Below are 111,920 nucleotides of genomic sequence, written 5' to 3'. Positions count from 1 at the left end.
TAACAACATTTCTATTAGAATAGTTCAATCCAACATACACATTTCCTTATATATATTTTTTCTAGTACGCGTGCAAATTATAAATTAATCAAATATACGGTGAGAAGAAATCAAGAAAGGGTGAGGTCACGTGATTCTTTGTCGGATCGATAGCCATTTTCTCTTGTCTTTTTCTTTAACCTTCCTTGGGTATGTTCGGATGCACATAACATACAAGTAGAAGAAAAGTAATATAGATTTTCGCTTCCATTTAGATAACTAGTAAAAATGCACGTGCATCTATCCATTTAAAATTGTACATACCACATCATAGGTTGATCTAAACCGTCCATGTGATGGAACACAACATCAATAGGTTGTGCCCGTAAAATCATTTCCATAGGCTGATCCTAACCCTCCAATCTATTGAGGTTTCCATGATTGTTATTCCTCTTAAGGTGCCTAGAATTCGTCAATATTTTTACAGGTGTCCTGCATTCGCAATATCAACATTTATGTAATTTGACCCGCACATAGTGAATAAGGAAAAGTATTTTTTTCGTCATCGTTAGGGGTGCAACTTGGGTGTCAACCTAACCCAACTCGGGTTGGGTTGGGTTGTGCTGACCCGATTTGATATGGTACCAATTGTTGACCACCTCAACTCAAGCCGGGTTGTTTTGGATTTTGAGATCCAATAGTGAGTCACTAATAATCAGTTTTTAACTCACAATCGGTTCTCAAAATCCAAGCCAAACAGGGACTAACAATTAACAAAGGGAAATATTATCCGCACTACTATACTTTGATGATCACACTCCTCACTTTATTCAAGTACGGTATGGCCCGCACCATAGGATTATCCAAACCGTCCATTGTGGACTGTGGAGACTATTTCAATGTTGAAAAAGAAAAATACAAATATTTAGAACTTCTTCAGATGGAACCCAAATTCGGGTTTCGGGTCGGTTCGGGTTGCCCGACAACCCAACCCGACCCAACCCAATTTACGAAAAAGCTTAACCTGACCCAACCCAAATTCGGGTTGAACCCATCAGGTTTGGGTTGAACCCGACCTGCGTGGGAACATCTAAGTAACAACGACGGTTTGAAATTATATATAGTGTTAATGTCCTCACTATCATATTTTATAATGGCACTACTCACCGTATTTTGATGATCGCACTCCTCACTCTATTAAAATGTACGGTATGACCCGTACCCTGTGTCGGTACTTTTCGTATGTAGATTACGATTTTACCTTGAAATAATTTCTCATAGAGATAGATCTTAGATATCAGCAAAGGGGTTAATGGTAAAAGAGTAATGTTGACGTGTAAATCCCAGATAAAAAGAAAAGCAATTTCTTTTGGATGGGCCACTTCCTACATAAGTTGTGCCCCAAAAATAATTTTCATAGGTTGATCCGAGCCCTCCGATCTATAGAGGGTTATAGGTTGATTTAAACCGTCCATGTGATAGAACACAATATCAATCGGTTGTGCCCGTAATACCATTTCCATAGGTTGTGCCCGTAATACCATTTCCATAGGTTGATCCTAGCCCTCCAATCGATAGGGGTTTTCATAATTCTTGTTCCTCTTCATGTGCCCGGAATCCATCAATATTTTGCAAGTGTCCTGCATGAATAATATAAAGTAGTTCTTTCGTCATTGTCATATGTCTTTACCTCTTCTTGGTAGTTTTTGCAAGCGGAAATAACGGCAAATGACACAAATGCCCTTACATGTGGGATACAATTGGAATAATCAGTTTCGAACTCACAACCGATTCTCAAAATCCAAAGCAAGGAGGGATAAGGATTACTTGGACTGGATATTTGGGCCTAGATATGGGCCCTGGAAAAGGACCAGTAATAAAGCACATCTCCAATAATTACTTGTGGAGTCACAATCGGTATGGGCCACCAAGGTTCAGTAACAAAGCCCCAACCCACTGACAAACAGGACCCCTAAGCATCATTGGGCCTGGATTTGTCGGAACAGTTTGAAGAAACCCTCAAGTCAGCGACCGGAAAACTTCCGTTGTTAGGAAATCCAAATGAAAAGGTATGCGTAGAAACGTAAACTTTTCTTTTAACAAATGCTCGTTCGGAAATCAGAAGTTTGGGTAGAAATGTAACTGTAGATATGATGTATTGTTTGTAATGAATCTATTGCTTGTGTGGATTTTTAGTCATAGAAATGGAAAGCCATTTTCCCGGTATTTTAGATGACTAGTAAAAATGCCACGTGCTATCCATTTAAAATTGTACAGACCACATCATAGGTTGATCTAAACCGTCCATGTGATGGAACACAACATCAATAGGTTGTGCCCGTAAAATCATTTCCATAGGCTTATCCTAGCCCTCCAATCTATAGAGGTTTCCATGATTGTTGTTCCTCTTAAGGTGCGTAGAATTCGTCAATATTTTTACAGGTGTCATGCATTCGTAATATCAACATTTCTGTAATTTGACCCGCACATAGTGAATAAGGAAAAGTAGTTTTTTCGTCATCGTTAAGGGTGCGACTTGGGTGTCAACCCGACCCAATTCGGGTTGGGTTGGGTCGGGCTGACCAGATTTGATATGGTACCAATTGTTGACCACCTCAACTCAAGCCGGGTTGTTTTGGATTTTGAGAACCAATAGTGACTCACCAATAATCAGTTTTTAACTCACAATCGGTTCTCAAAATCCAAACAAAACAGGTCAGGTCGGGTTGCCCGACAGCTGAACCAGACCCAACCCGATTTTCAATTGGGGTTGATTTTTCCCAACCCAACCCAATCTGATTTGCGAAAAAGCTTTACTCGACCCAACCCAAATTCGGGTTGAACCCGACTTGCGTGGGAACATCCAAGAAACAACAACGGTTTGATGATCAGACTCCTCACTACCATATTTTATAATGGCACTACTCATCGTATTTTGATGATCAGACTCCTCACTCTATTAAAATTGGAATTATGGCAGTGGGACACAAGCAGAATTATGGCAGTGGGATACAATTGGAACTATGGAAGTGGGACACAAGCGGAAATAACGGCAAAGGGTGGAACACATTAACCCATCATTTTGCCTTCATATATAGTAGTTAGATTAGATTAGATTAAAATGTACAGTATGGCTGGTACCCTGTGTCGGTACTTTCGTATGTAGATTACAATTTTACCCTGAAATAATTTCTCATAGAGATAGATGTTAGATATCAGCAAAGGGGTTAATGGTAAAAGAGTAATGCTGACGTGTAAATCCCATATAAAAAGAAAAGAAATTTCTCTTGGATGGGCCACTTCCTACATAGGTTTTGCCCCAAAAATAATTTTCATAAGTTGATCCGAACCCTCCAATCTATAGAGGGTTATAGGTTGATCTAAATCGTCCATGTGATAGAACACAACATCAATTGGTTGTGCCCGTAAAACCATTTCCATAGTTGATCCTAGCCCTCCAATTGATATAGGCTGATCCTAGCCCTCCAATCGATATTGGTTTATATAATTGTTGTTCCTCTTCAGGTGCCCGGAATCCATCAATATTTTGCAAGTGTCCTGCTTGAGTAGTTATTTCGTCATTGTCATATGTCTTTGCCTCTTCTTGATAGTTTTTTACCGTAATTGTCATAGACAGGTACCTTGTGTCGGTACTTTTTGTATGTAGATTATGATTTTGCCCTCTAATAATTTCTTATAGAGGCAGATGTTAGATATCAGCAAAGGGGTTCATGGTAAAAGAGTAATGCTGACGTGTGGATAAAAAAGGTGGGACAAAAGCGGACGGCAAATGACACAAATGCCCTTACATGTGGGATACAATTGGAATTATGGCAGTGGGACACAAGCGGAAAAACACAGCAAAGGGTGGAAGAACTTAACCCACGATTCCGCCTTTATATATAGTAGTTAGATTAGATAGATTAGATTAGATTATATATATATATATATATATATATATATATATATATATATATATATATATATATATATATATATATATATATATATATATATATATATATATATATAATATTAGATTAGATTAGATTAGACTAGACTAGATTAGATTTACAGCCGAGAAGGACTCCCATGTGAATAGCAAATGACAACCAAACAATGCTAGAAAAATGTGTCCCTTTACTTTGATTTTCCCTCCCTCCTCTCGTTGAGAAATAGAATTGTTGCATGATGTATGGCCATCCTTTCACATGAAAAAAATATGAGCGTGCTATTCCAAGCTTCAAAGTTCTGGCCTTTAGATGCACAGTTGGAGAAAAAATGTCTAATTTCATCAAGAAAACCTCCACATATCAAAAGGTTAAGACAACCCGATTGAAAAACTCTGGTGCATACCCCTTTATAGAAAGGCATTACAAATAAATGCTTTGGATGATTGAACAAGTTGCCCTACTCTTTTTTTTATATAAGAAAAAAAGTATGGTCATTCATCATATGGTTCCCTTCTCATAACTGAAAAAATGCTTTGGATGATTGAACCCCCACCGCAACCCAAACAACACACACAAGTGTATTTATGACTACTCTTTTTACACGACTAGGGTTAGACGGGGAAGAAAAGGGCCAATACATCACTTAAATGAAAAAATTCTCTATTAGAGATGGCATTGCATGGAAATACAGCACAGAAAAGATGAAGAAGTGATATATTCACCCACTTTTCTTCCCCCGGCCAACCCCTTACTTAGGGCTGTCAATGGATACACTTCGGATTGGATCCACCTATGTCATAGTCACGATCCATTCGAATCCCTTATCGGTTGGATCGGATTTGGAGTGTTCATCGGATCCTAATTCTTGTGTCCCTGTTGCAATCCATTTCAAATCGGACCGTCCATCGGAGTGTCCTAGGTGGTCCTACTTACAAAACAACAAAAAAATTTAGCTTTCTTCATCTGAAATTAACTCCAAAACTTCCTCAATTCAGAAAAGAATTAATCACTATATCTAATAACAACCCACGATTATGAGGAAAAATATGATTTTATTGTTGAAAAGAACTCTAATGTTAGAGGGTGCGTGAAAATAAAACTTTCTAGTAACTAATCCTTGTTGAGGGTGAGGGTGAGTGGCAAGCTTACAGGAAGAAAAAACAATTGAGGAAAGGAAGAGAAAGCAAGTCTGGAAAATGGGGGAAGTGGAAAGTCATAAGCTAAGCAATATTTGGTTCATTTTTATGAAAATACCCCACCTTTAAGACTTAATATAAGAAATATTTTGAGGGTATTTTAGTAAAAGGTCTTCATATCGTCACTATCCATCGGATTTTTTTTCCATGTCTTGATCACGATCTGAAATTTTTCGAATCTTACGAATAAGATCCAAAATAGATTGTAAGGTTCGGATTCGGACTATCCATCGGACCATCCGGGTCCACTGACACCCCTACCCATACTGTAAAAAAGAGTTCTCATAAATACACTAGATGGGTGGCCGAGGAAGTAGAGGGGACAGATATATCACTTAGTTTATTTTGCACGTGATAATACTTAAAACTATTGCTTGAACTATGCACATAAGAGACAATGCATTCAATCACAAAGCAATTCTTTGGTAGGCATGCGATGTTTAGGCCACCAAATTGCTCTCCTGTTTGCTTGGCAGAAATGGTCTTTCCATGGGCTCTGTTCACTTGCGTTCCCGGGAAAGCAAATCCCTGGAAAATAGCCTCTTTTTTCCTTGACAAACAGAATTCTGGTGTTCACTTGCTTTCCTGAGAAAGTAACAAGCCTAGGTGAAAAATGTCAAATAATGACATGGAAATTGCCAAAAATGATGTGGAAATGTCTCTTTTCTCACAAGTGTGGGAAACCAAATCCCACTATTTTGGTCGGATTTGCTTTCCCGGGAAAACTAGTGAAAAAAAGGTGGGCAAGCAGTTTCTCGGGAAACCTTTTCTTGCACAGTTCATGCGCACGTGAACAGGCGCGGGAAACCTTTTCCTACACAGTTTCCCTGGATTTCTTTTCCTAATGCCAAGTCAGATTCCCGGGAAACCTTTCCTTTTCCTTTCTCAGGAAAACAAGTGAACATAGCCTGCATTAACAGTCCTTTTCATTGCTTTCAGAAATATTTAGGCTCAACAAATAGAAAACAGAAAAATATTTTTTCCTAACAACGTATTCCCCTACTTGGTGTTATAAAAATTGATGTGCAAATCTGTAATTTAGGATGAGATAATACCTTATACGAAATTAATCTGGTAACTCCAAAAGCAGATTTCAACAGTAACAATTTTCTGCAATAATAAACTGTAAAGGAAGAACAAATCGTTAGATCACTTATCGAGTTGAGGCACGAAGAATCTTCGCTGTCCTTAAGGCAAATCTCGCCCCCACTATGACGAATCAACGGTGCAGATGGGCGTGACGGCGTATGCCTCCAGGATACAACAACTCTCGCTCCAGGGGTGTGCACTCACGCAGCCCGGATGCCTAACAACTTGCTTATATGTGCCAAAAGCCTTGATCAGAAAGGTTGGGGAAAACCAGAAGGAAAACCAGAGAGAAGATGGCAGAAGAAGAATCCGTTCTGTGTATCTTTCTATCTCTGTAAAACCGTTTTTATAGAAAAATAAGAGACACGTTGGGATGAAACGTCGCACTCTTTTAGTGCGTGAGAGACGTTTCCCAAACGGTCACAAACTAAGATTTAAGGAATCTCAAACGGTAAAAAGTATTAAATAATGATTAAAGAAAAAAGAAAAGAAATAAAAGAAAATGAAAAAGGCTTTGGGCCCACGCGCGCGGCCGGCCGAGCCGAGCCGGGCCGGGCGGCGCGCGTGTGTGGTAATACCAAAAGCCCACCGGACCCAAGTGGGTGATCCGTGCGCGTAGGATTCTCATGACCTCTTTCTCATTCACAAGACTAAGAGAGTGAAAGTATATATATGGCCACTCTCACCCTCTCACACTTCCCATCTAGGACTAAAGTTTTCTCATGGCTTTAGTCCTTTTGGAGGGAAGCTCTAACTTTGAGTGAGAAGCCCTAAAGCAAAAAGCAAACCAATGTAAAAGACTAAAAGCACCCCTTTGTAAGATTGAATTACAAAAAGACTTTTGCATAAAAAGTCAACAATCCCCCACTAATTCAAAATTACAAGAAATAAATCATAAATGTAAATAGATTTGATCAAGGCAAGATGTGTTATGCATCAGTAGAGGTGTCTTTTGGACTTGAACCTTTACTTAGTGCAGGTATATCGAGTTTATCAAGTACTTGGTGAATATACGTCTTGAACCAAGCACTTTTAGTAATAAACTGAAACAACATACCACACACACAACACAGAAGGCATAAGCAAGTTCATACGGTGTTGCACTTTTCGGCCATGTGCTATATCCTGATTTCATGAGAGCTCTAGAGAATTTAGCCCAATTCTCATAGGAAGCGGCCACACTTCCACACTCATATAGGTGTATCTATCAGGAGTGCCCTGTAACTACGCACCCCACTGACAATCAGCATGACAGCTAGTCAGCTATAGATAACATTAAGAGTCCTACAACTCATCCTCTTACCGTTACAGGTTGCACCCACACCATAGGGATAGGCTTAGTGAACTTAATTCACATACAACTTGGTGCAAAACAGATCACTCAAATAACTTGTTTTTCCCATTGAACCTACTTCTTGGGATCTCCAGTCAGATAGGTTGGGTTTCTGTTATAGGTGATCTAAACAGTGGGCTTCAGCCCCATCCCCCTCGATGTGCTTATGACTAAATTTTTATTTAGTCCTTTTGTAAGACAATCTGATATATTATCAATTGATCTTACAAAATCTATGGTTATCACTCCATTCTTCAACAACTGTCTTATGGAGTTATGCCTCCGACGAATGTGTCGGGATTTTCCATTATATACATTATTACCTGCTCTTCCAATAGCAGCTTGACAATCACAGTGGATTGTAATACCTGGTACTGGCTTATTCCAAAGTGGAATATCAGACAGAAGGTTTCTAAGCCATTCGGCTTCCTCACTTGCTTTTTCTAAAGCAATAAACTCAGACTCCATAGTGGATCTGGCTATACAAGTTTGCTTGGTAGACTTCCAAGAAACCGCTGCACTTCCTAGAGTGAAGACATATCCACTCCTAGATTTGGTCTCAAATCCAGATACCCAATTGGCATCGCTATACCCCTCTAATACAACAGGATATTTAGAAAAATGCAAACCATAGTTTATGGTTCCTTTAAGATATTTCAATATTCTAATTAGTGCTTCCCAGTGATCACTACCAGGATTACTGGTATAGCTACTGAGTCTACCCACTGCATAGGCTATATCTGGCCTAGTGCAGTTCATCAAATACATTAGACTCCCTATAACTCTAGAGTATTCAAGTGGATCTACTCCACTCCCTTTATTCTTACATAATCTTATACTAGAATCATATGGGGTAGCCACAGGTTTACAATCAAATTGATTAAACCTCCTTAATATTTTTTCTACATAATGAGACTGAGTTAAAATTATTTCTTCTGGGTTTCTATTTATTTTGATACCCAGGATTACATCTGCCTTTCCCAGATCTTTCATATCAAAATTATTTGATAAAAATTTCTTAGTGTCTTTAATTACACTTATGTCTGTTCCGATGATCAACATATCATCTACATACAGACAAACAATAACACCACCATCCCCACTAAATTTGCTATAAACACATTTATCTGATTCATTTATTATGAATCCATTTGATAGCATCACACTATCAAACTTCTCATGCCATTGCTTTGGTGCTTGTTTTAAACCATATAGAGATTTTATAAGTTTGCATACCTTTTGCTCTTGGCCTTGGATTACAAAGCCTTCAGGTTGATCCATATAAATCTCTTCATCTAATTCACCATTCAGAAAGGCTGTTTTGACATCCATTTGATGGATTTCAAGGTTATAGATTGCAGCTATTGCAATAAGGATTCTAATAGTGGTTATCCTGGTTACAGGTGAGTAAGTGTCAAAAAAGTCCATTCCTTCTTTTTGCTTAAACCCTTTAGCTACTAGTCTAGCTTTGAACTTATCTATAGTTCCATCAGTTTTTAATTTCTTTCTAAAGATCCACTTGCAACCAATAGGTTTACAACCAGGAGGCAGATCTGTCAAGATCCATGTCCCATTACTCAAAATAGAGTCTATTTCACTCTTGACAGCTTCTTTCCAGAATGAAGAATCTGGAAGTGACATTGCCTCTTTATATGTTTTTGGATCTCCTTCTAGAAGATAGGCAATGAATTCTGGACCAAAGTTTTTCTCTACTCTTGCCCTTTTACTTCTTCTAGGCTCTACAGATTCCTCAGACACTTGATGCTCTTTTTCTATAGATTCAATGGGTCTTTTTAGTGTGTTCTCACTTAGACTAGTTTTATAAGGGAATATTGTTTCAAAGAATTCAGCATCTCTAGATTCAATTATGGTGTTAGGATGCATATCAACATGGTCTGATCTATAGATTAAGAACCTATATGCACTACTGTTTTGTGCATATCCAATGAATGCACAATCAACAGTCTTAGGACCTAATTTAGTACTTTTAGGATCTGGAATCCTAACTTTAGCTAAGCACCCCCACACTTTAAGGTATTTAAAATGTGGTTTTCTATTCTTCCATAACTCGTAAGGAGTTTTGTCAGAATCTTTAAATGGAATTTTGTTTAGAATATAACAAGCAGAGAGAAGAGCCTCTCCCCATAGGTTCTGAGGTAAACCTGAACTCCCTAACATAGAATTTACCATGTTCATTAAAGTTCTGTTTTTACGTTCAGCAACTCCATTTTGTTGTGGAGAGTAAGGTGCAGTTACTTGATGAATTATGCCATGAGATTCACAAAAAGCACTAAAATCATTAGAGGTGTACTCACCTCCTCTATCAGATCTTAGGATTTTGATCTTCTTTTCTAACTGATTCTCTACTTCAGATTTGAATGTAATGAATTTATCAAATGATTCATCTTTATATCTAATAAGATAAATAGTACAAAATCTAGAGAAATCATCTATAAATGTAATAAAATACCTTTTTCCTCCTCTAGTTAAAACATTGTTTAAGTCACATACATCACTATGAATTAAACTAAGAAGTTCTGATTTTCTTTCTTCTACTCTATGAAAAGGCTTCTTAGAGTACTTTGATTGCACACAAATTTCGCATTTATCTACTATTAGATCACTTTTAGGAATTAGACCTATGGTCATCATTTTCTTTAAAGATGCATAGTTAACATGACCTAGCCTACCATGCCATAAACAAGAAGAATCAATAATATAAGCAGAAGAAGAAGATGCTTTATTCATAATGTTCTCAGATACATTCAGTTTGAATAAACCCTCACTGGAATAACCCTTCCCCACAAATTCACCATTCTTAGTAATGACAAATTTATCAGCCTCGAAAACTAGTTTAAAACCTTTCTTGATCAGAAGTGACCCAGACACCAGATTCTTTCTTATATCTGGTACGTGAAGGACATCACAGAGCTTCAGAACTTTTCCAGATGTAAGCTTCAATAGGACTGTTCCTTTACCCGCCACAGCAGATGATGACGAGTTTCCCATGAAAAGTTGCTCTCCATCCCCTACAAGCTCGTAGGAAGAAAATACACTTCTGTCACTACAGATGTGTCTGGTGGCACCAGTGTCCACCCACCAGTCCTTCACGTTGCTAACCAGGTTCACTTCAGATACTACAGCCGACAGATATTGATCTTCAGCCATATTTGCCTGAGGCGCATTATTTCCTTGAGGGTTTTTCTTCTTGTCGTTTTTGCGACAGTTTTTAGCATAGTGACCTGCTTTCCCACACACAAAGCAGTTACCTTTCTTTTTCTTGAAGTCCTTATTATTTTTCTTGAAATTTCCTTTTCCAGATCCAGACCCAGGTTTAGAATAGATTTTCTTTCCAGATGAAGATTCAGTGAGATTTGCCTTAGAGTTAAACTCATAGGCCTTTGATTTCTGTTTTCTGAAACGGTTTTCCTCTTCAGTTCGAAGATATACAAATAGATCTTGAAGAGAAAAATCATTTCTGTCATGCAGAAGGGTGTCTTGGAATTTCTCCCATGAAGGTGGTAATTTTTCAATGATTGCACCAATTTGGAGCTGTTCTTCTATTTTAATACCTCTAGCAAGAATATCAGAAACAATCAACTGGATCTCATTTACTTGATCCATAATAGATTTTCCATCTATCATCTGATATCGGAAATATTTTCCAATAAGATGTTTCTTAGAACCCGCGGCTTCAACCAGGTATTTCTGCTCTAGAGTTTCCCACAACTCTTTGGCAGACTCAATTCTGAAAAATACATCGAACAACTGATTACTGAGACAACTCAGTATATGGCCTTTACAGAGATAATTATCTCTTTTCCTTTTCTCAGAGAGATGGGTTCTTGCAGGTTCTTCCTCATCAGGTGATGGTTCAGGAGCATTCAAGATATAATCTAGGTTCAGAAAGGTCAGAAAGAATCGCATCTTTTCTTGCCATCTACCGAAATCCGATCCATCAAATTTTTCCGGTCTTTCGGTTTGGGAAGTCATGATGATTAATTTCCAATAATCGGAATCCCAAATTACAGATCACAGATCGTAAAGATTTGCCTTAAGATTGTTATAAAAATTGATGTGCAAATCTGTAATTTAGGATGAGATAATACCTTATACGAAATTAATCTGGTAACTCCAAAAGCAGATTTCAACAGTAACAATTTTCTGCAATAATAAACTGTAAAGGAAGAACAAATCGTTAGATCACTTATCGAGTTGAGGCACGAAGAATCTTCGCTGTCCTTAAGGCAAATCTCGCCCCCACTATGACGAATCAACGGTGCAGATGGGCGTGACGGCGTATGCCTCCAGGATACAACAACTCTCGCTCCAGGGGTGTGCACTCACGCAGCCCGGATGCCTAACAACTTGCTTATATGTGCCAAAAGCCTTGATCAGAAAGGTTGGGGAAAACCATAAGGAAAACCAGAGAGAAGATGGCAGAAGAAGAATCCGTTCTGTGTATCTTTCTATCTCTGTAAAAAGAGTGAAAGTATATATATGGCCACTCTCACCCTCTCACACTTCCCATCTAGGACTAAAGTTTTCTCATGGCTTTAGTCCTTTTGGAGGGAAGCTCTAACTTTGAGTGAGAAGCCCTAAAGCAAAAAGCAAACCAATGTAAAAGACTAAAAGCACCCCTTTGTAAGATTGAATTACAAAAAGACTTTTGCATAAAAAGTCAACACTTGGATGTTTGTTACATGGAAAATGGAAGATGAGTACTTCAATTACACTCAACCATATATTATGGCTTGTTGGGTGGGGAAAAACCAAACCTCCTGACTACTGATATTTGCACTACCATGTTTTGATAATAACACTCACCTTAATACTAATCCCACTAAATAGGACAAAACCTCTGCTTTGTTAAGAGTCAGTAACACCAATGGCCCCGAATAGGCCTAAATAATCTTGCCCAATGCATTACCATAGAGAAAATATGATGCACGAAACCCCAAACCCCATTCAATAACCCTTTTAAAACCCTTCTATTTCTTTCCTTCCAAAAAAAGCCAGTGAGGCAAAGAGACAAACCCCAGAGTATTCAACCCCTAGCACACCAAGGCAGAAAAGCTCAAGATTCAACAAGCTTGGAAATGTGTCCAGACAAAACATAACTTTATCCCAAACACATGGGCAAAGCTACAGAAGATAAACAAATGATCAATTGTCAACTCTAAACACATGGCACAATGACTGCCAATAATCCTTCATAGGAAGATGATCAACTATCAAAATTTTATCTAAACAGGCTATCCAACATAAAGCATCACCCTGAATAGAGCAGACATTCCTAACGTGGGAATTAGAATACTGGGAGGCAATCTGACCATAAATGAATCTCACAGAAAAGACACCCTCCAAGATTCTCATCTATATACAATGTGTAATTAAGTCAACCAAATTGATCTTAAAGAAACTGCACCTTCTAACTAACTCCCATCTAGCCAAATAAAGGAAGCAACCACGCTCGTCACTTTCTCACTGGCAACACAAAAGAACGAAAGATAATAAGAAAAGTGCGGCCCAGTGCATGAGGCTCCCGCCATTGAGGGGTCGGGAGGGCTAGATGTACGCAGCCTTATCCCTGCTTTGCAGAGAGGCTTTTTCAATAACTTGAACCCGTGACCACCACGTCACAATGGAGCAACCTTACAGTTGTGAACTCAAATAATCAGGCCACGCCAAATATCCTTTAAAAAAACCCTTATCCATTGGCCACCCTTTACCTAGCTAACAGGTGTTTTTTCTGCAAAAATTACAACCAAGGTTTCCACACTGAACACTAACAGCTGTTTTCCTGCAAAACTTACTACCAAGGTTTCCACACAATGACCGTGGCCTATTGGTAAATCCAATTACGCCATGTTTCACGACAACAATGCAAACTTACAGTCGGCTGGAATCAAAGTATTGTTCTTGAGACTATTTGGGGCTGTTTGGATACACGGATTTTAGAATCTAGGTTTTAGTTTGAAAACAGTGTCAAAGAAGGTTCATGATCAGGCTGCTGCATGCTGCCATACAGCGTTTCTTGGATTTTTTTAAAGTAAAAATCCATGTTTTAGAAATCTCTCCTCTCCCCATCATAAGATTTCTAAAACCTGGAAACATGGGACAATCTCCTGCTCTCTTGCTATCGGAAAAAAGGGCGAGAAATCAGAAAACGACGGCTGGTCTCCTTTTTCTCATCTCCCATTCATGATTCTGATGAAATCCAAGATTGTAAAATCCTTGTACCCAAACGGCCCCTTATGCTATCATGTATTCCAAGTTCTTCAAAAAACACATACGGTAGCTTCAATAAGGGAGTTCATCGTGAACCTTAATGGTGCGTTTGGATTGCCGGAATCAGGAATCGGTATCGCCTTCACATTCCAATCCTATTCCAATTCCCCCTCGTAAACGGAATGAATATTCTGATTCTAGTGTTTGGGTAAGGATTTGGATTCAACAAGGGAATTAGTAGTGATTCCACTTCCAACGTTTGGTAATGTTCGGAGCAACATTGGAATGGAATCAAATTTTTAATAAATTTTCCATTATATCGTCAATCAACAAGATTTTTTTTTTGTTTTTTTGCTAAGCTTCAATAAGACTTATCTTACTAAACTCCAAACATTATTCTTAAAATTTGAAATCCAAGCATCAGGGCAACTTGGATATAATAGCAATACAAAATGAAAGGTATTCAATGTAAAAAAGAAAAAAAGGAAAAAAAATAATGGGATCAACTTATGAAAGCCAAAATCAAACTAGACATAAAATGCAGCTGCTATTATCAAAACATGAACTAAATTTTCTTTTTCTTTTCATAAGTTGAATCTGAAGCTACAAGTGTATAAATAAACCAAAAGACAAAGAAACCAAAAGAAATGTGCAAATAAGCCAAAGAACCTCAACAAAGCATCCAATATTTAACGAAAACAGTGACAACAATATTTTTTAGCAAACTAACTTGGAATCTATGTTATCTGCAAGTTTCAAAACAACAATAATATTGATCTCATCAAGTACATGGCCGCCAACGGCATCTGATGAAAAATCAAGTTCACGGTCGCCAACTGCATCTGATGGAAAATCAAGTTCGTGGCATCAGTAGCAACCAATTCGGAAATATCAAGAAATCAATTTGATTCAATGAACAACTGTTTTCTTAATTTTGCTTTGCCTTTTTCATCAGTCATAATTTTGCAGGTTCTTAATCTGAATATTCTTGAGGCGATTTCCCATTTCCAGCATCCATCTCTTACCATGGGCACTGGCATCGAAATTTAGGAATTCCAACAGACTAAATCTCTCTCAAACATTCCATCAAACACTCAATGTGCAAAAAATAAATCATCACATTTTGTGCAAGAGAGGAATGGGAATTTCCAACAACAGCATTCCAAGCAGTCCTAAATCTGTATACATGGCCATGAATCTGCTTACCGAAGTCCAGGTATGCAAGGTCAGTGCAGGCTTTCAGCACCAAGGGAATGTAAACTTGTTGGAAAGAACATGATCTCTATTAAGGGCCCTACCCGTGAGAGGTTTGTCTAACAACATGCTCTCCCCTGTTCTAGTTAGCGGCTCTGCTAAAATGGAGGGTACCGAAACATACCTTGGAACATCTAGACTTTGCCCTCAACCATGTGCTGAAACAGAGAGGAGAAGGTAAGAGAGGAGAGGAGTGGAGAGGGGAGGGGAGGGGAGGAGAGGGGAGGAGAGGGGAGGGGAGTAGTGGTGAGGAGAGGAGAGGAGAGGAGAGGAACGACAGTCGTGTGATGCATGAGAAGGGCGCGTCTTTTTTATTTTGATTCTGGGAATCAGAATACCACCTCCTTAGGTGGGAAACAATACGCCCCATTTTTTCCACCTTTATTTCCGCTTGGCATCAAAACCCGTTACCCATTCCTCTTCGCAAAACAACCCAAACGCCCGAATCCAATAAAAAGGAATCCAATACCGATTCTTGTTTCCGATACCCGCAATCCAAACGCACCCTAAGGGTGTGTGTGGATTACAGGAATCAGGAATAGTATGGAAATCAAATTCCAATCCTATTCTGAGTTTCCCTCGTAAAGGGAATGTGAATTCCACCGTTCAAAAAAAAAAAGGAGAAGAAGAAAAGAGGAATGTTAATTCCAATTGTAGTGTTTGGGTAAGCATGTGAAAAGAACGAATCGGTATTGACATCTCTGTAACTGAGCTTTAGAAGGTAGAATAGGAAACCCTGAGACAAACCAACAGTGAGACGAGGCCGGGGCGGGGGAGGACACACGTGAACTCATACCATCTGCGTTTGGTGGTCCGACTGAATACGCTTACCAAAATGTAGTTCTCCTACTGCTTGCTATAGAGGAATGTTGATCATAATTTAGCAGTCATTGTACATAGTATAATAAAAAGAGAAAAACATGCATACCTCTTGTCCCTAAGACATGGTGGACATACCCTTCATTCACGAAAGGCTTGGATGAATTCCTCTTGAAACCCAAATCTCAAGACTGCATGGTTTCTTCTTCATCTACCTCTCTTGGCACTTCATTGAACATGTACTGATTCTGATACTCCATCAAATACTGTGTTGATCTCTTCACGTCAAGAAACAACTGGTACACCCTGCTTATATCTTCCACCTCTACCAGCTTCCCCTTGCGCTTCTGACAAGCCAGTGAGGCTGTCGTTATCAAGTGAATGGCATACCTCAAATGTCTCTACACCAACCCGTATTAATAGATCCTTCGCATCCTCCGACATTTCCACTTCTTCCTCTTGGGACCTGATGTCAAGAATCTTACGGATCTCGTCCTTGGTGTAAGGCTGTGTTGAGATGATGAGCAAGCGATCGAGAAAAATCGATTGGGATCCCGTGTGGTGATTTGTAATTTGTGCCTTGAATTGTCGTGATTCCTCTATTAGTAGCAACGACCAGGATTGGTGCCATATCGTTCTCTAATGCACGGTTTAGAAAAGAAAAGCATTCAATGTCAAGCATGTGCACCTCGTCAATGAATAGGACACCAGGAACTATTTCAGCCTTTCCTTCCTCCCTCCACTCCGCTACCTTTGTATCGATATGCTCCCTCACTTCAGCACGAATTTCACCTGTATCGCCAGTGAAGAGAGCTAGAAATCTCTGCATTCTGAAAATTGAAGTCAATTAGGATCCGATAGAACAAGGCAAAGAATTATTGTAAAATGTGCCACTGACACTCGTAGAAACATGGCATTACATTATCAAAGACTCATTTACAGTGGACAAAATATGAGACAAAAATCTCATTCTACCGAAACTGTGGTGCATGAGTTTATGAGGACTTTGGGCAAGCTTATAAGAACTTTAAGTGCTGGGCATTGTTAAAAACAAATATAAAGCCACAAGCATGTCACAATCTGCACATGAAGTCATTTCAGCTGAGAGCGCTAATGGGAACTTCAGCAAATGGGCACAGGGCACCTATTTCAGGTGTGAAGCGCAAATGCACCAATTTGTCCACACCCAACGATAGAAACAGTTCCATGTGTATACAGCCCCGACCTCGAATGCTGGTCATCCACACAGGCCCTTTGATTATCAAAAACAAAAGCATTTGCCACTTCACTAGCCCTGAATTGTGTACCATTACAAATTACAAGGCTTTATTATGTATGTGAATAGATGTCATCAGGAAAGAGTAACTTTAGTTGGCCTATTATAGACATGAATTAGATTTCCACTTTGTTGTGCTGTAACTATTTTTTGAAAGGTACTACAAAAGGTAAAGGTTCTACTGAGTCCGGGGCTGTTGGGAGCGGGAAACGGAGAGAGTACGCCCGAGTCAGCTGTTGTACTGTAACTATTGTCTTGCCTATCATCAAGCTTTTAGGTTTCAGTTTCAGTATGTATTTGTCGCAACAGAAATGGAAACATGTCGTTTTCTGATGAAAAATTCGATGAAAATCCTGTAAAATTACGTAAATGTATGGAAATATATGCAAATGATAGACATTTAAGATTAAATTTCAGCAATTGTTAGACTAAGAGCAAATACACAACAAAAAACCATTACCAAGTATGGTTTGACAACATCAAACACCTAATGACATTCGCGATAAGCCTATCATTACCTTGTTGCAAAGCATGCTACTAAAATGTAATACATAAAGAAAATAAAGAGGTTGAAGCGAAACAGAGCTGAACTGTTAGAAAATGTAATACATTAAGAAAACTCCCAGCGTCAATCGTTGACTCGCCCAAGGCAGATCCCTTTTACCTTGGCTGAGTTCTCGTATGAGTCCAAGTTTTGCCTTACCAAGTCAATCAAAACTCCTTTAGCTCGTCCAAGGAGACTCTTTTACCATAATCAAGTTCTCATCCGACTATAAGTTTTGAAACACTAGACCATATTAGAATTTTGACTTTGCAAAAATTATCATCCCCATGAATCCATTCACACTGAACATTAGCCAATCACTGACCCAGTTAAAACAGTACCATCAAGTTCTATGGTTGTGTCTCCTGAATTACAAAAGGAGTTCAAGATACTAAATAAGGCAATAAATAAATTCTGGAACAACAAATGGAATGACAAATCTACAGATGTTTTCAGGTAACATCATCAGCTAGATAACATTTTGGAATTTCAAAAATCAAACCACTTTGATATTTCATTCTTCTCGATCTCAAAAAGTAGGGATTCCTCGGCTAAGCAGTATGAAAAACCCCCATCATTTCAGTCGTTCAAAACCATGTCTATGAAAAATGTTGTACATCAAGGTTTGTTTTATAAAGGTTTGTTTTATAAACCAAACAAACAGCCCTATCATAACACTTACAAATCTTGATGACAACATCATATTAATGAGGATGTGCATCTTCATTTGTTTTTCAAATGATAATCAGTAGTGCTTACTAACAGCCTGTTTGTTTTAGATTATGACAACCGATTGTGGAGTCCCCAACTGATTATTGGACTCAAATTAAGTGCAATTTTAGGTCCAATAATCGGTTGGCGACTCCACAATCTGTTGGCATAATCTAAAACAAACAGGGCCTAAAAAATTAGACCGAAGCAGATAACAATATGGGCAGTCCTTCTGCCGCTAACTTCTGTTTGACAAACACCTTCTCTGACATGACTATCTACCAACTCTTTGGTTTATCTTGGAACATGTGAAACATTACAACTCTAGTCAGCTTCACTATCTCATCTATGATATTTGCTATAATTCAGGGGCAGGGGATCTGCCTAGTTGCCCTAACAGTTGCATTTGAAGAGTTGCCCTCTCTACTGGAAAATAAAAATGCGGAAGAGTTGCCCTCTTAAAGTTAACTTCCTCTTTAAGATGCCACCTTTGGTAAGAGGTGTTCTTGTTCCTATCTCACTCATTCTTGATCCAATCTCACTCAGAGTCTTTGATGCCAATGAGACCACAGAACACCTTAACCACTTCCTCCCTTGTCATTCTGAAATACCTCTGACCACTCGCAGGACCAATCTTTTCAAAGTTAAGCTTGATAGTGTTGATCAAGGAGACATCACCATCTTGCCACTACTCTTCCATTTTACCTTTTACATTTGAATACTTTATTCAACTCAGTGGAGATCTTGAACTGATACAACCCCAATGTTACTTCTCACTAAGGCCCATTTAATAGTTGATGATTTCATCTCTACAATATGCGTCCAGCTTGTTCTGGTTTTACTGTAGACTAGTCGTATGTATGTTCATTCAAAATTCCAACAAGAATCACTCAAGCTGGTATTTCCAAAGCTAGTTGGCCTTCATCACCAAATGAAACTGTTCATCATGTGCCAAAGAGTCTAATAATGTTGGCACAACCCATTTCATTTTGAAATATTGTAGGCTAGAATTCTAAAACCACTTAGGGCATGTTCAGCAACCATTCATTTATGGGATTTCCCCCCTTTTTAGGCGCCGAAAATGAGAAGAGCAAAAATCTCTCGAAAAGGTCGTTCGGCATCTGACCCGTTTCTGCCTGTTTCGCAATGTCACCCTTTTTCGACTAAAAATAAAGCTTCTTTGGAGCGACTCAAAGTCGCTTCCAAAGGTTCTCATTTACCTGTTTCTGCCCGTTTAAGTAGGCGAGAATGAGAAGGCTTACCAACCACGCCCTCAGTTTCCTTGTAATGGATAAATAGACGGTTGGTCAATTCCTCCACTTTTCCACAAATGAAACATGTGATTTCATGTGTCCTAGTTCAAGCCTCTTTCTTTATAAGCATGTCACAAGTGTTCATCTCGTTTGCAGATATAATCTAACACAATGCCTCCACTCCTTGGGAAATGAGTGCACCCAACACCCTCACCCAATAGAGCACCCCTTTCCCAAACAGGACTCTAGAGAATGCTGAACTGAGAATGTACCTTGATGACCCTGATGTAGACTTGTTGTAGATCTACTTGAGAAATGCAAAATTTCAGCAAGAAACAGTCAAGAACAGAAAATTGAGTGCAAAAGCTGCTCACGAACAGTCCAAAACAGCAATTGCAGAACAAAAATAGAGTATAAGCACTAATGAGCTGAAATTGAGCTGAGAATTGATGAAAACAGTAAGTAATGAAGATCAAGAACATGAAATGAAAATTGAAACTGAGATTTTATTTAGATTTTGATACGAAACAGCAAGAAGATACTTAGCTTGGCGATGAACTCGTGCCAAGAAGAAGAAGAGATGGAAGACCTTCAATGTACATGAATTCCTCTCTTAACGTCCTTCAAAGAACTTCTTACAAGCTGGAATTTTTCCCTCCAAGTTAGGGTTTACAATCTCTTCTTCAAAATCAGCTAAAACATCAAAAGTCCCCAAATGAGAGAGACTCTCCCCTATTTATAGGCAATTCCTTCCCTTACATTCAAATCTCACTACAAGGCCCCTCAAACACTCACTAATTAAAAGTATACCTCTATTACAATTGAACCGACAAAACAGGGAAATTACAAAAAATGCCACTTTGGCTTATTGCGATCATGCCCTCACACACTATCCTTACTAGGTCCAGTTACACTTTGACGGTTTGACTGAGACCCGGTCTACATTAGATCCCAAGCCCAAACTCTCGATCAAACTCAGAAATAAATGTGGACCTCCTCGTGAGATTAAAGAAGATTTCTGACTCTATTCAGTCGTATGTAAGATTTTTTTGCAGACCCAATTACACAGTATCCTACTTCCCTCAACTCTCTTACAACTTAATTACCACTCACCTGTAACCTATACAAGGCATGACAAAAGGGCCAGTTACCTACCATAAATTTTCCAAGGCCTAATTCCCTCATCCTTCCCATCCTGTATTTGATACCCGGATTAAACTCAACTATAACTTAAAAGTTAAAAAATTGAATATCATTATTTTTGCAAGTATAATCCCAATTTGTAATGTGTAAAACCTTTGTTACTATCCTCCCTCCCTTGCCATAAGAAACTACCACCACCACCTCGAGAATCTTGGGTAGTGACATAAAATACGCAGTTGATTAAAGAGAATGTTTTTGTCTCTCCTAAAGACAAGTAGCTCTTCTTTCATGAAGGTAACACTTTCAAATTCTCTCCACCACTAATTCCCATGATGACTTGGCTGTGTTTCCTAGCTCCAATAATAAGACAGAGAGCTTTGGGGATTATCATACTTACACCCTGTTATCTCAACCGACACATCTGTCCTATTAGGTTCTACATTTCTACCCGCCAACAAACTTATCCCAAATTCACTCTAAGCCTAGACTCTATCTCACACCTTCTCAATTCTCCCCTCAAGTATCTAACATGTGAAAATAATCTTCAAATTTCTGATTTGCTTCATGCTATCCCATAGAAGTACTAGTGTATCATCTCAAACTATTAGCATGAAATTAGAGTAATAGAACTTTTCACTAAAGAAACCCTCTAGAAAATCCCCTATCTACCACAAATTTTGTGATTTTGCTTGTCTCCTCACCAAAGTAACAATGGAGACATTGTGTCACCTTGTCTAAGCCTTCTTTGAACTTGTCAAGAAACATGTAGGGCTTCCAATGAATGAGATCAAGAAACTTGCAATCAAAATATAAACATCAACCAATGTTACCTGGAACAAGGGCCGCTCTATTACATGGTATCAGACCAAGAAAGCGGTAAATTACTTGTACATGGTACAATAGGGCTATTTGGGTATCTACTCCACTAAGCAATACGCTGGGACATTATTGTACGGACTTCTCCATTATATAATGTAATATTCTATAAGGGTTTCGATTTAGAGGATGTTTCTTTATGCATTCTTATGTTGTCACTGTTTGTTGTATATTTTCCTAACAGTAAAAAGGCTAAAATATGTAGCTTATGACCCACAAAAGCGAGCCTTAGCATGACATTTTTGGCAGTCCGAAACGGAGAGATTAGCATTCTATGAGCCACCTCAACCTTTCCCCACAACCAATCCTCATCCTCAAGTAGTCCAAAACACAGTACACATGGTCACAGGCCTTATTCATATCCACCTTGCATAGATTCCCAATATAAATTTTATATTTCTTGAATATAAGCCTTCAAGAGGCCAAGGAAAGTCCATCTAGGATCAGCACCCCCCCACCCCCCAATGCCAACACCCCATAAAGGCACCTTGAGAAGATGAAACTACCTAATCAAAAGTCCTAATGAAGCCTCACCCAGCCAATAAAACTTTAGCTACGAATTTGTATAAGTTATTGACTAAACTTAAGAGGTCAAAAACCTCCTAAGTCCACAACCCAATGTCTCCGAAGGACCAATTTTTTCTGTCAAGATGCCCATAAGCTCTCGAGCCCCGAAAGGGCACATCTTGCAGCTATTAATGAGCTTGACAACGGGATCTCGATTAAACTCTCCTCGTTTCCTCCGAAGAGCCCCATTCAAAGCTACAAGTATACTAGTGGTCCTCACCAACCATCCTACTAGTGTGAAGGCACACGAAGAAAAAAGGAAAGGAGAAAGAGCACTTAGAAAGATATGAGAAGGGAGAAAAGTACCCAAATAATCCAACATAGGGTTCTAGGAATCCACCTAGAAAACCATGCCATGAATCCACATAGCAAAACAGGGCTGAAGTTCTATTCTTTATTTCTCAATTTCATAATCACAATGTTTACAAGCTAAAACCTAAAGCAAAACTAAAAAGAATCCTACTAGGCTAGAACTAAAGATTTAATCCTATTAGAACTTGGAGTTATGAAACTCCATGCTCCTAACTAAAATCAACAACTATTTAAAACAATCCCATAAAAATTATAGCCCCTTTTGAAATTTTCGTATTGCATGAATGGGGACGTTGGTCCAAAAGAGGATTCATCCCTGTTTGGTCAGATGACCACATGTGCACCTCGGACTTGGTCTTGGTCAGGTTACTCCTGCCGTCATCTATTTAAAAATCAACCACTATTTAAAAACAATCCCCATAAAAAATGCACCACATGTGCACCTTGGACTTAGTCAGATGACTCCTTGCGTCCACCACCACTCAAAAACTAAAAGAGAAAGAGCAGCACATTGTGGCTTGCGCTGATGCGTGCAAAGTGCAAAGTGCATCTGAAGCACCCTTGCACGCATGTCATGCACACACAGGCAAGGCAAGGCAAGCCATTTGAGTTGGCAATGCATACAGAAGAAGGAAGCGATTCTTTGGATCCACAATAAACATGTTCAGTTTCCAACGTGGGACTAAATCCAAGCAGTGTAAAATCCAACCATTCCTTCTTCTTTTTGAATGGCAAAATCCAACAATTCTTCAATATGGAAGATTACAAGGAAACCCCCAAGTGTCTTTTCAAAAACCAAAGAAGACAATGGGTGATTAGGGAAATATTTCCTTTATAAAAGGAAAATTTTAAGTTAAAACTTTTAGTTGGTGTATGTTCATTAGTTCGAAAAGTAAAAATTCTTACAACAACATCCAAAAAAAACCCTACTTGGGTTTCTAGGCATATGCACACATAGTCATTCCAAGACTCATTTTCATAGCTCAACTCAAAGTCCTATACGTCAAGATGAAGCATACTGTTAGCAGTGAACAATAGCCACAAAAAGGTCTTCGCATAAATAAAATTTACTAAATGCCTCAAGAAGTCGACATGTCAAACATTCTTTTATCCAAGACTCATCATAGAAGGTATGTCTCTATATTTGATAATTACAACACAAGAAAAAGGTTGATTATGGGTTCCGAGGAGTGTATCAATGAGGACCAAACTGGTAAGAAAACCAAAAAATATTTAAAATAATGAACAAATCCAAAAGTCCTATGATTATGAGGTAATGTTATTTATAGTACTACCATTAAAATAATGTTATTTCAGTACCAGAGACTGGACGATGGTCCAAAGAGGGTTCTATGGGTACAAAGATGAGGATTTCAATTTTAAAGATTCTATCATGTGCTACATATTCACAAGCATTAAAAAAATGAGTAGCTGATGAAGTCCCAAAACATTTGCTTAGATCATGTAGTAATATGTCCATAAAATCCATATAAAATGATGCATCACATGCGACTCAAAAACCAGCATGTTTCACATACACTACACTGATAGCTTTTTTTTTGTTTCACATCCAAACACCTCCTGGTTTGGATAACTTTCTTCCTATAACATACAGATCATGACATGGCTATATGCCAAAAGCATAAGATGTAGCACAACTATTGTTATTCCTATCAATTTTAATCACTTCCTCCCCATCATTCATAACCTGAGCCTTGTACATTCCATGGTACTCCTTAGCTTTCTCTTATAAGAGAACTTCTTTCACTACCCATTTCTTTTGTCTTTCTAAAAACACACCAAAAAATGTAGCAGTAGCAGCTGGTAACTAATACCTGCCACTGCTACAGAGAGCCGGTTTCATTGCCCAATTTACCTAATCTATCCTCCTAAAGCCCATTGATTTTTTCTCCAAGATAGCTCTTCCAAAACATAAACTTTTTAATTCAAAAGAAAAAAAGAAAATAAAAAAATGCCTATTTAATAAACAGCACTCTTACCGGAGTAAGTGTAACATACCCTTACAGATTTTTGGACATGGAAACTAAAATTCAATGATAGAATTGGGGTGGGGTTTAAGCAGTTCTACAAACCCTAGGGTAGCTCATTGTCTCTAGGCAGATTTTCATGCCATCAAACCCCACGAAAAACAAATTTTCATATCATCATCTCTAACCTATTGTTTTTAAGATAAAACAGTGAGAAACTCAAATAGTCATGTAAATATCACAGGCGGGGGAAGCGAATTGAAGTTGAAACTGAGAGAGAGAGAGAGAGAGACTGATGCGGGCAACATCCCTTAAACAGATTTTTGGACTTTGTCAAACTAAAATTCAATGATAGAAGTGAGACGGCCTAATTGATTATGAAACATTTATTTCAAACGATACAGCAGCTTATTGTCTCTAAACTGATAATTCAAAACACAAACCAAGAAACAAGAAAGCGATCAGTTGAACCAAAAACCACAAAAAAATCACAATTCTCTGATCATCATCTATAAGCTACTGTCTAAAGAGAACAAAAGGAAGTAATTAAAATGGACAGCCTCTTACGTGCCTGATTGGCTGTAACACAAATAAACAAAAGAAAAGATACAAAAAAAAAAAAAAAGAGGGGAAAAAGGTTGATTTGAGACAACCGGACCTCCTAAAGGTTCAATTTAAGAGGAATCATAACTCTCCTATAACAAAGTTTCCTTTGTTGCTGTAAAATTCTCTTCTTATTCCATTTTTCATTAAAATACACTTCTTAAATACAAGCATAAAGGTAGTGCCGCATCACTACCCCATTAACCCACTAACATAACATACAGGCAATAACCAACACTTACAACCCTAAAAACACATACAACTACATAATAACTACATTACAACTACCCGTTAAGCATAATAAAGGAATAAATAACACCTTCTCCAACATCTTAAGCTTTTGGAGTAATTGGATGTTTCACATGCACATATCACAGACATATAAGTATCAGGTGGGCAAACAAAATTATTTCAAAAATTAAGAAACACACACACACACACAGAGAGAGTGAGAGAAAGAGCAAGCACAAACCTGCTGTTAATAACATCAATCTCATGGAGGGTGACACAATGCACGACCTCCTTCTTCTTCTGCAACTCCCCATCAGGGCACTGTAAGAACTTGGTCTGTGGCCCCACCGCGTCATATTCCCTCGACCTCGCAAAGGACCGCCCTAACTTAGTGATCTTCCCCGACGCCTTATCAATGACAGTAACATCCCCACTCTGTACCTTCTCCTTCCCCAATGCCTCAATCATCTTCGCGCCTAGATCATAAACAGCCTCCATCTCCGTCGTCTTAAGAGTCAGTTTTCCGGTCTTGGACGTGGCTCCGGTAACGGCCGGCCGATCAATTTGGAGCTCCACAACTTCACCTTCGATAACCTCAGTTTCTTCCTGTTGTTGGTAGAGTATGAAAATCAGTACTTTTGGGATTCAGAATATAATCAACAGATGAAAATGAAAATGTTGGTAGAGTATGAAAATCAGCAGATGAAAATGTAATCAACAGAAGCAGTAATCTTGCATGAATGAACTGTAAACAAAACACAACTTTCCAATGTGGGACTAAAGAAACTAACTTCACAGAGGATATGTAGTTTTGATTGAATTACAAGGTGGCTTTTCTTTTAAGTTAACCAGTAAGAAAAGGCTAATGATATTGGCAGTTGGCACTACCATGTTTCGATAATTGCACTAACTCATCTTGTCCTTTATTACTTAAAAGAATTGTCTTAAAAAAAAATGAAAAGACAACCTTAGTTTGTGCAATTATTAAAACATGGCAGTGTCAATATCAGTAACCCTAATAAAATACAAGAATGTCTTCTCTCTTAAAAATGTAAAAAAGAAGAGAAGTAAAAACTACCTTGATTCGAACTCCAATGGCTTTGCGAAAGGCTTGCATTAGGGCTGAAGGGGGTTTCTTGGCCGAGGGATTTAGCCATGCCCATGGCTATGGCGGTTTTTCCGGTGCCAAGCTGGCCCGCGAGTAGGACGGCACGGTCCGCGATTTTGCTATCTTTGATCGTTTGGAGGATGATTCCGGCAGCTTTCCGGGCGGAGGTCTGACCCACCATGCCTTCGGAGGAGGAACGGGGTTCTAGGGTTGAGTCAAACCCTAGCCCTCGGATGTGGGAGTGGGCCCCGATTCGCTCTATTCGTGTTAGGTCTCTTGTTTCTGATAGCTTTAGCGCTGCCATTATTGATGTTGCTGTTGAGGAACTAGAGAGAGAGAGAGAGAGAGAGAGAGAGAGGAGGCGGCAAAAGGAAAGAGGAGGTCTTAAACAGGCGGGGTCTCTATAATTGTGCGAGTGCAAACAAAGTGAGGTCGACCAAACGGGATCGGTTGTATTTATTGAGTTTTTAGAGAAACTAGTTGCAAAGAGAATAATTAGGGAGATACAAGTATTTTTAATCGCAATTCAACATAAACACAAAATTAGGGAGATAGAAGAATTTCTTAAGCCCGTTGTTGTAAGTAATCCGTATTACGATCATGGTTTTAAATTTCGAAATTTCAGATTTCGGTGGAGACCGACACCGAAATCACCCAAAACCGAAACGGTCATTTATTTCGGCCGAAATTTCGATTGCCCGAAATTTAAACCAAAAAACCTTTTTTTATTATTATTTTAATATTTTACCGAAATTTCGGTAATTTCGGCCGAAATTTAATATTGAATAAAATACCATTTTCTTTGTGGTACCGGATTTTGACCGAAATTTCAAAATTTTAAGGTCCGAAACCAAAATTTTAAACCATGATTACGATTTCCTTGGTTGAGCACCCAAATCTCAATCTCAACCGTCCAAATACAAATAAAATCAAAGCTAACTCTGATGGATTAGTATCAAACTAAAATTTAGGAAGAGATACACAACCGACTTCTTTTCCCTTTTTTCTAGAAATAGAAATACCAAATACATTTTTAATTAATATTCTATTCGAGTAATCCTTATACTGTATATATAAAGCGTGAATCCGGGGTTAAAGTCATCCTCACTATTGCGTTATTTCCATTCATGTCTCACAGCCCAGCACAATACCTTTTGCATTGACATTTCTGATTTTCCTTAAGGGTAATCTCGGCATTCACGTTGGGCAATAAATACCCTAGCAATTCCCTATTTTGCCCCTCAAAGATAACTCCAGACGTCATCATTACTCTTTTACCATTAACCGCTTTGCTAATATCTAACATCTATCTCTATGAGTAATTATTTAAGGGTAAAATCGTAATCTACATACGAAGAGTACGGACACAGGGTATCTGTCATGACAATTACGGAAAAAAACTACCATGAAGAGGTAAAGACATATGACAATGACGAAAGGACTACTTTATATTACTCATGCAGAGACTTGCAAAATATTGACGGATTCCGGGCACCTGAAGAGGAACAACAATTATGGAAACCTCTATCGATTGGAGGGCTAGGATCAACCTATGGAAATGATTTTACAGGCTTGATGTTGTGTTCCATCACATGGACGGTTTGGATCAACCTATAACCCTCTATAGATCAGAGGGTTTGGATCAACCTATGAAATTATTTTTGGGGCACAACCTATTTAGGCAGTGGCCCATCTAATGGACGGTTTGGATTATCCTATGGTACGGGCCATACCGTACATTTTAATAAAGTGAGGAGGGCGATCATCAAAATACGGTGAGTAGTGCCATTATAAAATATGGTAGTGAGGACATTAGCACTATATATAATTTCAAATCATCGTTGTTACTTGGATGTTCTCACGCGGGTCGGGTTCAACCAGAATTTGGGTTGGGTCGGGTAAAGCTTTTTCGCAAATCGGGTTGCGTTGGGTTGGGAAAAATTAACCCGAATTGGAAATCGGGTCGGGTCGGGTAGAGTTGGGCTGTCGGGCAACTCGACCCGAAACCCGAATTTGGGTTCCATCTGAAGAAGTTCTGTATATGTGTTTTTCTTTTTCAACATTGAAATAGTCTCCACAGTTCACAATGGACGGTTTGGATAATCCTATGGTGCGGGCCATACCGTACTTTAATAAAGTGAGGAGTGTGATCATCAAACTATAGTAGTGCGGATAACATTTTCCTTTGTTAACGGTTCAGATCATTTAAATTTAACAATTGAGTTAAAAAGTGTCTATAAAGAGGGGAATGAGGACTTCCGTTATTAATTTGAAAGATGCTAAACGGTTAGTGGTTGTTAACAACTAATTTTTTGGGCCCGCTTGTGCCACACACATGTAATCTGATCCGTTGATTTGACTCATGGCCTCATATCGGGCAAAATGCCGTTAAGATTACTTTGATTGGATGATCACATTCTCTTGATCTGTCAAGGTAAGTTTAGGGTTCTGCCAAAAAACAAAATCAACTGTTGATTTTTTATGAATGGGAAGACTGTCCGGCAAGGGAGCAAGAGTGTGTGCATTGGATCATGATGTTTTACAAGATCAACCGTCTAGATTGATTGAACAGATCATCTCATCTCTGTGAAAATACCCTATAAAATGAATGTAGTGCATCATCTCAGTGTCATGTGGTGGGCCCAGATCAAGCAAGCTTCCCAAATTAATGGTTTTTCATAAAGTGGTTTGCAATTCTTTTTATGACAAATATCTGAAAATGTTTCATGGGTATCTTATTAAAATTCACCATATTTGGACTTTTTGAACTTTGAAGATTTGACTTTTACTGAAATTTTTTTCAGTAGACAGTAGAAAATTGTACATGTGGGCCCATCCATTTCGATGATCTCAGCCGTTCATGTTTTATCACTCAACAAAGGCGGTTATGGCACAAAATCTCCAACATTGGATGATTCTAAGAAGGGTAAAAATGCAATGATCCACATTCAAGCACTCCCCCAGTGGGTTGCAACAGATACGGTTTGGATAAATCCAAGAAGTCTGCACTACTTTTTGCCTATGAATATTTGCATTTCTTAAGCTATTCGAAAGTATAGAAAACTTATTTTTCATTTTCTTGTCAAAATTGAAAATTTTCCATAGGCTACATTGCTAGACGTAAAATAGGTGCAAAATAATTTTGAACCACTTTTACTGTTAAAAATAACAATGAAATTTGTTTTATACCCATTAGACATCTCAAGAACTGAGCTCTTTTTTTTTAAGGAATTTTGCAAACATGCTACACACTGGATTATTTTTCCATGAAAATTTTTTGTTTGAGTTTGTGACCACTAATTGTGAGCCCTCCAACAGACTATTGAAGGCTGGGGGCACACAATCGGTTGTCACAATCTCAAACGAACTGGCAATAGTAATTGCTTAATTTTAGGGAGAGGTATGATTATTATAAATTCAAGGCCCTCTAAAGTTAACTTTTATGCTGTGGCCTGAGTTTTTTTTTCCACAAGTAATCAAACAACAGAAAAATAGGAAATTCTGGGAAACGTTTTCATTTCCAAACATTTGTCAAAAAATTCCTCCAATATTTGAACCAAAAGTGAAGGGATTTAATTTCTACAGTTTTTTTATATTTTGGACCCAAACATGAATTGAGTGCGAAACAAGTTTTCTTGCAATCGAATAATATGAGGAATATCTCAATACTTTTCTTAGTCTAAGTGGGCATTAAGTTTTTAAAGTCTTCTAATAGTCATTTTTACTGTCTAATCTTCATTGATGATAAATGCTTAGGCCCGATTTGTTTTGAATTTGAGAATTTTGAGTCCAAAACTAATTTATGGACTTAAAATTGAGCCTAATTTTTTATCTAATAATCAGTTTTGGAGTCAAATTTTTTTGACTTCTTTATAGCCTGAGTATCAACCTGACTTAAAATTGAGCCTAATTTTTTATATAATAATCAGTTTTGGAGTCAAATTTTTTTGACTTCTTTATAGCCTGAGTATTAACCTAACATGAGTTCTATTGAGGTAGCTCCAATAGCCTAAGTGATGGGCCTTGGGTAACCTGTTTTTTTCATGGTATTATAGGAATCATAACTTACCATGCTGACTGCGACTTTGATTCCATATAGCCACCTGCATAATTGGGGAATTAAAATTCTTTCAGATAGAGCCTTGATTGGCTTGCCTTTGCCGAGTTCCTTATTTTTTGTTATGGACTCCGTACTCTACAATTTTATATCTAATCCATAAACCAAATTTTAATTCATTCATCTCCTTATTATTCTTTAGAAACGTTGTCTCTTGTACAAAACTTCACCTTAAATCACAAATTTATATGCAGGGTTTTGCTAATGATTAAAATGGATATGATATCAGTACAACCATGCATTAATAATTTCACAAACACAACTAAATGTCGCCTCTCTTTTCTTTGTAATTATTAGTTTGTAAGAGCTTTTTGGGATTGTAACAAACCTTGAAAGCTCCTTAAATAGTAGAAGACAAGATGTGTTAGTGCAATTATCAAAACATGGTTGTGCTGATGTCATTTTCCTTATTTGATTTCGTATTTCATGGTTCCTTCCGCTCTCTGATTTTCATTTTCATTTTCTAATTTTTTTCTAATGTGGAACTCAAAGATAGTAGTATAAGAGAGGCATCATCTCCTGCCATTGAATTGTCCATGTAGTTGCTCATTCTAAGCCCGGATTTTCCACTTCCAGTTTTATGTTTGTATTGAAACAACATGTTACTTTTCTTATTATTTATTTTGTAAACTCTCAAGTCTCATGATTTAAACATGTAATTTCAATAGTCAACGAGACTTCCTCATATTGTACTTTTCCAACCCTCTTTGGTGAAAGCTGGGGAAAGGAGGGCAAATATCATTCTCTTTGTTTTTATTGGTGTTGTTTTGCTTAAAATATTGTTTTTTTGACGGTAAAGTGGATTTTTTGAATTTGGGTCTGAAGGTATGTATAGTTTTAGGTGCCTCTTAAATTTGTGTAACTGGATTGATAAAAAACAAATTTAGTAAGAGGAACATTGTGAGTTGAAGCCTATTTAAAGAGTCATGTTAATCTTTTATTCATGGTTTCATCGATGAGAACAATATCCTGCATATTAAAGTTCCATAACAATTTGTTTGATAACTATGCAATTATCTAGGGATTGAGTTTTTTTAATCAAGTTCTCTTTCTTCACGAAGTCAAAGTTTAAATCTTGTTTAATCTAAATTCCCGCATGGTTCGTTGTTTGAATTTTTTGCAAATAGGTAGGACTTACACAATTTGACAATAATCAGGTATGTATGGTTATGTTGCCGAGTGAGGAAAAGAGCTTTATGAGCTGCTAATGAATGCAGTCTGTATACACTGCCATTTGTGCCATTGGAGGCGGTCATGATTACTATACGTCTCTCTATATAGAGGCACACTTAAAGTTCATACACTGATGTGAACCATACCATATTTTTGTAGAATAAAACATATAATCTATGTACTTTGATGATCTACAATAATATTCAAGAAAGTTCACTAACTAATATAGATTATCAATAATCACCTTTGAAACAAAATGAAAGATTATATGGCATTTTCATAAACAATCAAGATATAAGCATTACAAATTGCAACTTATCCTTTATGTTGATATAAAAAAACAACAACATATGATTATGTTTCTTATGTAGATAAGGTTGCACGTGCATCTTTACTAGTCCTTACCAAATCCTCATAGAATTGGATTTGCATTGTAGAGACCTAATCCGATTAGGAAAGGAAGCGTGTAGTGAAGAAGTGCGAGATTTATGGGGAGATTTAGGCATTGGGATACACACAGAAGTTGAGTGTACATATTTTTTTTAATCTTAAAATGGGCTATACACAGAAGTTGCATGTATAGAGGGTGTCGCGTGGCAGCACCATGTTGTGCAACATTCAGTTTTACTTATATATATAATTAGATTAGATTACATGATGGGGTGGCCTTATAAACCCATATTTTTCAAAAAATGCAGTAAGGCCCACTCCTTAGGATGATCCAAACTGTCAATTTGTTGAGCCGCAACGTAAATAAGTTGTGCCCCAAATATCATTTATCCTAACCTTCCAGCACTGTACCTTATGGAAACTTCAATAGACTGGAGAGTTATGATCATCCTATAGAAATGATTTTGGGGGCAGACCTATTTATGTTGTGGCCCAGCAAATGGACAAGTCGGATCATTCTATGGATTGTGCTTTTTTAAAAATACAGGTTTATAAGGCCACTCATCATATAATATCTCAAAGTTTTTATGCTGTGTATGTAGGGGTGCAACTCGGGTCGATTTTTAGGAATTCGAGTTGAGCTTTTACCTTAAAATCGAGTCGGATTCAGGTCGATTCCAATTCATTTTTAGCAAAAGCTCAACCCGACCCAACCCAAGTTGCACCCCTACGTGTATGCCTGTATAGTCCATTATTTTTCAAAAAGTGCTGTGTGGCTTGCACCATAAGATGATACAAAACAGTCCATTTGATGGGCTATGTCGTAAATAGGCTCTGCCAAAAAAATCATTTCCATACAATGATCCTACAGGAACTACATATTATGAAATCCTCTATAGATGGGAGGAAATGTTTTTTCAGGCACAACTGTGGTCCATCAAATGGGCGGTTTGGATCATCTTATGATGTGAGCCATACAACACAAAAAAGATAGCGAAGGGATATATATATATATATATATATATATATATATATATAGAGAGAGAGAGAGAGAGAGAGAGAGAGAGAGAGAGAGAGATCCTGATAGTGCCCTCATATAGCTTATATGAGGTGGCTCTCACATAACATAAGGGGCCCACATTGTTAGGATGATCCGAAGCATTCATTTGAAAGGCCCCATCATAGATAGGGTGTGTACAAAAAATCAGCTCCATTGGATCATCCTAACCCCTTCAAAAGTGGGGGCAAAAATGGATAGACACGTTTTGTCCACAAATCTGCCCATTTTTGCCCCCACTTTTGGAGGGGTTAGGATGATCCAATGGAGCTGATTTTTTGTACACAACCTATCTATGATGGGGCCTTTCAAATGAATGCTTCGGATCATCCTAACAATGTGGGCCCCTTATGTTTTGTGAGAGCCACCTCATATAAGCTTATATGATGGCACCCTCAGGAACTCTATTCTCATATATATATATGAGAAAACGGTTCCTACACATATGTGTAGATAAGTTATCTACACACTAGCTTAAAATACAGTGGGGGCCACATTATTTGGGTGATCCAAACCATTCATTTTTAAGGTCCTCACATAGATAGGGTGTCCACAAAAAATCAGATCCATAGGATCATCCTAACCATTCGAACTGTGGAGGCAAAAAATGGACTAATTTGTGAAGGCTTAAAGACATCCATTTTACCTCCACAAATCGTAGGGATGGGATGATCCTATGGATTTGATTTTTTGTAGACACCCTATCTATGTGAGGGCCTTTAAAATGGATGGCTTGGATCACCCAAACAATGCGGGCCTCCAATGTATTTTAAGCTAGTGTGTAGAGAATTCTCTACACATATGTGTAGGAACCGTTATCTCTCTCTCTCTCTCTCTCTATATATATATATATATATATATATGAGGAAAATGATTGTGAGCTTGAAGCTCATATAGCTTATATGAGCTTGAGGGCCCAAACACATGAGTCTCACATTTTTTGTGGTGATCCAAATCATTCATTTACAAGGCCCCATCATAGATAGGGTGTGTACCAAAAATCAGCTCCATTGGATCATCCTAACCCCTCCAAAAGCGGAGTGCAAAAATGGGCAGATTTGTGGCAAACGGTGTCTGTCCATTTTGCCCTCCACTTTTGGATGGGTTAGGATGATCCTATGGAGCTGATTTTTTGTATACACCCTATCTATGTATGGGCCTTTCAAATGAATGCTTTGGATAATGCTAACAATGTGGGCCCACATGTGTTTTGGCCCTCAAGCTCATATAAGCTATATGAGCTTCAAGCTCACAATCATTTTCCTGTGTCTGTGTGCGTATATAGACGGCTTTTACTACACCCTCTAGTATATAGGGGGCGAATATATCATTTTCCTTTTATTAAATTTTGTTATAATTAGGGACTGCAGTGGAATCGGGATCATTAATAAGTACAGTTTCCTCCCATTCCCAATCTAATGGCTGGGATTGTCCCATCGCCAAGAATTTTTAGCCAGGACACATCTCCCTCCTATTGGGTCCTATCTATCTAATGACATGTCCACCGGCTAAGAAGCGGAAATTACCAAAAAGTCCATGCTGTTTCCATCAAATGGCTGAAATCGCCCTCAGTTCCTAAAATCCACGAAAAAGGGCCATCGAGAGTGTAATGGCGGTTGTTGCAGAGGAATTAGGGTTTCCATTTTGGATCCCAGTCCGTCGAAAGTTCGAACCACACGCCCCCTTTTTCGCTTCAGGAAACGTAGAGAGAGAGCTTCTTGCAAAACAGGTACATTCTTGTAGATATCAGATTCTGTTGTTGTTGCTGCTGTTTTTTTTAATCTTTGATTGCACGGAACGATTTTTCTTCGTCTTTTCGAGTGTTTGAGAAAGGATATTAGCAACCAAATTACGGTAATTATAAACCCTATGTGCCGAAGAAAGTAGTTTTTATCCTACTTAACACCACTGTATTTGAATTTTGAAATGTTTGATGTCTAAGTTCTTGAATTTAGTTACATGTTTTGATGGAATTTGAACTGAGTATTTGTGTTTAGCAGCAAGAAAACTTAGATTTTCAAGATTCTAGCTATTCAACTAGGTGGGAATTAACTAGGTGGGTTTTTAGGGCTTGATGGTAGATGCAATAAAAAAGAAAAGAAAAAAAGAATAGAAAACAACTTTTAAATTATGTGCAGCGCTGAGTGCTCTGTTGTCCTGATCAAGGTTTCAAATTTCGGATGACAAAATCTAACGAATTCAAATAAAATAATATTATATCTCGTACAAAATTTGGAACGAAATGACCGAAGGAAAATTTGAAATAAAGAATAAAATCCAGATGTTTTTGAGATTTTCCTTAAATTTCGGACCGAATCGAAATTCTGTAACGTTTCGAGTTTACCCAATTTCGGTTTCGGGGTTGACCGAGAATTCGGTCGAAATTTAAAACCTTGGTCCTGATCATGAGGCTTCTGCCTCACCTTTGAGGTGTAGCCTCTTGACCATTACTCTACAGTTCTTCCACTCAGAGACACTTTTCCTACACCTTATGCCTTTTTCAACCGTGATCGACCATTTACTCATTTACCTTTATTAACATACTTTTGTGTGTCATATCATATATGTTGATAAGGATGAAAACTCACCCTCAAACTACTTTGAGATGAAAGATTTGGAAGAGCTCCAATATGTACTTGTAGTTGAAATTGCGAGAAATGAAAAATGGGCAATGGTCATTCAAGTCAAAGTAGTTTGGAGCTATTCACCATATTTGGACTAACACATCAAATCCGGTTAGATCTTTTACTTGAAGCAAGGACAAGTTAAGCTAATAAAATGATGATTTATTTGATGCAAGGGCATACAGAGATGCAGTCAGAATTTAATGTTTATTGTTAGTCACCCTAAACTATGATATTCTGCGAGGCCCTCACAAGCCACACGAGTGCAGTCTAGCAAATTGTGGGTTGTGTAAAAAGAAACCATTAGTGAAAACCTACATGAAGTAGAACTCCGAGTCAAGTTTGAAAAACATTGTACTGCTGATTAAATTGGAGAACCATATACTTGCTATCACCACTCAAAAAAACAAATACACACACACACACACACACACACACACACACACACACACACACACACTTTCTATTCCACTTCTACTTCTTGTTTAGCTTAGGATCAAGAAACGCTTATTGAGTGAACACGTTAACTCAACATCGGTTGCATCTGTAACAAGGACACTGCATTTCTTAAAAAATTGCCATGTCAGGAACTTGATCAGTACATAATTGAACACATGTTATGCAAGGTTTAGGACAAAACCTAAATTATGATATTCTTTTTTGATTTTTTTTTGCAGTTCCCGTGAACTTGTATATGTGTGATTATACATTTTTTTAATATTTCAGAGCGCTTGTTCTTACTAATCACATTTATATAAGGGAAACGATACAAAGGTAGATTGCATGGGAAAGACATGTTAGTTTATAGATTGCAAAATAAATAAGTGTTAGTTTATGAGGACATTGAGCATGCCACCTTGTGTCCTTGTCTAACTTAACTTGAGCACATGTCTATGCTGTTGGTGTCCAACCTAGTCTTACACATGGTTTCAAATTTCGGTTTCGGAATGCGTTTCGGACCTCACCGAAACCGAAATTTTGAAATTTCGGCCGAAATCGAATACACAGATTAAAATAATATAAATATTGAAAACCAAATTTCGGCCAAATTTCTGAAATTTCTGCCGAAATTTCGGTTGAAATTTAGGGAAAACATTATGTAATCAATAAAATCAAGAATTTTGGGTTGAAATTTTGAAATTTCAGCCCGTAATCTCTCTCTACGTGGTTTCTATCTCTCCCTCCACACGTCTAAATCTCTTTCCACGCGTTTTTGACCGAAAATCTAGGTTTTCTTTATTTTTGGAAAAATCCATTAAATTGACATGTCGTCACTTAATCTCTATCCATATCCAGCGTTCTCCCCACGTTGCACCATCTTTGGGACGTGGCTCTCTCTCTGAACTTCCCAAGAGACCATTCCTTCTCTTCCTCTCAGACTTATCCATGTAGCTGAACTTCCCAAGAGACCATTCCTTCTCTTCCTCTCACAGATTTCTCCACCGCAGCGGCCGCCTCTATCAGCACAGCCCATTTTTCACCGCCACCGCCACCGCCATCTCCGCTTTTCTCTTACTCCTTCCGAAATTTCGGAAAATTGAACGAAATTTCGGGAAATTTAACGAAATTTCAACCGAAATTCCGAAATTCCGAAATTTCGGCCGAAATAAAATACCGATTCGGGTTTTTGTGATTTTGGTGTCGGTCTCCACCGAAATCCGAAATTGAAATTTAAAACCATGGTCTTACATGCGCATGTATATGCAATTATGCAGTGCGTGCATGAGATAAACTGTCATAACCCGATGAGAGAGTCTAATAAAAGAAGGCATAAAGAAGAAAATAATCTAGGATCTGAGAGCGAGTATTGAAAGCTTACATCCTTGAACACATGGCATGTCGATTGCCACCTTTGCTTCTAGGTTATATTAGTTGACAGTAACCTAAGTAGTCAGTTCTATGTCATGGTATGGTAGTTTATGCTGGGCATTGAAAATTTGAAACGTCATCCAATTTAATCGAGCATGCATCAGGTGTACCAATGTTTAAAAACTCTGGCAGTTTGTGCTGGATTTTGAAAGTTTGAAACCTTATCCAAGTTAATTCTGCATGCATCATGTGTCCCAATGTTTAAAAACTCCAATTGAGTATCTGATAAACTTGAGTATTTGACCTGATTGTGCATAGTTGTTTATTAAGCACTTTGTTATTTTGGATTATTGAAATGAAGTGACATTATTGCTGCAATTCATTTATCACCTAAATGTAAACATGTTCACATTTTACTCTCTTTCTCTCTCTCTCTCTCTCTCTCTAAAAGTTCTATTCACAGGCTAGTTATTGATTTGCCCTTCATTTTAGTTATGTACTTCTTTTGATGTTGTTAGAAAACTATTTTTTTCCCAGGATATGGCACCACAAATGAGTGTTGAGCTTCACGCCCCCATCCCCCCTCCCTCCCTCCGTCATTTTAGTTTTTAAGCCGATTAGTGGTTTGTTGGTATATTAGCTACATTTGTGTTGGTTGCATTTTATGTTTACACTGTTTTCCTAAAATAATTTGTCACATTTGAACTACTTATAAGTTATCACTCTGAAAGTGGCCTGCTTGTTTGTTCGGATAAAGCATAATCTGGGTTTTTTCTTCTTTTTTCTCATGTCCAGGTTGCATTAGATATCACTGAAGATGAAAGGTATCAGCTTGAAAGCATGGATGATGCAGAAGACTGGTATGTACTGCTTAGTTCTTAATTTCATTTTTCCATGCTGATCATTGGTTTTATAGTTACAATGTTTATGAAATTTTTTTCGTGTAAGAATTACTTGAAATTTCAGAAAGACTGCCTACAGATATTTCAACTTGATAAGCTTGAGTTTTTCATGGGAATGTAGATGACAGAATGGGCCAAGAGAAGGGTTTTTTGTTAAGATTTATCCCACTTTACTCTTTTTGTCATTTAAGTTTCATTATCAGGAAAAGATCGGAGATATTGTTGGTTATTGTTACAGGCTTTGCTCCCAGGCACTTCAAAATGTGAAAGAATCCCATGTTTGAATGAAACTTCACTTTTGAAAATAAAAATGTATCCATTCCACACTCATCCTTTATCCAGACATACTTGGGTTGGTATTTTCATGAGTTCTTATGCAGTTATGCCTACACTCATTAGTGTATATGCTGATTTTGAGAAGGATCTTTTGTAAAAATGAAGCTAAGATGTGAAGATATGAGAGGAGGAGAGAGGAGTCGACTTTGACAAAACATGATGGATAGCTTGTCTACTCCTTTTCATATGAAATACTTGAGTACATTGACTTATTATAAACTATCACAAATACCGTTCATGGGAATTTCTTGGCAAGGGAAAATCTCTGGACACATCACTTCATTTTAATTTTTGGAGTTTTATCGGGAAAAATGATAAAAATAAAAATATTTAAAAAATATAAAATTATATAAATTAAGAAAAAAATATAAAATAAAAATATCGCAACAATTGGTCCAACAACGCGAGCTAATCTTGGGGTCGTTAGAGGAAATCGTTAGATTGACTCGAAGAGGGCTATTGAGTAGGCCAGCGAACAGGGTTGTCGGTCCAATTATCGCGATAAATTAAAATATAGCTATAGTTTTTAAATTCTCTGGATTATTTCAGGATTTTGTCGTTTTATTAAAATGTCGTGATAAAATCGTTGTATTTTGAAAATGTCGGAGATATTTGTGACATAGCTTTTAAACAAAATATGAAAAATAGTTAAAAAAATCTTAATGAGGACTGTGTAGCCTTTTTCCATCACTCCTACTCAAAGCTGAAATGTTCCTCTGAACATTTTGAGCTTGTTAATCAAATTTTTGCACTGCCATTAAAAAATCAAAATTTTGTGCTGATTTGTACTATAGTCCCTGGTGAATACAATGACAAGTTGACCATGACATGGCACAGGAAGTGGAAGCATCCTCACCATTCTCCACCTCTCTCACGAAGTGGTAATCAATCTCATGGTGCTTGTGATGTAGGATTCGTGGAGGAGCTTTTATCAGTCTTTAACTTTTATAAAACCCACCAAAAATATGATGAAATTTAGGGTTTAGGTAACTTTCAAAAAGCAGCTCAGATCCAATCCTTCTAAATTCTTTGAAATTCGCACTTACAGTTAACCTCTCAAACAAAGTTTAAATCAATCAGATCCTATCATTGGATCCTTATATCAACCTAATCTAAATATCTAATTGCTGAGATCAACTCAACCAATCATCAAACTTAAGATCAGATCTGCTCATATTGATCCTCTTAATAATAATTGTAAAACCTAAACATCCACAAAACTTTAGATCTCAAAATTAAAGAAAACAGAAAAATTCTCAATTTCAACGATTGAGATTAACCCAACTGATCATTAGATTTCAGATATGACCTTCTCAGATTATTCCTCTTGAGGATCTTATTAAAACCCTTGAATAATATATTCTTTTGATTCTCAGAACTCACATGTAATGAAAGCTTCAAGTTTTCGAAAAAGATAAAAGAAGTGGATTGTAGATTTGCTACCTTGAAGAAATAGAAAGAAGAAGAAGATATTTGCTTTTGATTCTTAGAACTCATATGTAAGTAGATGGTAGATATGTTACCTTGAAAAGATAGAAAGAAGAAGATAGATTTGTTTGTGTCACACCGACGAGACTAAAGGCATCACACTGATTGTTTTTCTTGGGCATCACACCTTAGGTTTATTGAAGTGCCACATTTAGATCAAAGAAAAGGATTTCTTCGCAAGCAAAAGCTCTTTCAATTTCATAACATAAAATTTTAAAGAGATGGCCTCGAGGCCTACGCATATAGAGGAAAAAGGGGTTTAGAAAGTTCTAAAACCATAAACTAATTACTACGATTTGTTCACAAGCTAAAGCTCTTTCAATTTCACATAAACTTTTAAAGAGATGGTTTTAAGGCCTACATGTATTTTAATTTAATTGTTTCTATGTAACTTTGTAATTATGTGTTGTAATGTGGTAAGAGTGACATGTGTCAGTCTCTCTTTTAAAGACATAACCTCAAGTAGTTCTGTCCTACCAAAAATACCCATTTCGTGTGTCATTCTCTCTTTTGAAAGAGAGTACCAAGTAGTTATGTTCTACTAAAACCACACATTGTCATGTGTCATTATCTCTTCTAAAAGAGAGAATCCTAACTCCTAAGTAGTCACCCAACTAGTTATGTCCTCCCAATACCACCAATTGTCACGTGTTATTCTCTCTTTTAAAGATAGAGTCCTAGTAGTTATATAACTACTAGAACCTCCCATTTCTTAAAAGAGATAGCCTTGTACGTTAATGATGGATGAATGAATAAAAATTGGAGATTTTGCTCAATCAACCGTCTTCATGTTGGAAGGTGCACGAATGGTAAACAATAAGAAGGCATGATTTTAGATTGGAGAGTAGGAAAGATAGTATTCCTGAATAGAAGAGAAATAGTAATTGAAGAAAAAATAAGACTGATCTTAAGAAATAATAGGAGTTAGGACATCGCACCAATGACACCAAAGGCATCGCACCAATGGCTATAATGCGAGCACCACACATCCACCAAAAGCAAAAGTTTCTAATCATTATTTCATTCCATCACTTTTTCCAAAATGGACAAGGCTTTGTCTTTAAGAGATTGGAGGTTTTAGTAGTTACATAACTACTTGGGACTCCCTCTTTAAAAGAAAGAATGACACATAGCAATACTCGATTTTAATAGGACATAATTGCTTGAGTAACTACTTGGGACTCTCGTTAAAAATGAGAATGATGCATAGCAAATGATGGTTTTTGTAGGACATAACCACGTGGGTAACTACTTGGGACTCTCTTTAGAAGAGATAATTACATGGCAACGAGTACATAACCACTTGGGTAACTACTTGGGACTCTCTTTAATAGAGAAAATCAAAGAGTAGTTTTGGTAGGACATAACTACTTGAGGTTTTTCTTTAAAAGAAAGACCGAAACATGACACTCTTACCATATCACAACACATAATTACAGGTTACATAGAAATAATAAAATTAAAATACATGAGGTAAAATAAAAAGGGTCGCTTTGAATTGGTATTTCTTTTGGATGCCTTGTTTTGGATGGTCCCCATCATAAACTAATGTAAGACGACTTGAGGAATAATTAAGGAACAAATATCGTATGCTTGAAATAGAAGAGAAATAGTGATTGAAGAAAAAAATAAAACAAACTCAAAAGAGGATAGTGGTTAGAGCATCGCACCACTAACTAGCCAAAGGAATCACACCAATGGTTATAAAATGAGCATTGTACTCATATCCAAGAATAATGGAAGTTACATCCGTCACGAGCAAAAGCTTTTAACAGAAGGCCACTTTGAATCGGCAATTCTTCTCTTGGGTGTCTTGTTGTGGATGGCCTCCTATCATACTCCCCCAAGGCTTGGATATGTCAGAAAGTGGGGCAAAGACAAAAGGGTTTGAATCCGGTGCTCCTCTTTAGTTTTCAGCGTCAAATCGTTGCACCATTAGACTGCTCTTTGTCCTCAATCCTAGCATCCAGCTAAACTGTGGAGCATACATGCTCCTCCCAGGGTTTGTGCGTTCAAGTGGTATGCCTTCCTCGATAAAATCCTCAGAGTTGACCATATGTGTAATCACCAGATGATCATCACTGACCACTGTGCGCTATGTGTGAAGTTGAGGGAGACAATGGATCGCATGTTCCTCCATTGCATGTTGGCCAAAGATGTATGGGGCCGAATTCTCACACTGATTGTTTTTCTTGGGCATCACACCTTAGGTTTATTGAAGTGCCACATTTAGATCAAAGAAAAGGATTTCTTCGCAAGCAAAAGCTCTTTCAATTTCATAACATAAAATTTTAAAGAGATGGCCTCGAGGCCTACGCATATAGAGGAAAAAGGGGTTTAGAAAGTTCTAAAACCATAAACTAATTACTACGATTTGTTCACAAGCTAAAGCTCTTTCAATTTCACATAAACTTTTAAAGAGATGGTTTTAAGGCCTACATGTATTTTAATTTAATTGTTTCTATGTAACTTTGTAATTATGTGTTGTAATGTGGTAAGAGTGACATGTGTCAGTCTCTCTTTTAAAGACATAACCTCAAGTAGTTCTGTCCTACCGAAAATACCCATTTCGTGTGTCATTCTCTCTTTTGAAAGAGAGTACCAAGTAGTTATGTTCTACTAAAACCACACATTGTCATGTGTCATTATCTCTTCTAAAAGAGAGAATCCTAACTCCTAAGTAGTCACCCAACTAGTTATGTCCTCCCAATACCACCAATTGTCACGTGTTATTCTCTCTTTTAAAGATAGAGTCCTAGTAGTTATATAACTACTAGAACCTCCCATTTCTTAAAAGAGATAGCCTTGTACGTTAATGATGGATGAATGAATAAAAATTGGAGATTTTGCTCAATCAACCGTCTTCATGTTGGAAGGTGCACGAATGGTAAACAATAAGAAGGCATGATTTTAGATTGGAGAGTAGGAAAGATAGTATTCCTGAATACAAGAGAAATAGTAATTGAAGAAAAAATAAGACTGATCTTAAGAAATAATAGGAGTTAGGACATCGCACCAATGACACCAAAGGCATTGCACCAATGGCTATAATGCGAGCACCACACATCCACCGAGAGCAAAAGTTTCTAATCATTATTTCATTCCATCACTTTTTCCAAAATGGACAAGGCTTTGTCTTTAAGAGATTGGAGGTTTTAGTAGTTACATAACTACTTGGGACTCCCTCTTTAAAACATAACTACTTGGGACTCCCTCTTTAAAAGAAAGAATGACACATAGCAATTCTCGATTTTAATAGGACATAATTGCTTGAGTAACTACTTGGGACTCTCGTTAAAAGAGAGAATGATGCATAGCAAATGATGGTTTTTGTAGGACATAACCACGTGGGTAACTACTTGGGACTCTCTTTAGAAGAGATAATTACATGGCAACGAGTACATAACCACTTGGGTAACTACTTGGGACTCTCTTTAATAGAGAAAATCAAAGAGTAGTTTTGGAAGGACATAACTACTTGAGGTTTTTCTTTAAAAGAAAGACCGAAACATGACACTCTTACCATATCACAACACATAATTACAGGTTCCATAGAAATAATAAAATTAAAATACATGAGGTAAAATAAAAAGGGTCGCTTTGAATTGGTATTTCTTTTGGATGCCTTGTTTTGGATGGTCCCCATCATAAACTAATGTAAGACGACTTGAGGAATAATTAAGGAACAAATATCGTATGCTTGAAATAGAAGAGAAATAGTGATTGAAGAAAAAAATAAAACAAACTCAAAAGAGGATAGTGGTTAGAGCATCGCACCACTAACTAGCCAAAGGAATCACACCAATGGTTATAAAATGAGCATTGTACTCATATCCAAGAATAATGGAAGTTACATCCGTCACGAGCAAAAACTTTTAACAGAAGGCCACTTTGAATCGGCAATTCTTCTCTTGGGTGTCTTGTTGTGGATGGCCTCCTATCATACTCCCCCAAGGCTTGGATATGTCAGAAAGTGGGGCAAAGACAAAAGGGTTTGAATCCGGTGCTCCTCTTTAGTTTTCAACGTCAAATCGTTGCACCATTAGACTGCTCTTTGTCCTCAATCCTAGCATCCAGCTAAACTGTGGAGCATACATGCTCCTCCCAGGGTTTGTGCGTTCAAGTGGTATGCCTTCCTCGATAAAATCCTCAGAGTTGACCATCTGTGTAATCACCACATGATCATCACTGACCACTGTGCGCTATGTGTGAAGTTGAGGGAGACACTGGATCGCATGTTCCTCCATTGCATGTTGCCCAAAGATGTATGGGGCCGAATTCTCACACTGATTGTTTTTCTTGGGCATCACACCTTAGGTTTATTGAAGTGCCACATTTAGATCAAAGAAACGGATTTCTTCGCAAGCAAAAGCTCTTTCAATTTCATAACATAAAATTTTAAAGAGATGGCCTCGAGGCCTACGCATATAGAGGAAAAAGGGGTTTAGAAAGTTCTAAAACCATAAACTAATTACTACGATTTGTGCACAAGCTAAAGCTCTTTCAATTTCACATAAACTTTTAAAGAGATGGTTTTAAGGCCTACTTGTATTTTAATTTAATTGTTTCTATGTAACTTTGTAATTATGTGTTGTAATGTGGTAAGAGTGACATGTGTCAGTCTCTCTTTTAAAGACATAACCTCAAGTAGTTCTGTCCTACCGAAAATACCCATTTCGTGTGTCATTCTCTCTTTTGAAAGAGAGTACCAAGTAGTTATGTTCTACTAAAACCACACATTGTCATGTGTCATTATCTCTTCTAAAAGAGAGAATCCTAACTCCTAAGTAGTCACCCAACTAGTTATGTCCTCCCAATACCACCAATTGTCACGTGTTATTCTCTCTTTTAAAGATAGAGTCCTAGTAGTTATATAACTACTAGAACCTCCCATTTCTTAAAAGAGATAGCCTTGTACGTTAATGATGGATGAATGAATAAAAATTGGAGATTTTGCTCAATCAACCGTCTTCATGTTGGAAGGTGCACGAATGGTAAACAATAAGAAGGCATGATTTTAGATTGGAGAGTAGGAAAGATAGTATTCCTGAATACAAGAGAAATAGTAATTGAAGAAAAAATAAGACTGATCTTAAGAAATAATAGGAGTTAGGACATCGCACCAATGACACCAAAGGCATTGCACCAATGGCTATAATGCGAGCACCACACATCCACCGAGAGCAAAAGTTTCTAATCATTATTTCATTCCATCACTTTTTCCAAAATGGACAAGGCTTTGTCTTTAAGAGATTGGAGGTTTTAGTAGTTACATAACTACTTGGGACTCCCTCTTTAAAACATAACTACTTGGGACTCCCTCTTTAAAAGAAAGAATGACACATAGCAATTCTCGATTTTAATAGGACATAATTGCTTGAGTAACTACTTGGGACTCTCGTTAAAAGAGAGAATGATGCATAGCAAATGATGGTTTTTGTAGGACATAACCACGTGGGTAACTACTTGGGACTCTCTTTAGAAGAGATAATTACATGGCAACGAGTACATAACCACTTGGGTAACTACTTGGGACTCTCTTTAATAGAGAAAATCAAAGAGTAGTTTTGGTAGGACATAACTACTTGAGGTTTTTCTTTAAAAGAAAGACCGAAACATGACACTCTTACCATATCACAACACATAATTACAGGTTCCATAGAAATAATAAAATTAAAATACATGAGGTAAAATAAAAAGGGTCGCTTTGAATTGGTATTTCTTTTGGATGCCTTGTTTTGGATGGTCCCCATCATAAACTAATGTAAGACGACTTGAGGAATAATTAAGGAACAAATATCGTATGCTTGAAATAGAAGAGAAATAGTGATTGAAGAAAAAAATAAAACAAACTCAAAAGAGGATAGTGGTTAGAGCATCGCACCACTAACTAGCCAAAGGAATCACACCAATGGTTATAAAATGAGCATTGTACTCATATCCAAGAATAATGGAAGTTACATCCGTCACGAGCAAAAACTTTTAACAGAAGGCCACTTTGAATCGGCAATTCTTCTCTTGGGTGTCTTGTTGTGGATGGCCTCCTATCATACTCCCCCAAGGCTTGGATATGTCAGAAAGTGGGGCAAAGACAAAAGGGTTTGAATCCGGTGCTCCTCTTTAGTTTTCAACGTCAAATCGTTGCACCATTAGACTGCTCTTTGTCCTCAATCCTAGCATCCAGCTAAACTGTGGAGCATACATGCTCCTCCCAGGGTTTGTGCGTTCAAGTGGTATGCCTTCCTCGATAAAATCCTCAGAGTTGACCATCTGTGTAATCACCACATGATCATCACTGACCACTGTGCGCTATGTGTGAAGTTGAGGGAGACACTGGATCGCATGTTCCTCCATTGCATGTTGCCCAAAGATGTATGGGGCCGAATTCTCACACTGATTGTTTTTCTTGGGCATCACACCTTAGGTTTATTGAAGTGCCACATTTAGATCAAAGAAACGGATTTCTTCGCAAGCAAAAGCTCTTTCAATTTCATAACATAAAATTTTAAAGAGATGGCCTCGAGGCCTACGCATATAGAGGAAAAAGGGGTTTAGAAAGTTCTAAAACCATAAACTAATTACTACGATTTGTGCACAAGCTAAAGCTCTTTCAATTTCACATAAACTTTTAAAGAGATGGTTTTAAGGCCTACTTGTATTTTAATTTAATTGTTTCTATGTAACTTTGTAATTATGTGTTGTAATGTGGTAAGAGTGACATGTGTCAGTCTCTCTTTTAAAGACATAACCTCAAGTAGTTCTGTCCTACCGAAAATACCCATTTCGTGTGTCATTCTCTCTTTTGAAAGAGAGTACCAAGTAGTTATGTTCTACTAAAACCACACATTGTCATGTGTCATTATCTCTTCTAAAAGAGAGAATCCTAACTCCTAAGTAGTCACCCAACTAGTTATGTCCTCCCAATACCACCAATTGTCACGTGTTATTCTCTCTTTTAAAGATAGAGTCCTAGTAGTTATATAACTACTAGAACCTCCCATTTCTTAAAAGAGATAGCCTTGTACGTTAATGATGGATGAATGAATAAAAATTGGAGATTTTGCTCAATCAACCGTCTTCATGTTGGAAGGTGCACGAATGGTAAACAATAAGAAGGCATGATTTTAGATTGGAGAGTAGGAAAGATAGTATTCCTGAATACAAGAGAAATAGTAATTGAAGAAAAAATAAGACTGATCTTAAGAAATAATAGGAGTTAGGACATCGCACCAATGACACCAAAGGCATTGCACCAATGGCTATAATGCGAGCACCACACATCCACCGAGAGCAAAAGTTTCTAATCATTATTTCATTCCATCACTTTTTCCAAAATGGACAAGGCTTTGTCTTTAAGAGATTGGAGGTTTTAGTAGTTACATAACTACTTGGGACTCCCTCTTTAAAACATAACTACTTGGGACTCCCTCTTTAAAAGAAAGAATGACACATAGCAATTCTCGATTTTAATAGGACATAATTGCTTGAGTAACTACTTGGGACTCTCGTTAAAAGAGAGAATGATGCATAGCAAATGATGGTTTTTGTAGGACATAACCACGTGGGTAACTACTTGGGACTCTCTTTAGAAGAGATAATTACATGGCAACGAGTACATAACCACTTGGGTAACTACTTGGGACTCTCTTTAATAGAGAAAATCAAAGAGTAGTTTTGGTAGGACATAACTACTTGAGGTTTTTCTTTAAAAGAAAGACCGAAACATGACACTCTTACCATATCACAACACATAATTACAGGTTCCATAGAAATAATAAAATTAAAATACATGAGGTAAAATAAAAAGGGTCGCTTTGAATTGGTATTTCTTTTGGATGCCTTGTTTTGGATGGTCCCCATCATAAACTAATGTAAGACGACTTGAGGAATAATTAAGGAACAAATATCGTATGCTTGAAATAGAAGAGAAATAGTGATTGAAGAAAAAAATAAAACAAACTCAAAAGAGGATAGTGGTTAGAGCATCGCACCACTAACTAGCCAAAGGAATCACACCAATGGTTATAAAATGAGCATTGTACTCATATCCAAGAATAATGGAAGTTACATCCGTCACGAGCAAAAACTTTTAACAGAAGGCCACTTTGAATCGGCAATTCTTCTCTTGGGTGTCTTGTTGTGGATGGCCTCCTATCATACTCCCCCAAGGCTTGGATATGTCAGAAAGTGGGGCAAAGACAAAAGGGTTTGAATCCGGCGCTCCTCTTTAGTTTTCAACGTCAAATCGTTGCACCATTAGACTGCTCTTTGTCCTCAATCCTAGCATCCAGCTAAACTGTGGAGCATACATGCTCCTCCCAGGGTTTGTGCGTTCAAGTGGTATGCCTTCCTCGATAAAATCCTCAGAGTTGACCATCTGTGTAATCACCACATGATCATCACTGACCACTGTGCGCTATGTGTGAAGTTGAGGGAGACACTGGATCGCATGTTCCTCCATTGCATGTTGCCCAAAGATGTATGGGGCCGAATTCTCACACTGATTGTTTTTCTTGGGCATCACACCTTAGGTTTATTGAAGTGCCACATTTAGATCAAAGAAACGGATTTCTTCGCAAGCAAAAGCTCTTTCAATTTCATAACATAAAATTTTAAAGAGATGGCCTCGAGGCCTACGCATATAGAGGAAAAAGGGGTTTAGAAAGTTCTAAAACCATAAACTAATTACTACGATTTGTGCACAAGCTAAAGCTCTTTCAATTTCACATAAACTTTTAAAGAGATGGTTTTAAGGCCTACTTGTATTTTAATTTAATTGTTTCTATGTAACTTTGTAATTATGTGTTGTAATGTGGTAAGAGTGACATGTGTCAGTCTCTCTTTTAAAGACATAACCTCAAGTAGTTCTGTCCTACCGAAAATACCCATTTCGTGTGTCATTCTCTCTTTTGAAAGAGAGTACCAAGTAGTTATGTTCTACTAAAACCACACATTGTCATGTGTCATTATCTCTTCTAAAAGAGAGAATCCTAACTCCTAAGTAGTCACCCAACTAGTTATGTCCTCCCAATACCACCAATTGTCACGTGTTATTCTCTCTTTTAAAGATAGAGTCCTAGTAGTTATATAACTACTAGAACCTCCCATTTCTTAAAAGAGATAGCCTTGTACGTTAATGATGGATGAATGAATAAAAATTGGAGATTTTGCTCAATCAACCGTCTTCATGTTGGAAGGTGCACGAATGGTAAACAATAAGAAGGCATGATTTTAGATTGGAGAGTAGGAAAGATAGTATTCCTGAATAGAAGAGAAATAGTAATTGAAGAAAAAATAAGACAGATCTTAAGAAATAATAGGAGTTAGGACATCGCACCAATGACACCAAAGGCATCGCACCAATGGCTATAATGCGAGCACCACACATCCACCAAGAGCAAAAGTTTCTAATCATTATTTCATTCCATCACTTTTTCCAAAATGGACAAGGCTTTGTCTTTAAGAGATTGGAGGTTTTAGTAGTTACATAACTACTTGGGACTCCCTCTTTAAAAGAAAGAATGACACATAGCAATACTCGATTTTAATAGGACATAATTGCTTGAGTAACTACTTGGGACTCTCGTTAAAAGAGAGAATGATGCATAGCAAATGATGGTTTTTGTAGGACATAACCACTTGGGTAACTACTTGGGACTCTCTTTAGAAGAGATAATTACATGGCAACGAGTACATAACCACTTGGGTAACTACTTGGGACTCTCTTTAATAGAGAAAATCAAAGAGTAGTTTTGGTAGGACATAACTACTTGAGGTTTTTCTTTAAAAGAAAGACCGAAACATGACACTCTTACCATATCACAACACATAATTACAGGTTCCATAGAAATAATAAAATTAAAATACATGAGGTAAAATAAAAAGGGTCGCTTTGAATTGGTATTTCTTTTGGATGCCTTGTTTTGGATGGTCCCCATCATAAACTAATGTAAGACGACTTGAGGAATAATTAAGGAACAAATATCGTATGCTTGAAATAGAAGAGAAATAGTGATTGAAGAAAAAAATAAAACAAACTCAAAAGAGGATAGTGGTTAGAGCATCGCACCACTAACTAGCCAAAGGAATCACACCAATGGTTATAAAATGAGCATTGTACTCATATCCAAGAATAATGGAAGTTACATCCGTCACGAGCAAAAGCTTTTAACAGAAGGCCACTTTGAATCGGGAATTCTTCTCTTGGGTGTCTTGTTGTGGATGGCCTCCTATCATACTCCCCCAAGGCTTGGATATGTCAGAAAGTGGGGCAAAGACAAAAGGGTTTGAATCCGGCGCTCCTCTTTAGTTTTCAACGTCAAATCGTTGCACCATTAGACTGCTCTTTGTCCTCAATCCTAGCATCCAGCTAAACTGTGGAGCATACATGCTCCTCCCAGGGTTTGTGCGTTCAAGTGGTATGCCTTCCTCGATAAAATCCTCAGAGTTGACCATCTGTGTAATCACCACATGATCATCACTGACCACTGTGCGCTATGTGTGAAGTTGAGGGAGACACTGGATCGCATGTTCCTCCATTGCATGTTGCCCAAAGATGTATGGGGCCGAATTCTCACACTGATTGTTTTTCTTGGGCATCACACCTTAGGTTTATTGAAGTGCCACATTTAGATCAAAGAAAAGGATTTCTTCGCAAGCAAAAGCTCTTTCAATTTCATAACATAAAATTTTAAAGAGATGGCCTCGAGGCCTACGCATATAGAGGAAAAAGGGGTTTAGAAAGTTCTAAAACCATAAACTAATTACTACGATTTGTTCAGAAGCTAAAGCTCTTTCAATTTCACATAAACTTTTAAAGAGATGGTTTTAAGGCCTACTTGTATTTTAATTTAATTGTTTCTATGTAACTTTGTAATTATGTGTTGTAATGTGGTAAGAGTGACATGTGTCAGTCTCTCTTTTAAAGACAACCTCAAGTAGTTCTGTCCTACCGAAAATACCCATTTCGTGTGTCATTCTCTCTTTTGAAAGAGAGTACCAAGTAGTTATGTTCTACTAAAACCACACATTGTCATGTGTCATTATCTCTTCTAAAAGAGAGAATCCTAACTCCTAAGTAGTCACCCAACTAGTTATGTCCTCCCAATACCACCAATTGTCACGTGTTATTCTCTCTTTTAAAGATAGAGTCCTAGTAGTTATATAACTACTAGAACCTCCCATTTCTTAAAAGAGATAGCCTTGTACGTTAATGATGGATGAATGAATAAAAATTGGAGATTTTGCTCAATCAACCGTCTTCATGTTGGAAGGTGCACGAATGGTAAACAATAAGAAGGCATGATTTTAGATTGGAGAGTAGGAAAGATAGTATTCCTGAATAGAAGAGAAATAGTAATTGAAGAAAAAATAAGACTGATCTTAAGAAATAATAGGAGTTAGGACATCGCACCAATGACACCAAAGGCATCGCACCAATGGCTATAATGCGAGCACCACACATCCACCAAGAGCAAAAGTTTCTAATCATTATTTCATTCCATCACTTTTTCCAAAATGGACAAGGCTTTGTCTTTAAGAGATTGGAGGTTTTAGTAGTTACATAACTACTTGGGACTCCCTCTTTAAAAGAAAGAATGACACATAGCAATACTCAATTTTAATAGGACATAATTGCTTGAGTAACTACTTGGGACTCTCGTTAAAAGAGAGAATGATGCATAGCAAATGATAGTTTTTGTAGGACATAACCACGTGGGTAACTACTTGGGACTCTCTTTAGAAGAGATAATTACATGGCAACGAGTACATAACCACTTGGGTAACTACTTGGGACTCTCTTTAATAGAGAAAATCAAAGAGTAGTTTTGGTAGGACATAACTACTTGAGGTTTTTCTTTAAAAGAAAGACCGAAACATGACACTCTTACCATATCACAACACATAATTACAGGTTCCATAGAAATAATAAAATTAAAATACATGAGGTAAAATAAAACGGGTCGCTTTGAATTGGTATTTCTTTTGGATGCCTTGTTTTGGATGGTCCCCATCATAAACTAATGTAAGACGACTTGAGGAATAATTAAGGAACAAATATCGTATGCTTGAAATAGAAGAGAAATAGTGATTGAAGATAAAAATAAAACAAACTCAAAAGAGGATAGTGGTTAGAGCATCGCACCACTAACTAGCCAAAGGAATCACACCAATGGTTATAAAATGAGCATTGTACTCATATCCAAGAATAATGGAAGTTACATCCGTCACGAGCAAAAGCTTTTAACAGAAGGCCACTTTGAATCGGGAATTCTTCTCTTGGGTGTCTTGTTGTGGATGGCCTCCTATCATACTCCCCCAAGGCTTGGATATGTCAGAAAGTGGGGCAAAGACAAAAGGGTTTGAATCCGGTGCTCCTCTTTAGTTTTCAACGTCAAATCGTTGCACCATTAGACTGCTCTTTGTCCTCAATCCTAGCATCCAGCTAAACTGTGGAGCATACATGCTCCTCCCAGGGTTTGTGCGTTCAAGTGGTATGCCTTCCTCGATAAAATCCTCAGAGTTGACCATCTGTGTAATCACCACATGATCATCACTGACCACTGTGCGCTATGTGTGAAGTTGAGGGAGACACTGGATCGCATGTTCCTCCATTGCATGTTGCCCAAAGATGTATGGGGCCGAATTCTCACACTGATTGTTTTTCTTGGGCATCACACCTTAGGTTTATTGAAGTGCCACATTTAGATCAAAGAAAAGGATTTCTTCGCAAGCAAAAGCTCTTTCAATTTCATAACATAAAATTTTAAAGAGATGGCCTCGAGGCCTACGCATATAGAGGAAAAAGGGGTTTAGAAAGTTCTAAAACCATAAACTAATTACTACGATTTGTTCAGAAGCTAAAGCTCTTTCAATTTCACATAAACTTTTAAAGAGATGGTTTTAAGGCCTACTTGTATTTTAATTTAATTGTTTCTATGTAACTTTGTAATTATGTGTTGTAATGTGGTAAGAGTGACATGTGTCAGTCTCTCTTTTAAAGACATAACCTCAAGTAGTTCTGTCCTACCGAAAATACCCATTTCGTGTGTCATTCTCTCTTTTGAAATAGAGTACCAAGTAGTTATGTTCTACTAAAACCACACATTGTCATGTGTCATTATCTCTTCTAAAAGAGAGAATCCTAACTCCTAAGTAGTCACCCAACTAGTTATGTCCTCCCAATACCACCAATTGTCACGTGTTATTCTCTCTTTTAAAGATAGAGTCCTAGTAGTTATATAACTACTAGAACCTCCCATTTCTTAAAAGAGATAGCCTTGTACGTTAATGATGGATGAATGAATAAAAATTGGAGATTTTGCTCAATCAACCGTCTTCATGTTGGAAGGTGCACGAATGGTAAACAATAAGAAGGCATGATTTTAGATTGGAGAGTAGGAAAGATAGTATTCCTGAATAGAAGAGAAATAGTAATTGAAGAAAAAATAAGACCGATCTTAAGAAATAATAGGAGTTAGGACATCGCACCAATGACACCAAAGGCATCGCACCAATGGCTATAATGCGAGCACCACACATCCACCAAGAGCAAAAGTTTCTAATCATTATTTCATTCCATCACTTTTTCCAAAATGGACAAGGCTTTGTCTTTAAGAGATTGGAGGTTTTAGTAGTTACATAACTACTTGGGACTCCCTCTTTAAAAGAAATAATGACACATAGCAATACTTGATTTTAATAGGACATAATTACTTGAGTAACTACTTGGGACTCTCGTTAAAAGAGAGAATGATGCATAGCAAATGATGGTTTTTGTAGGACATAACCACGTGGGTAACTACTTGGGACTCTCTTTAGAAGAGATAATTACATGGCAACGAGTACATAATCACTTGGGTAACTACTTGGGACTCTCTTTAATAGAGAAAATCAAAGAGTAGTTTTGGTAGGACATAACTACTTGAGGTTTTTCTTTAAAAGAAAGACCGAAACATGACACTCTTACCATATCACAACACATAATTACAGGTTCCATAGAAATAATAAAATTAAAATACATGAGGTAAAATAAAAATGGTCGCTTTGAATTGGTATTTCTTTTGGATGCCTTGTTTTGGATGGTCCCCATCATAAACTAATGCAAGACGACTTGAGGAATAATTAAGGAACAAATATCGTATGCTTGAAATAGAAGAGAAATAGTGATTGAAGAAAAAAATAAAACAAACTCAAAAGAGGATAGTGGTTAGAGCATCGCACCACTAACTAGCCAAAGGAATCACACCAATGGTTATAAAATGAGCATTGTACTCATATCCAAGAATAATGGAAGTTACATCCGTCACGAGCAAAAGCTTTTAACAGAAGGCCACTTTGAATCGGGAATTCTTCTCTTGGGTGTCTTGTTGTGGATGGCCTCCTATCATACTCCCCCAAGGCTTGGATATGTCAGAAAGTGGGGCAAAGACAAAAGGGTTTGAATCCGGTGCTCCTCTTTAGTTTTCAACGTCAAATCGTTGCACCATTAGACTGCTCTTTGTCCTTAATCCTTGCATCCAGCTAAACTGTACATGCTCCTCCCAGCGTTTGTGCGTTCAAGTGGTTTGCCTTCCTTGATAAAATCCTCAGAGTTGACCATCTGTGTAATCACCACATGATCATCACTGACCACTGTGCGCTATGTGTGAAGTTTAGGGAGACAGTGGATCACATGTTCCTCCATTGCATGTTGGCCAAAGATGTATGGGGCCGAATTCTCACACTGATTGTTTTTCTTGGGCATTACAACTTAGGTTTATTGAAATGTCACATTTAGATCAAAGAAAAGGATTTCTTCGCAAGCAAAAGCTCTTTCAATTTCATAACATAAAATTTTAAAGAGATGGCCTCAAGGCCTACGTATATAGAGAAAAAAAGGGGTTTAGAAAGTTCTAAAACCATAAACTAATTACTACGATTTCTTCACAAGCAAAAGCTCTTTCAATTGAGCTTTTGTGTGTGAAGTTGAGGGAGACAGTGGATCACATGTTCCTCCATTGGATGTTGGCCAAAGATGTAGGGGGCCAAATTCTGATGAGATTCGGTATAGCTTGGGTATTTCTATCTATCCTCATTGATCAATTGGAGTGTTGGGTCGATACCACATGGCTGAAGAAAGACAAGATCCAATGGAAGGTGAAATTGTTGGCCACTATACGGGTTTTATGGAAGGAAAGGAATGCCCAGAAATTGTTGGCCAGCGTGAAATTGTTGGCCATGGTCAGCAGGTTGAAGGGTAGTCATCCTCAGTCGTGGAGGTTTCAACAGTGGATATATAAGATCCACAATCGAGTAGCAGGATACTTCATAGCCTACCCACACGTTAGGAGGTTGGTTAACAGTAAAGCAGATAGGCTTGCTCGATCCGGAGTTGACAGGGCATCAATAGAGATCTTTGGTTTTCTTAATCATTGAGGATTGTGCTTTTTTATTGTTTTTCCATGATTTTTCCTCTTGTATAGATCATTTCAGTCGTTTCTATGCCTCTTTTGATATATTTCCTGTCATTCAAAAAATAAACAAAAAACTCAACTCCGTTGAGTGGAGAAATCTGATCCATCTTTCAATTATCCTTGAATAGTGGTATACCCGTTCCTCAAATATCCTTAATCCTTCTATCTTGCATCATCGTCTCAACATAGCTCAAGTGAAGTCAACTAGAAGAGCATCTCACCAATTTAGATAGGTTCTCGATGGAGTCACACCACCAAGCTAGAAAAGAGTCACAGTTTGCTAGAAATGAAAGCTTAGAATTATTGTCGAAATAGAAACAGAGTTGAGCTCATGTCGAAATAGAAACAGAGTTGAGCTCTTGCATCATCGTCAAACATAATCCACTCTGTAGCATACCTATTGCAACATGTTGAGCTCATGTTTTGCTTTGGTACCAAACTGATGTGGGACATTTATGAGGAAGGAAATTCTCGATGGGTTAGAGGGTTTAGGAATTAATTTTTGTACTGAACTAGATGGAATCCAAATCGAGAATTAAAAAAAAAAACACTTTAATATTTTTTTCAGATATACCATGTGTCCTCGATTAGTTTTGTCCTGCCAAAACCACACATTGTCGTGTCTCATTCTCTCTTTTAAAAGAGAGTCCAAAGTAGTTACCCAAAACCAACCATTGCCATGTGTCATTCTTCTTTTAAAGAGTGTCCCTGACAGTCAAGTAACTACCAAAACCTACCATCTCTTAAAAGATCATGTATAATTTTGATGGATGAATAAAATAAAGATTAGAAGCTTTTGCTCTTGGTGGATTTGGCTTTCATTTTTCTTAGACATGGGTTTCTTAGACATGGGTGTAATGATCATGTTATAGCCATTGGTGATTGGTGCGACGCCTTCGCTTAATTAGTGGTGTGATGCTCCAACTACTATCCTTTCTTAAGCTCGTTCTATTTTTTCTTTCTCCAATCACTTTCTCTTCTATTCAAGCATACTATCTTTTCTATCCTCCAATTTATTCATTCCTTGTTTAAAATTCAGATACTTTTGATAATGGACTGATGATTTCATGCAATCAGTTTCAATAGATTAGTCCTTGGAGGATAGCAAGTATTGCAGTAGAAATAAGAAACATGGTTTGTAAAATCGCGCCACAACTGCATCACCAAAAAAGGTTGGCAAACAGGAGCCGACTAATTGGCAAAAGAAGGTGTTGATAAGGAAGATGTGGTGGTATTTACTGCATCACAGAATGAAGCTAGAGGGGAAGATGTGGAAGGCTATTCCCCTTAGATTTCAGATCTAGGGCCTGTGCTATTGTTGTCCTGGCAAGCATACCCAAACTGTCCAGGCTTGAGGATAGGGGTTGCGGATCTGGAAAATGCACTACATTTAGCTTCCAGAAGTGTCAAGGAAGTACGGCTGCCCAAGTCTGAGAATTGGCAGTGGGTCTCTGGTGAGCTGGGATTTATGAACCAGGCTGTGGTTCCAGGGGTAAAATTAGTGGAGAATACATTAAGAATTATTACACTGGAAGCGAGTGGCCCTGGCTGTGCATAAGTGGTGGCTATTTCAGTTGCAGATTGAAACACGTATTGTCCACTCTTTTTTTTTTTTTGAATGATATGTCTTGCCCAGTTTTGTTTTGGAAAAGTGTGCCTCAGTGCTTGAATGGTGTAAACGAGGACCGCAAGACCCCAGGTCTGCGCAGCCATCATCTTTGGCAAATGTGTGCCTAGGTGGGCAGAGTCAAGCAAGATTGCTGGTACCATCTGCTTCTGGAATGGATGGGTGGTTGAATTGTGATGATAAGCTCCATTCAGTCCGGAAATGATATCCAGATTCGGAGGGTCTCTCTGTTGGTGTAAATGCCGGGTGTAGCTTTGTGCCTACCGATTTTTTTGAGGAGGGATCTAATGCTTTGAGAGACATCTTGTTGGACAGTGCTTTTTTGTTACTTTGTTAGGCGATTATGGGAAGGTAGACTGGTAGACTGTATGAGTCATGAAGATTCTACTTTAAATTTATTATTTATTCTATCTTCTAAAATAATTATAATTAATAATCCTGTTTTATTTGTATGTCGTGTGCCTTGTCTTGTGGTAATGGAGTCATGAAGATTCTACGTTAAATTTATTATTTATTCTATCTTCTAAATTAATTTATCCTGTTTTATTTGTATGTCTTGTGCCCTGTCTCATGGTAATGGAATACCCATATCTTTATCCATGTCCAAGATTTTGATTAGTGTTCGAGTCATTTCTACATTCCCGCGTCTATCCATATTTGTATCCACTGAATATTGCGGGAACAGATTTCATAGGTAGCCCTTTCTTTTATCTTTGACTCTGGGTTAAGAATTGGCAAGTTGGTGAATTGGTGTACCCCTGGCCATACCTTATTCAGTAATTATTATGAGTTGGTTAAGGTTCTTCAAAGGTTCATGCTTGGTAGACTGTGCATCTAACACAAAGGAATACTGAAGTGTTGACCTACCCTTGAATTTTTTTTATAGATGGTTTTGCTATCTTTTTGTGGGGTTATTCTTGATAATGCCACCTTATACTGGCCAATGAGGATCTGGTCATTGATAACTTTGTAGTGCTTGTCAATAAACAATTTGATTGAAAATAACCAACATTGACAAGAGAAAGTTTCTAAAAAATCTCCTATTTGCTTTGTTCTTTTGTGGGCTTTGCTCTTGGGCACCCTTTTTTGTATTCAAATTTCTTTTTTGTTTCTTGATTACATTTGTTTGTTGAATTCATTGTTGTACTTTTGTTCAATCGTTAGTTCAACATGGACTTGTCATCTGTGAGAAACAACTAGTAATATTGCTTCAAAAGGTCACTCTTTATATTCTATAGGCATAACTTTGAAGTTGCTATTGTTCCTAATTTTTCTGATTCTGAATTGCTGCAATGTATACATGGGCAGTAGTGTACCTTGTCCTATTGTTGGTTGTGGTGCACAGTTGAATTCCTTGGAGGACTTTGAGGATCACTACCATGCTCGGCACACTGCATCCTGTTCTGTGTGCTCAAGAGTTTACCCAACATCGCGTTTGCTGAGTATACATATCTCGGAAGCACACGATTCTTTCTTTCAGGCTAAAGTTGCACGTGGCTTTCCTATGGTAATTCTAATCCTTCATCTGGTTTTTATTTGATGCTCACATCTGAATGTCGGATGCGTTTGATCGTCTTCAATTGTGCATTTGCATGGACTCTTTTCCTGGTCTTCAAATGTGGACCTTCTTGAATGACCTCCACGCCTTCCTCGCATGTGATGGGTCTCACCCGCTGGTCACTGTCAGATTTTAGTGTGTATTGCATGTGCACCATTTAGTCTCTATATATGCTGTGCATTATAGCATTTCTTTATGTGCATTACAGATATGGATTGTTCCTCTATAGATATTACAAAATAAACCCATTTTTTTGAGAAAAAACAAAATAATACCCCCTAATACGTTACATTCCTCATTTCATTTATCAGTACATGCATCCATGTGCATACACATTGCTTTGCTTGAGCTTTTTTTTTTTTTTGAATGGTGAGCTTTTGTTTTTTTTTATCTTTTTATTTAATTTTAAAACCTTAATAAAAGAAAAGGGATTGAAACAAAATCATGATAGTTTTTGCGACATTAAAAAAATGAAAATTGTGATATTTTCAATTATAGCAAGTTCTTGTCGGGAATTCGGTTTTTATCAAAATATCCCATTTTTTCATGGTATATTTGAAAAAAAAAACAGAGAATTGTGACTATGGTTGTCAGTTTGTAAATGACCGGAGAAAAGAAAGACAACACATATATAACACTTCTCAATCCTGATGTTGAATACATTGGTTGAATTCACTTTCAGCTATTATCTCACTGTTTAAATTGCTGATGTGTGAAACAGTATGAATGTTTGGTTGAAGACTGTGGAGTGAAGCTGAAGAGCTATCAAAGTCGACAACAGCATCTCATAGATAAGCATAAATTCCCCTCCTCTTTTGAATTTTTCAAGAAATCACGACTTTCCCAGAAACAACGCTGGAGGTGTCATCAGCATAAGCCAGCTGATCATAAGAGGGAGGAGCGGAGAGCGGCAGAAATGGAAGTGGATGAAAAGATTGATGACCTTGTCTCTGCAGTCTCGAAATTAAGCACATCAGACTCTTCTCCTTCTGCCATTAGCTTTGGGCGTAGACATACTCGGGGATTGACGTTTCTCCCGCGCTCGGTTCAGAGAAACAAAAAGCATGAATCTTCAGCGGATGCAAAAGTATAGTAATCATAACATCAAACTGAGTATGTTTTTGTATATCACTGTACTTTCTCTTTTTGTTCTTGTTCTACCCTCACTGTATTCCTGTTTCTAATGTCTATTTTGGCCAGATGATCTGTCACCCATGGCTGATCATGCGACTATAGCCATTCGATTAATGTTTTGTTTTGCTGTTAAACATTGGTGATTTGACCTTTTTGTTATTAGAAATTCATTTGAAGCCCAGACGATCAGGAAGTTAGGATTGCTTGTGCTTCTTGGCGCAATACGCGGTAGGTTGAATCGTCCAGACCATAGCTTGTGTTTTGTGGTGGGGTGCAATGAACAATTATCGGATTTGTTGTGACAAACCACAGATGACCTCTTCCCTAAGGGCCTATTTGGTTGGCAGGCAAGTCATAGAAAACTATTGAAATGGAAAGGTTTTTCAGCTTATTACTAGTTTCCAATGTTTGGATGCACATGGAAGATTAAAAGAAAAGAAAAGATGGAAAATCTGTTCTCTGTGGAATGAAATTGGGTCATTCCACTTGCTAAAGTTTGTCCCACTCGGCCTCTTACCCCAGATAGGTATACAGATATAGGGTTCGGGTTTGGTGTCTTAGGCACCTATTCTGCCTGAATGAAATCGGGTCTTTGCACTTGCTCAAGTTTGTCCTATTCAGTCTCTACCCTGGTTAGATACTTAGATAAAGAACTCGGGTTTAGTGCTGCAGACAGACATACAGTTACTGATATGCTCACTACTTATGAGTTGTATTCAAGTCACAAATTGACTTTATTAGCTCAATTCATATTTTAATCAATCTAACTTTTAAATTGATTAAAATCCATTCAAAAAAAAAAATTTTTTTTTAGAAAAAATCAGATAGATTGCCCAAAATTACTTACATGTATGTGAGTCTGGCAAAATTGGCATATAATGATGGCTAATTTATTGGGCCCACCTTCAACATACATTCGACCCTCAACCATGAGACATGCCAGGCCCTTACAACTGTTCAATCCACATTTTAAACAATCTAACTTTTATTAGAAAAATCAGTTAGATTGCTGAAAGTTACTTGAATACATAAATGTGATTCTAGCCGAGGTTTAAAATTTCGGTTTCGGTACCGGTTTCGGACCCTGAAAATTTGAAATTTCGGTCGAAATCTGGTACAAAACCCAAATTCAATATTAAATTTCGGCCGAAATTACTGAAATTTCTGTGAAATATAAAATTAATATTTAAAAAATAATTTTTTTGGGTCAAATTTTGGAAAAACCGAAATTTCGGAAATAAATGACCGTTTCGGTTTTAGGTGATTTCGGTGTCGGTCTCCTCGGATTTCAGTCGAAATTTAAAACCATGATTCTAGCAAGATACTCAGCATATCACCGTGGCTATTTACAACGCACTGCTAGAGGCGTTCATCACCGTTGGGTAGAAGGAACACCCAACCCACGTCATTCAGGACTAGCCTTCCCATACTGCCTATTTGTACAAAGACACCAATTCTCAACTGGGCTAATTGATATTCAAGACAAACAGACGTAGTAAAAAATGTGGTTTCGTCATACAAAAAGAGTCACTGAACCACTAAACACCTTAAGGCCCTGTTTGGATTTCTGGAATTTTCTAGAAAAGGCTGGAAAGGAAAAAATATTTCTAAAATTTCCACCTCTTTATACACGTGAAAAAAATAACTCGAACAACCCTATTTAATTTTTGCACAGAGGTATAATTATATTTTTCCCCTTTAAATTGTGGAAAGAAGAAAAATTTTCTCGCAAAAGTGTTTTTCCTGCAATCCAAGCAGGGCCCAAGTGATTCTATCTTTTTTCAAAATAATCAAAAGTTTTTAGTTTTGTTCATTTAGTTGAAGGGAAATTTTATAAGACAACTTTGACATGTTGTACGGCTCATAATGTTGGGCCACCAAGAAACAGCATGTGCATAAGATGAGTGTAGCGAAGATGCGAATGCTTAGATGGATGTGCGACCACACAAGGTTAGATAGAATTAAAAACGAAGACATCCGTTAAAAGGTGGGGGTGGCACCAATTGAGGAGAGGGTGAGAGCACCGCTTAAGATGGTTTGGGCATATCCAACGTAGGCCTTTGGATGCTCCAGTGAGAAGAAGTGACTCGTGCCAAGTTGATAGAGTAAAAAGAGGAAGGGGCGGACCGAAAACAACTTGGGTAGAAACAGTGAGTAAAGACTTGATGGTTAGGAATATAACAGAGAACATGACCTTAGATAGGATGGAATGGAAGAAAATGATCAATGTAGACGACCCAACTAGTGTCAGGATTAGACTTGGTCAATTTGAGCTGGGTAGATTCTTTCACCTTTTTCATGAAAATTTTCTAAAGGATTCATTAGCCGATCCCAACTAGTTTGGAACAAAGGCTTCGTTGAGTTGAGTTGAGTTGAGTTAGAGTTGAGAATCCTCATGTAAACCAGTTCATGGATCGATCTAGACTAGTTGGTTCAAGCTATAACTAACTAGGATTGGGTCAGACCGGACCGGCTCAGGTCAGCTTAGCAGCTCAGGCGGCACCGGTTTGGGTTCTCTGACCTGGAAAGAAGACACAAAACACATATTAGGGGGACATGTGTTGGGCCCGTCACAAAAGCCATAATTAAAAATCGTCTACATGTTTCCAAACATTCTTGTTTGAGAAACTTTTTAATTTGTGACTATATTTTACCGCAAATTAGTCATATTTGCTCATATTTTCCGCATGAATAATGTTCGAACTTCGAACATAGGGCATGCTGTTTGCATGAATAATGTTTTAGACTGTAAAATGACACCAATCAGAGGGAAATGATAAATTCGCACCCCCTGTAGGATGATTCGCACCGCTGTTCACATGAACTGTGACAGACTTATAATGCTGTGCGAATCATCCTACAGGGGGAGTCAGATTGTTAATTACAGCAAGACCACTATCTATAGTGAAATCTCCATTGTACACGTAGCCACATGTGCAATGATCTGGACCATTCATTGATCCATCGCTCCTCACTATGGCAACCGTTGATATTTATTAGGAGATGATTAATTGGCAACCCCTTAGGATTTTTTACGTTACCCTCCTTTTTGACGTTTTTTGACGCCAAATCACGTTCAGGGATGTGAATAATCCTACAGGGGGTGCGAATTTATCATCTCCCTAAATCAATCCTAGAATCTATATAAACCCCCTCCCTCACTGGCCACGAACCAAACATTGTTTTTGTCCACAGTTTTAACGCGTTTCTTCATCGTCTTCTTTAAGATCTAGGGTTTCTCCTTCGTTTCTCTGAAAATGGATGCCCTAGATTCCGTTGTCAATCCCTTGCGAGAATTTGCCAAGGACAGTGCCCGCCTCATCAAGAGATGCCACAAACCAGATCGCAAAGGTTAAATCAATATCATTAAGCTTTTTTTTTTTTTTTTTTTTTTGAATTTCTTGATCAGATCTTTAAAATTTCATTCTATTCTTTGAAATCTAAGATCTCTCTCTGATCTTTCTTTTTGTTGCCTCGATCTTGTGTAGAATTCACGAAAGTTGCGTTTCGTACAGCGATCGGATTTGTTGTGATGGGATTCGTAGGGTTTTTCGTTAAGCTGATCTTCATCCCTATTAACAATATCATCGTAGGATCTGTTTAGGTGAGAATCTGAAATTGCTCTTGTTTTTTAATCTCCTTCATTTAATTTTTACCTATTTGATAACGCTTGCATGCATGCGAGGAATCGCCTTCATTTGCAGATGATTGGAATGTTTTGGCTATTAGAAGAGTAACAATTTTGATTGATAATCGGTGTTTTGATTAGTGGAAGATTGTCCGTGCTAAGATAGATTATGTTACAATCATTCTGTAGACTTCAATGGCGGAAAAATTACAAATTAAAACCCATGTATCATATTTAAAGTTGGAAGGCGAAGTGGGGTGAAGATACTAGGGCTTACCCCATCAAAAGATGAGGCAATATGGTGGGCCTCATCTGATGCATGAGTTTGAGTTGAGTTGTTGAGACCCCCTATCAAAACATATGGCAAATTGTCATGAGGGAGATGATATTTTTACCCCCTCTGCAGTATGCATTCGCCCCCCCTGTTCTTACAACGTGAACAGCTTTATCGCTTTTTTACAAGGGGCGAATGCGTACTCAGGCGAGGGGGTGAAAATATCATCGCCCTTGTCAAAACTAGAAGGAAGAATTGTCAACTGGTGACACAAAAATGCCAAAATAGTGAATGGGTGACACCCTTTTGAAAGTTTGTGAACGGAGGTCATTTTACTTTTTCTGACATGGCCTTTTACATAAATACCCTTCAGGAAGAAAAACCCATTGTTTTTACTTCTCTTCGTTTTTAACTGTACAGAGGCTCTTTTTTTTTTATACTTTTACTCTCTCCATTTTCATTTTAACCACCTGAAACCCATCTTCTCCGGCGTGAGGTGTGATCGGCGTGAAGATCTCTCATTTCTCTTTGGAGTGGGGCGGTTTCCTGCACTATTCCGAACTTCTCTCCTCCGTTATCAACTGTATTCCGACGAAAGCTTCATTTTTTCCGGCGATGGCTTCATTTTTCCGGCGAGACATTCATTTTTTCTGGTGTGGGCTTCATTTCTGGCGTGGGCTTCAAAACAGAATATGATGTGTGTTTGTGTTTGTGAACAGAATATGATGTGTGTTTGAAGTTGAAATATGTATTTTTACAGGTTAAGTACACAGCTTTCTATGGTCCTATGTTGTGTTTCTGAGAGGAGAACCTTTATCTCTCCTGAAAAATGGTTGTTGACCCTTTTTTGGGTTGGTAACCCACATTCGAAGGTCAATCACCCAAAAAAATGGAGATTGGTAAGCTTAAATTTAGATTTCAGAATCTTTATCTCCCATGGAAAATGGTTGGTGACCCTTTTTTTTTGTGGTAACCCACATTCGAAGATCAATCACCCAAAAAATGGGAGGTTCGTAACTCGAAATTTCAATTCCAGAAGCTTTATGTAGCCTGAAAAATTGTTGGTGACCCATTTTTAGATTGATAACCCACTTTCCAAGGTCAATCACCCAAAAAAATAGGACGTTGGTAAGCCTAAATTTTGATTCCAGAACCTTTTATCTCCCCTGGAAAATGGTTGGTGACCCTTTTTTGGGTTGGTAACCCACTTTCCAAGGTCAATCACCCAAAACAATGGGAGGTTAGTAAGACTAAATTTCAATTCCAGCAGCTTTACTCCCCTGGAAAAGGGTTGGTAACCTTTTTTTCGGTCGATCACCTACTTTCGAACGTTGGTAACCTCGTTTTGAGGGAGTCGATAACCTGGATTTTGAATTCCAGTAGCTTTATCAACCAAGGGAATTGGTTGATGATCCAATTTTGTGTGTTGATAACCTCACTTCCGATTGGTTGATGACCTATTTTGGGGGAGTCGATAACCTGGATTTTGAATTCCAGTAGCTTTATCAACCAAGGGAATGGGTTGATGATCCAATTTTGTGTGTTGATAACCTCACTTCCGATTGGTTGATGACCTATTTTGGGGGAGTCGATAACCTGGATTTTGAATTCCAGTAGCTTTATCAACCAAGGGAATGGGTTGATGATCCAATTTTATGTGTTGATAACCTCACTTCTGATTGGTTGATGACCTATTTTGGGGGAGTCGATAACCTGGATTTTGAATTCCAGTAGCTTTATCAACTAAGGGAATGGGTAGATGATCCCATTTTGTATGTTGATAACCTCACTTCCGATTGGTTGATGACCTATTTGGAGGGAGTTGATAACCTGAATTCCAACATCAAGTAGCTTTATCATCTTAGGGAATTGGTTGATAATCCTATTGTTTGTGCTGGTAATCCAATTCTGACTGTTGATAAGTCCCTTTTCATGGTTTAGATGTAGGAGAGCGAGAACAAATAGCATATCTATATCCAAAAAAATTATTTATGTATTGATGTTCCAATTACAACCATTCTTTACAAAATAACAAAAAAAAGTCATCACAATATCTGAGAACATTCAAAAAATTCAATTACACCCTTACACAAAGAAGGGAGCTTGACAAGGTACGCCCGACCTACTGAGTATGGGTGCAGAAGGCCCAATAGCAGTTTGGTCAACTTGTTGTCTTACAACGGGTGGTTCTTTGCAACTTCTTCTATTGTGGCCAAGTTGTTGACATTGGGTGCATTTGTAATGTAATCCACCTTTCAATTCGCGAGCAGTTCTTCTCGTACGCGGCCTTCCCGGTGGTCGCTTTGCAATCGGCGGTAATATTATCATATGCATTAAAATCTGTGATGCCAATGGCTGTCATGGCATGTCCACACGGGAGTCCAAATGTTTGGAATGCACGCCAACTGCACGTGCGAAGTTCCAAGTTTACGCCATCTGTATGTTCAAGCGACCGTACTTCATATTCATGAACCCCAACTCGATGAGCTGTATACTGGCGGCTCTCTTCCCTCGCTAATGTTACACGTTCTTCTGCGTAATTATTCAACTTTGTTTGCCAACTATGACCCAATTTCTGACGCTTTTGAATGAAGTCTGGAGTCTGATGTCTAGTGTGCTCTACCAATGATGCAATCAGCAATCTTCTTGCATCCTTCAGGACAGGATTGAAACGCATGCAATAACTATGATGAGAATTGGGAAATATATTAGGCACTGCCTGCAACAACCCCTTCTGTCGATCGGAGCATATGGTGAATATGTTCATCTCTGCTGTCAATACGTACTGCCTCAGCAACATAAAAACCACCTCCAACTATCTTCGTTCTCCGTCTCAACAACCCCAAATGCTAATGGATACAAACCGTTGTTACCATCGACCCCGATTGCAATCAATAAGATTCCTAGATACTTCCCTCGCAGATGTGTCCCATCAACCAAAATTATAGGCCTGAGTGTTCGATGAAAAGACCGTATGCTGGGACCAAATGTCCAAAATAAGCGAACAAATCTATCATCTCCCCTAGGTCGTAAATCTCTGGCTCTGAAAACACGCATATAGCTGCCGGGATTTCTTCTCATCATCTGAACTGTAAGTGCAGGCAATATTCGATAAGAGTCCTCCACATTCCCACACTTAATCTCAAGTATGATGTTTATCGCGTTGTACGCTTTCCAATAGCTTATAATTATACCCCAATGCATCTTGATATATTCTCGTATGATCCTCGTCCTCACATCATCTGGGCAAGCAAATAAGCGTAAACATGTAGCAACCCAAGCTGTTGTGACAAGAGGGTGATCATTGCCCCTTAATTTAGTTCTACACGTATGGTCGGGGACAAACGACTTCACTAACACACATGTCATATGATTAGTACCCGTTATACGCCATTTGCAACCCTCTACCTTGCATCGAACGGCATACTTCTTCGGTGTTGACTTTGACCTCACGAACATAAATCTCTGCCGAATAGCGTACTCTTTGACAACCTTTTTGAAGTGTTGCATATTAGAAAATATTGCCCCAACCGTTAATTGCTCAAACTGAAGATTATTAGTATCTACATCATGGGCCCCAACAAACATCCCATCTGCTTTCATTGGCCGACTACTGTCAGTCGGAACCGGTTGAGATCCCTCTCTGATAGGAGAACCCCCTCTGATAGGAGAATCCGCACTGAAAGGCTGAGCGCATGGACTAACACCGATATTTTCATAATCGTTGTCATCATCCTCCTCCTCATCATCATCATCACTACCATCGTCATTATCATCATCATTTCTTTCTTCTTCTAAATCTAAACCCCTCACACAGAAACCGTTTTAAAAAACATTACTGAAGTCCACTTCAAGATCTCCAACATTTTGGAAGTCATCGATACCTCCACTAACATGGTTGCCATACAAATCACTTGCCAATGTTTCATTTAAGTCAATTTCAGATCTGCATAGTTCGGCAATATATAATCAAGTTGGATCCATATGAATTATAAATTGAAATATGGAAGTATTCAAACATTGCCAAAGAACTACAATACCTTATGACAGGTTCTGCTGGAGCACCTCTGATCTCTCCACTTACATATTTCCCATCAAATTCACTTTCGTAGTGTTTTTGCAAGTCCACTTCAAAACGAAGATGTTTTTGGGGCGGAATCGAAGTAGAAGGAATGCTACGATTAAGAGAGGGTCTCCTAGTGCAGAGTTTGTTTGGGGGAAGCTTTGACGAATTCAAGGAATTAATACATTTGTCATTTATGCTCTTAGTTATGTATATCATCACAGAATTGAACATGTATCTGTCAAACATCCTTAACATTGTTTGGAGGACATCATCATCATCGACGTCGATTAAAGTGACTATATATGGATCCACAACATATCGACATTTTATCAATAGTAAAACCTGCCTTTCTATAACACCAATCCTTCTTCGGATTGCTGCTTCAAATTCGTCGAAATTGATTCCGCGGCTGACAGATAACAATGTCTTCTTCCCTCCTACGTATTCCCAAGAAACATCATCCTTCAAATCTCCATCATAGTGTAAAAGAAGAGAAACCATTGTTTCAGACATTTTTATAAAATTCTAAATAGGGGTTCTAAACAGAGTTGTTGCTAAAAGGGGATCTTCATATCTTCTTGAGGGGTATTCAAGTGTACACAATGGGTTACCAAGTTCATAAGTGGGGTTATGGACTCTAAAGGGGGTTTTACTACCTCAATGGGGGTTTGAAAGTCAGTCCACAAGGTGTTCTAAGAGATTATCAGCTACCTAATGGGGGATTCAAGTCCGTACGGAGGCTTCTGTAAAGGGTAATCAAGTTGCAAATTAGGGGTTTTCAACTCTCTACACAAGAGGGTTTTCAAGTTTCTAAAGGGATTACCAAGTACATAGAAGGGGAGTTACCAACAATGTACAAGGGCTTTTCAACACTCTCCAAGGGGGTTACCAAGCCTCTCTGGGGGTGTACCGAGTGTTTATCTGGTAAATAAATGGGTTATAAAGCAGGATTACAGAGATACTTGAAGCAGAAGCCCTAACTAACCATTTTGAAAGGGTTATAAGACAGGGTTATCAAGCAAAATAAATACAGGGTTATTACCCACAATAATGACATGGTTCAAACACATTAATACAACCACAAATCCCAAGAGAGTAGATAAGCTACTCACCTTTAATCACCCTTCGTCAGTTTCAGGCGTTAATGGAGAAATCTGGAAGAGGTTGGCGGTCATTTTTGGTAGGTGAAAAGTAAGAGAGAAATTTCTACTATAAGTTTTTTTTTTTTTAGTAAAAGGGGAATTACCAAGAATGTACAAGGGCTTTTCAACCCCCTCCAATGGGGATACCAAGCCTCTCCGAGGTGTATCAAGTGTCAAAACAAGTTTATCAGGTAAATATATGGGACTTACCAACAACAAATAAGGGATTATCAAGTGCAAAAAATTGTGATTCATGTACAAAAGAGTTTACATAAACCATCTATATTCGGGTTATCAAACACTAATACCAACTTTATTAGTAGGGTACCAACTCTATAAGAACAGTTTCAGAGATAATAGAAGCACAAGCCCTAAGTCACTATTTTAAAAGGGTTATAAGATAGGGTTATCATTCACAATAAAGATAGCGTTATCACACACAATACAGACAGGGTTATTATCACACACTAAACACAGGGTTCAAACGCATTAATGGAAGCACTAATCCTAAGAGAGAAGATAAGGTACTAACCTTCACTTACACTTCGTGGGTTTCAGGCGTTAATGGAGAAATTTGCAAGAGGTTGGCTGTAAATTTTGGTAGGTGAAAAGTAAGAGAGAGAAAAATCTACTATAACGTGTTCTTTTTGCCATGAGGGGTATTTGGGTAAAAGGCCATGTCAGAAAAAGGTGTTTCGACCTCGGTTCACAAGTTTTCAAAAGGGTGTCACCCATTCACTATTTTGTTATTTTTCTGTCACCAGTTGACAATTCTTTCAAACTAGAATAAGGCAGAGTAGAAAACTTGTGTTTTTTCTTTTGCAAAAAACCCAAAAATGATTTGAATATAATATAATATTGCATGAAAATGGTATTGAATTTAAGAGGAATTCTAAAGTGAAGGGAGGCCTTGCAAAAAATAGGTGAAAGGGTTCTCCCTTTGGCTCAAAAGTCAAACATGGTGGTGATGTGCAGCCAATGGGGGAGCCCTTTCACCTCTTTTTTGCAAGGGCTCCCTTCACTTTAGACTTCATCTGAATTTAAATATGTTAATTTGAAAATAAGATGAAATTAAGATAATCTTGTTTGCTAATACTGGGCCGATTTTGGTGGTATCATAAGAGCCCTGGAACTCATAGGTTCTCAGTGCATTAGTTAAAAAATAGTGGGGGTGCACCCATGCTTGGACCAATATGAACCGACCAATCATTGAGTATTTCACCATTGAACATTGATGGTCAAAACCTACATATAGGCCTATCAAAGCGAGGCCCATCAAACGGACAGTCAGGATCCATTATAGGTGGAACCCACCGAATCAACCGAAGACCAGCAAGAATAATGACCGATACTATTATTGTATGAATCCGCTTTAAGAGATCTAGGATTCCCTCGAGTATAGTTTTTTAAGTCTCCTTGACCAAGTTCGAGAGCCTTATTAAGTATTTTCAGAACAATCTCGAGTATTGATGCATCCAACTCCTAAAGCATCCCACCACACTGATATGAACTTTTTGATCATTGAGCCTGCGCTGTCAGGGTTCTCAGTCACACAGACAGTTCAGTGTGTGCTCTTAGCACCTGACCCGAGGGCAAGAACTACTCACCCCTTTCATTTTGGGGTATGGACAGGCTTGTATCATTTTAGTAAAGCATGGAGTTTCTATGCCTCGGAATTAGGGGTGTACATGGTTCCGTTTCAACCCCAAGAACCGAACTGAACTAGCCCTATTTGGTTCGGTTCCGGTTCTGGGTTCTTAGAACCATGAGAATGCGGTTCGGTTCTGGGTTTGGGATCCTGGAACCGAGTATGATCATACCCCCCAATACGGTTTCCGTGAGAAAAAATGCTTTAGACTTTACACTTACTGCTTGAGGATAAATTCACCCCCCCTTTAACGTTTTGCTTGGCCTTTTAAAGTTTTAATCGTAAGTTATTAAAAACAAATAAAATCTCAATTGTTATGTGGAAAAAAATTATAAAATAAAGGTTGGGTAAACCCAGAACCGAACCGATCGAGTTCAGTTCGGTTCCAAAGATATATGGTTCGGTTCTGGTTCCAAATTCTGGGAACCGATTGCATATGGTTCGGTTCTCGGTATACCCCAAAACCGAACCGAACCATGTCCACTCCTACTCGGAATAATCAAAATAAGCTCATCAAAATCGAATTCCCAAAGTCCCAAAGTTCGTGTCTCAAAACAGAACAGAACAATCATCTCCACAACCAGATAATTAATCATCTCCAGAAACATGTATATGGCACAAATGAACGCTGAATAATTGTGCTCGGGGATCAGATCCTATCCTTCATCATTGATCCCTCACTTGCCTTTTCAACCAGTGTGGCATCATGATTTTTTTTCTTTTTCGAAATGGTTATAAAATTACAGCGTGGCATCAAGGTTTCCATTTCATTAACCATAGCTTAAGCTAATTTGGCTGCTGCCTGCTGCGCCGTTGATCAACATTTGCAGTTAATCTTTTCATGAGCTTTATTAGACAGACAAGTTATGAGGATTCAAAGCCTCGAAATGCCCTTCGACTGAATCACTAAAACCTGTTATGCAAGCCCTACGAGTGCAATTTGGGTTCGGTCGGGTTGAGGTTTTGCTAAAAAATGAATTGTATTCAATCCAAGCCCGACCCGATTTTAATGTAAAAGCTCAACCAAAATTCCCAAAAATTGACCTGAGTTGCCTCTCGCAACCCCATGCCCATGATCATATTACTACTCCACCCATAGACTGGACTGGTCGAAGCTAATTCGACCACATCCAGTCTCAAGCACAGATGAAATTGCATGAGAAATAATATGACTATCTCAGACAAATAAAAGAGAAACTACTACTGATCTTGTCTTCTGCAAACCAACTAGGAGAATAATGTCATGTGTTTGTTCAACGATGATCTAAGAAGAGATCGTCACCATAGACATCACCATCATCAATAATGTGATCATACAGACAAAACATTTCAGCAACAGGAATGCAGAAAACAATGGATCAAGAAAGGTAAAACCCATACCTTTCGCCTGCACCAGAATGGGCAGGTCAGGCCACGGCGGTGGCACATGGGTGGAACGATGTACCACAAGCGATCCACTGGCGCTTTCTCCCGCGTGGGACCATGCATGCTGATACTTTGGACCATTCCTTGCTCGACACCTCGTACGTAACCAGACGGTTCATCTGCCTTGATCTCAAGGACAGCATGAGCAACCCCCTGTTACCCAAGCATGTCATTCGCATGTGCTTCCCATAAAACTCTAAGCACCATATGTTTGGCATTCTGTCAACCTCCTTCCACAAAAGCGTCATCTTTTGCAGCTCCCATATGCAAACACATGTAGCCGCATTCTTAGTCAATAATCCCACTAGCATGATCCGTCCATCGGACTCCGCAAGGGTGTGGTCCGTCAAATGTGGCGGTGGTGGGATGGAAAACTCCTTCCAAACACCACTAGCCATGTCATAAGACAAGATGCCATCTGGGTCACCACGCATGAAGTACAGTGTGTTGTCAATGGACACGGCCTGGGAGCGAAAGTTCAAGGAGAGTGGTAGTGTGATGCTAGGTGGTATGATTCCTGGACGGGTCCAAGTGTTCTTTACTGAGTCGTAAACCTCATGATCCCCGTTACATCCTAACCATAGGATTTTGTAGCCATTGGTAGTTGAATTTCCATTGAGAGTCATCCCCACGGCCACACGAGACCAGATCCGAACTGACCTTGGTGGGAGTTCTCTAAGAGACAGAGTCAGTGGGTTGCAGACATAAAAGTTACGATGACCGATATCCAGGAAACAGACAAGACCTCCTGCCGAGGCCACAGGGAGAATGATCATCTTTGTGGGAAGTGAAGGGATGGTGGGGTGGTGCCATTTTTTTAGGGAAGGGTCATACATGGCTCCATTGTTGACATCTTCGTGGGAAATGGTGTAGAACCAAGGGTAGACTTGTGGGACTTTGGCACAGTGTTGAGAGAAACTTTGTGATGCCAGCAAGGAATTCCATTTCCTGCAAACTGATCGAAAGCGAAAGAACGTGGCAATGGGGAGTCTTGCAATAACAGCTTCAAAAAGATCCTCAGGGAATTCTTTCCAGATATGCTGTTCCATTATCTCCGTTGAACTAGCAGTGGAAGGCAATTTATCACGGTTCCTTTCTCGTCGAGATTTCTTCGTAGGTGGAGACTTGATAGCTTCCACCATCTTTAAACTGCTAGACTTTCCTCCCCTCATTTTAAGACTGTAGTAACCATCATCAACAGAGCTGTTATCAAGGTCGAGAAAACACCATCTGTGCAGGAGAACAAGCTGCAATTAGCTGAATAATAAAGTCAACTTGTTTTCCAGATCATCAGAGAAATTTCATAAATGATTCACAAGAAAACAATAAAAGCAGGTGGCCTAGAAACAAATGAGAGAGGCAAATTGTAGTATAGTAACATCTATTGCTACCCATATATCATCCAGCACCTCTTTAAATTTCAGCACTAAATTGTACTTGACAAACCATGCTGTCATGAAATTTAAGAAATGAGAATAAATTATTTAATTCACTAAATAAAGGTTATGCCGTGAAAGGAGAAAAGCAAAAGAGAAGAAAAACATATATGCACATATTACAAATAGCTTGCTGAAATCTATGCAACCTGGACACAATGTATGGTAGGAAAAGGTGGGAATATACGGATTTCGCTTTCAAGTAATATTCTAATGCTTTTCGATACAAAAAGCACATCCATGGCAAAATACCAAATTATCTACTTAGTATACATGAACGTCGCCCTAATCTGACCAACAAGATTGTCAAATACTTGCTCCTTTCTGTCACTTGGACCCGAAATCATTCAACCTACCACAAATCATGTTTCAGAAATCTGTTCAGTCAAACAGAAGAGAAGAGCAGTAATTAAATTTTTTTTAAAAAGCCATTCAAAATAAAAATAAAAATCGTTATACATCCCATGCAACAGAAGCTTTTCAGCCTGAAATTCCATAAATATGAAATTCTTCACTTCCATTCTGTAAACCTTATCTCATGGTTTCATCCTCCTTTTCTATTGTGACTAGCTGTGGCAAGTCAGGTTTCTGAACCTTCATCTCTTCACAAGTCTACAAGAAATACTAATACTAATTCATTTTTCATTAACATTGCTTGTACAATGTCACGTGCCTATCAGTATCCAGCATCCAAACAACATTTCTTTGACACATTAGAGAAGATTCTCCATAGAGATTTGGAAGAAGGGTTATTGAGTTTCAATATGCCACAATAAACTTGGGCATAAATAACATGATGAATAAAAGAAATCTATCTAGTGCTTGGAGTGAATCAACACATAAAAGCTAAATAATTAGACATGGATATGTTCCAAGATCTTTGACCTGGTTATCAGCGGTGAAACACCTTGAGCGATGGAAGAACTGATACTGATGGAATGAATAGAATACAAGACACTGCACTAAAAATTGTCGTTAAAGATATGGGATTAAGCTCCGTAACAAATTACAAGTCAAAAGGGGGAAAACTATGTCCAAGTTATTTACTTTAAATAATATATCGACCGATAACACCTGAAGTAAGCTGAAGTGGCGCTTTCTTGTTACCATTCAAAAAAAAAAAAGGACCTGAGTCTGTGTTGTTCAAAATTTGTAGTTAATTACAATCAACCACAAAGTCCGCTTTCTTGATCTCACATGGCGCTCAGATGTCAGTCAAATCTCACCATTAACAAGATTAGCTATCAATCCAATGGCAATGGCAGGATAGTTGTGTAAGCAAAGCAAGTCTTGGGATTTATTCATCTTGAGCAGGGTTTCAAGTAAAGGGACTTGGTATTTTGAAAGAGAGGGTGTTTTGGTAGTAAAATACAAGGATACTGAAACCTTAATATTGAAGCCAATGTTCACTATAAGGAAAGTATAGGACGATGCTACAGTTAAGAAGCTTGAAACAGTGATGCTTTCCACTTAAGAAGACTAGAATCCAAGAACAGTTTAGATACTCAACTCAACTCAACTAAGCCTTTGTCCCAAACAGTTTCGATACTGCACCCAAAAAAAATAGCTACATAGCTTTTACATTTGGGGAACACAATACTATGGGCTGCATTTTTTCTTTTTTTTTTTTTTTTTTTTTTTTTGGAATGATTTTACGGCTCTTTTAAAATATGGGCTGCATTACTGAAACAGGAAGAGTAAATCAAACACAGTTCTGGCCCAGTGAGTGACAACTTTACACAAAGGGAAGGAACCTTGGTATGAAAAATAAAAGCTCAGAGACACATCAATGGTTAGAAAAAAGATTCAAGTAATTTTGGTAGAAAAAAAACACAATTAAGCATAACAAAGCCAAAAACTATGTCGCAAAACAATTTTTTTTTTGAATGATTTTACGGCTCTTTTAAAATATGGGCTGCATTACTGAAACAGGAAGAGTAAATCAAACACAGTTCTGGCCCAATGAGAGACAGCATTACACAAAGGGAAGGAACCCAGGGAACGAAAAAGAAAAGCTCAGAGACTCATCAATGGTTAGAAAAAATACATCTTCAAGTAATTTTGGTAAAGAAAACACAATTAAGCACAACAAAGCCAAAAACTATGTCCCAAAACAACAGTAGTCTTGCCACCATATTTAAAAAGAAATAACTTTTTTGTCATACATTATTGTCAGCATATGTTTTTTACAGAAAAAAATCACAGGCTGAACAGTGCAAATTATTACAATATATTGTTTTTTTTTTTTGGAATGGTTTATCACAATATATTGTTAACATGTGATGACAAGTCATTGCATGTGACACACAGCCACATATCCTCAAGTATACTTGTTGCAGTAGCCATATGCTAAACTTTAATGCTATTGGTGCCAAATCTAAGAGAGTTAAAGCAAGGTGAATGCTTAACGCTGGCATCCAGTGATGAGCATCTTACAAAGCTGAGAGTTGAATCCCACACTCCAGCTTGTGAACTGCAATCCTACTCTCCTTTTCTTTTGCGAGTGATGACAAACCTTTATTACTCAAAGAGAAATAACAATGATAATGATAATAATAATTGTGAAAACTACCAATGACTCCAAAAGCTTAAGCTGTTGGAGAAGGCGTTATTTAATCTTTTATACTTTAACACCCCCCCTCACGTGTGGCCCCTCTTTTTAGGGTTGGCCTGCAAGTGGCACATGTGGCCCCTCTTTTAGGTTGGCCTTTACATGTGGATTTTAATCTCAAGGAGTTTTGAACTCAGGACCTTTGCTCTGATACCATGTGAAAACTACCAATGACTCCAAAAGCTTAAGCTGTTGGAGAAGGCATTACTTAATCTTTTATACTTTGACATAATGATGATGATGACAATAAAAATAATAATAATAACAGGATAAAGTGTCCCATAAATCCAGGAAAAACAACAAAACAGGACTCAAAAAATCCTCTGCAACAGATAGCAGCTGAAAATGAGTCCTTTAATGGAATAAATCTAAAGTCCTTTACCTCTACAGCACCTCAATTCTTAGGGATAAGGGAAATGAAAGTAGTATCCATTTCCTTGCTGATACAACCTTTTTTCATGAAATTCACTGAAGACTTCCACTTCTCGTCCTTAATAGAATCCAAGAAGTCTTGGTAAATCCATAGTGAAACAATCCAAACAAGAGCCTTGTCTATTTACACACTAAATATATTTTTCAGAACTCCTTGTCCAAATCTTCATCCAACAACGTGCCTTCTCACTGTCCATTGTTTTAAAGATACATCAAGATGAAATTTCCAATCTCTCCTCTGGAATGATTTTTCCAATAACCTTTAGATGACTGTTTCGATTTCTGATTGTTCCCCAATGAATCTTTGAACCTCCTTGAGACAATGAATGGAGTTTAGTCTCCCTGCATTTACTAATTGATGCAAAAAGGGCATTTTTTTTTTCCTCCTCCCTTTAACCAAGGAGCCCTTGGTCTGCGCCTCGAACTAAATCCTCCGTCTTAGAAATTTTTCAGTTTGATTCTTAGATTTTTTTCCCCCTCCCCAACCTTTCCTCTGAAAATTGTCGCAATTCCTCCAACTTCCCAATACTTTTAATCATCGAAAGCTCCGTTATTTTTCCAAATATACACCTGTCAACTTCAAATCTAATTATTTCTATCCCAAATATAATTATTTCTCATCAACATGACCCCCTTTTGACATTGACACAATCATAATATCCATTTTAATTCTATGAATAATTTTCTTAATCACCATTTTCTTCTGCCCTAGTCTGAGCCCGCTAATATTCCAGGTTAATATCTTCATAAGTAACTAGTAGAGGTATTCCCCTACACTTCAGAAACCATCCTCTCATTGATCTAACTCTTTCTCCTGTAATAATTAATCTCCGAAGTCAAATTCTTTAGTTCTCTTTTCCTCTTCCCTCTAAGCATGCCAATTATTTCCATTTTTTACTTGTATGTTCTCTATTGTCAATTGGACCTAGGATTTTCCACATCTGATCACCCTTCCCTTCAAATCAATTCCAACAACTGTGGCACTTGTGACACCTGCCTTTTGTTGATTCTTTACCAAATGAGCAGAGAGTTAGAATTTCTTAGGAAGAACTGTTCAGTATGTCGTTATGTCCTGATGGGCTTTCTAAACAGATCGTCCATCTTGCTACCCATGGAATAGACCTAATTGAAGTGGCATGTAAATTCACCACTTTCTGGTTCTCTGGATTACAAAGAACTTCCACCTTGACTGACACTGCAGGTCAGCCTCTTTGCTAGATAAGTCATCTTTTCCTCAGTCAAAACAATCCGTGGTTCTGGCATCCCCGTCCTCACCTTTCCCCTTTTCCCTTTCCTTACTAATTCTTTCCGGTGCATCATCATTGGATTGGTCCCTCTTCTTCCCCCTTATAGACTGTTGTGAATTAGGCCTTCCCTAAGTTTTTTCTGTAGTATTGTAAGACGTCTTCTGCAACTTCCTCGGAAAGAAACATATTACCCCTTTTCTCCACCTTTTTCCTCTTCCTCCCTTTGGTATATGTGGGTGTATTTCAATGCCCATGTTTTATCTCTTAGATTTTTAATACCTTGTAAATTTTGGAAATTACCTTTCGCTTCTTAGCCCCGGATTTCTTCCTAGTTCTCTCCCACAGAAGTTCCAAAACTCCTTGCATCTCCTCCAAAATTATAATCATGTCCCGTACCTTTGAAACATCCTTTGCCACTCGATGCGTCTATTTTTGTACCTGATGAGACAGACCTGCGGTCCAATACTCATTCCTTTCAATTACTGCCGTGGCTGGACACCTGCTTTAGAGTACAGAGACGTAGGTCAAGCTGCTCACATCTCATAGTGACCACGACGATGATTTGATATATCCTCACTGCTACTTCCTAGATCAATTTTTCCATCGGCTCAGGGCCACTTCTAAGGATTAACATCAAAAACTTGGATTGAACATTTTGATAGATGGACCGAAGCAGCAGAATCCCACATTTGAGGACTTTTGTGCTTGGGGGTACATGCTTGATTGTTTCTGTTTATGCATTTTTTCTTCTTCTTTCTTTTTGACAAGCACTTAGTCGTTCTTGTTGAAGACATGTAGATATATTTTCTGGGAGTGTTTAAACTACATCTATGCAGGTATGTGATCTCTCTCTCTCTCTCTCTCTCTCTCTCTCTCTATATATATATATATATATATATATATATATATATATATATATATATCTGTGTGTGTGTGTGATAGAGACCAATCCTTGTAGGATCGAGTCATTTTTCGAAGAACAGTCTTGATATTCTTGTTAGCTGCTTCAACAACACCATTAGTCTGAGGCCGGTACGGAGACGACTTATGGTGCTTGATTCTGAATTCTTCACACAGCGATGCTACCTCTTTCTTGAAGTGAGAATCGTTGTCTGATATCAACTCGTGCGGGACTCCATATCTATAGATGATGTTGGCCCTGATAAACTTGGCAACTAATGCCGATAATATCGGAGCTTCTTTTCCTTTTCGTTTTTTTGTCAGATCTCTCTTTATCTTCTCATTTTTTTGTCAGATTTTTTAGTTTAATTTTTTTTTTAATGATAGATCCCAATTTTTGGCAATATTTAGGACTTGATCTGTGCACATATTTGCTGGATCTTGTTTTATTTTTCAGATATATTAATTTAAAAATTGTTTTAATGTCAAAGCTAAGAAAAACACATGATTTTTTTATAATGTATGCCCATTGTTTAAGATTCATTCTGATTGTCTGATTTTCAAAGTATTTTTGTTGCATCTGAGGCATATTGACCAATATGAATGAAAGATACACATCAGAATTGTCTGACGCATCTCGAAAATCAGAGACTTTAAACATTGGTCACAATATCAAAGAAATAGCCATATCAAAGGGTTTCTAGAGATGTTGTATAGGATAATATCCATTTCATCGACCCTTCTCTTGTTGTTTGTACTCTATAATTCCATAGATAGTAGGTACACATATGAAATTGTCATGAACCCTCATCATATCCTCTAAAACTCATTGATCCATTGGCAGTGAAAATAGTCCGAACTCCGAACATCTCTGCGGCCTGTTTCTGCATAATGCCTATGTTTCTACAAATAGCAGACAGAGTGGTACCAGTCAAGCAAATTGTTGATAAATACTAATGAGAATGATCTTATGAGTCGAGTGTGTAATGAGTATGTCAGTAATGATTAATTAAACTTCCTTCAAAAAAAAGAAAAGGCACCCAAATACCAAAAAAAATAAAAAAAATTCAGAACTCCCCACTTTAAAGACCAAAATATCGTTTTGCCTCAAGATGAAATGGTGAAAAGAAACCCCAATGAATGGATAATGTCATGAATATTATCCATAGTGGCAGTTAATTTCAAATGGAACAGGCCCTCATGTTCACCTAGCAGATTAGGTTGAACGAATTATCTTCAACCACAGGAGGCTGGTAAAAAGAACTTGCGGAAAATCCTAGGATTTTTTTTCATAATGAGCAAGCATCTATCTTTGTTTGAGTCCTCATTCCAAAGGCAAACGCGTGTTTCATTCCCAAGCACTAGCAGTCCATCAAGAGGGATTTGGATAACCATTTGATATCCCATTAGAATTTATTTAATAACTCCAGTTGGGATGCCTTCCAACTAAAATCGACATCGAGTATCACACCGTTGACATCGCACCTTTGACCTTTCTCGTGGCAACATATTTCCACCATTTAAATAGATAATCAAATCTGACATCTGTAAATGGATTAAACAACCGACTGTCTAAAAAGCCACGATGTGGGCTAACATAACCCACACCCTTGCATAGATTTTATAGAAAAGGAAAAGTAATTTTGTCAGACAGATGCTGGATTCAGACACTCGACATATTCAGGCGTGGCACTTCTAGTTTATTCTTTCCTAATTATTCTGAATTCTACTATATATTTACATTTGACATAGGCTCTGTGATCCATTGTTTAAAAGTAATCTTTTTATATGGAAGTAACACATTACGTTCACTTAGTCTCAGAGTGATGAATTTTCCTTGTTGGGCAAGTGGATATGGTGGTTTGGAGAAGAAGAATCCCATCTTTGGAGAGCTATAATAGCAGCAAAGTGTTTTTTTTTTTTTTTTTTTTTTTTGGGAGAGGGCGGGGGTCTCTTGTGATTCATATTGAGTGGGTGGAGTCATGGCATCGAGAGATCATGAGATATGTTACTGAGTTCCAAAGGAAGTGCAGATTTCACGTAGGGGGGTCCGGAAATAGATGGATCCTTGGTGTGGGGACTGGCGGAGGGAGGAATTTCCTGGTTTGTTCAACGTTGGATTAGATAAGGGATGAGATGTAGACAGTCATATAGATGGGAAGATGTAAAGGTGGTGTGGGATATTAGATTCTGCCCTGCATTCTATGATAGGGAGATGGGCATTGTGTCAGAGTTTTGGTGCAGATTGGAATCTATTTAAATTCAACAATCGGGTCCAAATCGAAGGATATAGACAACGTGCTCGAGTGGAGTCTTCGATGTCCAATAATTTTTATATCAGCTTGACAAGATGGCTGGGCGATATATTTCCACCTGGGGAGTGTGGCAGATTCCAATACCTCCTCGGGTCCCGGTGTTTTCGTGGACTGATTGCCTTGATAATATCTTTATAGTGGACCATCAGAGGAACCATAAGCGAACTGTCAATCAGTAGATGCAATTTGTTTGGTAGGTCAAAGGGGACACTGGTGACTGGACCACATCTTTATATCCACTGAAGTTTTGTGAGGGATATATGGTTGTATATTCTGTCAATATTTGAGTTTTTAAAAGCATATTAACAAGATGATCAGCCTCGGGGACTCCTAGGGGTAGGATGTTATGAAGTATTGCTTTTGCTGCTGCTCACTATGCTTGGTTTGGGAGAAGGATCTTAGGAGATAGCTTACGAATGGCGATGATGTGGACTGAGTTTTGTGATGCTACGGAGCAGTGCTCTAAAAAGCGCTGGCGGAGCTGGATGGCTGACTGACCTCCCAGCGCCCAAGCGTTTTTAGGCGTTTTTCATTTTTTTTAGATATTAATATATTTTCATAATATCTTGCATTTTTTATATAAAATATATATACTTGAATACATAACAATCCAAATCATTTTATGCATAAGCACTAAACATTAAATAATAACAAAAAGTCAAAAACATAATAAGAAATTAAGCATAAAGTACTTAATAATTTAAGTATTTAACAATACAACACAAATCCATGATAAAAAAACGATTAAAATCCAAGCACTTCTTTAGTCTTCATTAATCATTGTCCTCTCCCTCTAAGACCAAGACTCTATCTTTATCTGAGTCTTCAAACCCGCCCCACCCAGGCCCACGCTCAGCGCCCAGGTCCCACCTCATCGCCTGGGCGGCCGCCTAATAATGCCCAAGAGGTGAGACCGCTTTTTTAAACGCCTAGGGCCTGGGCGGTGCTTTTTTTCTGCGCCCAGCGCCTAGGCGGCCTGGGCGGACGCCTTTTAGAACAGAGCTACGGAGACATCCATTTGAGATGTCTGGGATGCAATTCGAGTAGGAAATATCATATAGGACCATCCTTCTCATTGGCAGTGCCCTCCTTCAACAGGTTGCTTACTTAAACTAAACTTTGATTAGTCTAGTTTAGGTAACCTGGGTCCTGCAAGTATTGGCGGAACTCTATACAGGCATGATAATGTTGTGAGATGGGCATTCACGGGACCCATTTGTATGATTGATTCTAACATGATAAAGGAGTCAGCGCTTAGAAAAAAGACATCTTGCATATAGAGCTTGCAAACCTCAATGAGCTGATTGTTGAAGGTGACTCTCTTTAATGTTGATGTGATCCACCCTTGAACACATGCTATTTTCAGGAGGCTTTCTATTTTGATTAGTTTCTATTTTGGACATCTAGGCTAGTTTCTATTTTTGTGCACACTTCCTATTCTTGAGTTTGTTTCTATTTTGGTAGCCTAAATGTGGGAGGCTTCCGTGTCACCTAGGGCCCACACTACCGCACCTTTAGTCTCACACTTATGTGTTATACATGGCCCACCTATCACTTAAGTCAATAGAGTTAATGACTTAAGTGGATTGGGCCCACTCACTCACATAGCCTTGAATTTCTTATAAAAGGGGGCCAAGAGGGGGAGAAACCCCAACATTGGAGATTTTCGTGGAAAGCCACTCCTCCCCCCGGGCCGCATAGTCGCAAGTTGGGAGATTTCTCCCTTTGCCACAAAAGGGGAGAAAACTCCCCACGCAAAGCTGAGTTTCCCCCTTTTTCCTATCTTCTTCTTCCCTCTGTTCTCTTCTCATCTTTCTCCCTTTTTTTTTGAATGGTCTCTCATCTTTCTCCTTCTCTTCTTCTTCCTCCACTTCTTTCCTTTTCTTTCTTCCTCTTTTCTCCTTCTTTCTCTTCTCTTTCCCCGCTCCATCTCTCAATGTTTCTCTTCTAGGCAGTCACACGACTAGGTAGCAGTCCACAACTGCCCAGTCTTGCCTCCGACCCCCCTCCTTTTCCTGCCTTCTCCTCTCTCTTCCCCCTTCCTTTCTTCACTTTCCCACCATCCTTTCCCTCCCTATCGCCTTCCCTACCTTCTTTGTTGTTTAGTCCCAGGAATTGTCGCCCGTCACCCTTTTTCTTCTATTTTTGCACCTTCTCTCCTTCGCGGTTTACCTTGCTGGCCATAGGGATATGTCACCGATTTTCTGTCAATACAGCATCAGTTTGCTGTAGTTTACAGATCTTATCAATGACCTTACTGTTCGGGCTGCACACGAGGGATATTTCTTCACTTTGGGTACGATCTATTGCTGGTTGTTGCTTTTCTGGACTGATCGGGACTTCCCGGCCTCTCCACCACTTCTCTTGGGCCTCCTTCGTATAAGATTTGAGGAGAGACGGGCCTCCCCTGGGGTGAGATCTGATTTATTTCTGTTTCTTGTACCTTTAGACCTTATTTTTTTACCCCAACACCCCTTGGCCTTTTACATTATTCACTTGCTTTATTCTCGAGATTACTCCCCCTTTAATAGTTGACTTGTTGGGCTCTAGTGTTATTGTTTCCTTTTTTTTTCAAATTATAACCAGACCTCTCATACTTATTGACAAATTATCTCAATGGTTACCTAATAAGTGAAAACCCTAACGTGATTTGCTTGCTTATCGAATGCTTAATCTGATATCGAGACTGGTTGTGCTACTCTTCTTAAAGATTGACCCATCAAGCTCCTAAAAACTTCTCCGGAATAACCCGCGAACCCTTGGGTTTGCACCAAATGTTAATTGTTGGGCATCATTGAGAAGTTGTTTCCCTTGGAGACTCAAAGATTCGTATGAGAGGATTATTGATTATACTGAGGGCTATTTTCCTTGTTTTAAACACACCTATAGGACAGCTAATGGGGTTGTAGATAACCTAGCCTACAGTCGAAGGGTGTGATAATCTTGTTGTCTGTGATCATTATTCTTTTGAGATTCTCCTTGAATTTAAATAATTAAAATATAGTATCACACCACCAATTCCTATTTTACAGGGCCTGTCAAGTTTGATACTCCATTCTCATACCAGATTCTAACATTCCTACATGTACATTAAACTTCATCAACACAATGTTGAAGAGACCACAGAAAAAAATCCAACACAAGTTAGTGAAGGATTCTCGGGTATGAAGACAATGCATCGTCTCTTCCCCCCTTCTTGGAAAGATTACAAATGTTAGGGAAAATGGATGCCTCGATGTTGAAGATATGATGTAGGAATTTTATGATTTTCGTGCAGTGATTCCATTGGAGAAGAGCATGTAGCTCAAACCTTGCGTCATAGGTTTGATCAAAAGTTCGAACTTACGTATGAAACAAATAAAAATAAATGACCCCACAATGTTGTGCTCTAGGAAGAGTAAACAGACCACACAATCATCTACAAAATGCAGTCCTCTATATTTATTTGAATGATAGGATATTTTATTAATAGGGAATTGGGAATACCGGCATGACCGAGATGATCAGAACCAAAGAGAAGATGATAAAATAAAGAAGAAAATAAAGATCCTCGATCTCAAGTGGGGGAGAAAATAAAAAATCTCCAAGCGAGGTCTAGCTACCCTTGCCCGGGCAAAGCCCATTCGAATCGTTGTTAGCTGCTCCTCTGATGTGCCTAAAGGAAATTGGAGAGTTCCCCACTTGGTCCTGGATCTCATACACCATATGCGTAAACCTCCGAGGGTGAGGGCGACTCACGAGCATCCATTTGATCGCATTGAGAGTCACCCTCCAGCACCAAAGCAGATAGGATACTATGATCGGCAAGCCTGATCCTCTGAGCTCAGCTTCATTGGAATCTGCTCTCCCAATCAGGCCAGAGAAAGCCCACTTAACGCTTCCCCTTTCACCCCTAAGAAGACCTCCAACTCCATCCAACCCCGGATTCCCAAGCTCGAATCATCAAAATTTATAAATCATTGGGTCACGAGGAATCCATCTAGGGCAAGGAACGTCTCTCCGTTGATACAAATCTCTCCATCGGGACCATAGGTCTAAAGTAGAAATGAACCTGAAAGAAGGGAGAGACTTCGCCCAAAAGATCAACTCAACTCAACTCAACTCAACAAAGCCTTTGTCCCAAACTAGTTGGGGTCGGCTAAATGAATACTTTAGAAAAAGTTCATGAAGAAGGTAAAAGGAATCTATCTGGCTCTAATCCTGGTTCAAGTTGGGTTCTTCTACGTGGATCATTTTCTTCTATTCTATCTTATCCAAGGTCATGTTCTTTGTTATGTTCCTAGCTATCAAGTCTTTCCTCACCGTTTCTACCCAAGTTGTTTTCGGTTTGCCCCTACCTTTTTTTACTCCATCAATTTGGCACGAGTCGCCTCTTCTCACCGAAGCATCCAAAGGCCTACGTAGGATATGTCCAAACCTAAGTTATAAATTCCATTTCATTCGCCATTTCGTTTTGGCTGCTGGAACGGAATGTTTCGATGTTTCGTCCGTTTCGTTTGGTGTTTCGTTGGAAACTTTTCGTTCCGCTACGACGAGGGATTTTTTTTTTAATAGTTAAAAATATGAGAAAAAATCCAAAAAAATCATAAATTGTGAGAAAAATAGAAGAAACAATTAATTGAACAAAACATGTAGAAGATCCAACATTTACTTAAAGGAAAATCACTATCAACTGAAATGCCTAGGTTGACTAGCATGCTGACCAGTGCGTTGACCAGTGCCTGAGAAGATGAAAAAATTTTAGAGACCAAATTATGAGACTTTTTTACCAGACTTTTGGGATTTAATAATGTTTGGACATGGTAGATTTTATTAATTTTTAAAATTAGAAAAATACCCCATCGTTTAGAAGTTAGGATTTTGACCCGACCCATTTTTTCGCATTTTGTTCTAGAACTGGAAAGTTGACTTTTTATCCTTTTAGATTTGGGTCTTTAAACTATTTTTAATAGATCCAAATGGAGGGGTATTCCCTTATTTACATGTAAATCTTAAGTAAATGGACAATAAAATAGTAAAGACATTCCAGCTGTTTCATCCGGAATTCCGGCCGGAACGATCGGAATTCCAACCGGAACAGCGTATAGGGCCGTTCCGTTCCGGATTCCGGCCCGGAACCGGAATTCCGTTCCATTCCGGTCAAAACGGAACGGAACGGAATTTATAACTATGGTCCAAACCATCTTAAGCGGTGGTCTCTCATCTTCTCCTCAATTGGAGCCACCCTCACTTTGCCCAAAATATGTAGAGCAAAATAATCTTCGTGTTCACGATATTTCTTTCTTTCCATATCACCCAAATAGTTGCTAACAAGACTAGCTTCCACAGGATTCTCCCTTTTTTCTTCCACGGAGCCAGGGACCAACAATCAAGAAGATTGGCATTAAAAGCAGGGAAGACCCACATGATTCCTATGGATATAGCCAGTCTATATATTGACAAGAGCTTGTTGAAAATATTACCTATGAAAAGGCACATTCTACCTTCCTAGCTCTCAAATCCCTAGCTTGAGGGGTGTATATCTCCTCTAAGAAACCTCACAGATTTGACAAATGGTATATCCCTACTCCATGGATGTTTTCCACAGTTGAGGGAACCAAACTATCATGCCTTCCTCCGCTTAAAATATGCCCTAACTTGTAAACCTTTAGCCACCACTAATATAATCTGATACAGGCATTGTGGGTACTATAACCAATAGTTGATACACATGGCATTTACAAAATTTCCTTGTTACTTGAACTGTATATAGATCTCATGCATTCAATTAGAATACTACGCTTTAAACATAGGCATAACTCCTTATAAACTTTTTGCAGTAACATCAATGAAAGATCCACTGACCAAACTTGGTTGATAAACATGGTTAATGCGCCACTAATGTAACGGCTTGTCGAACATTTGAATTTTAACAAACTCACACCATCCGTTTCAAATGGGATTTGTCCCATGGACACACGAGCAATCCAACCCGTCTGATTTCCTTTTCCTCTCCCCATTCTCACATTTGTAGGTTTCCCTGTAATAGGGAGATATGCGAGAACTCCTACCCATATCGTACAATTTCTTCGGAATTGTCCGCACCTAAAGCTTTCTAGAGGTGTTGTGTACGTGTTTGCACATCCTTGTCTTGAAGTATTGTATAAAAGGACAGAGGATACATGTGAATCTCAATTGAATTCTCATTATGTTCTCTAAAGGTGTCATTGGCCATGAAAATTATTGCCATCTTGTAGCCTAATTTGATAAAAAAGGAATTGATAAAAGGGGTCATTGTGACCATTATGAAGCTTTTAGTAATTCTGTCAAGGGAAAGATACACATTTCTCTTGATAATAGACAGGTAGACATAAGAGATTTGGATATCCACGTGTTCTCCAAGTAAAACAAATTATAAGTGATGGAATTTTGTACATAGAAGCTTGATTAGTTGAGTTCATGTCTTTTAGATACAAGATTTTTCAGAGAGAAGTTGATCAAAGTTGCCAAATAGAGTAAGTGTTTTTTTAACGGCTAAATATAGAGTAAGTATTACTAGGCTACATGGTGCAAACATAATGTTCGCAACTCTTCAATGGGAACTTTATGAGCGTAGATAGGTTCTAACATCGTTAAAACAGCACCATACATTTTCATAAAAAATAAACTGCGAGTAGTAATCAAATGACACCTATGTTTTCACAAAGATTCAGTCTTAGAATTATTACACCAATAGAAATCAAATTACCCAAGCAAGTTCAATACAATAAGTTAAAAATCAGGGAAATCGGGTTACTAATCAAGAAAAACAGATCTATTAAACAATCAAATCTATAAAAGAAACTATCTAACTATGTCCAAATGAAGCTATAATAGATTGTGGGCTAGTGGTAAGGGTGAGTGTGAGGTAAGTGTGAAGGATAATGAATAGGCTAGTTACAGCAGCTAAAGTGATAGTTAGGTACGTAGAAGGGCTAAAAGGGTTTGATATAGGTAGGCTAATGAAAGAAATATGATGGATCTGTACCTGTGATGTGATACCGGGCCTCTAGCATCGTTCTGAAGTAGGGTGGTCTCCAAGAGGAGGAAGAGAGATAGCTAGAGTAGATAGGAAATGGGGCTGATCTCAGCTAAGACAAGGAGAGATGAAGGGAAGAATGCATAATATGTCCATTTTTTTCTCTGTAAACATGAGTATATCCATACTGATACTTGATGTGCATCCAGTAGACTATCTTGCCCAATCCTAGCTTACACCGAAAAAGGAAAAGAAAAAGACAAGAGATGCATCCAATAAAGGTATGCTGATCATGAAATGTGCAAGGAAATGTAGAAAATATTAATGTTTTGCAATCAACGAATCAGAAGGAAAACCCTGATCTGAAGTGCTGGGAAGATATAGGATACAAGATGCTAATATGAGTGAAAGCTCCGTGCATAGTTCCCACTCCAGTTCTTTTTCCGTATTAATATATTCATGTTATAGACACCAACATCTCAATCCTTCTGTTCATAAATAAGAAAGTTTCAGAATATGAAACTCCACAAAGGACAAGGATGTTTAGAGAAATTATAGCTGGTGCTCCAGGAAACAACGTAAACAATCACAGCCACAGTCTATTTTATTTGTTCTACAGATTGCTTCCTATTCAGCACCCATTAACATAAAATCAAAGTAAAAGAACTTTGTCTAGCTAATTAAAAAGAACTGATAAGCCATTTCGAAAACCGTTGATTGTAAAATATACGAACAACAAGCCATCAGAGTAATATCGGATGTCACAATTGTGGCACAAGCAATTTTCAAATCTTTTTTCTTCATATAATGATTCCCATGAAAAATCTCCAAACCATGATCGAATGCTGAATAAGAGACTTGTAATCATAAATTACTTTTTAAACCAAATCAACATAGTTTGACAACCATTGTGCAGAAAATCACCAAACTGTAAATCATTGAAATATCATCTGGATCCTGTAAATCATTGAAATGTTATCTGGATCCTTGATAGTAAATGTACATATTTCAAACTTTATCCTCCTATAACAATTTCTAAAGAAGATGTTGCAAATATAATCAAATGCTTAGTCAAATGTTCACCAACTCCACGATATCCTTCGGAAATCAGACAAAAACCCTAATAGTCAAACTGCTGACAAAAATGCCCAATAAAATCTACAGAGCTGGACAAAAAAGCACTTTTTCCAACAACGGACAGGACTTAAAACTGTTGAACCAAAACCTTAACATAGAAACAGCTGAATTGACACCTGGGATTTATTTTAAAAAAAAAAAAAAAAAAACCCTTCCAATCATAAAGGAAATACCTAAATTCTCAATTGTAGACGTGGAAGCTAAACCGAATGCAATCCATCCAGGAGCTACTTACTCTCGAATACTGATAAAATTCCAACTATTATGCAACCTATAAATGGATGAGAAACCTAATATCTGAAATGCTGAAAACAAAACAACGAAAAATCTACAGCATACATAAGAGAAACTAAAATTATCAGATTTTCCATCACCTTCAAAATCCTAAAATTTCCAGAACCAGAAGAAAAACCAAACCTAAGCAACAGAGCAGCCAAAATGTAACGTAAAATTTCCATGAAACGGAACAAAGAAAACTCATAACCAAATGTAGAACACCAGTCTCTACCATAAATTACAAGTTTCCAATTAGGAGAGCTAACTACATTCAAACAACAACCAAACCATCCATACTCTCCTCTTCTGCAACATAACATGGAAACATTATTAAATTAAAAAAAAAAAAAGTCTCCAAAAATCCACAGAGAGGTACGGAACAAAAACCTAGAACCGAAACCTATAAATCCACGAGAATCACCACGATCAGGGAGAAACAAAGCATGAAACAATCAGTTTTTAGCAAAACGAAAACCTAGAAACCTAAGAAGCAAAATTCATCTACCGATGAGGATTTCAGGTACAGAAACAAAGAAAATTGTTACGAAAGAGCATAATTCGGACCTAAAGAGGAAGAAAACAAAAGGATTTCAGGTAATGTAAATGGAATTCCATCTGAAAATTACTTGAAGATATGTAACTGAAAGATCGGAATAAAAGAGGAGAGGAAAAATCAGAAGAACAGAGGAAAAGGAGAGAGAGAGAGAGAGAGAGAGAGAGAGAGAGAGAGATAATACCTTTGAGTTTGGGGATGAAGAGGTGAAGAACCGTAGAGTTCCCAGAGCTCTTGAATCTGTATGAATTGCCTTAACATGGCCAGTCCGTCCATGCCCCGCCTCCCTCCCCTCCTCCTCCTCCTCCTCCTCCTCTCTCTCTCTCTCTCTCTCTCTCTCTACTCCATGTCACTCACCCTTCTCTCTCTCTCTCTCCTCTGTCTTTCTCTCTCCGTGCGAACCGTGCCCGCATTTTCACTCTCCACTAGACTTTTTCCACGTCGGCAGGCCCGATGTAATAATTGTTATCTTGACCAGTGATGCAATTACTCGATTAAGGTACACTATTTACTGGAAGCCAACTTTTAGTTTCCCCAAATTGCCCTTTTAGGGTTGGTCGTTCCAAATAATCCTATTAGGATTTGCAACTCAGGTCGGATCAGGTTTTGAAAAACCCTACCCTACTCAAAGAAATTACCTAAGAAAACCCTAGATTTAAACCCGACTCTACCCGAGATAGTTTCATGGGTTCGGTTTTATTTTTGTAGCGTACAATAGTGGCCGATTGCAGAAAACAACAAATTTTCACCAGAATGTTTGGTTGCCAGTAAATTTTTTATCCCAGGGAGTTTTTAATTCAAACAGTGAAGTCAATGGGATTTGCTAGGTTTTCTTTTTCCTACAATTCCTAAAATTCTTGCCAAAATTTAGGGGAGTCATTACCAAATATGGGAAGGGAGGAGAAAGAGGGAAGAGAGAGAGAAAGAGAGACGAAGAGAGAGGACATAATTCCCTAGGAAAGAAAAAGAGGGGACAAGGAGTCCATGTCACCACAGAAGCAATCATTACAAGAGTGGGATTAAAAAAATTCTAGTGCTAAAAGGCAACCAAACATGGGATGGGACGAAAATTTTACTAAAAACTTCCTAGGACAATTTTTACTGGCAACCAAACAGAGCACAACTTTATGTCATCAAGCGTATACATTTAAGAAGAAAACTATTCTTCACATCAAACAAGATCACCTCTGATGGCGTTGAAATCCGATATACTTGATCTGAAGGCTGATAGAGCTCCAACCTATGACCTGTGATCATAGAGAAAGTTTTAGCGGTAATGGTGGTTTGGCTCTAGAAAGCCACTCCAACAATCAAGTTAGATGTTGATTCCACAGTGAAAAGCCAAGTAATGGAACTACAAGCAATAAAGAAACGCTTACCTTAAGGTTCCTGAGCTTTTCTAGGCTAAGTGTAGGACAATCACCTTGGTAGGGAAGAAGATGATGAAAGATTCAGAGACTCTTTCTGTCCGAGTGTTGGGCTTTTATAGGTAGAGGGGATGCTACACTGGGCCCCGTGTGATTGCCATGTGTCACAAGCTTATTTGTGAGTCAAATCAAATTTGCACATCGCGGAGCCAATAAATGTGTACTAAATGTGTGTGGCGAGTGGAGTGGAGTGGAGTGGCCTTCTTGGATCTTACGTCATGAGCTAGGCCCATTCCCAACAACCTCAGTGAAAACAATTATATCAATTCATTGGAAAATAATTTGTCAGATTATTCAACGGATATTTAAGGGCCTGTTTGGATGCCGAGAAGATTTTGATTTGGATTTCTCACATCTGCAGCCCTTTTTGTGTATGGATCCGGATCAAATCTTTTAATTTCCAAATCAGTGACTGGCAGTGAAAAAAATTAATTTCCAAATATGCTGCGGAAATAAGTAATTGGAAATCCACAGATCTGGCAGTTTCCTTCACCTTCTTTGCTCCTCAACCTCTCCCCTCTCGTAGGAAGTACCCCATTCCCTCTCTGTCTCCCTCAACATGACCTGGAGGATCAATTCATTTTGTATTCAAAACTCAATTCCAAATCCAAATACAAAATATGAGTTATCCAAACGGACCTTAAAGAAAGTTATTTTACACCAATATGAGTCGGGCTGGGTTTCCAGATTTGTTTTTTTCTTCAACCTCGTCCCTACCCAAGATAGGGTCGCCGTGATTTCTAAACTTGACCCAGGTTATTTTCGGGTCTGAGTTGATGTAGGTAGGTAAAACCCGACCCATTTTGCAATCTGTCCAATCAGCACGCCCGATATTGACATGTGTATCTCTATGGAGTATGGAGGGGCATATTTATCATTGAATAAAATGTTTAGGGGTAAATTTCTCATTTAAAACCAATAGTCAGTAATTTTGATATCCGATCAGTTGTATAACTGTGAGGGCTGTTTAGGAAGCTGATTTGTCTTTCTGCTTTTGGATTTCCAGTTTCGGCTACATTGTGAAAACAACCCTGCTTTTCCGCAGAAGTGCTATAGTGCCACTGAGGTTTGCATTTTTGGGTTATTTTTTGACTCAGTTTTATTATGGAGCTCTACTGGTAATTGTGCCCTGGGTCCCACTTGGAATAGGAGATCCCGTCTGCAAGATTGAGGGTAATTGAAAACCTTGTTACGGAGCCAAGGGGTGGCAATTGCAACCAACCCCCCCCCCCCCCTGAATTTCTGGATTTTTACCGTAACTCTATCGGATTAGATTTTTTTTTCCCCAAAGTTACCCCTGATTCTCAGGATATTTGGTCAATTTTCTCTGTTTCATTTGGTTTCTAATTTAATGCTCTCTCTCTGCTGGAAATTAGGGATTCTTTTTATTCGCTTTCTGATGAATTAATATTTTTTCGTTAACTCTCTCTCCCTCTTTGTCCAGTTGGGATTTTTTTCAGATTCATTCTTTCTCCATAGCGCAAGAGCCGACCAAAAAAAATTTGGATAAGTTAATTGCACCTTGGCTACACAGAATTCTACACTTCTAGGATGATCCAAACCGTTCATTTTTCGGGCCACAATTAATGTGTGAATAGGCTGCAATTTGTAAATCATTTTCATAGGATAATCAATACCCTTCGATCTATATTGTGATTGCCGTTATAGAAACCTCTATAGAACGGAGGGTTAAGATCATCCTATGGTGATGACTTATGCGGTGCGGCCTATTTACGTTATGGCCCTGATGACGCCCGAAATCTGACTGCAAGAACTAGCTTCGCAGAACCTGTAATCCTGTGCTCGCAGAGAAAGCGTCAGTGGGCCCGGAGTCGTGGTTCTGGACGGCCACTTCGACACTCAAGTCAGAGATAGGCAATCACAGACAATGAACGGTGAATATGGGGGAGGGCCAAGACAAATTACCAGACCAAGAAAGTAGAAGGAGAAGGAGAAGGAGAAGTGATTTCGAATTGCCTTTGCTTGAGTGCGTAGACCCCTTTTTATAGGGGAGGAGACCCATGATCATGGAGATATCAGTTAGGCCTTTAATTTAGCCTATGTGGAGCGTGATGGAGGGAGAACGAGATCGTGGAGATATGATTTCCTGTAATTCCAGGCGGAGATCTTGGACGGTAGCCTAGGCGGGATGTTTTGAATTCAAAAGGTCGCGCCTTATGTATAACAGTTGTCAAGATTGGTCGCTTGGGAGCGAGATCCCCGCGATTGTGTTTGTCCCCCTTTGAGACTCGGTACCGAACCAAGGAGAAACATTGGAGGGATTTTTATCATGTTCGTCAACGAGTGTTAGCTGTGACGGTCAACTTGACCTAGCCGGGTAGACTTGAGGATCGGTACCGTGTATACCGATTTTACCCCTAACAGGCCCAATGAATGAAAGGTTTGGATCACTGTATGAAGTGCTCCCCGTAGTATGTTTTTTGAAAAAATTAGACTTGACACACACATGACATATAAAAGGTTACTTTCTTGGGTCATGCTATGCATGGGGGTAAGATAGTGGGCCCGACCCATCATAACATGACATGTAAATATTGGGCCCCACTACTTCAAAATATGGGCTGTAAATTGTGGGCTCTACCTAATGCATGAGTTTGGGGATGGTCGGCCCCACTTATCAAAACATGAAGTGTAAAATGGTGGGACCCAACATGCTATTACAAGCATTCTTTGCCCCTCTGGCTCCGTCCCTGTTGTTGTCAATGTCTTTTTCATCACCTTTATTTTGATGGCTAGATGATTCGATCACGATGGGATTGGGGGAAATCCGTTGGGACCCACCAAACATGTTATACTAGGGAAATTATATATTTGCCCCTTTTCTTACCATGGCCACCCCACTTGTAGTGTAAAAAGAGTAGTCTCATAAATACACAGAGGGGGCGCTGGCCGGGAGAAGAAAAGGGCGGAATGTATCGGTTACATAATCCCAGGTATTTTGTAATAGGTCCCACCTATTGGACCAATAGGAATACATATCATTTATGTGGGCCCTGCTGAATGACCAAGTTCTATTCATGCCACGTGTACGGTGAGATGACAAAACAGAGGGCATTTTCCGCTGATGCGAATCGCCTTCAGGTGGCATCCACGATGTTTAGCACAAAACAGAGGGCATTTTGGTAAAAGTAAACGCCAATATTTGGGCGCTTTGATTCCCTTGGAAAAATTTTGGAATTTTCCTGTCTTTTCTAACTCGTGTGTTCGGCTTCGCGGTGAAGTTAGACGTGAAAACTTTTATTGACCTTCGAATCAACGGCTGAGATTCCATCTTTAAGATGCTTTTGCATTTATGAATGATTGCCCACGGTCTTAAAGTTTTATCAGGACTGCTAGAATTAAATTAAATGCCTTCTCAATCCCACAATTAAATTAAATGCCCTCCATATTGTCTTGAATATTGTGAAGAAAAAAAAAACAGAAGGAAATTCTTCACCTCTCCATTGTTTCCTATATGTTGGGTTGAGTTTAGGCCTCTATGATGGCCTAGAGCCCAGGCGCTCTTGGTCTTGGCCTTGGGCTTGGACCTGGACCTGGACCAGCTATGATTAAACCAAACCCTGAACTTTTTAAAGGTTGGATCTTTGTTTGCATCACATTGAAGGAAGTGATGTTATGCTTCATTCGTGCACGGCCATTGCACATGGCCATGGGCCAAATGTGGGCCTTGTCCAGCCAGGCCAAATCAAGCCCAATAACAAACCCTAATCAAAATAGTTATCTCCATGCATCACTAAACAATTGAACTACAAAATGAAATTTATAATATCTACGCCCCTTTTATCACCAGGGACACCCATTTGCCAGTGTACTTTGCAATCAAAGCCACTGGATTTTTCTGACATAGCGTACATTAGCCATCGATACACTGATGCTGGGTGTCCCTAGTGATCAGAAGGGGCGTAAATATCACTTCCCAAAAGTTAGTAAACAGGACTAAGATGGCATTCAACGAAATGTGAGCTAGGGTTTTTGTCATTTAAATTTTATTTATTAATAATTTTGGTTTGTAAAAGCAAGGTCTAAGGAAAAAGGAAGATAATGATGAGGGTTGTTAAAACCAAGGGAGATGTGGTGTGTAATCATTGCCTTCTTCTAGGGAGGTGGCAAAGAAGAGGAGGCTGATGGTTTAAAATTCTTCTTTTACTTGAAATCTCTTCAATTGTTTTGGTCCTTTTTAATAAAAAAATGTAAGTCACAAGTAGGGGTGGCAATGGTTCGGTTTCGGTTCGGTTCGACCCCCAAACCGAAATTTGAATCGGTTTGGTTTTACCAAACCAAAACTGAATTTTCGGTTCGGTTTCGGTTCGGTTCCGCCAATTTTGCCACCCCTTACTCATAATAATTGGAAATATTCAGTTTCGGTTCGGTTTGATCCCCAAACCGAACCAAACCGAAATTTGAATCGGTTTGGTTTAACCAAACTGAAACCGAATTTTCAGTTCGGTTTAGGCTCGGTTCGGCCAATTTTGCCACCCCTAGTCACAAGGTTGGCTATCAATGACAGAGAAGAACACACACCAAAGTACTCATTTCTATAATCAAATCTGGGCTCTTTTCCTTAGAAATTGAAATGGTCATAGGAATGTTACAATGGGATGCTTTTGTGTGAGACTTCGTTGGGATCATTGATTGGGCCCACCGACCCACCTACATGAGGTGGGACCCTATCATAGAGATGATATTACCCAAAACTAAGGATCTGATCAGACTCATTTTAAGCATTTTCGTGTAGTCTAATTGAAGTTATTTTGGGGGCCACCCGCCCACACGACATCAAAATGATTTGAATCCAGTGGGGCCCTGCGACTAAGACACTGATCAGACAAGCATAATCACCCAATTAAGTACTTTTGCCTACTTCATGATGGGCCCACTACTTCATGATGGGCCCATCTCGGTGGAGTCTTATAGTAAATTAGTCTCATACTATCATTTCCTTGTAAGTGTATAATATTGAATCGTATTGGTAATGCAATCAAATAAAACAACTATGGGACCCGTATATGGTTAGGATTGTCAATGCCTAGGGTTTTGAGAGGGCCCATGCCCAAGATGGCCATTCCCAATCAGAAATTCGCTAAACCCTATGTAGTATGTTGCTTTGGGCCTAAAATGTGCTTAAAACAAATTTAACGCCCATCTTTTAGTGGAAAATTAGAGGTAAATTTTGTTTTACGTCTATTTTCCGCCGAAAGAAAAGGAGCCCAAGTTAAAAACATTTTTCATTGGGAAAGAGGACTCTTTTTCATTTATATGAGTATTTAGAGAAATTATATCATGCCTGATCAGGCATGCTTTGGTAAAAGATCAATATGGGGTAGAAGGGAAGCTAAACGGTGGTATCTGAAACCCAATAGGGCCTTAGGAAACATAATGGAGAAAGAGGAACAAGGTTGGGATCTGACAGTAATGAAGAAAGAGGAACGATGGATTGGAAGATTCTCTTTTTCAATCAGATTCAAGAATGTGGAGGATAATTTTTCTCGGGCCTACACTGTTGTCTATGATCCCAACATTAAGGGTGTCAATTTTGGCTCGGGCTCGGAAGCTCGCTCGAGCTCGGCTCGAATCCTTAACGAGCCGAGCCCGATTTAGGCAGGCTCGGCTCGTAAGGCTCATTAAGAATTTAATATATTTAAATATATATATTATATATTAATATATACACTAAAAGGGTTGTCCAGGGAGTAAAAGGGGGAGGCAAAATATGTCACTTCATTTTAGGAACCACATTTGTTACTTGGACCACCCCCCATAGTGTAAAAAAGTAGTCAAATTACACTATATAGGGCTGTCCAGGGAAGATGAGGGGTGTGAACTTAAATATAACCCAAGCTCACTAAGGCTCACGAGCCTGACCGAGCCGAGCTGAGCCCGAGCCTGGTTTGAGCCCGAGCTAAGCCCGAGCCGAGCTTTTGAGCTTAACGAGCCTGGCCGAGCTCGGCTCGGCTCGGCTCGTTTACACCCCTACCCAACATAGATGGTCTGAGAGATGAGATGTGGAGGGAGTTAAGGGTGTAGAATGACCTGTGGTGCCTGAGGTGACTTCAATGTCATTATATTTAGCCTCGGGAAGAGAGGAGGAAACAAAAGAATGCCAAGAATGACCACATTTTCATATTGTTGTGGGGAGGAACATGCTATTGGACTTACCGCTATGTGTAGAGAAGTTTACATGGTCCATAATATTGACCCTATTCTCACTAGGATTGGTGCGTTTCTAGTAGATGATGGGTGGCTGACACATTTACCAGGTTTTATTCAGAAACCCTTGCCAAAACTGATATCCTATCGCCACCCTATCATGCTCGATCCAGATTCTAGGGTATTGGGATCTGTTCCATTCATATTACAACTGTGGTGGCTCAAGGAAGAGAACCCTACGAGACGGGCTGGTCGGTTTTAGGAATGTTGTACACCAGAAAATCCAGAAATCAAATGTTCAAATTTTTATTTTTTTTTTTCTGATAGGCAAGCTGGGGTTAGGCAGGACCCCTACCAGAATTTAATAGGAAAAAATATGAAGAATTACAATTGGAATAGCATGTGCCATTAGCATCATTACAAATGAGCTCCAAGAGAGCAAGGGGCCGGTCGCTAATATCCTCACCTTTAAAGGTACATGTCCATTTTAGAGAGATAGTCACTAATTTTCAAATATTCAAATTTGGTAAGTCTTGTTATGGGAAGCTACGTATTTGTTAAGTTTTGAATAGGATTATCTTGTTGCTAAATTTATCTCTTTGAATCTTCTACTTAAACCCTTTAAGTACCTCTTGTATGCAATGAATTCCATCGATAAGATTTCTTTGGTTTCTCCAGACTTTAGGCATACTAGTTCTTCAACAATCGAAAGTTGCAAAGAAGTTGAGGGTTTAGGGAGAGCTGAAAGCATGGGCTAAAAGAAGGAAGAGGCTCTTTCTCCAAACTTTAGGCATACTAGTTCTTCAACAGTCAAAAGTTGCAAAAAAATTGAGGGTTAAGGAAGAGCTGTAAGCATGGGCTAAAAGAAGGAAGAGGCTCTAGTGGCCATTGAAACACTTGACAGGAAGGAAGAAAGTCAGCTTACCGAAGAAGAAAATCAGAGAAGACATGGGGCAAGAAATGATCTAAGGATGTATAGATATATCTGTGTGTGTGTGTTTTGAAATGGTAAAATGATCTAAGGATAGTTGCGAATCATTAAGAAACGAAGTGGAGAAAAATGGCTAGAATTAAATGGTTGTAGGAAGGAAACAAAAATACATCTCTTTTCCTCGACATAGCTAATGCGAGGCGAAAGCACAACCTTATATCAAGTCTAATGGTCAATTGGGAGAGGAATGAGGCACCAAACATAGCATATGAGAATATTCAATTTTTTTTAAAAAATTTATATACAGCTGATCTTTTCTTGAGGCGTAAGTTGGGTGAGATAGAGTATAAAACCATAGAGGAAATGAAGAGAGCCTTAGAAGAAGAGTTTTTTTGAAAAGAAGAAACTTAAGATGTGTACCTATTTATAAGAATAAAGGAGATATTCAGAGTCACATCAATTATCAGGAAATCAAGCTAATGAGTCACAAATCCGAAATTTCGGATTTCATGCAGTTCGTCTATAGATCGGAGGGTTGGGATCATCCTATGGAAAAAAAATTTTTAGGCTATTTATGTTATGGCCCATCACATGGACAGTTTGGATCATCCTAGAGTGTGTCCCATACTGTACTTTTTAAAAAATACAGGACTATAAGGGTTTACACCATATAAAAACACCTAATTTAGATTAGTGTTTAATAAAGTGAGGAAAGTGTTGTTATAAAAACAAAGGGAGTCCAGTTACCATTTCCCTTACAAATACATTTATCAAAAGTTCAAAACAAGGGACTCCATTTACCATTTCTCCTATAAATACATCTATCAAAACATGAGTTTTGGGAATCAATGGACGGAACCGGTCTTCCGAGCAAGAAAAAGAGGTTCCTCTAACCAAGTATCATAATGATTGTGTTGGATCTCATTTTGATACAAAGAGGAAAGCAAGGCACTTGGCCTTGTGGTTAGTGTCATTTCTAAATGAATACAGTGTCCATGTGGGTAAAGAATAGCCTATTATAATGGGAACTGATAATTGATATTCATGAATTCCGGTATTTCCAACCATGCCGATCGCCCATTTGCATTATATTAAAGGTCCCAAAGATTCATTGACTCTAGAAGAGATTTACATGTTGTCTATCTTAAAGTATCAACTCTGCAACGCGGTCCCTTGTTAAATTAAATTATAAGATCCTCCTTGCTTTATTATTGCCTATTCTAGCTTCATTCTTTTCATGCCGAAACTTTTTATTCAAATTTTTATTCCTAAAACTCTCTCTCTCTCACACACACAACAAAGCCAGAATGCCAGTCATATAATGGATACTTTACTTTGAACTGTTCCATTCCTTGGACCCTTAGCTAGGGGTGTAAATAGATATTCGAAAATTCAATTACCGTCCGCATGCGAATCCGTTTAAAGCGAATATTATCTGAATCCATTCCAAGTGGATGTCACAAAGCTTTTGGGAGAGGGTAACTGAACATAGACTAAGAAAAGAGACTAAGGTGTCGGAGAATCAGTTTGGCTTCATGCCCGGACGATCGATTATGGAAGCTATCTTCTTAATTAGGCGGTGAATGGATATATTTAGAGAAAGTAAAGAGCACCTTCATATGGTTTTCATTGATTTGGAGAAAGCATATGATAGGGTTCCTATGAATGTTATGTGGCGGGTCCTTGAAAGGAAAAAAGTGCCTACTAAATATGTTGATGTGATTAAGGATATGTACGATTGAGCAGTAACTAGTGTCAGAACCACGGATGACACGTCTAGTGAGATCCCAATTACAATAGGACTGCACCAAGGTCCAGCTCTAAGCCCTTATCTTTCTACGCTAGTTATGGACGAGCTTACGGAGGGTATCCAGGATGAGGTGCCATGGTGTATGTTATTTGCAGATGACATAGTATTAATCGACGAAACCAAAGCAGGAGTAAATGCTAGGTTAGAGTTATGGAGAACTACTTTGGAATCCAAAGGTTTTAGACTGAGTAGGACTAAGACAGAATAGATGGAATGCAACTTTAGTATTGTAAGGAGGCAGGACGAGGATGTAGTAAATATGACTGGACATGAGGTACCTAAGAGGGATATCTTCCGCTATCTTGATTCAATTCTACATGAGAGATTGAAGAGGCTGATAACCATAGAATAAGAGCAGGTTGGTTGAAGTGAAAGGTTGCCTCAGGAGTTCTGTGCGACCGTAAAGTCCCTACCAAGTTGAAGGGAAAGTTTTATAAGACAGCTGTGAGTCCAGTCATGTTGTACGGCTCAGAATGTTAGGCTACCAAGAAGCAGCATGTGCATAAGATGAGTGTAGCGGAGATGCGAATGCTTAGATGGATGTGCGGCCACACAAGGTTAGATAGAATTAAAAATGAAGGCATTCATAAAAAGGTGGGGTGGGGTGGGGGGGGGGGGGAGAAGATGAGAGAGCACCGCTTAAGATGGTTTGAACATATCCAACTTAGGCCTTTGAATGCTCGGGTGAGAAGAGGTGACTCGTGCCAAATTGATGGAGTAAAAAGAGGTAGGGGTAGACCGAAAACAACTTGGGTAGAGCACCGCTTAAGATGGTTTGGACATATCCAACATAGGCCTTTGGATGCTCCGGTGAGAAGAGGCGACTCGTGCCAAATTGATGGAGTAAAACGAGGTAGGACCGAAAACAACTTACGCAGAAACAGTGAGGAAAGACTTGATAGCTAGGAACATATCAGAGAACATGACCTTGGATGGGATAGAATGGAAGAAAATGATCAACGTAGAAGAACCCGACTAGAGCCAGGATTAGAGCCGGGTAGATTCCTTTCACGTTCTTCATGAAATTTTTCTAAAGGATTCATTTAGCGGACCCCAACTAGTTTGGGACAAAGGCTGTGTTGAGTTGAGTTGAGAAGAAACTTAAGTGTGGCTTTTGCTATGAAAGAGGATAGACCACTAAAGGTGTAAGACCGGATGGATTTCGCTTGGCATTCCATCATAACTGCTGGCCTTTTATAGAGGATGATATCTTGGGTGTATTTAAAGAGTTCTATCAGAAAGCTAGCTTGGATAGAGGATGTGTCACATCTTTTATAACATTAATTCAGAAGAAAGAATGGGTGGAATGGGATTTCCTGGTCTCTATATTGGGGACTTGGGCATTGGATAGCGGTGGATTCCAGTGGATGAAAGCATGCAGATCATCAGCTTGGTTATTCATTCTTATTAATAGATCCCCCCAATGCCTTTTTCAAAAGGTCAAGAAGGTTAAGATAGGGTGTTCTCTTCTCACTGTTCCTCTTCACAATAGTGGCTGAAGCTATTAGTAAAATGATGGAAAATACAGCGGGAGGTGGCCTATTTCATGGTTTCAAAATGGATAACTTAGAAGTCAGTTACCTACAGTTCTCAAATGAAACCTGTTTTCTTTAAAGCCGGAAGTAGTATCCAGACGACGGGTGGATTTTTCCAACTTAGTAGTTATGGAATAGCCTATTTCTCAAAAAAAAATAAAAAATAGTAGTTATGGGATAGTAGATGCTCGGTTAGTGGATAACTTAGAAGTCAGTTACCTACAGTTCACAAATGAAACCTGTTTTCTTTAAAGCCGGAAGTAGTATCAAGACGGCGGGTGGATTTTTCCAACTTAGTAGTTATGGAATAGCCTATTTCTCACAAAAAAGAAGAAGGTAGTTATGGGATGGTAGATGTGTTAGAATATGTGGGATCCAACGGTTATATCTGGTTAAGATCTCACCGTTGGATCATCTTGGAGGTAGATTAAGTAAGTTGGATAAACGAGGCAACTAGATAAATTAGGCAAGTGGATTAGAAGGGGCAAGCAATAGAGATTAGGAAAGTAGATTTGATTAGGAAGATTTGATTAGGATTATTTCCTTCTAGAATTATCTTGATTCCATTCCATGTTTATCATGTAAGTGCTCTATATAAGGACACATTGATCCTCTTGTAAATGTATCCAAGTTTAGTGAAATCTCTAGAATTTATCAAGATGCTCGGTTACTGGAGGTCATTGCTAACATATTTGGGTGTGCCAAAGCGGATCTGTCTAGCTCATATTTAGGCCGGCCTTTGTGTGTATGGAAGCCGAATAAAACGTTATGGAGCCCTGTAGTTGCGACATTTGAAAGAGAACTCTCCTCTTGGAAGAGGGGGATGCTATCACTTGGGATAAGGATAGCACTGAAAATCGGCACTTGCAATCTTCCCTCTTTCATGTCTCTTTTCTCATGCCCATGTAATATTTTGGACGGAATGGAGAGTAGTCAGAAAGTATTTTTTATTGAACGATGGGGAGGAAAGGTGCATGCCTCATTTGGTTCCACGGGATATTGTTTGTAAACCAAGAAGAGAGGGATCAGGCATATGAAGTTCGGAGCGGAAACATAAAAAAAGAAGAAGTTCGGAGCGGAGGAATTGAGTCTGTGGAGAGAAATTATTGCGAAGAAACATAGGGTAGAAAAAATGGGTGAAGCCCTTTACAAGACTTGTTGGGGGAGAGGGTTCAGGCATATGGAGAAATTTGGATAGCAATGCTGAAAACTAGTTTAGCTTGGCTTTCACAAGAACGGGCTGTTAAGCTCCCTATAGTCTATACAAACTAGAAGGTATGTGAGTGTATTGGATCCCATCCTTAGAAGAAGGTTTATTATTTATTTTTATTTTTTTCAAATAAAAAAACCTTTAGAAGACAATTTATGGACTGGGAAGTGGACGTAGCGGCTGCACTGATGAAGATATTGACTATTACCTTTGTGTGGATGCAGTAGGATGGCCATTGGATCTGGACACAAACATCTAATGGAAAAATTTCTGTTAGATCTATGTATATGACACTGGTAGGCAGACGAGTGGAAGGGGATAAGATTGCTTCGACATTCCAGCACCTCCACGAGTGCTAGATCTCTGTTGGGCAGCATGATCGACGGGATCATGTCATTATTAGGAACCAGAGTATGCAGAGTTTATGTGGCATGTGTATGAGTGTAGAGTCAATGAACCACTTCCTTATCCAATGTTTTAGTTGCTTCTGAAATGTGTAGTTCTTATCTTCTCTATGTTAGCGTGTAGGTGGGTGGTGCCAAAATCTATTGACTCTGTGCGGAGGGCATCGGCTTGGTTGACGAGAGGGAGAACTCTTGGAAAACTGTCTGCTAGCTACAATGTGGATAATTTGGTTGAAGGAAAAGTACTGATTCTAAGACGTTAAAGAAGAATATTGAATAGGAGAGTGCCTAGGTGGAAACAGCCTATGCTGGGATGCATAAAGATGAACTTTGACAGCGCAAATAAAGGAAATCTGGGACACGCAGGATAAGGTGGAATAATTAGCAATATGAGTGGTGAGATTATTTACACACATTCTCCCGTCCGTGGGAGGGAAGAGCTCTACTGAGGCAGAAGCATTGGCCCTTAGACAAGGGGTTAGACTTTTGATTCCATTTTTATGTGAGGAATCCTCCGTTGGAGGGGATTCTCCTAACATGATCATACGGTGTAAAGAGAGGCATGGATTTCCATGGAAGCTAGCGGATATCTTTGAAAAAGTTCTTGACGTACTAGGGAACCCTCTAAAGAAGCTTCAAAGAGGGACCTCCTACCTCAATGGATGATAGGCCAGCACCAAAAGACTATGAACTGGAGAAGTGGCTGGAACTAAATGGACTGGCAATTAAGAGCATCTGTGATAGGGCGTAGAACATTAGATAGGCAGTCGAAATCTTTGTTCATATCCAAGGACATTAGATAGTCAGCTGAAATCTGCAGTTTGTAATTTCAGTGTATTTTTATCTATAATTTGTGGACACGGACACGGCAAACCGCCAAACTTTAGAAACGGGGACACGGCTAAAATAGAAAATATATGTAATAATGATTTGTGGATATGGATTCGCGTGTCCAGTTTCGACATGGATACGAGTTGTCTAAATGAGGTAAACACAATATTCAATAAAAAAACAGAATGTCACACTTGACACGGTACAAAAACATGTCCACACACCCACATTAAGTCTAATACTTCCAGCAAAACAAGTGTCCAAAGGAGTGTCGACACGTGTAGGCACGCATGTCTTGTCGGAAATGGCAGGACACGTGAGTCGGCAATAAATTCGAAGTGCCGGTCAAATCATAGATTTTTATGGTTTTCATCTTTTCAGCTCACTCTCTGTTGTTGCCTGGTCACCTCTTAGTGTAATTTTGGACTGATTAATAAATTCTGTTTCTACTCACAAAAAAAAATGTTGTTGTCTAAAGTGCCAAAGCATGGCATGCAATTTAGCTTGCAAAGCACTGGGCAATTGTTGCTCTTCTGTCAGTAAATCATTAATTTTTTTTATGTCCTCTGTTAAACTTTGTGCTTTCTGAAGGTTCTTAATTACATTGCCTAATCTAAGTATCGATTTAATTCAATCCTGCAGCTGGAAGAGGGAGAAGATTTTCTGGACGTTCTTAACTCGTGCACGAGACGAGAAACAGCAGCCCTTGGGGATTCAAACATGCGTAATTTGAAGCACGGAGAAATCGTGCAGTTGGAGAGGAAGGGATACTTCAGCTGCGGTGTTCCTTACCTCAGACCTTCAAAGCCTATGGTTCTTATTGCAATCCCAGATGGTCGACGACAAACATCATCAAAGTGAGCTCCAAATGCTGTTAAAACTGTTCTAGGCTTTGCTAATTCTCAACCTCATGAGTGAAAAACTACATGCTTTAAACGGTTGTCTAATGATTCTAATGCTATATGCTTTAGTTTGGGACATATTCATTATTTTCCCGGATATTTATTCTGAATTTTGGCAATAATTTTGTATTTTAAGTAGCATTAAAAATCAAGCTTTATTTTTACTACGAGTTTGATGTTATTTTCAGTATCATAGAGGTCTAAAACAAGGGAAGTGATATATTGTGGGAGCCGGTTTTTTCCTGCCAGGCCGATTCTTTTCGGTGGGCGCGGGATCACCACATCCAAAATTGGGTGTCCACATATATCCACCCCTTTTTTACTTGGGACAGCCAGCTCCAGTGTATCTACGACTGCAGAGGAGCTGATGTAATTCACGTAGGAAGGATTCGATGGACCTGATTGCCGTGTACACTGAAGCTAGCTGTCCCATGTAAAGAAAAGGGGTGAATTTATCATTTCCGCAATCAGCCATTTTGATCATTTTTGGATTTTCCAGAGCGGGAAAATGGGCGGAACAGAATCTTGCCTAAAAAATCAGGGGCTGTTTGGATAAGGGGATTTTAGAATCCAGGTTTTAGTTTGAAAACAGTGTAAAAAGGGTTCATGATTATCCTTTAAAAAAAAAGAGGGTTCATGATCAAGTTGTTGCTGTCCTGACGACGTTTCTTGGATTTTAAGTAAGAAATCCACGTTTTGGAAATCTCTTCCCCATCCTGAGATTTCTAAAACCTGGAAACATGGGACGATCTCCTGCTCTTGCAGTCGGAAAGAAGGGCGAGAAATCAGAAAACGACGGCCGGTCTCTTTCTTCTCTCATCTCTCATCTACAATTTTGAGGAAATCCAAGATTCTAAATCTGTGTATCCAAACGGCCCCTCAGTGTAAGTCTACTCCAAAAGTCTCTCAAGAGACAAATGGGAGAAACGGGTGGAACGGGTCGGATTTGCAGAACGCCATACCTCATCTTACACTCTCTGTATGCTTGGTTGCATTTGTTTACCTCGTAGAGTAATGATGTAAGTAGTCACCAGGGAGGAGACAAGCGTTGGATTTACATGGAACTTTACCCCGTAGAATAGTGGTAATTAGTGTTTGGTAGTCAACCTCGTGGAGGAGTAGAGTAGGAGTGGGGTGTCATTACCAATATATTGAAAAAGAGCGCATATTTCTAAGAAATCCTAACAAAAATCACCTTTTGCAGTTTTTGGCTTGTATTTTTGTAGGAAAATCAGCAGACAAGCAATGATTAATCAAGAGATATCCCTGGTAGTCTCCATGGATTTCAATGCTATATTGACAACCGACCAAGGTGTTTTGCTGATGTGGCACCCAAATGCCAAACCAAACTCCTAAGACATACCCACTTTTGTGCAACCAAATAACCTACTGTTTTTGTCCCATTTCCTAGGGTTCTTAGAAGAATATCCCTTGGACTCTTTCAACACGAAGACTACCCAAAAACCATGCTCTCTCTCTTCGCTAGCTTAATTGCTTTAAGGATTTTAGCCAAACCATGTTAAACAATTGAAATGCAAAGTACCTTGCATTGCAAAGGAGTCCACACTTTGTTTTGAATTTTTAGAACCAATCGTGAGTCAAAACTGATTATTGGACTCGAATTTACGTTTAATTTTGGAGGCTGGAGTCCATATCACCACAATTGCGCAACTCATCATCCCAACCTTGATATTTGATCCAACAGCTTCTCACTTTTTGAGAAGCTTCTGTTGGATCAAATATCAAGGGTGGTACTGCCATCGTAGCACCTTTGCATGTTTGTACGCCCTTTCATCATATAATTTCTCATACGTTACCATAAAATTAGCCCTTAGCTTTATTGTGAAGGGCTAAGATTAATCCCACTAAAAGCCGTGTTTTTAATCCCAGCCATTCACCCAAAAAATGAACGGCTGATTTTCCGGCATTATCCATGGTCATGACTGAGGTGAAATGGGCTCTTAATTTTGAGTCCAATACTAAGTTTTGGAGTCACAAAATTGAAAGGCTGTGTTTGTTTTAGATTTTGAAAACCGATTGTGAGTCCAAATCTGATTATTGGACTGGAATTTAAAAGAAATTTGAGTCCAACAATCAGTTTTGGAGTTACAATTGAGTTCTGAAAATCCAAAACAAATAGGAGCTGGCAAGAGTTTTCCCGAATCAACTCAACCAAGCAACTCAGGTTCAAGCTTTTAAACATTGTTCAATACCTCATTTCCTTTGCCCTTCTGTTTATCAAAAATTAAAAAAGACATGGTCAATCATGACTTGGCCAAATCAGCTCCGTTTTAGCCAGACATTCATTAAAACCTTACTCAATCGAGTCAATGAAAAACTAATTGGTTGTTAATGAAAATACAAACATGCCAATGTGCTGCAACCACAGAGTAATTGAATCCAAATGCTACTTTATAACTGATTCAGGCCTATTTAGACCTGCAAGAAATTTTAGTTTAGTGTCAATTCATGATTGAATAAGTTTGTGAGAAATCTCTCTAACCAAAATGTTTCAAGATAACAAATTTTAATTGAAAGGCTAAAACCAAGGAACTTTATTGTATGGAGATGATTCCAAGGCTGGTTTGAAAAGTTCATAATGAAATTAGATTCTGACTGAATCCGGTAAGCCATTATCAAATGTTTGATACAAAATACAAACCCAGGCTCAAAACCATCTACCAACAGTTTGTAGGACACCAAAACTTCAACCCTGAACCCAAGCCATTGCCGCAAAGTCATCTACTAAATCTTTCGACTCTCGCCACCGCAATTCTTCCAGTGATAGGTTGCGGGTCCGATTTGATGGCCGAGTATAGGACAGGCCATTGCCCTCCCTCTCTGTTCCGCACATCTCACACATGCTCAACCACATAGAATTATCAAAAGTGCAAGCGGGACACCTCCACGTGCCAGACATATTCCTCCCTGTCCGATCTCCAACAGTCCCACTGCCAGAAATCCTTCTCCGACTAAACCGAAACAAGCTCTGAACATATCTTAAAGGCCATCTTAGAATTCCAATGAATTTTCTAACAATGGTAGTAATTGGGTCAGGGCCTGAATAGGAACGCCTCAAGCAAAGGTGAAGTAGTCCTGCAAGTATCCCACCAAGATGGCCGAGGAATGAGACGCCCGGCACACATAGCAGAATGAGGATCAGTTCAACCTAGGCAGCGTGACGTGTGGGAACTATCACTCCGTGCACAGAAGTGTAGTTATCGGAGACGAAGTGGAGAAAAATGTTTGCATTGGCTTGACATATTCTTTCCTTTAATGATTCCATTTTTTGTTTTTTTTTAATTGATATTCCATTTCTTTGTTTTCTGCTCTGTTGGTATAAGGGCATACTTGTAGCTGTCATGGAGAGTAACGAGAAGTGAAGTAGGCAAAGAGGCATAACTTCAAACAGTAGGTGACACGGGAAACACAACGAGAAGCAATTGAGAAATGCCCAACAAACACTGGTGATACAAAGAATATACAGAGACAACAACAGACAGAGATGGTCACAAAAGAGCAAACAACAAAAAAGAAAGCCAAACATTAGCTCAAATATGCGCATCCCTAGGTAGGAACCGGAATAACCAACATTTACTAAGACATCCCCACCCAAGCTGACTCGTCTGCAATGTCCTTGGCAGGTCACCTAATCTGCTAAAACGAAAAGCCTCAGACCCACAAACAATGTATAAAGGCTCCTCCAATTGTTTTTGAAAGACGACTAGTAACCAATTTTATTAAGAAAGTAAACTGAACACAAAGAAAGGGGACAAGATATCCCCCATGATGTCAGCTAACAAACCAGTACAATAAAAGCCGCATATTACACTGCTAAGGACGCACTAAATCAGACACCTGCTCCCTATAATCCTTCTTTTAACAGTCTATATATGCAATAGCATTTGTGGTTCGATTCAGATGATTGAACTTTGGTCTCACTATCCGGTAAAGATCGGAAATAGACGAAGGCTCCTCCATGATATCTGCAATCTCCATAGATAAGCCTCACTGCCTTTGCATCCATCTAGTCACATTCTGCGAGTCTCTCTCCACGATCAAAGGTTCAATCTGTGACTTTGCCCAAAGCTTGATCCCGCATCTAAGCGCGAGGACCTCAACTTCATTTGAATTCTAGCAGATGATACGGCCCGAATAGGCAAATCTAGCAGCACCAAGGTGTATCTGCCAGTTCTAGCAGGACCCGGGTTCCTAATGCTAGAACCAACAAAATTCAGTTTAAATAAACCAACGAAAGGGGACTACCAAGGGATGGAGAGTCCTCTCGAAGAACTAAGGCGGTAAACAACCCAAGACGACCTAAGCTCATCCCCCAACATACCAGTGAACATCATGTTCACCATCATCCACTGGATGATACAACTAAAGCACAAACAATACATGGAACGACAGAGTTGGACTCCCACTCGAAGACCCCTACTATTTCGCTCCCTCCAAAGCTTGATCCCGCATCTAAGCGCCAGGACCTCAACTTCATTTGAATTCTAGCAGATGATACGGCCCGAATAGGCAAATCTAGCAGCACCAAGGTGTATCTGCCAGTTCTAGCAGGACCCGGGTTCCTAATGCTTGAACCAACAAAATTCAGTTTAAATAAACCAACGAAAGGGGACTACCAAGGGATGGAGAGTCCTCTCGAAGAACTAAGGTGGTAAACAACCCAAGACGACCTAAGCTCATCCCCCAACATACCAGTGAACATCATGTTCACCATCATCCACTGGATGATACAACTAAAGCACAAACAATACATGGAACGACAGAGTTGGACTCCCACTCGAAGACCCTACTATTTCGCTCCCTCCAAATCGTCTAAAGAATGGTTGGGGAGCACAAATTCCAGAGGATGTTACCCTAAGAAGAGCCCAATAGCTCTGTCAAGGGTTTTAGTATAACTCGTGAAGCTCCAAGGACAAAGTGAACCTTCACAACCAAGAAGAGACAACACACCGAATAAACAAGTGGCGAATTGTCTCCTCAACAACACAACACATGTGGCAACATTTGTCTCCCACTAAGGACCTAAGGAGCAAAATGCAGTCCCTTCTCTTTCACATTCTATGTTTCCTGTAAGAATTAGTTCTTCATTTTCCGTTTCAATTTCCCAACTAAGGACCCTCGGTTAAGGTTCTTGATTCATACTCTTTGGGTTTTTCCTACATCAAATTGGTATTTTTTTTTTTTTGGGTTGTTCGTGTTAATGATTTTGCATTTTCAAAATCATGTATATTACATGTTTTAGTGTTTTGGAAAATGTTTTATCAAAAGCGTTTGGGAAAAAGAAAAAGTTTTCTTGGAAATATTTGCTTTTACAAAAGGATGTAGAAGTGTAGTTGAAAAAGATAGTTCCACATCGGATGAGAGAAAAGAAAGAGAAGGGCTTATAAAGCACTACCTTTTCTAACTCTTGTTGATTGCACATTGGGTTGAACCCATGGTTGGACCCGCGGGACGGTGCAACGCACCGTTCGCACACGCGCACGCGCGCGCGCGGCGTGGGCAATGGGCTATAGGGCGCATAGTGGCGCTTTTTTAGGCGCACTTTGCACTTTGCGCATAGTCCCGACACCATCCTCTGGATCATCCACGTGAATGGAGAGCTCTGCCAAGGAACTCTCGAAACGGATGCCACCCTCATAGCACGAGTGGCGATATAAAAGAAAGAGATATGTCTCAATCCGGAACCGAGGTTCGAAACCGAGACATACCTAAAATAAACTCAGAGTCGCCATCCATGGATATGCCATGGAACCCTAAAATCAAATCCTCTGTGCAATGGATAACCAGAAATATATATGGGTTCGTGCCTGGTTACGAATGGGGAAGGTCTGAGAGCACCCCCGATTCGTCCGAGTGCAAGCACTTAGTCTCTTATGCCATTTATTATTAACTCCAAAGAAGTTTAGATAAAAATCATCTGAAATGGGAACAATCCTCAAGAATCGTCTACCTAAGCATGCATTTCCTAAGGATAAAGATAACAAACACATAAAATAAAATAAAATGAAAAATGTGCCACCTAAGCACAACTAGGTTATGAGTGACAAACCTAAAGGGTGTCTAAGTTCTGATGTGCAAACACATGCAAGCCACAGCAAAAGGTATAGGATCAGTACGAGAAAGTAAGAAAACACATCAAAACATATAATAACAACATAATAAATCCTAAGACTCTAAATTATTAGCCCGAGTCTTCGGATGGTCTGGTATTCATCCAAAGAAGCCTACGTATCCCCGCCTCCACGAGAATCAAGGCAACGTAGTTCTTCGCACCTATTCTAAGCTAGGATGCCTAAGACACCTAGACCTCTATCCTAGACATGATCTAAAAGACCAGACTAATTATTAAAGTTTATTGTACGATTATTTAAATTTCAGTGAATTGTGAATTTTAGGACACCCTATATGCCCTAACTAAATGCAGGTTAGCCCTAACTAAATGCAGGTTAGCCCTAAGC

The 111,920-nt window shown here is 38.7% G+C and overlaps 3 protein-coding genes and 1 pseudogene across 9 annotated transcripts; 2 read left to right on the top strand and 2 right to left on the bottom strand.

The window, feature by feature from the left end:
* Positions 1 to 14,444: 14,444 nt before the first annotated feature.
* On the bottom strand, positions 14,445 to 26,984 carry LOC143862239 (uncharacterized; annotated as a pseudogene). The gene is made up of 3 exons (XR_013240227.1): positions 26,437 to 26,984; positions 25,600 to 25,964; positions 14,445 to 16,684 (listed from the first exon to the last, which is right to left on the bottom strand). The product of XR_013240227.1 is annotated as an uncharacterized LOC143862239 (transcript).
* A 7,757-nt stretch (positions 26,985 to 34,741) lies between these two features.
* LOC143862314 (nucleic acid binding / zinc ion binding protein) lies at positions 34,742 to 60,319 on the top strand. 2 transcript variants are annotated; one of them, XM_077373337.1, is made up of 4 exons: positions 34,742 to 34,932; positions 38,432 to 38,496; positions 58,756 to 58,951; positions 59,724 to 60,319. In XM_077373337.1, the coding sequence occupies exons 1-4, from the start codon at positions 34,813 to 34,815 to the stop codon at positions 60,093 to 60,095; spliced, it is 753 nt and encodes a 250-aa protein (XP_077229452.1). In that variant the 5' UTR covers positions 34,742 to 34,812; the 3' UTR covers positions 60,096 to 60,319. The 2 variants fall into 2 exon arrangements, with proteins under 2 accessions (XP_077229452.1, XP_077229451.1); XM_077373336.1 differs by having other exon boundaries at positions 34,746 to 34,932; positions 58,753 to 58,951.
* Positions 60,320 to 63,298: 2,979 nt separating this feature from the next.
* Positions 63,299 to 64,954, top strand: LOC143860919 (protein transport protein Sec61 subunit gamma-like). Of its 4 annotated transcripts, none has more exons than XM_077371773.1 (3): positions 63,299 to 63,487; positions 63,625 to 63,740; positions 64,552 to 64,954. In XM_077371773.1, exons 1-2 carry the CDS (start codon positions 63,394 to 63,396, stop codon positions 63,738 to 63,740), a joined length of 210 nt encoding a protein of 69 aa, XP_077227888.1. In that variant the 5' UTR covers positions 63,299 to 63,393; the 3' UTR covers positions 64,552 to 64,954. The 4 variants fall into 4 exon arrangements, with proteins under 4 accessions (XP_077227888.1, XP_077227890.1, XP_077227891.1 ...); XM_077371775.1 differs by having other exon boundaries at positions 64,535 to 64,954; XM_077371776.1 differs by lacking the exon at positions 64,552 to 64,954 and adding an exon at positions 64,459 to 64,477.
* Positions 64,955 to 72,078: 7,124 nt separating this feature from the next.
* On the bottom strand, positions 72,079 to 90,568 carry LOC143861087 (F-box only protein 6-like). Of its 2 annotated transcripts, none has more exons than XM_077371983.1 (2): positions 90,408 to 90,568; positions 72,079 to 73,549 (listed from the first exon to the last, which is right to left on the bottom strand). In XM_077371983.1, the coding sequence occupies exons 1-2, from the start codon at positions 90,497 to 90,499 to the stop codon at positions 72,301 to 72,303; spliced, it is 1,341 nt and encodes a 446-aa protein (XP_077228098.1). In that variant the 5' UTR covers positions 90,500 to 90,568; the 3' UTR covers positions 72,079 to 72,300. The 2 variants fall into 2 exon arrangements, with proteins under 2 accessions (XP_077228098.1, XP_077228099.1); XM_077371984.1 differs by lacking the exon at positions 90,408 to 90,568 and adding an exon at positions 88,267 to 88,454.
* Positions 90,569 to 111,920: the final 21,352 nt, after the last annotated feature.

The sequence above is a fragment of the Tasmannia lanceolata genome, unplaced genomic scaffold (assembly GCF_043159265.1).
Source record: "Tasmannia lanceolata isolate RefF3 unplaced genomic scaffold, GAP_Taslan_0.1 ptg000037l, whole genome shotgun sequence".
NCBI classification, from domain to species: Eukaryota; Viridiplantae; Streptophyta; class Magnoliopsida; order Canellales; family Winteraceae; genus Tasmannia; species Tasmannia lanceolata.
Note: the sequence above shows the minus strand (reverse complement) of the source record. Positions and strands in the feature narration are given on the sequence as shown.

What these genes read in the sequence shown, in the direction of transcription:
- LOC143862314 (XM_077373336.1), top strand. Translation starts at nt 34,813, where the DNA reads ATGGCGGTTGTTGCAGAGGAATTAGGGTTTCCATTTTGGATCCCAGTC. An exon ending in ATGGATGATGCAGAAGACTG is followed by an intron (nt 38,497 to 58,752) that starts GTATGTACTGCT and finishes ATACATGGGCAG; the next exon opens with TAGTGTACCTTGTCCTATTG. An exon ending in TTGCACGTGGCTTTCCTATG is followed by an intron (nt 58,952 to 59,723) that starts GTAATTCTAATC and finishes TGTGTGAAACAG; the next exon opens with TATGAATGTTTGGTTGAAGA.
- LOC143860919 (XM_077371773.1), top strand. Translation starts at nt 63,394, where the DNA reads ATGGATGCCCTAGATTCCGTTGTCAATCCCTTGCGAGAATTTGCCAAG. An exon ending in CCACAAACCAGATCGCAAAG is followed by an intron (nt 63,488 to 63,624) that starts GTTAAATCAATA and finishes GATCTTGTGTAG; the next exon opens with AATTCACGAAAGTTGCGTTT.
- LOC143861087 (XM_077371983.1), bottom strand. Translation starts at nt 90,499, where the DNA reads ATGGACGGACTGGCCATGTTAAGGCAATTCATACAGATTCAAGAGCTC. An exon ending in CTTCATCCCCAAACTCAAAG is followed by an intron (nt 73,550 to 90,407) that starts GTATTATCTCTC and finishes TCTCCTGCACAG; the next exon opens with ATGGTGTTTTCTCGACCTTG.